This window comes from Ochotona curzoniae, unplaced genomic scaffold (assembly GCF_017591425.1).
Source record: "Ochotona curzoniae isolate NIBS_2020 unplaced genomic scaffold, NIBS_Ocur_1.0 scaffold_2476, whole genome shotgun sequence".
Lineage (NCBI taxonomy): Eukaryota > Metazoa > Chordata > Mammalia > Lagomorpha > Ochotonidae > Ochotona > Ochotona curzoniae.
Genome location: NW_024467095.1, coordinates 942266 through 1080427, shown reverse-complemented (window position 1 = coordinate 1080427; position 138162 = coordinate 942266). Strand labels below are relative to the sequence as shown.

At 50.0% G+C, this 138162-nt stretch overlaps 3 protein-coding genes and 1 non-coding gene across 7 annotated transcripts; 2 read left to right on the top strand and 2 right to left on the bottom strand.

The window, feature by feature from the left end:
• Positions 1-6138: 6138 nt before the first annotated feature.
• On the bottom strand, positions 6139-29448 carry LOC121170893 (kielin cysteine rich BMP regulator). Its single transcript, XM_041002331.1, has 39 exons — positions 29279-29448; positions 23686-23852; positions 23109-23301; positions 22958-23034; positions 22542-22638; positions 22373-22455; positions 22174-22267; positions 21390-21472; positions 19398-19491; positions 19231-19310; positions 19056-19149; positions 18739-18824; positions 18586-18664; positions 18249-18401; positions 18034-18140; positions 17852-17945; positions 17091-17264; positions 16868-16950; positions 16424-16739; positions 16147-16317; positions 14766-14942; positions 14155-14240; positions 13855-13945; positions 13626-13708; positions 13452-13545; positions 12570-12746; positions 12284-12366; positions 11726-11846; positions 10530-10609; positions 10272-10371; positions 9755-9843; positions 9425-9527; positions 9194-9336; positions 8823-8995; positions 8617-8734; positions 8434-8535; positions 7457-7621; positions 7029-7338; positions 6139-6908 (listed from the first exon to the last, which is right to left on the bottom strand). Exons 1-39 carry the CDS (start codon positions 29349-29351, stop codon positions 6655-6657), a joined length of 4947 nt encoding a protein of 1648 aa, XP_040858265.1. The 5' UTR covers positions 29352-29448; the 3' UTR covers positions 6139-6654.
• A 15700-nt stretch (positions 29449-45148) lies between these two features.
• Positions 45149-55000, top strand: IRF5 (interferon regulatory factor 5). Of its 3 annotated transcripts, none has more exons than XM_041002439.1 (9): positions 45149-45170; positions 48460-48665; positions 52420-52609; positions 52864-52925; positions 53191-53236; positions 53369-53620; positions 53738-54130; positions 54217-54335; positions 54504-55000. In XM_041002439.1, the coding sequence occupies exons 2-9, from the start codon at positions 48471-48473 to the stop codon at positions 54750-54752; spliced, it is 1506 nt and encodes a 501-aa protein (XP_040858373.1). In that variant the 5' UTR covers positions 45149-45170; positions 48460-48470; the 3' UTR covers positions 54753-55000. The 3 variants fall into 3 exon arrangements, with proteins under 3 accessions (XP_040858373.1, XP_040858371.1, XP_040858372.1); XM_041002437.1 differs by lacking the exon at positions 45149-45170 and adding an exon at positions 45178-45363; XM_041002438.1 differs by lacking the exon at positions 45149-45170 and adding an exon at positions 45916-45991.
• Positions 55001-57657: 2657 nt separating this feature from the next.
• TNPO3 (transportin 3) lies at positions 57658-127151 on the bottom strand. 2 transcript variants are annotated; one of them, XM_041002435.1, is made up of 23 exons: positions 126689-127151; positions 106044-106244; positions 104833-104906; positions 103425-103581; positions 98232-98375; positions 94121-94296; positions 93200-93338; positions 91736-91882; positions 90552-90659; positions 88914-89005; positions 86451-86590; positions 83804-83995; positions 81128-81219; positions 80325-80401; positions 78065-78125; positions 77159-77299; positions 76003-76119; positions 74419-74513; positions 71219-71375; positions 69578-69745; positions 65903-66015; positions 59630-59721; positions 57658-57949 (listed from the first exon to the last, which is right to left on the bottom strand). In XM_041002435.1, the coding sequence occupies exons 1-22, from the start codon at positions 126806-126808 to the stop codon at positions 59661-59663; spliced, it is 2772 nt and encodes a 923-aa protein (XP_040858369.1). In that variant the 5' UTR covers positions 126809-127151; the 3' UTR covers positions 57658-57949; positions 59630-59660. The 2 variants fall into 2 exon arrangements, with proteins under 2 accessions (XP_040858369.1, XP_040858370.1); XM_041002436.1 differs by lacking the exon at positions 83804-83995.
• On the top strand, positions 119259-119363 carry LOC121171043. The gene has a single exon (XR_005886088.1). It is a non-coding gene; the product is annotated as a U6 spliceosomal RNA (small nuclear RNA).
• Positions 127152-138162: the final 11011 nt, after the last annotated feature.

Here is a 138162-nt window from a genome sequence, read left to right as displayed (position 1 = left end):
CCGCCGTCCGGCCGCGTCCTCCTGGGCAGCAGAAAGCGCTGAGCCGGTGCTCTCTCCTCTGACCCAGGCGCGACGGGGAGACAGCACCCAGCAGACGCCAGTGGGCAGGGGAGCCCTTCAAAGGGACTGCCCACAAACACAAGCCCGCCCGCTGCTGGGATTCTTGCCTGTGGCGAGAGCTCCTGAGTCCGGCTGAGCCCTAAGGGATGAACCCGGCAGTGGCGGTTCCTGGCGAGGCAGAGGCGCTCCAGGACCTGGAAAGGCTGCCGTCAGCTGGAGGGGGGAGCCCGCCTCCGACACTCCTGGCCCCTACCCCGTCCCCACCGGGTCTGTGCGCACCCGGAGCCGCTGCTGCTCGCGCTCCCGCCGCCGTCGCCTCCTGGCAGCACCGTGTAGCTCCAGCAGCCGCTGCAGATGCTGCGCCGCGCTCGCCGACACCCTCTCCCTTCCCGCGGGCGCCGGCCAAGCAGCCTGGGGACCTGGCAGCCTCGCCTCTCCTTCCTCCTCCCGCTCCGGTGGGTCTCTCGCCGCAGGAGCGATCTGCTGCGGCTCAGAGCCTCCCGCGCCTCCCTGCTTGGTGGTTCTCGGTCCCGGGAGCAGCGGTGGGGCTGCTGGGCTCCGGGTAGGAGGAGGAGGGCACGGTCCCTCCCGAGAGGCCCGTGCTGCCTGCCGGTTCTGCCCTCGCCCTAGAATCCTGTCCTGCACCAGCGAGGGACTCCAACATTGGGGGCCTGGGCTCTTTCGTCCCTGCGGCTGCGCAATCCCATCTCCAGGGCGGCCGGGAGCATAGTCTTCCTCCCTGGGCTGAGCAGCCCTGGCCTCTCCCGGAGCCACCTCCCCGGCTGCTCCTCCCCAAGCCGGAAGGCTTTGCTGGCTCCCAAGAGGACTAGTTCCTCTAGGACTTGGCCGAGCCCCTAGACCCTCACCAGGGGAGGCCTCTCCTCTCTCACTCCCAGCATCTTCTGCCCTCGGACTTTGAGCCCCCTCCCCTCTCGGAGTTTCCTTTGACCTTGCTGTCTGACTCTGATTCTTCACCAGTTTCTGGCATTCTGCTGTGGCCTGGCTCAGGCCCGAGTGCCGCTCCGTGGGCGTGTCCTGGGGTTCTGGTGGGCCCTCTGAGGACTCTGAGCTTTCCTCAACCAGCCTTCTCCCTTGTCGGTGGGCCTTCCGCGTGGTGGGCTCTGCCGAGCTGTTTTCTTCCCTCTGAGACAGATCCTGTGCACGAACAGTACTTGGGACCCAGGCTGGAGCACTCCCTGCACCCCGACCTTAGCCAAGCAATCCCACCCCTACCCCAACCTCAGCCGGGGCCTTGCCCCTGGGCAGCCCAGCCATTCCAGTGATGTCCTGAATTTGCCCAGTCCATTTGATGCGTTGCGTACGTCACCACCACCACCCTGCCCAGCCACCTATGGGCAGCCCCACATCACCCCAGCAGCCTCCTCCTCCCCCCAGACGACCCCACCCAATACTCTTCGCACCACATCTGGGAGGATTCTGGCCAGAGGTGCCTTGAACTCTGAGTTTCCCAGTTCTGTGTAACTGCTGCTGTAGGCAACAGGTGTCAGTTCTCGTAAGCAAGCTGAGAAAAAAAAAAAAAAAACGCTTGGGAACAGGTAACCTTGCTTCTGCCCCTCGCACAGCCTCCCCATGAACTGGAAGCCAGAACCTGGAGCGACTTGTGGGCTGGGTGCCTGGTGGTGCTCCAAGGGCACTCTGAGCTCCAAGGCTGCCACAGCTCATCATGCCACTTTGATCTGCACAGCCTGCCACGCTCCTGCTGTCAGTTGTGCCTGGTCAACAGCCAGCCCAGCCTTCCTCCTCTTCTTCCCCTCAACCAAGAAAGAGCACTGCCGAGCAGCTGGCACTCCCTCTCCTCCCCGATTGCCAGGGAAGGACACTCTGCTCGGTCCTGGTGTCATCCCTTCAGGCCCATACAAGAAACCCACTGGATGTGCTGTCGGTAAGAAAGTTCTTGAGCCAGTAGTTTCTAACAGCAAAATGAAACAAAACCAGGGCCGAGCCTGGGCTATAAACTGCAAAGTCTCGTAATCAAAAAGAAATCTAAAGCGAGTGATGCCTCCCCGAGGAGGGAGAAGCGTTCTACATCCGTAAGATCAAGTCCCAGGGCCCAGTCCCCAAGGCCGGAAGCCAAAGCCTGGCACAAGACAGCTGCAACGCATTCTCCCATGCGATACAGAAACGTGGACACTCACAGCCTGTCAACAGTGTGCTCTCTGAGAACACCAATCTCTTGAAGGATTTTTTTGAACGAAAGAGTCTTAAAAGCCTTGAAAGTCATTGCCAGCTTCTTCCCTGAACTGCAAAAAGCACCCCGTAACTCTGGTTGGCCACTTTACTAGAGAATTGATCTCTCAGTAGGAATGTCACCACCGGTCTCCTGGCTTCCCAAGTGACATATCACTAATAGATTTTCTTCTGCTGATCAAGCTGTGACTGACATTCCTCTCTTACTTGTAGAAGGCAATAGTTAAAAATGGATGGCTTTGCTTTAGTTGCATGACTTATAATTTAGCGATCTGTGAATCCTCTCATTTATTGTAACACACTGAAGGATCATAGAATGCCAGATGTCTGTGACCTCACTCTTGCAACAGCCTGTGAGTTCAGAGATGGGGACCACGTCTCCCTCACTCTTTGTAATGACCCTGTGCCTGGCAAGCAGGTGGCCTGGACTTGCCATTCCATGCCCTCCTGCCTCCCCGTCAGCCATGACCACATCTGGTGCCCTTCCCTGAGTCCCTTGCTTCGGTGTGGACCCAGTGCCCGAGACAGCTGCAGCAGAAACATAAAATCAAACCCACATTGCCATCCTGGATGCTCTGGCACCCAATCAAAAGACAAGAAATGAAGAATGAGAAGTTTGAAATGAGTTCGGTAAATATGTGCCACCACCTCTCAGTCCAGTCTCGTCACCCTAGCACCTCTCACCTCCACCTGCCAACATACCTCCTATATCCCCCCACTCATCCTGCACACCCCTCCCCGTGCACCCCATTTGGCCCCTACCTGCTCCTGGGCCCTCCAGTTCTGCTCCACCCGTGTGTTCCCCAGGTATGCCTGGGCTCTGGCACCTGCTGTCTGCATCACTCCTCACTTCACCCAGGTCTGGAGCCTGCCCCCTACAGGAGTTCAGGTGCGCCTGTGGGGGGCTGTGGGCTTTGAGGTGGGGAGGGAGTACCCCCCAACCAGCAGGCTGCTGCACCTCCCCATCACAATGTCCAGGGTGGCCTTCCCCAGCCCCTCCACCTGCTGCTGGGCCCCAGGAGCTGGGATTCAGTGTTCCCATGGCAACTGAGCCATGCTTGGGTGCAACTGAGCAGACAGCCCAGGAAGAGCCGCGAGTAAGACAGGGCTAGAAGGAGATAGGGCTTGGGCCGTGGTCACCTCACGTGGCAACACACAGGAAGAGACTCACCGTGCTGGCAACAGATGGTTCCAGCTGGCCGAGTTCCTGGCCTGGGGCATGAAGTGCAGCCTGGAGCATTCATCCACAGGGCAGTACCCCTCCCTGCATGGCCCTGCGTTCTGGTGCCAGTACCCTGTGTGGTGTTCCCCTCTCCCTTCCATGCAAGGGAGCTTGGGACATGAGCCTGCAGTCCCACTGGGGGATGATGGCCAGGCCCCTTAGTGGTCAACTCTGACACACCCTCCTAGCTCAGAGAATGGCGGCCAACCTGCCCAAAGTGCCTGGACAGAACTGGGTCTGGGGGCCCCTTTTCTTATCCCCCTCCACTCCCCCCCCCCGAGTTCTGATCTGGGTTCAGTAACCACACACTGCTCCTGGAGGTGGAGCTGCCACCTCAAGAGCACAACGGGCACCAAAGGGCCTCTGCCCTCCCGTGTTGAAGGGCTGCCGGGTGTTGCTGGGCTGTGCGAGGACCTTTCCGTGGGCCTGCAGACACCCTCAGGGGAAAGTGCTCATTGCCTGGCTTGCAGCTCAGCAAGCAGAGGTTCGCAGGCCCCGGGGAGCAGCAGGCAAGGGCTGGAACCCAGAGTTATCTGTCACCATAGCCCTTTCGCCGTCCATTTGTCAGCCACCACCACGAACACTTGGGTCATGCAGTGCCCCTGCTTACCAGCTGCTTCTCCTCCCTACCCGACCTGCTGCGGGGCTGGCTCTGTGTGTGCTGGGCCTGGCCCCTCAGCCTGCAGGACTGGGCCCAAGGGGGCCAGAAGAGGCCCAGCCCTGCCCCTGTCAGCAACTCCAAGTCCCACAGGAGCTGTAGGGAAGAAGGGGTGCCCAGGCATAAGGAGGTACCCACTGTCCCCCACCCCAGCCCATCCCCCATCATTCCCTTGCATATCCTTCCCCTTGTTCACCCCATCACCCCCTGAACCTCCCTACTCACCCCCTCACCCCACCCCTGCTCGTCCCACCCTGTCCCTACCTGTTTCTGGGCCCTCCGGCTCTGCTCCATTTGCAGCAACACGGCAGGGAGCTCCATCCCTAGGCGGCAGCCCTGGTCTTCTTGCCCTTCAGGGATGGGGGACAGAGAGACAGAGTCCCACTTTCCCCCTCTGAGGCAGGGTCCTGCCTCCTCCACATGGCGAAGGGCAGCCATGAGCTTGCCCAGGCCTGCGGGGTGCTGGAAGAGGCGCTGGCACAGAGCCAAGGCCCACGGGGTGCTGGAGAGCCCGAGCCCACCACGGGGAGGGGCCATCTGTGCCATGGGCAGGTGGCTGGTACAGATGCCCCACATGCATGCTCCCTGTGCTCTGTGGTGAGGTCAAGGCCAAGGCCATCTCAATAATGCAGACCCTGACACCTGAGCCAGCTGCAGCCCAGCCTCCAGGACTGCCTGCACTCAGAGAGCCTTTTCTGTTTCAAGGCTTGTATGTTCTTAACTACTTGAAAGGGAGAGTAAGAGTAAGATAGTGAGGGAGAGAAAAAGATCTTCCATCTGCTGGCTCATTCCCTTTTTTGCCACAACAGCCAGAGCTGGGCCAGATTGAAGCCAGGAGCCGAGAACTCCATCCGAGTGTCCCTTGTGAATGACAGGGGCCCAAGCACTTAAGCTATCGCTGGCAGCCTTCTAGGACGTGTGAGCAGGAAGTTGGAATAGGAGTGGAGCAGCGGGGACGCAAACCAGCAACGTGGCAGCACCTATGTAGTTTAATTCGTGACCACACGGCCAGGCCAGACCCAGAGAACATTTTTGTTATTGTTGTTAAAGATGTATTTATTTATTTGGAAAGTCAGATTTACAAAGAAGGAGAAATAGGGAGAAGGATATTCTGTCTTCTGGTTCACTACCCAAGTGGCCACAATGGCCAGAGCTGAGCCAATCTGAAGCCAGGAGCCAGGAGCTTCTTCTGGGTCTCCCACATGGGCGCAGGGTCCCAAGACTTTGGGTTATCCTCCACTGCTTTCCCAGGCCACAGGTAGGGAGCTGGGTGGGAAGCAGAGCAGCCGGGATATGAAGTGGCGCTCACATGGGATCCCGGTGCTATCAGGGGAGGATTTAGCCACCAAGCCATGTGTCAGACCCAACATGTGTAGTTTTTAACCCATTTTTCAGCTGTAGAAACCACTTGTGTCAGTAACGATGAGGGAGGGACTGTTACTGACGGTACAGCCAGGGCCAAGGACACCAATGCCAAGGACACTCAGCTGGAACAACGAAAAGCATGATCTGGACCTTGCTATTTCTTTCTTTCTTTTTATGTGAAAGACAGATGTACAGAGAGGAGAGATGGAAAGATCCTCCGTTCTCTGGCTCACTCCCCTAATGGCCACAATGGCAGAGGCTGGGCTGCTCTGAAGCCTGGAGCCTTGAGCTTCTTCTGGGTACAGGGTCTCAAGGATGTGAAACATCTTCTGCTGCTATCCCACGTGCATTAGTAAACAACTGGATCAAAAGTGGAGCAGCCAGGACTCAAACCAGTTCCAGTATGGGATGCTGGCACTGTAGACTGGGGCTTAGCCTACTTTGCCACAGCATGAGCTCCAAGGACTTTGCTATTTTACATCTATGTTCTCTTCCCTACCATGAGAATGTCCTGGTGCCACCTACACATCTGTCCATGTGGGCTCTGCGTGTCTAGGAACACACACACGCACCTGTTGTGTCTGACCAGCGGTTTTTTGATGGGCTGTGTGTGTGTATGGGGCTGTGTGTGTGTATGCATGTGGGCACACCTTTTTTTCATCATTGTTTATTTTCTCTTTCCAGCCAGGCCTTGAGGTAGCCGTGTCCCTTATTCTTAGAATGATCCAGAAGGAACCTGAGCATCGGGTACCACTGTACCAAGAGGAATCGAGAAGTCAAGGGTGGACTGGGCCCTCACGGGCCCATCCATGGATCCACAGAAGGTCCCGAACGTGGAGGAGGTGGGGTGTGCCCACTGCACAGGCTGAGCACCAGGCAGGGCCTCAGGTGGCCTGCCTCCTGCCTGTGGTGGGTTTCCCATACAGCACCAGGGAGAGGCCAGGGGAGGCAGCCCAGGCGCAAACCTGCGCCTGAGGAACAGCACCCCTCAGCCTCACATCCGGGCAGCCCGGCAGGCACCTGGCATCGGGCAGCCCAGCGGGCACCTGGCAGTGGGCACCTGGCACCGGGCGGGCCCAGGCTTCGCTGCTTCACACTCAGCCCAGCAGGACCTGCGCCAGGCTCCGGCATGCCCACTCACTCAGAGGGGCCCCGGCTCAGGCTCCGCTGGGGAGGGGGCGGCCTCGAAGAGCAGGACCGGGGGGCAGGCGTTGGGTGGGATGCAGTGGGCCTCATGCTCCACTAGTCCCGCAGGGCACTGGCAGCCAGGGATGCAGGGCCTTACGCAGTGCGCGGCCAGCTCCCCCAGGGGGACATGCTGGTTGAAGCAGGTGCGGGGACAGGGCGGGCCACATTCATCAAACACGAAGCCCCGATCCAGGGCACAGCCCACCGCTGCAAAGAAAAGAGAAACGGCTTCCTGGGATGGACGGTCGCACCTTGAGCTCACCTCCCGCAGGCCTCCCTGAACCCACTGGCTGCCTGCCCCAACGTGCACTGGGCACCATGCCTCACCACAAAGCGCCGGGCCCCGCCAGGCAGGCGGCGTTACCCCAGCCTGGCGGCACTGGCTGGCATAAGCTTCCAGGGCATCACAGAGACAGGCGTCGCCTGAAGAACCAGGGCCACAGGCACACAGGTCGTACACGCAAGCGGCAAAGAAGGGATCTGGGGCCACCACAGCATGGCACCGGCTGAATGGGGGCGCCTTCAGCACCCTACACCGGGCGTTGGCCTCACGCCTGGCCCAGTAACCTGCCGCCCGGCATGGATCCACTTCCTGGCCTGCGGAACAGGGCTGGACAGGCCTGGGCCCATCGGGGACCTATAGGTGGGGTGACAACAGCAGGCTTCTATGTAACCCGAGAGCCAGAAAGCTTTCGCCAGCTGGTTCCACACAGGCTGCCCTGCACCGGCCCCTCCCCAGCTCCCAGGCCACTCACCTTCCAGCTGTTTCCAAAGGCAGCTTCCGTGGGGAGAAGCAGTTCCCCAGGACCCTGTAGGTCATCCTGAGCAAAGCCATTGAAGTTCCCACACAGCCCACACGTCCTGCCCCGGTAGGAGCCGGGCACGCTCACCTCCACCTGGGACTTCCCATCCCACAGCACCTGTGCAGAAAGGCCTGGGACTGTGCAGAAGGGAGGGACCCTGGGGGGAGCCCCAGGCCCACCAGGCCCCAAGCAGCAGGTGCAGGAGGCTTCCCACAGACAGGATGCTACTCTGGTCCAGGTCGAGCTGGCACAAGCTGTGCGTCCCCTGACATCACAGGTGTCAGGATGAGGGGCCCACAGCTCCTGGGCCAGGGTGCCTGCTCCTGCCTGCGCCTGTCAGTGGAACCCCTAGGGCACGGCAGTTACTTCTGGGGCAACACTGTCTCAGAGGAGCCATGTGGCCCCCCAAGTGTGAAGGCGCCTTCCTGCATGAAATCACCCTTCCTCATGGGAGTTGTGGGCGGGATCTCAGGCACCACCCGGGGGGCCTCCGGGTCACCGCTTTCTTTCCACTTCACAGATGAACAAACTGAGCCCAAGAGGAAGCAGATAGGGGCCTGAGAGCAGCCAGGCTGTGGGTGGCAGGACTCTGATTAAAAACCTGGAGTGGCAGGAACAAGAAGTGGCATAGCCACCTGCAACTCACTGTTTCAAGTCCAGGCTGGACCACTTCCCATCCAGCTCCCTGCTAAAGTGCGCCAGAAATGGCCCAAATGCTGGGACTCAACTCAGCCACCCACATGAGACCCAGGGTGCCAGTTCCAAGTTCCTGGCTCCGGCTAGGATCTCTCTTCCTCTCTAACTCTCTTGAACTCTACCTTTCAGTAACAAATACAGCTTTAAAAGAAGAAACCAAGATGAACACTCCAGGGTGGCCCCTGGCCCCTAGCAATCCTGCCCCTTCTATAGATCACCCCAGGGCACCCAACCTTGAGTCCAAGCTGGGCGTGCAAGATCACGGTGCGACCCCGCAGCTCCACATATAGCATTGGCTCCTGCAGGAAGGGCAAGGCCACGGCTCGCCCGTCCACCTGCAGGGAGAACGGGGGAGCACTGCGGTGAGCACGAGTGTGCATGTGTGGCCACCGGGGTCCTCAGCCCGCTCAGCTCACCTGGACCACTCCACCCTGCAGCAGCCTCACGGAGGCAGCAGTGACCCCCAGCAGCACTTCCACCTCCTGCGTCCAAGCCACGCCGCTCCGGCCCCGGGCGTCATTGGTCACGTGCACGCTGTGGGTGCCCCGGCGGTCAGTTGAACGCAGGATGATTGGGGGTGTCAGGGGTCGGGGAGGGCTGGGTCAGGGTCGGGTGTGCATACCTGAAGTCGCTGCCACCGCAGTCCTTGGCCAGCACGTAGCTGCAGCCTCCCTGAAAGTGCAGCAGGCGACCGTCGAAGGTGCGATAGTGCGGGTCACCAAAAGCCATGCAGGAAGCTGGCCGGGGCAGGCAACGGGGACAGCAGCTGCCGGGACTCAGGGCTGGGGCCTCGTCCTGGCCTCAGCCCCAGACAGCGTCAGGCAGGCGGGACTCGCTGCCCCTCGCAGCGCACACCCAACCCTGCAGGACACTCCTGGCGGCCGCATGGGAACTGCAAGCCGCCAGCTCCCTCGCCGAGGTGGTTCAGAGCCTGCGTGGCCACACCCAGCCTCCCTTTCTGTCCCCTACACCCGGTAGCACCGTGGCACTCACGGGGCCACACGACAGTGCCTGGCAGCGCTGGCTCTGGCAGCGCACGGCACCTGACTCGCAGGAGCAGCTGGTGCAGGCATCGACGCTCCAGCGCTGCCCAGAGGCCACCGGGAGGCCCTGGTGCACACAGGACGCGGCTGGCGCTGAAGGGACAGGGGAGTGGGGTCAGCTGCCTTCCCCGGTGCTTGAGGAAGGCCTTGCTTAACCTTCCACCGGGTCCCCGCCTGGCACCTTGACATCGCTCACAGCAGGTGCCGGCCTCCAGCACCCGGGCCCAACCGTCTGGGCAGGAGACTGTCTGGCACTTCTCTGGGCGGCAGTCCACGTGGCCCCGCTGCAAACAGACAAGGTGGCCTTAAGGACTTCCTGCAGGGTCTGTGGTCTTTGGCCTCACACTTCCGGGCAGAGGGGGAGGGGGTGTCTAAGGCAGTAGCCATTTGGGTTCCAGTCAGCAATGACATCACCCTTAGCTCTGCATCCCTCTACAGCTGCCCTACTCCCCATCTGCCCGTCTCCTCCCTCATCTGTCCATAGGGCCCCCCACGGCCCGCTCTGGCTCACCCGACAGGTGCAGGTGACACAGGCGTTGCTGGGGTCCCGCCAGCTCTCTCCATCAGCCACTCTCCGGCCCCCGGCCTCCATTACACATTCTAAGGAGAGAGGAGTGGTGTGGCAGGCCCCATGGGCTTCCAGCTCTGCCCTCCAAGCCTGGAGTTCCCCCCAAGCGGGTCAGCAGGTAGGCTCGCCCTGGGTTCCACCTGTGCCCTGCTACTGTCTCGACTCCCACTAGAGGCCTGGCTTTCACCTGTGCCTCAGTGTCCCTAGGGTCCTGGGAGCCACACCTGGCACCCACCCCTTGGTGCCCGAAGGAGCCTCCTGATACGCCTCAAGCCAGGCCTCCTCGAGACAGCCCTTGTCTTCTGGCCTGTCTCCCTCTGCCTGGTGCAAACCACCCCGGAGTTTCTGCAGAAGCAGAAGCTGAGTTCTGAACGTAGCCCTTGGCCTTCCTGTTTGGCTCATGAAGGCCAGTCCTCCCTCCCCCTGCCCTTCCTCCCTCCAGGACTCCGAGGGTGCTTACCCTGGCACACAGGACAGCAGTCCCCCGGGGGGGTGTGGCGCTGCAGCAGGGGACAGCTGAGCTCAGGACAGGCCCGGCGGACACAGAGCCACGTCAGGTCCTGTGTGACAGCGGCCGTGGAGCAGGAGGAGAGCAGGGCGCAGGTGACAAAGGACGTTCCGGGTGAGTGGGTCAGTGCTGACGTGGATGCATCACCCTATGTCCCGTCACCCATCCCCACATCCTCCCCCTGCCAGGTAAGCAGGGCGAGGGGCCCACCTGGCAGCGGCAGGTGTAGCAGGGGTCTGGTGCGGCCACCTCGGAGCCCTGCAGGCTTTCTGTGCAGTTACTCAGTGCCTCTGTGAAATGAGAACCCAGTGTGGGGCTGGGGCTGGGGGAGGGTGACTGACGCCCCAGCTGTCCTCACTCACTCCTGGGGCCACACTCAGGACCCCCCGACCCCAGCACTCCAGTGACAGCAGACTCTCTTCTTGCCCTTGATCTGGCAGAGGAATGTTTGGACTTTGTGGGAGAGGGACTTGGCTAGGCTGTGATGGTGGGAGACCTGGATCGTGCCCCGTCCCCTCCCTGCACAGTCTGAAATGCTGCAGGAAGCAGACTCGGATGGCCCAGGGTCTACTTCCTACAGTGCCTGTGCTGGCCTGGGAAGATGAATCGACCTCTTCCAGACTCAGTCTGTTCATCAGCAAAGGACTGACCGCGCTGGCCACACTGGGTACCTATCGACACCAATGCGGTCCAGCTCGGCAGTGTGTGGCACGCATGAGGCGTTTAATACATGTTAGTCCACGGATCAGTGTTTGTGGTGCAGGGTGTTAAGCTGCCAGCAGCCATATGGGCACCAGTTTGAATCCCAGCTGTTCAACTCCCATCCAGGTCCCTGCTCATGTTCTGGGAAATCAGTAGAGGATGATCCAAGGACTTGGGACCCTGCACCTGCACGGGAAACCTAGAAGAAGCTCCTGGGTCCTGGCTTTGGACCAGCCTGAATGTGGTCATTGCAACCATTCGGCGAGTGAACCAGCAGATGGAAAATCTCCCTCTCTGTGTAACTCTGCCTTTCAAATAAATCTTTTTTGAAAAATAAATAAATAAATAAAGAAAGAAAGAAAGAAAGAAAGAAAGAAAGAAAGAAAGAAAGAAAGAAAGCTGTTTCCACCCCTGGCAAGGCGTTCTATGTCTCTGCTCCTAGCACATCCACTCTCCAGGACCCAACAGCTCTGCCCATTGCCACCCTGCAGCGCCACCTGGCGGGGAAGTTGCTCCACAAACAGCGCCTGCCTTGGGAGGGACAAGGGGTTCCTGCCAATGCCCCCAGTTCTCCTTGGGGTGGGGCAGGCTTCACCCACTAGGACATGGGCTTCCAAAATGGCCCTCTGGAGTCAGGGGAGGATGGGAGAGGGAACCTACACTTGCATCTCATGTCACCCCTCCCGCCTCATCCTGGGACTCACGGGCACAGGTTGGGCAGCAGTCCTGGGGCCCAGGGGGCAGCAGCTGGCTGGGGGGGCAGCCTACCAGGCTGGGACACTGTTGCCTGTGGCATCGGAAGCTGGAGGGCCCCTCGGGCTGTGGCTATGAGGAGAAAGAGAGGGCAGCCGTGGATGCCAGAACAGCCCCTCTCCCCACTCCAGCCCTGAACTTTGGGTTCTCCAGGGGCCTGCTGTGCCTCCCCAGGGTGTGCTGGACTCAAGTAGGAAGAGACACTCAAGGTCTCCCTAAACTCCTCCTCTCTGGGGTCCTCATCCCGTGCCCCCTTTCAGCCAGTCACCAAGACGCCTCCTATGACCTCTGACCCCTGCCCTCACAGCCTCCCATACCCCCATCTCCTAATGATCTCAGACACCTGTCCTATTTACTTGGCTCCCCATCACCTGCCAGACAAACTTGAGCCCTCACACACACACTCCAGCCAGGAAGACCCTCCCCCGGCCTAGGCCATGCTGGTGGGCAGTCATGCCCAACTCCAGTGCCCTGCCCGCCCCTCTGGTCCAACCACACACCCTCCCTACCTCACAGGTACACACTTCACAGGGGTCTGCCCCAGGCTGGAAGCTCTGTCCAGGCTCGTACTTCCGGCCCTGGTGCTCACAGTCTAGGGGAAGGGTGTAAGTGAAGGAACAGTGAAGGGACCAAGGAGCCTTCTGGCCGGCAGCAGTGTCAAAGAATGAGGTCACCTGCTCCCACCCCGGGGGGGTTCCAGAGGCCAAGACTTGGTGAGCACTGAGCCAGGGAGAGGCGAACCCCTGTGCCCCCTCCCTTACTGTCCCCTCTTCCCACCTCCCCAGCTTCCAGTACCAAGGCAGCGAGGACAGCAGTCCCCCCGGTCCTGCTGGGGCTGGGGACAGGCGTTGACAACACACTGCACTCTGCTGCAGGTCACAACGCCTTCATGACAGGTGCAGGAAGAGCAGGGGCTGTCGGGGGGCACCCAGCTGCTGCCTTCGGGGTGCTCCTTGCCCTCTACCAAGCAGCCTGTGGGTCCGGGGAATAAGGAGAAGGGATAAGCTTGGAGGCCCAGACCCAGAGGTCTGCCCCTGGGCGGGAGGGTAAGCAGGACAGTGGGCACCTGGAGGAAGGGGGCAGAGCTCATGTCTGCAGTGGAGGGGTCTAAGTGCTGCACTTCTCTGCTCATTAGACCAAGCTCCAGGCAGTAGGTTCTGCATATTGCAACCTAATGCGCCAAGCACCTAGCAGTGTACCCTAAGCGCAGGGGAGCAAATGAACAGCTCTGATGCCAACCCTGTGCCCCAGGCGACTCACATTCTCCAAGCCCATGTCCTCACAGGGAAGGAATGGGAGTTTGCTACAGAAATGACTCCATGCTGGTTCCTGCATGGGCTTCTGGAGGCGTGTCTGCCTGTACTCGGCCGCCTGCCAGCTAAGGGACCACGGCAAACTGCACCCTCCCTGTACCTCTGTTGTCCATCTGTGAAATGGGAACAAACACAGCAGAGCTGGGTGGATTCAATGGTATGATATGTGACATGTTTAAGTGCAGCGCCCGGCCCTGGCATAGGCTCCGTGAATGTGCGTGATGACTGTGAAAGGGGCACGGCCCTGCCAGGTTCAGAGGCAGGTGGAGGTAGCCAGAGCTGACTGTGGGCCCAGGGTGGAGGTGTGGAAGGAGGAGATGGACAGCATTGGAGGGTGGGAAGCAGGGAGGGGAGGCAAGCATACCTCTACAGCGAGGGCAGCAGCTCCCCGGCTCCGTGACATGGTGCCGGCAGGGCAGGGATGGGCACTGCCGCCGCCTGCAGGTGACCTGGGCAGCCTGTGGGGTTGTGTAGAGCGCCACGCTTGCCTCCTAGGCCTGGCACCTGCAGCCCATCCCACCCCGGCTCCCTGCCTCACCTGACAGTGGCATTGTTCACAGCTGCCTGCAGGCCCCTCAAATTCCTCTCCATCTTGGTACTCCCGGCCCTGAGAGAGGCAGCCTAGGGAGAGGTTTGGGGAGGAGGCAAACATTTTCTGGGTTGGGCATGAAGGTCCATGCCCCTTGCACAGTGCAACCTTAGGCCTGGTAGGGGAGAAGGGAGGGGGAGAAGGAGTTGGGGAGGAAGGGGATGGAGAAGCAGCTCACTGTGGCAAACTGGGCAGGAACAGGGTCCTGGAACAGGGTGGGGGCAGAGAGCTGGGGGACACGGCTTCTTCTGGCAACGCATTGAGCCTTCCTGGGGGAGAGAGGTCACCCTTCAGCCTCTCGCAGGGCTGCACAGCGTCATGGTAAGGAGCACTACTGAGCCTGTGGGGCACACCCCCACCCCCGGTCCAGGAGGGAGTCCTGAGCCCAGAGCTGTCCACAAGCTGTCACAGGTACAGGGGACCCTGGCCTTTGCTGGCCAGAGAGCAGGATGGAAGCATGCACGGTTACCCTGCTTACCTGGCAAGTGCAGAAGGAGCAGGTGGGGTCAAGTGGGTTGGGTAGGGTCTCTCCCAGGGCAACAGTGATACCATGATAGTGACAGCCTGCAAAGTGGAGCTGTGATGGAAGGGCTGCCATGCAAGGGAGCCTCCACGTGTGCCATGCACACACACACACACGAGACCATAAACACACATGAGCACACATGAACAAACACACGTACATTTGTGAACAAGTGTGCTTGCACTCATGCCCTGGCCCTTCCCTGAAGCTGGAGGATGAAGGCCCATCTCTGAGTCAGATCACAGGCAGCGAGGTTTGTGTGCACGGACGTGTCTGTGCAGGAGCCAGGGGCTGCCGAGCAGAGGGGAGATACTTGCCGAGACGGTGCTGTGTGCCATGGGCTCGGTGGCAAGAGGGCAAGGGAGAGGAGGAAGCTGCCCCTTGCAACTTGGGGCTATAGCTGAGGCAGGCAGCGAGAGCGTGTGAGAGTTGGGACAGCAAGTGGGCACGGTGGTGAAAGAGGGCCCACGGAGGTCTAAGGGGTGAGATTTTGGCCTAACTCAGAAGGCAGGAGAAGCTGGCCCCAGGGGGCTGTAAATGGGGAGGCCAGGCAGGGGCAGACCTACCCTGGCAGGTGGGGCAGCAGTGCCCAGGTGGGGTGAGAGGGTGGCTGCAGGCCAGGGGCTCGCAGGGCCGGCGGCTGCAGGTCACAAAGCCCCCAAGGCAGGTACACAGGCCGCAGGGCTCTCGGGGGTCCGGGAACTCCTGGTGGCTCAGGTAGGACACTCCCAGATACTCACAGCCTTCAAGGGGAGAGTGGAAAGAGGCAGAAAGGACAGGTTGGATGGCAGCAAGGCCTGCAGGGGGCCCTGCAAGGCCCCAAGGCTGGGGAAGGCAGGTAGCCTGGATGGGTCAGGTCTGCACTGGCCAAGGGTCTCCCTGTGCAGTCTACAGGTAAAGCCCATACAAGGCTGCCCCCGGCTCTGACTCTGTGGGCACCGCAGAAAGCGCCCACACTCCTGGCTCTAACTCTGTGGGCACCGCAGAAAGCGCCCACGTTCCTGGCTCTAACTCTGTGGGCATTGCAGAAAGCCCCCGCGCTCCTGGCTCTAACTGTGGGCACCACAGAAAGCCCCCACACTCCTGGCTCTAACTCTGTGGGCACCGCAGAAAGCCCCCACGCTCCTGACTGAGGCAGCCCTGAGCTGGGCTCTCCCAGGCCCTCATCTGGAAGGGGCCAGGCTCCCATGATGCTGGCTGCCTGCCCTGGCCCTGTCCCCCGTCACACTCTCTGCTCTCTTTATAAGAGAGAAGACAGGGCCCGGCATCCCACATGGGAATGGCAGTTCGAATCCGGCTGTTCCACTTCTAACCCAGCTTCATGTCAATGTGCATGGAAGGCAGCGGGAGATGGTCCAAGTGCTTGGGCCCCCGCACCCACACGGGAGACCCAGGTGGAACTCCAAGTTCCTGGTGTCAGCTGGACTGTGGCCATTTGGGAAGTGAACCAGAGAATGGGAGATCCCCACCCCTTTCTCTCTCTCTTATTCTACCTTTCAAATTAATTAATTAATTAATTTTAAAAGATAAGAAGAGAGAGAAATGGGAAAGGCCCGAAGCCTTGGTAATGTCCCATACTCAATGTATTCATCTTACAGTTCATTTCTGGCAAGTATAATTTTTGAGTTGTAGCATGAGAAAATCCCTTTCTAAATAAATTTACGAGAAAAACTAATAAAATTACAACTGGTGGAAGGTATGCAGCGAAAATGACCCAGACCACTGAGGAGAGACTAGAGAGCTGGGTCTGGTTCAACTCTCCTTTTACCCAGAGTTATTAATAGGCCCAGAGAGGTTAAGGAACCAGCTCAAAGTCACACAGCAAACAGCACCGTAAGTGGGAGAAGACATGTAATGGATGTGCTAGGTCCACTCCAGGGGGGCAAACGCAATGACCCAGGCCTCCCATGTCCCCACCCACTTCCCCATGCCCTGCCCGTCCCTCACCATCACAGGATGGGCAGCAGCTGTCGCTGACAGGAAAGGGGCACTGGGCAGGGGCACAGGCCTTGGGTTCGCAGCTCACGCTGCCTTGCCAACACAAGCAGACCTGGCAGGCGTCAGTGGGTGAGGGGAAGCGCTCTCCGCTGGCAAACTGCTTCCCATGGAACAGGCAGCCTGGAGAAGGGGGCAGAGGTGGAGCGCTTGGAGGAGGATAGAGGGTCCCCTTGCCTGCGGGTGGAGAACAGGGCCTTGGCCAGCCTGGGGCTCCCGGGGTCGGTACCATCGCAGGTGGGGCAACAGCGGCCCGGCCGCGGGTGCGAGCAGGGCGCGGGCGGACAGGGCAGCAGCTGGCAGGACACGGCTCCGTCGCGGCAGATGCACTGGTGGCAGGGGTGGTCCCCAGACTGCGGGCAGTTGGGGGACGCAGCTGCGGTGACAGCACGCACGTCAATCAGAGCCCAGGTAGCTGCCCTCCCAGGGGCCCTCGGGGAGCGGTTCCTACCCGGGCACTGTGGGCAGCACTCCTGGGGGACCAGGACGGGCTCGGAGCAGGCCAGTGGAGGGCAGCGGCGGGCCAGGCACTGCACGGTGCCACTCTGCAGGGCCGACAGGCAGTAAAGCGAGTTTAGAGGTAGGGAAGACTCCATTTCCTGGTGGGCGGGCCTCCCCAGGCCCGGCCTCCCACACCTTGCACCACGCCCCGCTTGGTGGAACACCTGCTCACCAGGCAGCGGCAAAGGCGGCAGGGGTCCGAGGGGTGGGGGAAGTCCGCCCCATCGGGGTACTCCTTGCCTCCGAAGGCACAGCCTGGTGGGGATGGCGGGAGCAGTGTCAGCGTGGGACAGACCCTCCCAGCCCTAACTGGAGGTAGGGTAGCATGGGGGTAGAGGGACAGAAGGGGGGAGCAAGCCATCCCAAGAGGGCCCTGTGGGAGCCCGGCGGCTCACCACTGCAGTCTGTCCGGCAGCAGCTACCAGGTAGAGGGTGCCGGCACAGGGCTCTGGGGCAGGTGCGAGGCCTGCAGTGCACGTGGCCCTCCTGGCACCTGCATTCCTGGCAAGGGTCTCCAGGGTGAGAGAAGGCCTCACCGTCCACAAACACCTGTTGCTCCAAGATGCAGTCTGGGCAGGGTTGGGAGAGGGGGCAGGCTCACAAACCCCCTCTCCCCTCCCTCCCTAGCCCTTCCATCCCCTCCCAACTCCCATCTGCCCCTGGAGTTCAGGATCACACAGAAGGGCCTGCTTGAAACCTGCCCTACTCCCCCGCCACCTAGGAAGAGGAGGCAGGGGGAGCCAGTGCAGGTGTGTGCACCTGAGTCCTTACCCCTGGAAGCAGGTATGTGACTCCCAGGGAGGAAAAAGGCTTCCAGGCCAGGGTGCCGATGTGGGTGACATGCACCCTTAGCAAGAGAGAGAGGACTGTGTCCCCTACATTCATCCTGGGTACCCCATCTCCTACATGGCGGCAGACTCAGGTGTCTGCGGGCATGAACCCGTGCTACACAGGTAAATGCACTCGTGTGATGGGAATGTTCAGAGAAAAAAGGCAGGATTCCAGGGGACGGTGGCAAGGTGACTTGGGAGATCCCACCTGCACCCTACGAGTTCCAGAAAGTTCTGAGCTGTTGCTTTCCAAGGTACCTGTTTGGGCCCATGGACCTGGTGGACAGTGGGAGCCCCAGCCCAGTCAGGGCATCGTAAGCACATACCTGGGCATCTGGGGCAGCACTGGCCGGGTCCATGCTGGGGCCTGGCACAGGTCATGGGAGGGCAGGTGACCAAGGAGCACCTGACAGTCCCCTCCTGAGGGCAAGGGGAGAGAGTAGTCGAGGTGGACTCCAAGAGGGGCCGGCCTCAAGGAGGGGTTCGGCAGGCTCGGGGAGACAGGTACCTCGCAGCGGCAGGTGTGGCAGGGGCTGTCTGCATCAGTGAAGTTCTGCCCGTTGGCATACACGACACCGTGGTAGGTGCAGCCATCACACCTCGGGCAGCAGGTGCCTGCATGGGCCCCAGCAGGTCAGAATGGGTTGGACCAACAAGGGAGAAAGCCAAGACCAGTGGCTGGGGCGAGAGGGAGGGGTTGGGTGGGCCAGGCAGGACACTCACCAGGGGGTTGGGTGGGATGCTGGCAGGAGGACTGAGGGCAGGGCACAGCCCCACACACGGGCACCCCATCTTGGCAGGAGCAGGCAGTGCATGGTTGGCCATCAGGCTCCCACTGGACCCCATCAGCAAATTCCTCTCCATGGAGCACGCAGACTGTAGCTGGGATGAAGTAGGGAGGAGTGGGGCATGACTCCAGCCAGTGCAGACCCTTGAGCAGCCCCGAGGAGTCCCCCACTTCGGGAGACTCTGAACACTGCAGTGGTCAGTTAGCAGGGGACTTAGCACCCCTGCTCTCCTCCAACCCCACCACACCCCTTCTGGGCACACACACACACACCTGGGCAGAGCTGAGGGCCAGAAGCAGACAGGGCGCAGGGGGCCACTGGGCACGTCTCCTCACAGGACACTTCACCAGCCTATGAGGGAGGACAGGGTCAGAGGCCAGGACAGCAGGGGACAGACCCGGGCCTGAAATGGTGCGGCTGCCCACCTGGCAGGTGCAGCGGAAGCAGCGGTCATTCTCCCGGACTGTGAAGGTCTCCTGGCTCCGGTACTGGTGTCCCTGGTACTCGCAGTCTGGGTGGCAGTAAACAGAGATGGGGTGCAGGGCTGCAGGCTGAGAGGGGGAACATCTGCCCCCCATCCCTGATAGCCCTAAGAAGTCTTGCCAGTGCCCCTACACTGTCTCCTGCCAGAGCCACAGAGCCCGCTGGTCACGACAAGGTAGGTGTATTGCAGACTCACCTGTCGGGGTGGGAGCTTAGGGCCAGGAAGACCACCACCAAGGCTTTCTGGCTAGGCACTCACCGTCACAGGCTGGGCAGCACTGCTTGGGCATCCTGCCTGGGTGCGTACAGGGCACAGGTGGACAAGGCAGGGGTTCACACTGGACGCTTCCATTCTGCCAACAGGATCCGCGGTCAGCACCCAGAGAGCTGGCCTCGGAGGCCAGCCCCACCCTCCACCCAGTAGCCACACTTACAACACAGTGACACTGCATGCAGGGGTCCCCAGAGCCCACGGGCTCCCCGCTGCGGTGTTCACGCCCGTTCAAGAAGCAGCCTAAGAGGATGAGGTGCTTAGAGCCTAGGCAAGGGGTCCTCCCCGGGCTGCCCTCTGCTTGGGACCCTGCGGCACCCACTCTCTCACCGTCACACACGGGGCAGCAGGTGCCTGGGACAGGCCGTGCAGGGTAGGGGCACAGACTGGCACATTCTTGCTGGTGGCACTGGATGTGGCCCTCCTGGTGTGGGGGTGGACAGAGGAAGGCGCCGTCAGGGTCCAGCCAAGGAGAGAACTGTTTGTTCTCCCTCGTAACCCTGGAAGGCACCAACCCTGCCCGCACGGCTACACTGACTTCCGGCTCTAGAACCGTGGGAAAGTAACTCTATTTGTGCGTGCCACTCAGTCTGGGGCACATCTGTCCCTCTAGGGCCTTGATTGCGGCAATTGGTTCCAGATTGCCATGGTTACCCCACGGATACCAGGATGGGTGGCCGCTCAGGTCCTTCAGCCCAGCTGAAAACGTGTCATACATACCCATGCCAGTCCTCTCCGTGGGCACTGACCACACTGGAACAATTGGCTCGGTGGCCCTGGTGGTTAGGGAGTAACCCCTAGGCGTGGAAATTCTTGACCCATGATTAAGGCCCAGGAAGCCATCTGGCCTGGCAGGACTCAAAACTGCATGCATTCCTGCCATGCTGACTTTTTTAAAAAAAGCTTTATTTATTCTTATTGAAAAGACAGATCAGATTTACAGAGAAGAGAGAGAGAAGAACCATCTATCTGCTGGTTCACTCCCCAAATGCCTGCAATAGCTGGAGCTGTGCCAGAGCCAGGAGCCAAGAGCCAGGAGCCGGGTCTCCTACGCAGGTGCAGGGTCCCAAGCCTTTGGTACTGCTTTCCCAGGCCACAAGCAGGGAGCTGGATGGGGTTGACTTTTGAAGTTGAGCTTGTCATGCTCATGAGAAAGCAGGTGCTGTGTGGTTGCTGCTGCCCCATGCGCTGTTTCTCATACCTCCTGCCCCGCAAACCTGGAATCCACACCCACATAGCTGGGGTCACTGCCTCCAGCCCCATCTGGCTGGTGCTGCTCATGGCAGGCGGGGAGGGGGCCAGGGTGGACAGGGAAGGAGGACATGCCTGCTCCGAAGCTTGGTGCCTCAAAGGTATCCCATGGGCTGTCGGGGAGCTCTGTGGATCTGACATTAGCCCCCAGGCCCCATAGTGTCACCTCTGTCGTGAACTGGTTCTACAACTGTGCTGCCCAAGAACAGCAAAGGGCACTTCAAGAAGTTCATGAAAACATGGACTCAAAAGATAGCTGGTTGTGGCAGAGTAGCTGGGTTACACAACTGTGACACCAGCATCCCTTTTTGGAGAACTGGGTCAAGTCTTGGCTACTCTGTTTCCAATCCAGCAACCTGCTAATATGCCTGGGAATACAGTGGAAGGTGTCCCAAGTACTTAGGTCCCAGCATCCACATGGGAAGCCCAAACGATGTTGCTGGCTTCTAGCTCTCGCCTGGCCCAGCCCTGGCTATTGTGGTCATCTTGGGGAAGCGAACCAGCAAATGGAAAGTCTCGATCTCTTTCTTCCTCCCTCTGTCTTTCTGCCCTTCAAATAAATGAATAAATAAACCTCAAAAGACAAGTCCATTTTGATGTGGGAAAAATTGAAATACACGTATTTTAATATTACACATTTGTAAATCTTCAGCCAGATTTTAAAAATTCAAAAAAAAAGAGGCAAATGCAATAAAAGTCTAACAGTTTATTTTGTGTCACCCAGTGTTCCTAAAGGCCATCTCAAGACATAATTGACACAGCACGGGCAGGAGCTGTGCCGCAGCCTATGAGCTCCGCCACCTGTGCCATCTGGGTCGCCACCACAGCCAGGCCAGGAGCCTGGTGGCCACATGTTACCCTGGCTCCACACACACCCCTCCCAGAACTGCCCTTCACCCCCAGCTAACTACATCCTGATGTGCCACCTGCATCACCTTCTATCACGCCCACCCCTGTGCACCTGTTACACCCTGCCCATCACTGCGCAGAGCAGTCCCCAGCCCCTCCCCTCCAATGCCCAGGTCCTCTCCTATCATCTCTGTCCCCTCACGGCCTTGACTTGGCGCTCACCAGGCAGCGGCAGATGCGGCAGGGGTCCTCGGGCACCGTCCACTCCTGGCCGTGTTCCCGGAACTTGCCACCCTCTATGCAGCCTGGGGTGGGGGCTGGCGGCAGGAGAAAGGATCTGCACATCTGGGTCCAGTTCACCTGCCAGTTCTCTCCACATCCCCTCCACTTAAGCCAGGATCAGAGGAGCTCAGAGCTCTGTCTTGACCCTTGACCCCAACCCTCAGGGGCCTCGGCTCCTCGGCCTGGCCCTCCAGGTCTCTCAGGAGCCAGATGGCCACACCCCCAGGGGACCCACCAGTCTGGGATTCCTCATTATGGCATGGTGGCTTCTGCTGGAGTGTCAGTTCCAAACCTCACCACTCCTACTAGCCACCATCCACCAGCCTACTCTAGACTGTATCCAGCCAGCTGTTGTTTGTTGTGCTGGTCACCCCGGGGCTTGCTACTCGCAGGGCACCTTCCCTCCTAAGTCCAGACTGCCTTGGAGATTGCTTTCTCCCCCTGCCTTGGGCAACTCCATCCCCGCCCCCAGTATTGATTTAGTGTTGCCCTCTAGCGGTGGTCATCCCCGAAGGCTGACCCCACCCACCTCTCCATGTACAGGGTGCACCATCCATAATAATGTTCCTCGTGGATGAGTGAGTGCTTTCCAGTGGGAAAGGGAGGCGCAGAGGGATCACCACTAGGAATTTGAGCTCAGGCATGCAGCTTGAAAGGCAGCTGCTAATAACCCCAATGCCCAGTGACAGACGACCTGGGCCTCCCTGCCGGAGGGGGCTCTCACCTTGGCAGCTTGGGCAGCAGTGTCCAGGCCTCAGGATTGGCTCAGGGCAGGGGCTGGGCAGGCACGTCATGGGCACACAGCGAACCAGGCTGCCCTGTAATGCACTACAGTGGTAGCACCTCCAGGTCTGACCCACATCCCTTGCCAGAGGGCAGCCATGGCAAGATTGTGTGTTGGGGGAGGGAGGAGCAGGACTCACCAGGCAGGAGCACTGGAGACAAGGGTTGGAGCTGGACTGGAATTTGGCCCCTTCCTCATAAAGCTGGCCCTCATACTCACAGCCTGGGAAGGGTTGGCAGGGAAGGCGTGACCCCAGGTGGGTGCTGGACCCTCAGATCAGGTGGGGGTGGGGTAGGATGGGAAGTCACCTGGCCGGCAGACAGGACAGCACTCGCCCAGTGGAGTGTAGCTCTCCAGGCAGTTGAGCTCTGGGCAGGAGGTCTGCTGGCAGTGCACGGTCCCCGCCTGCAGGGCAGACACCAAGCAGGTCAGGGCAGGTGGAAGAGCAGTGACTAGGAGGGGCATGTGGTGATGAAGCAATGAGCAGCTACATGCTCCCATGCCTTCTGCGACACAGGTACAGGTGCACCTTGGAGGCTGGGAGCCCCTACCCTGTGTGTGCTAAGTAAGCTCCAGAAAGATAAGACCCCTGGGGTTCAGGCCCCAGAGAAGGGGTGGGTAGCATCCATCGCCTTACAGCTGGCACGCTACACAGCAGCCACAGGTAGCCAGAGAGAGGCAGACTGATGGGGCAGGGCAGGAAGGGGCTTCCTAGGGCACTCACCAGGCAGCGGCAGGTTGTACAGGCATCTGGGGAGAAGGTGTCCCCGTCATCATAGGCCCGACTGCCATGGGTGCAGCCTGTGGATGAGGCGCACAAGCTGTCATGCAGGAACCCGAAGCCATCCTCCAAGGGCAGAAAGGGTAGTACTCACCACGGCACTGAGGCAGATGGAGCTGGGGGTCGCAGCGTGCGGCCCCATCCTGGCAGACACAGGCTGTGCAGGGGTCGGGCTCCCAGCGAGCGTCCTCAGGCCAGGCACGCCCCAACGCCCAGCACTGGGGAGAAGCCAGGGGGTGGCATTCACAGGCCTCCAGCTGCCTCACCCTCGCCTGCAGGTCCTTGTTCTAGGGGAGGTGGGAAGGGGAGTCAACCCCATCAGTTTCCTCCCCATTTCGCCTTGCAGGTTTATAGAAAGCAGAGATGAGGAGGGAACTGGGCAGTCCCCACGCACTAGGTGGACCTCCTGCTGCAGCAGCCAGCTCAGAGCCCACCTCCCCCCAGGCCTCCATGCAAAACCTTTCCTGGGGGCACCTCGTGCCCAGGATGAGCGCCGTATGTTTGCCAAAAACAAGAAAGAATGAGAATTGGGATGGACCACGAATGTCCTACGGCATCTTCATTTGCATCAAAGAATCCATGTGAACAACTGCTCGGATTAGAACCTTCTAGGCACATTGAGAACGCCCAACCCCAGGGCCACCTCCCCTTCCACCCCACCTCTTTAGTACCTGCTCTCTGAGCTGCACCACCTCGCCCTCCAGCCTGCTCAGGGTCTCCTGCAGGGAGCGCCACTGCTCCTGTGGGGCCCTAGTCCGGGCGGAGGAGCGGGCAGGCACCAGCTGCCGGGAACTGTGGAGGTCAGCAAGTCCAGGGCGCTCCCCACGACTGGCCCCAGCTGAAAAGCACAAGAATCCAGTGTGGGCCCCAAGGGGCTGAGGACTTGCAAGGTTTCCTGGGTGCTGAGCTCCAAACGAGACCCAGATGGGGGATGAGGGCCACCCTATTTCCTGCCAGCTCTCTCTGCCCACCCCCACCCATGACTCAGGAAGAAGAGGTAGTCAGCAGGAGGTAGGAGTGAAGGCTGGGCAGGGGTGGGGAAGGAAGAGAAGATGAACTGTCCACCCTTGTCGTGTGAGTCCCAGGAGCCCCATTTGGCAGGACCCAGATTGGGCCCGCTCAGACTCTGCAGTGCCAGGACCACCTTGGGTTTGGAACGGCCACGCTGGGCAGGCCTAGCAGCCAGCCAGCAGTGGAAGGTGAGGCAGCTTTGAGGTGCACCTGGCAGGGCGGGGGGAAGGGGTGTCGTGTGGAAGTCTGTTTAGGGAACGCCTCAGCATCCCTCACCCTGTGGTCAGCACCTGTCCACACCTGACACCTGTCTGATAGGACATCCCACTAGGAGCACGTGGGGAGGTGGGGCGACTACACCTGCTGCGCCTGCTTGGGGACCTCCCCACACTGCACTGCCTTGGCGTCCACCATACCACCCTCACATCCCTCCCTGTCTTCCCAAGCCACAAGTCTGGGGCTGGCCCCCTTCCTTCCCATCCCCCACAAATCCCAGCAGTCTTGGACCTCCTCTGCTAGCTGCCCTCGCCCCCTCCAACCCTCCATCCTCTCTCCTCCGCCCAGAACCTCACAACAGCAGGGCCACACCTGACAGCAGCAGGTGCCACCTCATCTCCCTCATGCAGAGAGCATCTGCTACCTGGCAGGCTCTCTGTCTCGGTGCCAGCCTCCGCTCCCAAGCCCTCCAGCCTCCCTCCTGCCTTTGCTCAGGCCTGGGTCTGGGTAAAGCACAGCATGGGGCTGGCCAGCGCCTTGCCCTGGAGAGCAGGAGCTGGGGGCGGTGTGGCCCGACCCTGGCTGCTCCAGGCCCAGTGTCCCTTGCGGTGACCCCCAGCCCTGGGCGGGTTTTGGCTAGACACGGAGACAAAGTGAGCTCCCAGAGAGGGCCTCCCTGTCCCCATTGCTGTACAAATAATTAACTTCAGACTCCTAGCGCCAGGGCAGCCTATGTCCCTGGCCAACATGAATTCCTGCCTTCCTGGGCTGGAACCGCAGGCCTGCAGCCCCGGGATCGGCCTTCTGGCCCATCCTTTCCCGCGATCCCACCGACGGGGCTTCACGGGAGGCAAAGGCGCCCTGGCACTCACCTCCCACGCGCCTGCCGGCGGCCGGCACCAAGCTCACCAACTGCCCGCTCAGGGCCAGCAGCAGGGCCGCTGCAGCCCCCGCCATGCTCGCTCCGCCTCGGAGGCTGCTGTCTGCTCCACCGCCGACGCTGGGGTAGGCGGGGTGGGACACATAGACCGCCTCCCACCAGGCCTTTGTTCAGGGAGGGCCCCTGGCCCGCCTCATTCCACCCAGCAGGCAGGGAACCCTACAGCCCCCAAACCGGCCCGCTGGGGACAAGGGCGCTGTGTAGGAGGAGACCCTGGCCGACAGCAGCACGAGGACCCCCACTCTGGGCTGTCACGGGCCACTCCCCTGCGCCTTGGAGGTCAGTCTGTTGTCCAGTGAGTCCCAGTTCAGCCTCTGCTGCTGCAGGCCCACTGAGCTTGAGTTCAAAGCCTGGCAAGTTATTCCCTGTGGCCCATGGTTGTTCTGGGTGTATCTTCCCTGTTTGCAAACTGGGATCTGTATCTACTGATGCAGTGAGAACGAAGAAGGTTGTGCAGATGAAGAATTTAAGGAAGTAGCAGGCAGGGGCAGATGGAAATAACAAACAGCAACAGTAGGTGTCACTTCCAGATGTCAGGAACAATCCTGCTGGTTTCTGAGACAACACTCCCCGTCCCAGCAGCTCAGCGGCTTGGCTGCTTTGGCCTGGGAGGGGCGACGGAGGGGGGGAGGAGGGAGCCTGAAGGGGATGGTGAGGGGCAGGGCTCAGCTCTGGGCTCAGCGGGCCAGGGGTCTGAAGGGAGGAAGTTGGGGGAGTGTCCCCACAGGCCCTAAGGAACTCCTCCTCCGCCTCCTCCTCCTCCTTTGAGCAGCTGGAGTGGGGGTGGGGCCCTCTGTCTGGGAACTGCAAGGAGCTGTGAGTCCTCACACAGCGACCCCCCTCCCTGCTTCCTGAGAGATGCTGGGGAGACAGCCCAAGGCCATCAAGCCCAGGAGGCCTCAGTAGAGCCTGTCTCCCAGCCGTCCCAGCTGCTTGGCACGCACCCTACTCATGGACCCCTCACCCCCAGCTCACCACCTGCCTTCTCTTGGCCTTCACCAGTATGTCTGAGAACCTCTCACTGTTAACCAATTAGTTGCACAATGGCTCAGCTCCAGCCATTGCAGCCATTTGGGGGGTGAGCCAGCAGATGGAAGATCTTTCTGTCTCTCCTCTCTGCGGATCTGCCTTTCCAATGGAAATAAATAAATCGTTAAAATAATAACGATAAAAATAAAGTCATGGCCACAAACAGCAACAAACATGCAGCACAGATATTCCACTCCGACACACCGGCACATTCATTCTCCTGAAGTCTTGGCAAGTTATACCATCTTGCAAGTCTTGGGTTCTTTCCCTGTAGAACAGGGGTGACAGCAGATACCCTGGGGGGCTGGTGCAGTGGAGTAAAGAGGTAAGTCTCCATTTGAAATTTCAGCATCCCATATGGGTGCAGTTAAGGTTCCCAGCTGTTCCACTTCTGAATCAATCTTGCTAATGTGCCTGGGAAGGTAGCAGAAAATGGCCCAAGTGCTTGGTGCCCTGTACCCACATGCAGGAAGCTTGTGGCTCCTGGCTATTGCAATCATTTGAGGAGTGAACCAATAGCTGGAACTTCTTTCTAACTCTGACTTTCAAATAAGGAAATCCTTCTAAAAGGATCTCTAGAGGGCAATGCATTTTTTTTTAATTTTAGAAATTTTTTATATAAACAAGAGTGTCTTTATTATTAAGCTTTTTTTTTTTAATTTGAGAGAGAAGAAGAGAAAAGGAGAAAGACTAAAAGAGTTCTCCCTTCTGCTAGTTGACTCCTCAAATGCCTGCAATGGCCAGGACGAAGGCTGGGATCCAGGAACCCAATCCAAGGCTCCCGGTTGGGAGCAGGAACCCAGTCACTTGAACCATCACCTCTTGCTGGGGCTTCCAGGAAGGCTCCTGCTCAAATCCTGCTGGCTCTGAGAACAAGCATTCTTGCATCAATAGCTATTAGGCTGTCCAACCAGATGTTATCTGGGACAAGACTGGAGATGACTAGCGGTAGGACCAGAATGGCTGTGCTGTGAGAAAGTAGCTGCGGCAGCCGCCCGCCACACTGGGGTGTCCGTCACCGCCCCCCACAGGCTAACCCATAACCTCTGATGGGCTTGCTCAGGTGAGTGAGAAAATCCACGTTCCTCTCACTGGAGTTTGTCAGGTGCCCAAGAGAATGGGCAGAGAATCCAAAGGCTGAGATTTTCGAACAAGCTGCTGCATCTTTGTGGATGGCAGCTCAGAAAAACACAACATTGAGACAGTTCCTTAAGAAAAAAAAAGGTAGAAGACACACAGCGTGATCATCTGCCTGTGGCCAATGCAAAGGAAGGAAGAGTCCCCCATGCGTGGAAGCAGATCCCACTGAAGGTTCCTGAATGTTCTAGAGAACATGTGGGAAGGTAGCAGTGATGCTATGAAGCAAGCTATTAAGAAAGTCTGGTTGGGACCAGCATAGCAGCATAACACATTAATCTGCAGCACTGGCATTCCCTCACGGGCACTGGTTCGAGTCCCAGCTTCCCATCCAGTGCCCTGCTTGTGACCTGGGAAAGCAGCAAGGAATGGCCCAAGTCTTTAGGCCCCCATTGGATCAGCCATTGCCGCCTTTTGGGGATGGCAGATGGAAGATCTCTGTCTCTCTTTGTAACTATAACTTACAAATCAATCTTTAAAAACTAAACAAACAAAGCCAGGGCAGAATGGAGAGGGAAGACTGGGAGATGTAGAATATTGAGACTTCACGGTCCTTTTTAGGAACTGTGACGTGGAAATACTGATGTTTCCAACAAGGGACTGTTATGAGCTACACAAATAAATGTGTTGAACACATAACTGCTCACATTCTCCATTTCCTCCTGGGGTTGATTTAAATAAAGCAAGCTTATTAAATGAAGAAAAAAGGCTGACTGATGCCTACTTGCTTGATGGACATTTCCTTTTGGTTGATTCATTCCTTTTTAAAAAGGAGTTATTTATTTTCATCTACTTGAAAAACAATATGATGCAGAGACAGAGACGAGAAAAATCTTCCACCCAAGCGTTTGCAACAGCCAGGGCCGAGGCAGGTAGAAGCCAGGAGCCAGGAATCCCGTCTGGGTCTTGGAGTCAGTTGGGCCACCTGCTTCCCAGGGCTCACGTTAGCAGGAAGCAGTGGAGCAAGTGGGGCAGCCAGGACTTGGTCCTGCTCTCCAGGATGAGATGGCGGAGTTCCAGCTAGTGCCCAGTTCATTCCTTTCTTATATATTTATTTTAGGTTTATTTGTTTATTTGAAAAGCAACAGAATAAATTGAGTGAGAGCTCCATCAGCTGGTTCACTCCCCAAGTAGTCCCAACAGCCAGGGCTGGCCCAGGCTGAAACCAGGGGCCAGGAGCTCCATCTGGGTCTCCCATGTGAGTGGCCAGGGCCCAAGTACTTGTACCATTTTCCACGGTTCCAGACATTAGTAGGAAGTTAGGTGGCAAGCAAAGTAGCAAGGATCAGAGGCAACACTCGCTTATGGGATGCTGGCATCACACACGGCAGCCTCATCTGCTCTGCCACTTTCTTATCTGTAACCAGTCACACAGTCCTGTTCTTTTTCAACCTTTGGCAAAAGTTGTTCAGAAAGGAACTTTTTCCTGCTGCTTTGTAGCAATGCTGCTTCCCTGTTGAGGCTCTGACTGGCCCGTCTCCTTCAAAACCCTGATTTGGAGTTCTTGAGTCTGGCGTCTCCCCCATTGCTTAAGACCCTGCCCCCCCCACACACACACAAACTATCCAAAGCAAGTCCTTTTAGCACCACTGCTTCTGAATTTGACTTGCTTCAAGTCAAGTGGCTGCCTAATGCACACATGGAGTGAGACCCCACAGCCACTTGGTATGGATATGGCCTCTTCCAGTGGCTGGGCAAATTTTGAGACAGAGCCACCAACTTACACTAGGAGTGAGGCCCCGCTAGAATTGAGCATCTCATAGTCCTGTGTGGCAGCCCCAGTTCCAGGCAATGACTCCCGGGCTCAGAGTCCTCCAGAGGAGACCGTGCCCTGCTGCGCTGGGCAGGTTGCACAGGTGCTCCTAGTTCATGGTCATGGGTGGTCTGGAAGAGGGAAAGCTCTGGCCAGGGGAAGGAACTGACTCCCTTACCGAGTTCTGGCTGCTCCCACGGCCACTGGGAAACTTTCGTTTGCTCCTCTCCCACCGCCCGTGACTTCTGCATTGCTCGGAACCTCTGCTTCTCCGCTGCGGATCACCCCACACTGGGTCCTCACTGTGCTGTTGCATTGGGCTCTCTCTCTCGCTCTCTCTCTCTGGCTCTGGGCTGCAAGCTTTCACCGGGGCAGGTCTTGGCCCTCTGTGCTCCTGCTCTGCTGCTGTCCGGATTTGTTCGGCTGGTAACAGTTCATGGGCACACCCAGGGGTCTCTCTTCTCCCTGTCCCAGTGAAAACAAGAAGCTCGGCAGATGGTGCACTCTCGCTGCAGGGCACTGGTTGGCCGCCTGGGTCTCCACACAAGGCCCCTCACCTTGCCTCACCTGGACCCCCATGCCCCATTCCCAACATGCCCTGTGTCTGTGCACAAGGTGGCCAACACTCAAGAGGAGGTGCCTGGACCAGTGGTCAAGAAGGCTCGGGACCCAGGAAAGGCTCGGGACCCAGGAAAGGCTTGGGACCCAGGAAAGGCTTGGGACCCAGGAAAGGCTCGGGACCCAGGAAAGGCTCGGGACCCAGGAAAGGCTCAGGACCCAGGAAAGGCTCAGGACCCAGGAAGGCTCAGGACCCAGGAACGGCTTGGGACCCAGGCATGCTCAGCGCTTGTCAGTGGCACCCTGGCCGGGGCACCAGGGGAGATCTCATGGGAAAGCAAAGGAGGACGTGGGGGCGTTCCACCTTGGTCATGGCATTCTGCCTCCTCCCTGGCTTTCAGCTGGAACGTCATCTCATTCTGGCTGTGTCACAGAAAGGACCTGGCTGCTGCAGTACTAGGCCTGCTCTGTGTGCAGTTGGACCTGGAGCCCCAAGGTGGGGATTCGATCCACAGCCTGCCCTAGTTTCTGCACTCAGGCTCAGCACAGCCAGCCCTGCTGCCCGGCTCGGCTGTAGCCTCTGTTCTTGCTTGGGCTGCTCTGTGGTTACCTTTGACCTCTAGGACCTGTCACTTGCCTTGCTTGCTTAAAAGCTGTTTTAGCCGCTCCTGGAGCTGTGGGTGTCTGTGCACGACTCTCGTGGCCTGCTGGCCAGGGCACAGGTGCCACCCCTTTGCCCCTTAACTCCGTAACAGTCCAAGCACTCTCTTGGCAGGCAGCTACCCCGCCACCCCAGCTCTTGTCCGATTTAAGTAGGAATCTGCACACTGATGCTGAATGACAGAACAAGCAGGAGGGGGAGTGCTGGCATGCACTGCACCTTCAAAAGCTACACAAATAGCCATAGCCCAAGTTCTGGGTGGCAGCCCTGTCCCTGTGGTTCTCATCTGGGGACTGAGCTGGTTCCTTTAACAAGGACAACGCCCCTCAGGTGGCATAGCCTGCCAAGGAGGGGCATTGTCTGCCCTTGCCTGTCTGCCCAGGATACTGTGATTTGGGTTAGTTCAGCACCCCAGGGCTCCTTCTGGACCCTCAAGCCTGGGCTGTCCATGTGCCCCTTGCCCCAGCCACCAGGCAGGCTGGTCACAGGCCTGGCCTCCCTGGGACTGTAAGCCCCGCTCACAGCTTAGAGGCCAGCGAGCCCTTGGGCAGGGCCGAGGAGCTGCAGCCTGCACTGTGCCTGCCAGGTCACATAAAGGAGGTGGGATCCAGGGCTGGGCCAGAGGACAGGGGTCAAAAGTGGAGAGCCACCCCAAGGCACAATTGTCATGTACCCCCTGCTTTTCCCACGTGCCCTGTGTTTCACTAACAGCTTTATTCCTATGCCAATGACCCACTCAGTGGAATTACACAATTTGGAGTGTGCTTGTTGAGCCACCAGCTGCGACACCAGCATCCTATATGTGTTAGAATCCTGGCCGCTCCACTCCCACCCAGCTCTCTGCCAATGGGACTGGGAAAGCAGCAGAGGCTGGCCCAGGTCCTTGTGTCCCTACCACTCCTGTGAGAGACTCCTGGCTCTTGGCTTCAGACCAGTTTGGCTCTGGGAGTGAACTAGTGGGTGGAAGATTTCTCTCACTCTCTTTCTGTCTCTCCTCTCTCTAACTCTGCCTCTCAAATACTTTCTTTCCAGACAATAAAAAATATTCAGTGTACAGAGGTCGATGCCACAGCCTGGTAAGCCAAGGCTCCGCCTGTGCTGCAGACATCTGGGCCTGGCCAAAGCAGGAACCAGGAGCTTCTTCTGAGTTTCTCACTTGGCTGCAGGAACCCAAGGGGTCGGGTCATCCTCCACTGCTTTCTCAGGCGCATCAACAGGGAGCGGAATTGGAAGTGGAGCAGCTGGAATTTGAAGCAGTACCCATATACAAAGGCTTAGAATGTTGTCAAGTTTCCTCTTTATTTCTGCATGTAGTAGCACTTCCTTCTGTTTTTTTGCTAGATATTATTCCATTATGTGAATTGGCACCCATATGGGATCCTTGCAAGGCAAGGACTCTAGCCGCTAGGCTACCTTGCCAGGCCCCATCACTTTCATTTCATTGAGGAATAAATTAAAGGATGGAATTGCTCAATCAAGTGTGAATTCTTTTTTTTTTTTTTGCTTATAGTTTAATATGAAAACCTATAAAAAATTTAAATGGGTATGTTTAACTACTTTGTTGCTTACAATTAATCCATCGATATACAAAAAGGAACATCTCCACATTAACATTTCAAATTTTATTCCTTAAATTTAGCTTGTAAGTTAAGTTATCCAGATTTATAATGTTGCAGTGGTTAAATGAAATCTAGAAAACACGCAGGAAGTCCTTTCCTGGGTCCCCTTGGTCAGCACCATGGCTCTGTTTCTGCCTAAGTCCCACGTGCCATGCTGGCAGCCAGCCCCTACTGCTGTCCTGTGACCGACGCCAGTCCTGAGATCTCTGCCCACATCTGTTGGAGGGCTAGGACTGAGAGCTGGATGCCACCTCTGTCACGCAGCTCGCCCTTCCGACTGGCAGCTGACACTGGAATCAAAGGTGAATTCATGGCTGTAGAGTGAGAGCATTAGGCAAGTCTTCTTGTAGCGAGCCTCAAGCAGGCCTCAGTATCAGAACCGTCTGCCGTTTTCTCTAAACAGCTGTGCGGGGTTTGGGCCCCTGTGCTGCTGGTATGCGAGCAGGGGCCACAGCTGCTACCGCCTTCGGACTCCAGACTCCGAGGAATCCAGAGGAAACAACGGGATCAGAGGAGCAGTTCAGGATCCACCCCTGCGCCAGTGTTCACAAGCTCCCTGAAATGGTGCTGCCGCTTACCCTGTACTCGCATACGCCAACACACATACCCGCTCACACACTAACACTTAGGATTTATTGCTTTGTTTGAGAGGCAGAGCTACACAGAGAAAAGAGAGAGCGAGATCTTCCATCTGCTGGTTCACTCCTTAAGTGGCTGCAGTGGCCAGGACTGGGCTAGGCCAGGAGCCAGGAGCTTCTTCCTGGTCCCCCAGGTGGGTGCAGAGGTCCAAACACTTGGGCCATTTTCTGCTGCTTTCCCAGACGTATTGGCAGGGAGCCGGATCTGAAATGGAGCACCTGGGACCCTAACTGAAGCCCGTGTAACATGTCAGCATCGTAGGTAGATGCTTAACACACTGAGCCACAGCGCTGTCCCTCCGAGTTAATTCTAGGTTTGACACGGAAGGAACCGCGGGACTGTTTTCCAGTTACACAGACAGCCCCACCCGGACCGCTCGCTCTCATCTTCCTCAATCTGGCGGGGCACAGGGCGCCTCAGGCTGACTTTGACTTTCGTTTCCCTAATGACTCCTAACGAACACGGTAAACATTCTTCACATACTTAGTCACCACTTACAGATTTTCTTTGAAGAAATGTCTATCTTTCACCCACTTTAAATTGCCTACTTTCTAAAATTCAGTTGTGGAGCTGGTGTGGTGGCCCAGTGGACTAAGCAACCATTTACAATACTGGCATTCCACTTCGGAGTGTCAGTTCAAATCCCAGCTCCTCCACTTCTGATTCAGCTCCGTGCTCCTGAGCCTGCGAAGGCAACTGAAGGTGACCCAGGCGAACAAGTTCCTGCATCACCAGGAGAGACCTGGGTGGAGTTCTAGGTTTCTAGATTCAGCCTGGCTTAGTCCTAGCCATTTGGTCATTTGGAGAGTGAACCAGCAGCTAGATTCTCTTTCTATTTCTCTCTTGTTCTTTCTCTGTGCCTTTCAAATAAATAAGAGATTTTTGTTGTAAAAGATCTTTCTTTATGGGCCTGGTCCAATAGCCTAGTGGCTAAAGCCCTTGCCTTGTAAACCCAGGATCCCATATGGGCACCAGTTCGTGGCCCAGCTCCTCTGCTTCCCATCCAGCTCCCTGCTTGTGGCCTGGGAAAGCAGTTGAGGACGGCCCAAAGCCTTGGGACCCTGGGCCCATGTGGAAGACCTGGAAGAGGCTCCAGGCTCCTGGCTTCAGACTGGTTCAGCTCCAGTCGTTGTGGTTACTTGGGAAGTGAAGCAGCTGTTGGAAGATCTTTCTCTCTGTTTCTCCTCCTCTCTGTATATCTAACTTTCCAATAAAAATAAATACATGTTTTTTAAAAAATATATTTTCATATGTTCTACGGGCAGTTGACTATCTGTTCTGTGAGATCTCTTCAATATTTGGATGTCCCTTGCAACACAAAAGATTTAGATTTTGAGGAAGTCCAGTTTTTTTTATTTGTCTTTGGTTGCTTAAGCGTTTGGTGTTGTAAATAAGGAAACATTCTATTCAGGTTATTTGCTCACAGGAGCCTTACAGGGTCAGTTTTTACCTGTAGGTATTTGTTCTACTTTGTTGCGATTTTTTGCACCTAGAATGAGGTATGACTCTACTGTCAGATGCACACATGCTGACAACTGTCACTTCTTGCTAATGGAACACACTCATCATATGCCACAGCACCGGCCTTGATGCCATCATCCTTATATCAGTCTAGTGCCAATCTGGCTGTGCAGCCGACCTGGGAGCTGTGCAGACGCTCAGCCCCAGGCTCTCCCACATGGGATGTGAGCTTCCCAACTGGCGACTTTACCTCCAGACCAAAGGCCAACAGCCCCAGGGCTTGCCTTGCCATCTGAATTCCGCATTCTAGGTTAACTGTGTAAACGACCCACACTGTTGATTCCTGCTCCAGCAAGTGCCCCGTCTGCCTCTCCTGCCCTGCTTTCTTCAGCATCAAGTGGACAAGTTCTACTAAGGCTGTTAATTCTTTAGTGCTTCACTGTTTACCTTCCCTGCTGCCCGACGGCTTACCTGTGGACAGCTTACTCTCCCATCTTCCTGTTCCATCCCTCGAAGCCAACGTCCTGGCAGGGGACTTGTCGGAGAGCTGCTTGCAGGAGGGCGGTGGACAAAGGATGCCCTAAGGGTGGAGGGGCGCAAGGCTGCGCCGGCCACAGGGTGGCGCCAGCGAGCAACACAGGAGCTGCAGCAAAGAGGAGACATTAGTGGAGAGGCATACAGCCCAGGGAACCCCCTTGTGTTTGATGAGTCAAGACGGATGCGTAGGCCCAGAAACAGAGAAGTCCTAAGGGCCTGGGCAAGGCTGTTGTCATGACAATCCATCCGTACCCCTGCTCACTGTTCCTGTCCATCCCCTGCCATCAGCACTGCCCAGGCTGCCCTCTCCCTGGGAGCTAGGTCTGGACTTGGGCTCCTCCTCCTCCTACCTGGGCCTTTGGGAAAGCAGTCGAGGACAGCCCAAAGTCTTGGGACCCTGCACCCACTTGGGAGACCCGGAGGAAATTCCTGGATCCTGGCTTTGGATCGGCACAGCACCAGCTGTTGCGGTCACTTGGGGAGTGAATCACTGGACAGAAGATCTTCCTCTCTGTCTCTCCTCCTCTGTATATCTGACTTTGTAATGAAAATAAGATAAATCTTTTTTTAAAAAGTATTGGCTTACATTAGAAGGAAGATAAAACTGAACACATTAGTTAAGCATTTCCCAAAAATTTTCTTTAGAAAAAAAAAACTTTATTATTTATTTGAAAAGCAGAGTTGGGGGCAGGGAGAGAGGAGACACACTCAGGGGAATCTTCCATCCAGTGGTTCAAACTGGTTGTAATTGCTGGGCCAGGTTGAAGCCAGAAGCCAGGAGCTTCAGTTGGGTCTCCCATGCAAGTATAAGTGCTCAAGTGCTTGGGCCATCCTCCACTGCTTTCCCAGACCACAGGGGAGCTAGACGGGAAGTGGAGTAGCCTGGGCACAAACTAGGACCCATATGGGATGCCGGTGCTTGCAGGTGGAAGATTAGCCAACTGAGCCATCGCACTGCTCGCCCCCCAAATTGTCTTGTTCTAAAATGCTTACATGTTAAAGCTCACTCCGGCGTGTGACATTGCGATTCTGCAAGGGCGATGGCGGTGCAGTCCCCACGGCTTCGTGCAGCCTCTGCTCCCCTTCCCGTCACTTGCCATGTATCTGTTTCCAACATGGGATGACTGAGGGCAGGCAGCTCCCTCCCGCAGCATGGGCCACCTTCCCACGACACAGACAACACCCTGGGAATACCCTGAGCATGAGGAAAGACACTGGCAGCTGCCCCTGCCCTCTCTGCCATGCTTTGTGCCCTGTGTGTCCTGCAGGCAGCTTGGGGTGGGGCTAGGAGCAGGCACCTGCATGCCGGCTGCCTCCCTCCACGGCTTTGGCCACTCCCCACCAGGACCAGCAGGAGCAGTGGGGTGTCCCTCCTCCAGCCGCACCCACTGGGAGCCACAATTCGTGTCCCCGCTGGACTGCAGTGGGGCTTCAGCCCCGGGCAGCGGTTTGGGCGCTGACCGTGGACAGAGATGCAGGCAGGTTGAACAACCTGTCCATGGTTATTCAGCTAGGACCTGAGGCAGAGTCTGGCTGGCTCCCAAGTAATGCAATACCACTTGCGGCTAAGTCTGGCTCAGACCCCAACGCCTCCTCCCACAGTGCTCTGTGCCTGGAGGGAGGGACACCTCACCCTTCCGGTCATCGTGCAGGCTCCCTCCATGAGTCGGAGACAGAGTTCCTGCCTGTGCAGCTGCCATGCATTCCAACGCAACCCCACAGCAGCTACAGGCAAACCCTGTCATGGCTTCCACGGCACCTCGGCCTCCCCAGGCACCTGCTGAAATCCTAGTCCGCAGCACTTCAGAAGGTGACCTCATCCGGAAATGGGGCCATCGCAGAGAGCACACGGTGATGGGGGACTTAGCCCACGTGACCAGGGAAGCTTGCACATACAGGTGTAACAAGGGAGAATGCCGCACAGAGAGGAAGGCACATGGATGTTGTGGGCAAAGCCGTGGCCTTGAGACAACAGCACCCCATTACACAGCATTCCTCCACTGCATTTCCAACCCAGCTCCCCACTCACGCACCTGGGAAGCAGTGGAGGGTGGTCCAAGTCCTTGGGACCCACACCCACATGGGAGACGGGAAGAAGTTTCTGGCCCAGCTGTGGCCATTGAAGCCACTTGGAAAGTAAACCAGGGAATGGAAGTCCTCCCTTTTTCTTAATTTCTCTCTCACCCTCTGTTACTCTGCCTTTTAAATACTTTTTAAAAGAAAAAGAAATGAAGGCAGAAATCAGGTGGTGCTTTTACAACAAGGAACACACTGGCTGGCACCTGGGTGAAGCTTGGGAGGCTACCGGGTTACTAATGACGCCTACTCGGAACGGCCGGCTGTGGCAATTAAAAGAACAATGTAGAAAAGGTGCTTAGGTGCTGGCTCAATGGCTCAATTGGCTAATCCTCTGTCTGCAAGAACCACCATCCCATGTGGGTGCCGGTTCATGTCCAGGTTGCTCCACTTCCCGTCTATCTCCCTGCTTGTGGCCCGGGAAGCAGTCGAGGACGGCCCGGACCAGGAGAAGTGCTTAACAAGGTCTTGTACGTGTTAACATCTCCTTAGTACAGAACATGGGACTGAAGGACAAGTTCATTCCCACAGCGGGCATTCAGCCCAATGGCTAAGATGCTGCTTGGCTGCCACATCAGAGTGCCAAAGTCAGGTCCTGGCTCCTCCAAGTCTACAGATATTAGTTAGTTAAAGTTGATAAACTGGAGCTGGGCTGGTCTGAAATCAGCACCTTCCGCACCTCCCACGTGAGTGTGAGGGCCCAAGCATTTGGGCCGTCCTCCGCTGCTTTCCCAGGTGTGTTAGCGGGGAGATGGATGGGAAGTGGAGCAGCTGGGACTAAACCTGGTACCTACATGGGATGCTGGTGCAGGCAGCAGCGTTACCCACTATACCACAGTGCTGGTTCCTCCTCGGCTCCTGATCCAGCTTCCCGCTGATGCACACCCTGGGAGACGGTAGGTGGTGGCTCAAGGACGTGGCTTGCTGCCACTTCTGTGGGAGAACCCAGACTGGGCTCCTCCAGGCTCCTGGCTTCAGTGTGGCCCAGCCCTGGCTGCTGAGGCCACTTTGGGGAATGAAGCAGGAGACAGGAGATCTCTAGTCTCCTTGCCTTTCAAATAAAGTGAGAATAAACATATTTTTGTAAAAGAAAGCTGATTTTTGTGCATATAAAAAGTGGAATCCATACAGTTTTTTTTAATCATATGCATTTCCTCTTTCTAATTTTATTTTTCTTGGAATGGCAGATTTACAGACAGAAGAAGAGAAAGAGAAAAATCTTCCATCTGCTGGTTTACTTCCCAAAAGGCCATAATGGCCAGAGCTGAGCCAATCCAAAGCCAGGAGCCTCCTGAGGGTCTCCCTCACAAGTGCAGGGTCACAAGACCTTGGTCCATCCTCCACTGCTTTCCCAGGCCACAGCAGAGAACTGGATGGGAAGCGGAGCAGCCAGGACATGAAGCAGCATCCATAGGGGATCCTGGCACTTACAGGGGAAGGATTAGCCAATGAAGCCTTTGCACCAGGCCCCATAATATGTATTTCCCATGAGCTTTTGGAATACACAGATTCCAGGGCCTTAAGTACCAAAATTAACTCCTTCATTTACTCCACAGCTGGTGGGCTCTTTTAGGCACCTTGGCATTGACCCTCCCACCAGTAGCTGTCAGGAGACGCTCCTGGCTTCTCCCCAGCTGCTTGCCCTGTTCCTGGACCCCACAGCCCAGAACTATGGTCAAGACCAGCCCAGAGCATACTTGCTTTCTCCAGGCAGGACCCCTCTGCTCACGGTCCCCTCATGCCATCCTCCTGGGTAGCGCCGAGATCAAAGCAAAGCCTGTCTCCGATCAGGGACCAGGGCAGGAAACCTTGGCCAGGGCAGCCTCTTCCTGCCGCCTGCCTGTGCTCACACACGGACTGGGCCGGTCTGCATCCTGTGGCTTCGCATGTGTCACCTAGGAGAGGGTGTGATGGACAGGCTGAGAGAAGCCGGGAGGTCTGGTCCTCAGGCCTAGCACGGATCAGCGGAGAGCCCTTGAATCCTGCTCACTGCCAGCACATTCCTGGCTCTGTGTGGTGAGCCTGAGGGCCCTGCCAGCTCCTGGCTGGTAAGATTAGACCAGCCCTCCCACCTTCCCCTCTGCCTGTCCCTGAGGGCAGGCACCCTCCTCTTTCCCAGCAGGCCTTGCTGCCCTAGATCTCCCTATTTTCTTGACTGTGCATTCCTAGGAGAGATGTCTGGGAGGGAGATGTCCCACCCAGGGTCCCCAAGGCCCGACCCTCACAGTGCTGGCAGAGGCCAAATATCTGTCCCTTAGCTTTGTCTGCAGCCAGACTCCCTTCCTTTGTCCCCTTCCCCATCGGAAATGCTCCACTCCTAACCCTCCAACGTGAACTGTCCTTCAGGACGTGGGAAGGGGACAGCTGGAAGACCCATCCCATGGTGGAGAGGCCTAGGGGAGGATGGCTGTGCCCTCTGCCACCCTCCAAGACCTCAGCAACTGCAGTGGGTGCCTCTCCAAGGTCTCAGAACATCCCTGCAGTACCCCCCACTGGTGACTGCACCCCACATTCTTGGGCTGACTCCACCATCCTGTACACACTCTCTTCTCTCCCCACCTCCCAGTGGGGAGCTCTCCTGCCCACAGGGCCCCCGAATTGACATTCATCCCCCGAGCCTGGGGCCCTGCACACACAACAAGCTGGGTTTCGTGGGCCTGGCTTGGAACCTGCAGAGGCACCTGCAGACACCCAAGGCGAGGCAGATGCTTGCATGGCACTCCTGTGTCTGAGTGTAGCGTGGGCCTCTGTCCCCGCTCTGCTTCCTACCCTGCTGTCTGCTGCTGTGTCCCCTGGGAGGCGGCACAGGGGGGCACTGACTCCAGCTCTCTGCTGCTGTGCCCCCTGGGAGGCAGCAGACTGACTCAGGTCCCAGCTGCTCCACTTCCCTTCTAGCTCCCTGCTTGTGGCCTGGAAAAGCAGCAAACAATGACCAAAAGCCTGGGCCCTTGCACCCAGGTGGGAGCCTGGGAAGAAGCTCCTGGCTCCTGGCATTGTGGATTGGCCTAGCTCTAGCCATTGTAGCCATTTGGGGAGTGAATCAGTAGATGGAAAATGTTTTTTCTCTATATATCTCCCACTTTTTGTGTAACTCTGCCTAGATAAAATGTGTGCTTTTTAAAAAATGAATTAATAAAATTTTGATGGAAGAGAAGCCAGGGGGCATGGTCCTTAGCTACCCTTGCAGGACCAGTTTGGCCACTGTCCCCGCAGAGCAGGGATACAGCCCTTCCCGTTACAGGACCATGAGGCTGGGGTTCCAATCAGGTCGTCTCCTCTTCCTTTTTCGCCTCCTCCCCGCAGTGTGAGCAAGCCACAGCCCTCCAGACAGGCAGTGGCGGGCGGGGGTGGCGGCTCCTCCTGTGACACAGCCCAGGAGCCTCGGGGGAAGTGGTTTGGGTACTAGGCTGAGCAAGCACATCTGAGGCTTGCCTGAATCAGACCTGCTATGAGGAGGCCGGAGGCCCGGGCGGGGTGTGGAGGCAGCGGCCAGGCAGGCAGGGTGCAGGGCGAGGTGAGCAGAGGGTGAGGGGACGAGCAGCACAACCCAGGACCTGGCAGGTGGCAGGCCACGGAAGCTTCCTAGATCTCAGGAACAGGCAGATGGGCAGTTGGGAACAGGAAGCCTCCAGGTGTGTCTGTATGACAGGGTAGTACAGCAGGGTACTGAGAGGCCCCATCCCTTCTGGAAAGGAACGCCGCAGAGGCGGGAGAAGGTCCACTGGGCATGTTGAGCACTGGACCTAGCAAAGCTTCCACATCGTGTCAGAAACGGCAGGGGGCCCCTTGCCGACAAACCCCCAGTCACGTACACGGCCTCGCCAGGGAGGGCCAGCTCTCTGCAGCCAGCACCCCATATGAGCATCAGTTCTAGTTCCGGCTGCTCCACCTGTCTCCCAGCTCCTACCTAGTGCACCTGGGAAAGCAGCAGAGCATGGTCCAAGTCCTCGGGGTCCTGCACCCACGCGGAGAGACCCAAATGAAACTCCTGGCTTCAGGCTTCAGACCAGCCCAGCCCTGACTGTTTTAGTCATTTGGAAAAGTGAACCAACAAGTAAAGATCTCTCTCTCTCTCCAACTCTGCCTCTCAAATAAGTAACACCCAGCACCCAAAGAAAATCTTGACAGGAAAGAATCTAGAGCAATGTGGGTGATTGGGTTAGTGTTTGAAAAACAAAAAACTAAAAATCTCAGTGCTGAGCTCAACTATGACAGTCTTTCACAGGTACACTTTCCAGGCAAGCAATAAACAACAAGATGTTTGAGTGGATATGAAAATTGCTGCAATGCGTGTAAAAAGAAAGAAACTATCCTGTGCTTCAGAAAAAGCACCAACAGCAGGTGGCAGATTGGCAGCTCTCAGTGAAAGCAAGCACATCCCCGAGGAACGCTCCGGAGACCCGTGTGGCCGGCAGTTGTGGCAGCGCTCAGGGCAGAGGCAGTCCTACTCCGGCTGTGACAGCGGCACCTGTGACCCACTCACAGGATACAGGAGTTTCTGTGCTACCAGCCAACCCCAGTGAAAGCCTCGGGGGTCCATCGACTGAGTGCATTCCTCCAGCTGCCACACAGCCAGCCAGAGCCTGTAGTTTTCAGGGCTGGTAAGCCCAGCACCGAGACAGCAGCAAAAGGACACAGGCCCATCGCCAGAGTCAAGAGAACACCCTCACCTCCTGAAGACTCTGAAGAAAACCAAAACAGGAGAGGATGAAGCAAGTGAGACGACTCCCTGGCTTCGAGTGGGCGTGATAACACAGGGACAACGGAGCAGCTTGATCCAGAGACAAGCACAACTCAATTAGAAACCGTTTAGGGCCCAGCACATTAGCATAGTGGTTAGGGTCCTCGCCTTGCACACGCTGGGATCCCATATGGTCGCTGGTTCTAATTCCTGCTTGTAGCCTGGGAAAGCAGTCAAGGACGGCCCAAATCCTTGGGACCCTGCACCCACTTGGGAGACCTGGAAGAAGTTCCTGGCTCCTGGATTTGGATTGGCGCAGCACCAGCTGTTGCGCTCACTTGGGGAGTGAATCATTGGACAGAAGATCTTCCTTTCTGTCTCTCCTCCTCTCTGTATATCTGACTTTCCACTAAAAACAAATCTTACAAAAAAAAAAAAAAAAAAGCTGGGAGCCTGGCACTCCATCGGAGTCTCCCCGGCCGAGCCCTTGTGCCACCAGGCTGGATCCCAGGTGAGCAATGGCAGGATGCTCATGTCGGAAGTGGAGGGGCCGTGGGTATCCGAGGCAGCGGCTCATGCTCAGCACCTGCCCGCTGGCCAGACGTGGTTCATTGCCTGATGCTGACACATACACAGAGTCCTGTGGGCACAGCTCAACCGGGATCTTACAGCCAAGCTGGGCGTCACTTCACAGGCAAGCAGCGATGGCTCCGGCACAGTGAGCGGTTTGTTCCAAGTCCTCCCAAGTCCTAACTTGGGCTGGGCCCAGTTCTGTTGAACGTAGAGCCCGTAGAGCCCGGTGTCTCCCCAACAAGTTCTCAGTTCTGAGCACCTGCAGTACAGGCCACCCAGACAGCCCTCTCCACTCCCTCCCCAGGGTCCAGGCCTGGAGGGGCCGGTCTCCCAGAGGAGGAGGTCCCAGGAGGCTGAGGCCTGGTGCTCATGTCCCTGGGCCGACGTCCTCTCTCCCTAACACTTCACTGTGGGCTTCTTTCGGTTCCCCTTGGTCACGCGCCTTCCCTTAGCCTCCTCGTCATCGCCCCTCCGCTCGGCTCCAGCATGCCTGCCCCTGTCTCCACTGAGAGCCTGGGACCTCTAAGCACACCTGCAGCCTGGGGCGGGTGCCGGCTGGGCATCACCCCCGCTGCAAGGGGCAAGGGGCTTGGCCACGCAGCTGCTGAGGTTCTGGTGGAGTTGGGAAAGACCAGTCTCCTGTTCCCTGTCCTGCCAGGGGGAACTGGAAGCGGCCTCCTGGGGGCTGGGCGTAGCTTCACTTCCTCTTTGCGTGGGCTTCAGCCCACCCACAAGACAGTAGCAGGAGCCCTGGGGGCGGGGAAGTCTTTGGTCCTGAAAGGACTTGGGTTGTGGCCCCTGCTTCCTCCCGGGACCAGTCTCTGCAGCAGGCCGGCTCACACCACATGCCTGGACAGACACCCCTCCCATTCCCACACACGTGGCAACGTGTCAATGATGTGCGCTGGACCTGCCCAGGGCGGTCCATCCTGGATGCAGGCGAGCTGGACTCAAGCTCAGGGGTTGATCTGGGGCACACAGTCTCTATCCGCTCTGGACCCAGTTCAGAGACTCCAGCAAGGATGGGTGTCCTACCTCTGCCCTGGGCAGGGGGCAGGGAACAGTGTGGAGAGGGGCGGGTGGGGGAATGGGGTGCAGCCGCCCCATCTCTCGGCCCCTGGGAACTGGATGCAGCTACCTGACTGCAAAAGGCAACTCTTTTTGGAGCTTGCTCTACATATATTTTCTTTCTTTCTTTCTTTCTTCTTCTTCTTCTTATTATTATTATCTTAATTGGAAAGGCAGATTTACTGAGAGGAGAGACAGAAAGATCTTCCATCCATCCATCTGCTGGTTCACTCCCCAAGTGGCCCCAGCGGCTGGAGCTGAGCTGATCTGAAGCTAGGCATCAGGCGCTCCTTCCAGGTCTCCATGCAGGTACAGGGTCTCAAGGCTCTGACCATCCTCTACTGCTTTTCCAAGCTACAAGCAGAGTGCTGGATGGGAAATGGAGAAACCAGGATATGAACCGGCGCCCATACGGGATCCTGGTGAGGATTTAGCCACTAGGCTATCATGTTGGGCTTGCACCAGATGTATTTTCTGGTCTGACATAGAACATTCATTTTTCTGTGAAGCAAAACAGACCTGAAGCACATTTTCTCATTTAGTTAGGGCCGCTTTCAGTGACATTACTATTTTGTTTCTAAAGAATGAAATAGGGCCCGGTGCAGTGGCGCAAGTGGTTAAGGTCCTCGCCTTGCACGCCCGGGATCCCATATGGGCGCCAGTTCTATCCCAGCAGCCCCGCTTCCCATCCAGCTCCCTGCCCGTGGCCCGGGAAAGCAGTCGAGGACGGCCCAAAGCTTTGGGACCCTGCACCTGCGTGGGAGACCCGGAAGAGGCTCCTGGCTTCGGATCGGCATAGCATCGGCAGTTGCGCTCACTTGGGGAGTGAATCATCGGACGGAAGATCTTCCTCTCTGTCTCTCCTCTCTGTATATCCGCCTTTCCAATGAAAACATAATAAGGTTAAGTCTTGGGCCTAGTAGTGAGGACAACCCCCTGCCCCATAGAGCGCCTCGTTCCAGGCTGTTACAGCCCAGATGCCAGCTTCCTGTTAACGCACACCCCAGGAGGCAGCAGGTGACAAGTGGGTAATTAGCAAAACCCATGCCACTCTCGCATGGGAGACCTACCCTTCCACCATGCTCCTTACAGACAGGTGGGTGGACCAATGGATGGGACCACTCTCTGCCTCTCAAATTACTTAATAATAATAATGATGATGATGAAAGGGGCCGGCGGGCTGTGGTGCCAGCATCCCTTGCGGGTACTGGCTTGAGCCCTGTTTACTCCACTTCTGATTCAGCTCCCTGCTAATGGCCTTGGGCAATCAGCAGGAGATGACCCAAGTGTTTGTCCCCTGCATCCATGTGGGAGAGCTGGAAGAAGCTCCTGGCTCCCAGCCTCAGAGCAGCCCAGTTCTGGCCTTGTGGACATTTGGGGAGTGAATCAGCCCAGGGAAGATCTCCGTTTTCCTTCTCTGTGTAAGTCTGCCTTTCTTATAAAAATTTTAAAATAAGTCTCTAAGTAAAAATGAGAGGTGAGAGTTTGACTTAGCAGCTTCTACTTTCCACGTGTAGCTGCACTCTGGGCCCCTGCTCTTGTTCATGCAGAACCCTGGAGGCAGCTGCCATGGCTACAGCGGTTTGGTCCCCAACAGAGCATCCACTGAAGGACCTCAGGGGAGTGCCCAGCTCTGCTTCCACCTGACCCAGTCCTGGAGAAACCAGTGAAGGGGTGGAGCTCTCTCTCTCTCTCTTCCTCTCCATATATATATATGCCGGAGTTGGTATATATATTGTCTCTGGCATTGTCTCCATTAAAATTTTTAAAAACAAGAACCTGGATAATAGTTTAGTGGCTAAGTCCTTACCTTGCAAGCGCCGGGATCCCATATGGGCACCGGTTTGTATCCCAGCTGCTCCACTTCATTGTAGCCTGGGAAAGCAGTTGAGAACCCAAAGCCTTGGGACCCTGCACTACGTGGTAGATCTGAAGACGCTCCTATATCCTGGGTTCAGATGATATGATCAGCTCTGGCCTTGTGGCTACTTGGGGAGTGAACCAGTGGGTGGAAGATCTTTGTCTCTGCTTTTCTCCATAAATCTGATCTGCCTTTCCAATAAAAATAAAGAACTTCAAAAAAGTTTTTGTTAAATAAAAATTGCTCTAGGAGATGAACACTCCAAAGCCGGGCGTGGCCCCTGGAGGGGAAGCTGATTTGAGTTGAAATTGGCATAACAGAGGCAAGAACCAGGAGGTAGGCTGCACAGCTCTGGGGGAAGTGGGCGCAGTCTTCCGAGGGAAGGGGCTGTGGAGCCAGAGGGTGGCTAGCAGAGTGGGAGTGAGCCACCCAGGAATGTTCCAGAAGGAACCGGATTCGTGAAGCCGCGGCCTGCAAGCGAGAGAGACCCACTGGTGCTACCCAACAGCTGATGGATGGTGACGGCAGGGTGAGAAGGGAGGCGCGGGGCAGGCGCGGGGCAGGCGCGGGGCTGCAGAGCTCTGGGGCGTAGCCGTAGGATGCCCGGGAGGGGCTTGGGACGTGAGTCACTTGAGGGGGCCCTGAGGTTGAGAAAGGTCCACGGCTTCGCTGCACTGGGGCGAGGCCCCACCCTGGGGCGCGGGAGGGGACTGCGGTAGGGCGGGGGTTGGTAGGCTGCCCCCCACCATCTAGTCGACTGGGTACGTGTGGCGCCCCCTGGGAGGGTGCGGACTTGGGGGTGGGCGAAGCCCCACTCTGCACGGGAGCGAGATCGGGGAGCTGTCGAAGGGCGATTCTCTGGTTCCCCGATTACGGGAAACCGGGGATCCGCCCAGGCTGGCGCGCTGGGCCTGGCGCCCCCTGTCCTTGTTGAGCCCCGGCGCAGGGCAGAGGGGCTGGGCGCGGGGCGCGGGTGGCCCGGCGGGGCGGGGCGCGCCAGGCTCCCCGAGGCCCGGGCAGCAGCGGCCGGGGGCGGGGGCGGCGCGACGCGGAAGTGCAGGGCCGGCTGGCCGCCCGGCGGAGGCGCAGCCAGCTCCCGGAGGGCGCCCGCTCGCCCCGCGCTCCCGGGCGCAGCCACGCGGGAACCCGGTTCGCAGGTGGGTCGCGGCCACCGGGCCACCTTCTCTGCGCTCCGGGTCGGAGGAGTGGGGTTTGGGCTCTGCCAGCTCCCGCACCAGTCTGGTCTTCCCCCGTCCCCACCCCCACTCTCGGGGGCACCTGTTGGCCGCAGGCAGGCGCGGGTCCGAGCCCAGCTCCGGTGGGCGCCCGCTGTGGGGGCGTGCGGCTCGCCGGCCCCTAGAACCGTTTCCGTCGCCCTCCCAGGCTCGGATGATCTCGGGGTACAGGGCACCTGGAGCAATCCCCGAGGCCGGATGGGCAGCAGCGTCCGCGCCTCTTTCCCTTGGCGGTGACGAGCGGGGAGGCCGGCTGGAGTGGCCGAGGGAGGAGCGAGGCCCCGATCACCCCACCTTTTCCCTGGTGGGGTGCTCCCCACCTGTGTCCCTCGGTCTCCCTGCATGCTTTCAGAGGAGGGGGCTCAGATCCTCCCCGGATCTTAAGGTCAGGGTGGGAACTTCTAGAAACAGAGGATCGGGTGGCGATGACCCTCGTAGCAGCCGGGGAAGGATGGGGGCGCGAGGCTTCGTGGAATGGGATTCCCAAGGCCAGGCCCCCTAAGTTTAAGAAGGAAGCGAGTTTCAAAGTGGACGAAAAGTAAGACCAGCGTGGGGCGGTGCGGGGGCGGCAAGGTCTCAGGACCTGCACCTGCTGCCGAGCCCGCATCTCGGCCGCTGGAGGGACGTGGGCAGGATTCTGGGGTGCCGTGGGGACTTTCCTGGCTCCAGCGGAGCGCGGTAAGGCGGGGAAGGCCCCAGCTGGAGGGGCGGGCTCGAGGCAGCCTCTCGCCACCAAGCCTGGGTGAGGACCAGCCAATTGGGCCGGGAAGATGGAGGAAGCTAGCGAGGGGGTCCCCCCAAAAGGGGTTCCTTCTCTTCGCTACCTGGCATGGGGGCACCAGGAAAGCTCTGGAGATCGTTTTTCCTCTGAAGGCCCACCTTCGGGGTTTCCCCGGCTATCGTCCGGCCTCCCCCTCCCCTGCCCGGGGAGGACACCGAGCGAGACGCTCTTTCCTGCCGCACCAGCTGCTCCGTAGCCTCGGCCGGTCTGGACTCCGGGTCGGGCCCAGGTGTGTCAGCTCACCTGGAGGGGGCGGGACTTGGGGCGGCGCCCGTGGTAGGGATCCCGGCAGCTGTGCTTGGCCCGGCGCTGGGAGGCACACTTTGGGCCGGGGGACCCACCTGTGCGTTTCCTCTGCGCCCCTCCCTCCTCAACGCCTGGTGAGTCAGGCTTCTTGCCTGTCAGTCCATATGTCTGGTCGCTTTCGTTTCCCCTGCTGGCTGGGCGGAGGCTGTATAGAAAAGGGAAGTGTTAAGGCACCAGGGTAGGCCTGCAGCTCGCCCACCCGCCCTGCCTGGTCTTGCCGGGTGCTGAGCTAGGTACTGCTCTGTAGACCAGAGGCCCTTGGAGGCTGACTCCTGCGCCTGGAGGGGGCACATGGTAGCTGTACCCCCAAAAAGTTACTGGGATGGGAACGTTAGGAGCCAACTGACCTCTGTTCCTCATTTGCTGAGTGACAGTTTCCACTTGCAGGCTAGGTCAGGTAGCAGCTCAGTCCTTGCAGTTTTTGACCTTGAGGTCCCAGGGTTAATCAAGGGCCACAGGCTTGGGTGGGGGTGGAGAGGGTGCCCCGCTGTGAAGGGTTTCAGGTTCCTTGTCTGGAGAAGGAGTGGCCTCTGGAGGGGGAAGGTGGGGGCGGCATGTGGCCAGCCAGGTGGGCTCCGAATTTGGACCTAGTCTTCCTTACTTCTGTAGCTGTGGGCAGCACGGACCTTCCCCGTCCCCCAGTGAGCACGAGCAGCATCCCAGGTGCAGTGGGAGCAGAAGTTGGGGGAACCGCAGCACCTTGTGGAGAAAAGTTGTAGCTGAATGAAACCGAATGAGCTGATGAAATTACCCTAAAAAATGTTCAGAAAGAAGGAAGCTTCAGCCCCAAGGGAAACTGAGGCAGGAAGGAAACTCTTGAGAGCTGGGCGCGCGGGCCCTCCTTCTGTTCCATGCTGTGTTTGTGCTCCGCTTTCTGGAAGTGTAGGAAGCAGACTGGGAGGAGCTGGGCGGATGGTGGGTGTGAAATGTCAGCCCACCCATGCCTGGGGTCCTGTGCTCACTGCTTTGGGCCACCCTGGCTGGAGAAATGAACCCAGCCTGTGAAGTGAGGACAGCTCACTAGTGCAGAGGTGGCGAGTAAGATCAGCCTAGGCCTCGGCTTGCGGTTAGGATAAAGGACCAGAGATGGGGGAGGCCTTGTAAATCTCTTCCTACCTTCTCCTTTCGCCCCCACCCTCCTGCCCCCACCAATTTGGTGACCCTGTGAGGGGCAAACTGCTGGTTACAGAAGAGAACTGGCCTGTACAACCGCTAGGCAGTCTGGACAGGCTGCTCCTGGACCTCCCCCTGTACTTGCTGCGTACACCTGCTGACACTGCCCCACCCTTGCTTTGCCCTGCAGTCCCCTTGGCCATGAACCAGCCGGCCCCCGGGGCTCCCCAGCCACCCCGCCGCGTGCGACTCAAGCCCTGGCTGGTGGCCCAGGTGAACAGTTGCCAGTACCCAGGGCTGCAGTGGGTCAACGGGGAAAGGAAATTCTTCTACATCCCCTGGCGTCATGCCACCCGGCACGGTCCCAGCCAAGACGGCGACAACACCATCTTCAAGGTAAGCCATAGGCCATAGCACTGCCTGGATGTCCTAGGTTCTCCTTGCTGGAAGAGGGAGGCAACAGGTGCACACACACTTGCTCTCCCAAACTGATGACATGGGCATAGCCACAGGGTCAGCCATGCTCATCCGCAGCCCAGAGCAAGGCAGGGCTGCTCTCCTCCTACAGACCGCTGTCTTCTCTTTCTGCTTCATTTAAAAGACAAAATTTAAAGAGAAGAGGTGGTGACCTAGCGGCTAAATCCTTGCAGAGGAATCTCTGTTGCTTTGAATTTCAAAAAAAATACAGCTTTTTTTTTTTTTAAGGAAATTAGTTGCTGGGTCAAAGAGAATGTTTACTTTTAATTAAAATAGAAAGGATTTATTTATTTTGAAAGGTAGACAGAAAAACAGACAAAGAGAGATCTATTTGTTAGTTACTCTCCCAGTGGTCACAATGGCCAGGGCCAGGCTGGGCCAACACCAGGAGCGGCAGTTTTTTCTAGGCCTTCTGCATGGATTCAGGAACATCAGCAGAGACCAGGATCAGAAGCGGAGCTGCTGGGACTGGCACTGCAAGTGGTGACTTGACCCACTGTGCTGTAATGCCATCCCTAAGAGTGTTTATTTACTTATTTATTTATGTTTGAGTAGCGTGTCAAGCCACAGCTTGCAACATCAGCATGCCACATTAGCACGGATCTGCATCCTGGCTGCTCTGCCTCCCACCCAAGCCCTGCCAATGCACCGGGAAGGCTGCAGATGATGGCCCAAATACTTGAGTTCATTGCATCCACATGGGAAATCAATGTTCAGAGTTCCAGGATCCTGCCTTGACCCAGATCTGGATATTGTAGCCATTTGGATAATTAATTAGTGGATGAAAGAGCTTTTTCTGTCCCACTGCCCCTTCTGCATTACTCTATCTTTTAAATAAAGGAAATCTTTTTTTTTAAAGAGTTATTTTATTTTATTTCAATGGAAAGGCAGATTTAAAAAGAGAAGGAGAGACAGAGAGAAAGATCTTCCATCCACTGGCAGAGTGTTTAAGACTTTGAGAGGGAGTGGGCATTTGGCTCTAGTGGTTCAGATAAACACATCCCATTTTACAATATCCACATTTGGTACCTGTGTTGGCTTTTGATTTCAGCTTCCCGCTAAAACAGACACTGGGTATCAGTAGTGAAAACAAATATATATACAGAGGTCTCTGGGTTTTTGTTTGTTTGTGTGATTTATTTGAAAGTCAAACTCATACAGAAAAATCTTCTGTCTGCTGGACGCAGCAGCCAGGGTAGGCCAGACCAAAGCCAGGAGCCAGGGGCTTCTGCCACATGGTTGGCAGGGGTCCAGGCAGGTTAGGCCATCCTGTGCTGCTCTTCCCAGGCTGGGATCGGAATCAGGCCCAGATGCGATACCAGCGTTGTAGGCGATAGCTTTACTCGTGCGACAGTACCAGACCCAGGTTGTTTTTTTTCTTTTTCTTTTTCCTTCTTTATTCTATTTGAGGAAGAACACTCCCTCCCCCATATCTGCTAGTTCACTGGCAGGGACAGAGACTATGAGAGATTGAGACACATCCTCTGTCTGCGGTTTCACTCCCCAAATGACTGCAATGGCCAGAGCTGAGCTGATCTGAAACCAGGATCCAGGACCTCCTTCTGGGTCTCCCACACGGGTGCAGAGTCCCAAAGACTTAGGCCGTCCTCAACTGCTTTCCCGGGCCACAGGCAGGGAGCTGGACTGCTCCACTGAAGCCCACATGGAATGCTGGCATCATAGGCAGAGGATTAGCCTGCAAAGTCACTGTATCCTCCAAACCTTTTAAAAATATTTATTTTTATTTGAGAGGCAGATTTACAGAGAAGAAGTGCTAGTTCACTTTGCAAATGCCTGCAATAACCAGCCCTGGGGGCAAGGCTGAGCCCAGGAGACTGAAGCTCCATCCAGGTCTCCCATGTGGATGGCAGGAATCCAAAGACTGGGGCATCACTGCTGCTTCCCAAGGTCTGGAATAAAGGGCCAGGAGCCAGAGCCAGTGTCAGACTCAGATGTGGGGCTCCAGTCTGCTAACCGTCGTCTCAGCTACCAGGCCAAAGACCAAAGACCCTTACCTAAACAGCCAGATTTATAGAGGAGAGTCAGAGGGAAAGATCTTATGTCTGCTGGTTCACTCCTCAAGTGGCCGCAACAGCCAGAGCTGAGCCAATCTGAAGCCAGGGGCCAGGAGCTTCTTCTGGATTTCCCATGAGGGTGCAGAGTCCCAAGGCTTTGGGTCGTCCTCCATTGCTTTCCCAAGCCACAGGCAGGGAGCTGGAAGGGAAGCGGAGCAGTTGAGATACAAACTGGCACCCATATGGGATCCCGGCACATGCAAGCTGAGGATTTAATCACGGAGCCACTGTGCAGGGCCCAACAACTTAACTTTTAATTTCATTGTCCATGAACTTTTCAAATCCCTGTTCACTCAAATGCTTATCCTTTCCCACTGTCCAGCAAAGGGTAGATACATACACTTCATACTTGTTGAAGACTGTCACATGTCAGTATATAAGAAGCTCTATCTATCTATTTATCTATCTATTTGCTGCCCCTATTCAATTTATGGGCTGGCCATAATTTAGCCAGCTCCTTGTTAATGGATGTTGGTTCCTCAGAATCTTCTGCTTTGAAAATAGTGCTGTACTAACTGAATAACCTGGTGTGTGAAAAATTCTAGAACCTGCAGGATAAATGACTTTGATTTACAGAGTTTGCTAAATATGTGACAGGCAATGTTAGCAAGAGATATACAGAGATCTTTTATCTGCTTTACTCCCCAAGTGCCCACAACTGTCCAGGGTAGGACAGGCCAGGCCAGGAGCCAGGAACTCCAGCTGGGGTTTGGGTATGGGTGCCAAGTCCTTGGACCAATGCTTGTTGCTTCCTACCAGGCACATTCATAAAAGTAGGGCTGGGAGCAGAGGTGGCACTCAATCCTGGCATGCAGGGATCCTAGGCAGTGCTTTCACCACTGTGCCACGGTGCCCACCCCAGTAAGGTACATTTCTAGACATCCAATTGCTGGGTTAAAGGATAGAAATGTGTAATTCTGACATCAATAATTGCCATCCAATACTGTAGCACAGCAGGCTAAGGCACTGCCTATAACACCAGCATCCCACGTAGGAGTACTGGCTCCAGTGCTGGCCATTCTTCCCCAGCCGCCTGGCTGCCTGCCTGCGCGGAAAGCAGAAGGTGGCCCAAGTCCTTTGGTCCCTGCCACACATGTGGGAGCCTCCGGTGCAGTCCCACGTTCCTGGCTTTAAGCTGACCCAGCCATAGTCATGTGGCTATTTGAGGAGTGAACCAGCTGGAGGAAGTTCTCTCACTCTTTCAGATAAATAAATCTTTAAAAACTAAACAAAGTCATAATACTAGCGGTTCAGGTGTCTGGAACCTGTCCAGGGTGCAGGCACAGCTCCATGTGCTTGGTGGGTATCAGCCTCTGTGTCTTAACTGCCACCCTGCAAGTGGGTGCTGTGGAGTAGAAACTGAAGCAGAGAGAGACCAAATACTTGACCTGGCACGCAGCAGGGGCCCACAGCTACCTGCTGTCTGGCTGGAGAGAAGTAACATCAGGTTACCAGCTACTTACCAGGCCCTGGGGCCCAAAGCTCATGGCAACAGCACCCACCCCCTGCCCTGCCCAGCCCAGGTGGCAGGTGCAAGGGATGGTTTTGGTGGAGCCAGTTCCTTGTGGTCTGTCAGCTGTCCGCTCCTCCTGCTCTAGGCCTGGGCCAGGGAGACAGGGAAGTACACCGAGGGCGTGGATGAAGCCGACCCGGCCAAGTGGAAAGCCAACCTGCGCTGCGCCCTCAACAAGAGTCGCGACTTCCGCCTCATCTACGACGGGCCCCGGGATATGCCGCCTCAGCCCTACAAGATCTACGAGGTCTGCTCCAACGGCCCCACTGCCACGGGTATGCCCAGCCCTGGGGGCATCACCTGGGAGGCCGTGCGTTGCTCTGGAGTCACAGCACATAAACACGAGTGGCTTTGCAGTGGAATCCAGTCCCCAGCTCCTGCCTCTGTCACTGTCAGCTTGGTTCTGGGGTCTCCCTGGCTAGCTGTGCCCTGTCTGAGTCCTGCCATCAGGCAACTTTGCCAAGAGCAGGAACTACAGGCAGCCTCAGGCTGTCCACTGACACCCCTCCTGTCCTGCCCTGTTGTGCAGAGTCGCAGCCCACTGAGGATTACTATGGTGTGCCAGAGGAAGAGGAGGAGGAAGAAGAAGAGGTGAGCATGGGCTGGGCAGGGAGGCAGGGGCTGCTGCAACCCACCCTGCTTTAGCACCTAGCCTAGCTGAGGTTAGGCGTGGCAGGCTGCTGTGCCTGCAGAAAGCAGGGGGTGGAGAATGAAGCCCTGGGTGCTTTCAGGACCTGCCTGGAGGTGGCAGAGGCAGGACCAGAGGGAGGCAAAGTCTTCCTTGAGCAGGCAGGCTGGGGGAGTTGCCTTGCGCTTCCCTTTTCTCCGGTCTGACCCCTGCCTCCTCCTTGCCTAGCCTGCCCAGCAGCTCCAGATGATGTTACCAAACCTGAGCATCACAGGTGAGCTGGGGTGGGAGTCTGCCCACAGGGGGAGCTACAGGTGCCTAGGGTGGTGGGGAGAGGGTGGACTGATCCCTGGGATGCAGATCTGAGAGCAGGCATTCACAGCGCTGTCCGTTCCTCCTCCTGCAGAAGCAGTGGGGCCTGCCCCTACGGTGACCCCCTACTCTTTACCCACGGGTATCACCGTGCCACCTGTGCTGCCAGGCCCACCTGCCTCGGACCCCAACCTCCTGGCCCCGCCACCTGGCAGTGCACCTGGCTTCCCTCAGGAGCTGCATCAGCTGCTGCCGGAGGTGCAGCCAGGGCCCCTGCCCAACAGCCTGCCACCTGCAGGTGAACAGTTTGTGCCTGATCTGCTCATCAGCCCTCACATGCTGCCCTGTAAGGCTCTGGGGAGGGATGGGGGCTGGAAGCTGGGGGAGGGATGAGACAGCTGGTCATGCCAGCCTCTGTGGATGGGGGTGGCAGAGCTGATTGGTGGGAACCCTGCCCCTGCAGTGACCGACCTGGAGATCAAGTTCCAGTATCGGGGGCAGCCGCCCCGTGCCCTCACCGTCAGCAACCCGCATGGCTGCCGGCTCTTCTATAGCCAGCTAGAGGCCACCCAGGAGCAGGTGGAGCTCTTTGGGCCCGTGAGCCTAGAGCAGGTGCGCTTCCCCAGTCCTGAGGACATCCCCAGCGACAAGCAGCGCTACTACACCAACCAGCTGCTGGACGTGCTGGACCGCGGACTCATCCTGCAGTTGCAGGGCCAGGACCTGTATGCCATCCGCCTGTGCCAGTGCAAGGTGTTCTGGAGTGGGCCCTGTGCCATGGCCCATGGCTCGCACCCTAACCCCATCCAGCGGGAGGTCCGTACCAAGCTCTTCAGCCTGGAGCACTTCCTCAATGGTGAGCAGGTGCCCTGCTGGTGGCCTCATCTGCTTTGTATGAGCACGGTTCTGCCTTCTAACCAGGACATCTTGCTCTCCACGCAGAGCTCATCCTGTTCCAGAAGGGCCAGACTGACGCCCCACCACCCTTTGAGATCTTCTTCTGTTTTGGGGAGGAGTGGCCTGACCGCAAGCCCAGAGAGAAGAAGCTCATTACTGTACAGGTACATTCCCGCCCCACCACCTCTGTCCTCTGGCCCCAGCAGGGCAGGGGAGGAAGCTGGTGTGGTGGTCAAGGGCGCTGGGGCTGGAGGAGGTGGGTGGTCCCTGTCTGAGGTGGCTGTCCTGGGTCCATTGTCAGCTCCTGCCATGCGTTTTCTCCCCAATGGCAGGTGGTGCCAGTGGCAGCTCGGTTGCTGCTGGAGATGTTCTCCGGTGAGCTCTCTTGGTCGGCAGATAGCATCCGACTGCAGATCTCCAACCCAGACCTCAAAGACTGCATGGTGGCACAGTTCAAGGAGCTCCACCGTCTTTGGCAGGCTCAGCAGCGGGCACAGCCTGTGGACCCGGCCCCTGCTGGGGCTTCTGGCCTGGCTACTGGCCCAGCTCCCTGGCCCATGCACCCAGTTGGCATGCAGTAACAAGGCCTGCTGCGTGACTGTGTGAACGGATGGGCAGAAGCTGGCCGCTGCAAGGGTCTTCCCCCTGGGTCTCCTGGAAGGGATTTGAGGAGACAGCCAGCTCTGGATCTTTCTGCAGGCTTTGCTCGGAGGGCTCTCAGGCCCGCATGTCCTGTGCTTGCACTTGCCTATCCAGCCACAGGCCAGCGAGGAGCGGCAGGGTGGGCCAGCCTTGAGGTATGGCCCCTTTTCTTCAAGTTTAAAGGAGTCAAGGAGTAATGAGGGCCAGGTTCATTCCTTTGCAGCACCCCCTCCCCACGGATTCGGGGGGGATTCCCTGGTCAGAACTGTCCTTCCTTGCTGCTCTCCCTCCCAGGATGGGTCTTGGCAATCAGACCACACAGGACACTCAGGGCTGGCAGTGGGCCTGCTTCTGGGGACTCCCAAGTGCAGGGGGTAGGAAGCTGCATTTTTATTTTTGGAATAAATGTGCAAAACAGACCTGCCTGCTTTCCTTTGGTTTTCCAGTGCCAGTCGCTCTTCTGCCAGATCTAGATGGTCCATCTTTTCTGTTCAAACTTTCATCTGCCTCATTATTTGGAAACAAATCTTAAACATATTTCATGTATAAATAGCATCTGTTGGTTTACTCCCCAAGTGAATGCAACAGCCGGAGCTGAGCTAATCCAAAGCCAGGAAGCAGGAGCTTCTTGTAGGTTTCCCATGCAGGTGCAGGGTCCTAAGGTGCTTTCCCAGGCCACAAGCAGGGAAGATGGGAAGTGGAGCAGCGAGGACATGAACCGGTGTCCACATGGGATGCTGATGTTGGCAAGGTGAGGCTTTAGCCACTGAGCCATCAAACCAGGTCTCAGGCCCTGTATGTTTCAACTGTGTTTCTCTATTACCCTTTTCTTGTTCCCAAAGTGTCTCAGATAGCCCTGGCCAGGAGCTCACCATGTTTTTGGACAGGCTCTGATGACTTGTTCCTGACGCTGTTGAGGCTCTGGAGCTGTGCTGGCCAGCTGCTTTCCCAAACATGCAGCAACCGTGTTTATCTGATGCTTCTTGTGCTAGACTTGGGAAGGCTCACCATCTCATGTCAGGGGCACACACTACCAACATGACCTCTGCTGTTGACCTCACTCCTGTTTATCAAAGAGCAGTTCTCCCCAGCTCCTGCTTTGCTTCTCTCTATTGTCCACTGATATGGCAGTTTCAGAATTGTTAACTTTTACCCCAACCCTAAACTGAGTAGATACAAGAGTACAGGACTTTTCACTCATCCACAAGGACCAGCACCTTTCCTCCCATCTGACCTTGGCAGTTTCTTCTTGACACAGAAATTAGTCATCTCTGCTCTCAGACTTGCTGTCGTAAGTAGAGGGCCAGGCTCTCAGAGAACTGACACATTCCCAGAGACAATGAGCTGCAGCTTTCCAGGGGGATGCTCTCCCTCCTCCGGTTCACTTCTTGACTGGTTTTATCCCCGAACACACTTGAATTTATAATCTGACTCAGATGAACTCCTGGAACTTTCTGAGCGCTCTTGGAGTTTCAATTGCCCCTGAAAAGCCTGGTTGGGTTTCTAGTTGCCTTCCGATGATTTCAAAATTTATGTATTTGAAAAGCAAAGTTACAGGAAGACAGACTGGCTTCCTATCTACTGTTCACTCCCCAGCTGGCCACAACAGAGCTGGGCAGGTTCGAAGCTAGCTTTGTCTGGATCTTCCGTGTGGGTGACAGGGACCCAAGCACCTGGGCCATCGTCTGCTACTTTTCCAGACGCAACAGCAGGGAGCTGGATGGGAAGCGGAGCAGCCAGGACTCAAACTGGTGCTAGCACTGGATGGCAGTTACCCACTTAATTTCTTAAAAAGGAACACAAAATTTCTGGCAGTCTTTTCCACAGAGGACCATCTAAGGGACAGACATAACAAATCCCTGGGATAGGGGCGTGTTGCAGTTCATGGCTCCATAACCAGGCTAAGCTTCCACTAGCAATGATATTCTTGTGCTGCAGACTTGTGCAGCTGTTAATCCACAGAACACTGAACCCATGGCCAGGGGGATGACACATGTTGCCAGCACCCAGTGGCTGGGGGGCTTTAGAGTCGCAAACCCCACCGTGCAGGGGTGCTAAGTGCCACTGCTAAGAGGCCGGGCCAGCCTGAGCCACCTCACAGCTCCGGCCAAAGAATGCAAGCACAAATGAAGAAACACGAATTTAATTTTAAAAATTTATTGTTATTTCCTTTTAGTCGTTGCTGTTGGTTTGTTCTCAAGAAGACTCCAACACCAGACAAAACAGTGTCTGTGTATCTGAGGGCACGGGGCTCTATTTGGGGCTCCCTCTTCAGTCAAACCCCACCCCAAGAAGGTAATCCATTGCCACACAATTTTGAATATAGCTAGCCCTGTAAACACTTTTTTATCTCCACACTCCCACCCTCATCTTTTTTCTATCTCATGTCTGTGGGTGAATAATTCACTGAGGGGTAAAAAAAATCCTTAAAAACAAAATCCTAAAGATGTGAACACACATTATACCCTGCCCCTCCCTGCGTGACCTATTCCCTCTGCAAGAGTGGGGACAACCTCGTGTGGCCTGGAGGTGGAGTCACCAACACAAATGCTGATGCTGCAGGCCCCGAGTGTCCCTGACATGACCATGATCTAAAGCAGGACAGGTTCCTTGTCTGGAAAACTCTAAAGGTAAGACGCAACAGCTGGAACAAGGGCTGAGGGGCAGAGAAAGAACAAAACGAGAGACAGCCCTAAGAGATGACCCTGATTTCATTCACTGGCTCCCACGTCTGCCCTAGGCGGATGTGCTGCAGATGGCGTGTGCTCTGCCTGTGTGTGCACGTGCATGGCATGTGTCTGTGTGTGCATGCCTGTGTCACTTGCTTCCAGGCCAATGTTTCAGTTCAGTTTTCCTTTTTTTTTTTTTTTTTATTTTCTTAAAATCATTTCTCCTTTAGAGACAAGTTCACTAGGAAACCAGCTCCCCTCCCACCTTGCTGGACAGGTTGCAGCCATCTCTTTATAAACCGTGCTGATTTTCCCTCGCAACCCCTCACAGGACCTCCTCGGGGTGGCTCGGCAGGCTCGAGTCGCTCCCAGTCCGGCGAAGGTCCCTCTGCCACGATGGAGGGTTCTGATTGTGGGACACAGTCTGGTTTTTGTTTTCTTCCTGTCTTCTAATAAAAAAGACATTCCTGAAAAAGAGGAAGCCCATCAACAGGCACGCTCCAGACCACAGCGGCCTCCTCCTACCGCCAGCTCCAGCAGCAGTTCTAGCCCTCACCTCCCAATGCGGCAGTGTGCAGTTATCAGGGTGTGGGGTAAGATTTCCTTCTGAAGGATTTTTTTTTTTTTTTTAATTTACACGAAAGGGAGAGACTGAGAATCTTTCATTACTGGTTCACTCCCCAACTGGCCTCCGTGGTTGGAGCTGAGTCAGGCGGATCTCCCAGCAGGAGGCAGCGCCCCAGACACTAGGGGTTCCTTTCCCAGAGTCATGAGCAGGGAGCTGGACTGAGAGAGGAACAGGCAGGACTTGAACCCGCACTCCAGTATGTTTGGGATGCTGAGATTACAGCCAGTGGGTTTAATCTGCTGCACCACTATATTAGTCCCAAAATTTTATTGTGTAAGATGTGCCTCCTTAGAAAAGTGTGAGACTGAAGAGCACTGCAGGCCCAAGAGCAAGGACGCCGGCACCAGGTCCCCACGCCAGGCAGACTGTCAGCCAGAGCCTAGATGCGTGTGATAATTAAGCCTGAGAACCGTATGAGGATTATCTCTGTTAACACATGACAACTAGTAACACTTCCACGTTAGCTGCGAGCAGCCGCGAGCATCCACTGCTGTCCCTCAGCGCAAGGAAGTATATCATTGGCCACTCCGGACCCTGCCAGAGCTCAAGATCTGAAACCTTACTCCTTCAAGAAGTGACCTGTGCTGGGGCAGGACACTGTGAAGCATCACTGCCACCAACTAACAGAAACCACCAGCGAGCATACAGACTCGGGGAGAACAAATCTCACTGGTAACTCCCAGGCTGGACTAAGAACGGGGCCTTTCTTCCACAGAGAATCTGGCACCCTAATCCCGACAGCTGGCTGTTCTTTGCTCAGCTCAGCTTCCTGCTTTGCTTCAGTCAGGAGAGGAGCGACACTGGGCACTGGCTAAGGGGGCGGCTCCTTCCCTGCACCCCCTGCCCGGGCTCAGCCTCTGACACGACAATGACAGGAATTCAGTCCTTGCTCATTCAATCTGGGTCAGTTTTAGGGCAGCAGTGTCTTCACCACAGTGGCCAGGTGAAAACACTGCTCACCACCAGGCACATTACCTATCCTAGAATGCCTGTACAGGAAGAGAAACGGAATTCTTGACATCCTGTAACAGTCACTTTCTATTTTCTGAAAGATCCATTTGTTTTTTATTGAAAAGGCAGACTGCAAAGGCAAAGGCAAGACACAGAGCCTCTGTCCACTGGCTTGTTCTCCAAGTGGCTGCAAGGCCAGAGCTGAGCCGATCTGAAGTCTGGAGCCAGAATCTTCTTGGGTCTCCCACATGGGTGCAGGGGAAAGACTTGGGCCATCCTTGACTGCCCTCTCAGTCCACCAGCAGGGAGCCAGATGGGAAGTGGAGCAGCCAAGACACGAAGTGGTGCCCACATGGGATGCCTGTGTTTGCAGGTGGGGACAATCCTATTGAGCACTAGCCCCCAGCAGCTACTTTCTCGTGGAAGCGAAAGTGGTCATTATCTGGCTGCCTTGGCCCAAAAGAAGCAAGTCTTGGCAATTGCCTGCCACACAGCACAGCTAAATTGTTAAGTCCTTCTCTGATCCCAACTACAGGACTGGTCCCACTGGGTGCCCCCCACTCCTTACCTGGATGGCAGGCACAGTGCAGCACAGTGAGCTATCGAAACAGGCGAGTGAAATCTCGTAAGGCCCAGCAAACTTGCTTACACTCCTCAGCACTGGAAAGAAAAGGCAGGTTAGAACGCAGACCAGACAATGGGAGAAGCAAGGACCACACTGGGTATACTGGGTACTATCCCATCTGTGCTAACAGCCCCTCTCCATCACTTCTCAACTGCTTCAAGATCTTCTCTGTAACCTGTGAGAAAGAAGGAACCATCACAAACGAGAGTGAGGGGGAGCTCGCTGAACTTCCAAGGTCTGAGTGCTACCCTCCCTGGGCAAGGTGACCAATCTCTGATGCAGTTTCCTCACTTGTTAGCTGCCTAATGATGTTTTTTAGTACTAGATTCTTCACAAATAAGGACAGTGAACAAAATACAATCCAACTAGTGTAGGCTGCTGCAGCAGTGATGACAGCAGCCCCCAGTTAAAGCCTTCTTGGCTTGGGTGAACTCTGTGCTGAGCGCACAGAGGCGTGCTGCTTTCCTCATTCTCCTCCAAAGGTGCATTTTGTTTACAAAGCCCAGTCTAGTGACTAAATCTCTATCAGCCGTTGATTTTCTAGTTGAACAAGCTGCCCAGGGTTTCCTCTTGTGGGAGGAAGGGAGAGAAGAAAGGGTTAAAGCAAGCAGAAAAGGAGGCGGGGGTGGGGACGGGGGGTGGGGAGAGGAAGCAGGCCTTGGTCCTCAGGCAAATGTCCCTGTGGTAAGACAGCTGGGTGACTGTTGAGTCACTGAGCCCGTTGTTTCCAGAGGCCCCTTGGCCCTAACCTGGTCCCCACGCAGCTGCCGTGCGCCAGCTGCGTTCTCCTGTGTCGGCCTCCACAGCCATGACTGCTCAAGCTCGGGGGCGGGGGGAGTGCTAGTGAATGCACTCGCCCCTTGGGACTCTTCCAGGCCCACAGCCAGTGTTAGAAGACAAGTCATCTTCCACTTCACGGCAAAGGAGGGAACTGCTAAGATTCAACCTAAACGAAAATGCAATGCAAGCTACTGCTGTAATATGCCCATATCTGGATTCCCTACCAAAAGAAACTTGATTTAGACCTCAAGACTTGATTCTACAGAAGATTCTGGAAGCTTTCTTCCAGTCTCTATCTTAAAAAAGTAGTGAAAATGAAGATCGTCCGGTTTTACTGGGATTCTGCCACTTCCTCTCTGTGGATTTAACAAGCTTTACTATAAGCACTCTATTCTTTGGTCCATTTCCAGACGTATACTGGCTGTTAAGGAAGCAGTCATATTGCTAATGTCAGGAAGCAGGGAGGGAAACCAAAACAAGCCAATGTGTAGGAAGGTGTCTAGTGACAAAGAAAAAGGAAACCCTGAATCTTACTTCTGGCATTTAATTTATTATTTCTAGGTTATCATTTCATTCGTTTATCTCAGCTGTCATTTTCCAGTTCCCAGTCCCCAAATTCTAACTGTTCCATCATACTTGCTAATACCTCTAAGGTCATTATTTCTCAAGTCCCATAAACCTATCCCAAGGGTGTGCTGAGAAACACAGCTGCTTTGCTCTAACGTCCTGCCAGTTAACACAGAATGGTAGTTGGCCGAGGGCTTGACCAGACATCCCCCACAGGCCTCTAATTTCAAGGTCAGCGCTTTTGGTGTTCAACATATTTTGGTTAAAAGATCCACACAATAAACGCCAACATAGACAAACGGCAGTGTTTCTTGGGGTTCTAATGAATCATTTGGTGTTTGGGAAGCAAGAATGATATTTTAGAATGAGAAGCCCCAGCTTTGTTCAAGTTGACCAACTTAGCAGGGAATTAATTACCACTACCATGAGAAACGCAGGCTGGGACTTGCGGAGATGAGACTGAACCAGTTCCCCTCCCTGCAAGAATGGCAAACAAGGCAGCTTGTCGAGGCAGGAGTTATAGGATCTTAAGACCAACAGGGAGACAGAGTCATGCTCAGATTCAAGGACACCACACATACTCCAGCAAGAGCTTTGATGGAGAGGTGAGATCTCCAGGCATTTCTCTAGCACCTAAACACGACCTCTTCCATTCACCTCTCACCATTCTATGTCACAGCCCCAAACTACAGGGGAGCTGCCAAACTTGTTCCGCAATCAGTTCCAGTAGGCCAGGCTGGTAGTACACTGTATGTTCCCACATCACGGGAAAAAGATGATATATTTTTGTTCACAGCATTTTAAGATTTAGATTCCTTTTTCTTGCCCCAACATTTCTCTTGTGTTAGGTCATGATGCCGATGACCTTGATTTTGGACACACTCTATTGTTCTTTTACCTGTAATTTTTTAGCCTCACTGGGGGAATATGGGCTTGGTTAAGACTTATTCCAGAATGTGTGGGTGGCTGCCTTCGAATTGGCAGGAGACATGCCCCAGCTAGTTTTTCAAGTACATAATGACAATCTGACAGTTTCTTTTCTAAGAAGAAAGGATTTAAAATTCACTATTCACCTACTATGTGCAAGATCATCCTTAGATTTCCACTTCGCATCTCTTAGTATACTTGTGAAAGAGTATCAAGCCTATCTTATAAATAAACTCAAGTTCAAAGCAGAAGGGTAAGCACGGGAGGACTGTCGTTGACACCTGTGGCTTGCGAGGGTTTTTGCCAGCATCATGTTCGAGTTTAGGAAATCAAATTCACAACGCTCCAGCCTGACCAACACAGAGCAGAGAGCAGCAACGGGGGGATTCTCTCCCGTGAGCCAGTCTGCAGGCAGGATGCTACTCCTGGGGAAGAGCCACAGCCAGAGGGAACCACGCGATTCTGTGAGGTGATCCGAATCAACAGAGGCCGTTCTACTTCACGGGAAATCCCTCTGCAGACCACATGTGTCATGAACTGGTCACATGCTATTTTTTGATCATGCATGTCACTTGATCTTTGGCTCTGTCAGTTTTACTGCTGGTGCATGAAGTTAAGCCACTCAGTAAACTGTGACAGAAAAGCACTCCATGGTTTGGGGTTTTAACGTTAACAATTGTTGGAGATATTTCAAGGGATTAAAAAGCAAACCATTTTGGAAAGTGACATTTACAAATCAAAAAAAGATAAACTTCTAAAACACTGCTAAAAATTGTATAACATATGTGACAAACTGTTTTCCACGGTATAATGTTTAGTAGATTTATCCATTTTCCAGTCCTCTATTCTCTTTTACAGCAGAATAATATCCCATTATGCAGATATGTCATACCTTGTTAATACAAGTTGTTGGACATTTCAAAGAAAAAAAATAAATAAAACTATAACATGAATATAAATATAAATAAAAACCAAAAAATTTAAATAATGAGGCAAAAGACCTGTACACTAATAACTACAGAACACTGCTGATAAAAATGAAAGGTCAATGAAAGCTACGCTGTGCTCACAGAGTGAAAAACCATCCTACTAAGAGGCCAGTAACCCTAAAGCAGCCTACACACAGAATACAATTCCTGACCAATATTCCAGCAACATTCTTCTGGGGAGCAGAAATAGAAATATGTCTTAAAATTCATATGGAAAAAGAATCAAAGTAGAGGTTCCACACTTCTCAATTTCAACACATACTACAAAGCCACTGCCTGTACCTTATTGACATAAAGTCAGCCGTAAGATCAAAGGAACTCAGAGAGCAGAAATAACCCAAGGCTTATGATCAAACGATATCTGACAAGACTGCCAGCACTGTTCAATAGGCAAAGTCTTTGATAAACGGTACCAGGAAAACTGGATAACCATATGTAAAAGAAACTGGGTCCTTAATCTATCATCATATACAAAAACTGCATCAAAGACCTAAAACCAACAAACAACAAAAAATGCATGAAACTTCATGACATTGATTTTGGCAATAATTTCCTACATATAACAACAACAACAACAACAAAAAAGCATAAATAACAAAAGTAAAAATACTACGCTACATAAAAATTTAAAACTTCAGGGCCCAGCATGGTAGCTTAATGGGTAAGTCCTCTACTTGAATGTGCCAGGATCACATTTGGTCACAGTTCATGCACTGGCTGCTCCACTTCCCATCCAGCTTCCTGCTTGGGGCCTGGGACAGCAGTGGAGGACGGCACTAGACCTTGGGACCCTGCACTTCATGTGAGAAACTTGGAAGACGCTCTTAGCTTCTTGCTGCAGATTGGCTCAGCACTAACCACTGAGGCCGGTTGGGGAGTGAGTCAGTGGAGACATCTTTCTCTCTATCTCCTCTTGGTAAATCTGACTTACCAATAAAAATAAATCATAATTTTTTTTTTTTTAAACTTTTGTGACTTTGGACTGGTGCAGTGGCCTTCCTTGCCTTGAATGCACCGGGGGTCTCATATGGGTGCCGGTTCTAATCCTGGATGCTCCACTTCCCATCCAGCTTCCTGCTTGAGGCCTGGGAGAGCAACCAAGGACAGCCCAAAGCCTTGGGACCCTGCACCCACATAGAAGACCTGGAAGAGGCTCCAGGCTCCTGGCTTCGGATTGGCTCAGTTCTGGCCGTTGCGGCCACTTAGGGAGTGAATCAGCAGATGGAAGATCTTCCTCTCTCTGTATATCTGACTTTCAAATAAAAATTTAAAAAAATCTTTTTTAAAAAAAAGGTGAATCTCAACTATGTAAAAATCATCAAAAATAAAAGTAATAATTTAAAAAAATGTGATTCTAAAATTTTATGCACTGGGCTGGTGTATTGGCTCAACTGACTAATCCTCTACCTCCACGTGCCACATTTCATATGGGCACCAGTTCATGTCCTGGCCACTCCACTTGCCATCCAGCTCCCTGATTGTGGCCTGGGAGAGCAACCAGGGACAGCCTATACCTTGGGACCCTGTAGAAGATTCTGCTCAGCTCTGGCTGTTATGGCCATTTGGGAGTGAATCAGGATGGAAGATCTTACTCTCCTTCTCTGTGTAAATCTGAATTTCCGGTAAAAATGTCTTCAAACAAACAAATAAACGTCATAAAAAAATTTGTGTGCAAAAATTGTTCATTCTATATGAAAGGTACCTAATAGGGACAGTAGGGTATGCTAAGAGAACATTCTGTCCACTAGCTTATTTCTTCAATTCCCCCTTACAATCTAACAGTTAATCCGGAGATGAATCCAAATAAATTTTCGTGTGGTCTATAAAGCTTCCCTGAAATGACGATTTCAGATCTTTAGGCAGGGAGTTTACTCAATCCAACGCACTCAAGCCTATATCACTACTGTTTTTATAACCACTACTTTCCTGCATATTTAGGCCTTTGCACTGCTTTTTCTTTTCTTTTGTTTAAAGGGAGAGAGGAGGAGAAAGAAATCTTCCATCCACTAGTTCACTCCCCAAGGAGGTGGGGCAGGGGGGAAGCCAGGAGCCAAGGGTGGGAGCAAAGGAACCCAGTTTTCCAAGCCACCGACAGTTGCCCTCCCAGGTGTCTCTACAGGGACCGGGACAATAAGTGAAGCAGCAAGGAACGTAACAGCACCCTGGCATGAAGTACCAGTGTCTTATAGTACACCGTGCTGCGCCATATGCCTGCCCGTTCCTGTTTTCTTTGTTTGCTTGTTAAATGAACGTTTGTTTATTTAAAAAGCAGAGTTGGAGACAGAGATCTCGTATCAGGTAGATGATGTACAGGACTTAAGTGATGTACAGATAAGGGCACTTCATAAAGTTCATGGAAAAATTTAATTAAAAGAAGCTTGCTTTGGTGCAAAAATATCAAAATCTAAGCATAACTTTTCATACCACGAATTCCAAGATTTTTCTAAAGACCCAGGAATATACAGTGTGCTGAATTTTTTGCCCTTACACTGACTTCCAATACCAATTTGTGCAATTCTATGTTAAGCAGACACTAAATTATGAAGTTTTAAAAATATATAAGGGCCCAGCACATTAGCCTAGCAGCTAAAATCCTCGCCTTGAATGCACCGGGATCCCATATGGCCACTAGTTCTAATCTCAATGGCCCTGCTTCTCATTCAGCTCCCTGCTTGTGGCCTGGAAAGGCAGCTAAGGATGGTCTAAGGCCCTGGGACCTTGCACTCGCATGGGAGACCCAAAAGAGGTACTGGGCTCCTGGCAGTCACTTGGGGAGTAAATCATTGGATGGAAGATCTCCCTCTCCCTCTGTATATCTGATTTTGCAATAAAAAATAAATGAATCTTAAAACAACAACAACAACAAAAAAAAAACAAAAACCTGAGACAAAGCCATTTACGGATGCATCACTGCTGCTGCTAACATCCCCTTCAACAACTGCTGGCCACTCACCTAGTAACTTGCTTGTGGAAGTCTGTAAGCTGCTTGTGTGTCACCGTGACAGCTCCTACAGTTGTCTCCTTTGGCAAACCTTTCAAGGAATTCTCTAACCATCGACAAAAAGTCTGTTTAGGGAAAAAGAGCAAGAGTTTTATTATTATTATTATTATTATTATTATTATTATTATTTAGATTTATTTACTTTCATTGGAAATTCAGATTTGCAGAGAAAAGAAGAAACATAAAAAGATCTTCCATCTGCAGGTTCACTCTCCAAGTGGCTGCAATGGCCAGAGCTGAGCCAATCCGAAGCTAGTAGCTTCTTCTGGGTCTCCAATGTGGGTGCAGGGTTCCATGGCTTTGGTCCATCCTCCCTACAGGCAGGGAACTGGATGGGAAGTTGAACAAAACAGGACACAAACTGGTGCCCATATGGGATCCCAGCACTTGAAGGAGGAAGATTAGCCAATAGAGTCATTGCACTGGTGTCACTAATAAATTTTTGAAAATATTTTATTTATTTGAAATATGGAATTACAGAGACAGAGAGGGAGAGATACAGAAAGAGATTTTCCATCAGCTGGTTCACCTTACAAATGGCTGCAATTAGCCCAGGCCAAGCTAAGCCAGGAGTCAGACCCTCCATCAGAATCACACGTAGAGGCAGGGGTCCAAGTGCTCAGGTTGCTCTCTGCTCCTCTCCCAGGCGCATTAGCAGGAAGTTGGATCAGAAGTGGAGCAGCAGGCCTAGCATGGTAGCCTACTGGCTAAAGTCCTCGTCTTGCATGCGCGGGGATCTCACATGGTTAACAGTTCTAATCCTGGCTTCCCATCCAGTTCCCTGTGTGCGGGCTGGTATAGTACAGGACGGCCCACGGCCTTGGACCCTGCATCCTCATGGGAGACCCAGAAGAAGCTCCTGGCTTTAGTCTCACACACATGGACATGAGAGCAGGTTATTCCTCTGGGACACCTGCCTGCTCTTTAGAACAGTAGCACGATATTAACATAATTTATTTCTAGCTGTGCTCTTTATCCCTTTCATGTGCTAATCAAAATGATCTGTCTCTACTCCCCTTTAAACTAAAAATCCAAATTCTAATGGTTTCTTCTAGGTTATTTTGAGTTTAACTGTTGTACTTTGAGTCCGTTCTAATTTTTCTTCACTCATACCTTCTTACTTCTGTAAGACGGAGAAACCGAGAGAGGTATCTTCCATCCACTAGTTCACTTCTTCAATGCATCTGGGGCTGCAGCAGCCTCAAATCATGAGCCAGAAACCATGTTTGGGTTTCCTCGGGTGGTGGCTGGAACACTTGTACTGGAGGCAACTGTGGTTTCCTTTGTCCACCAGCAGAGGACAGCCACTCCAAAATGGGATGCAGGCACCCCAAGTGACAGATAAAACCAAATGTACCATGTTGGGCCCAGTGCCATGGCCCAGCGGCTAGAGTCCTCGCCTTGAATGCCGCCGGGATCCCATATGGGTGCCGGTTCTAATCCTGGATGCTCCACTTCCCATTCAGCTCCCTGCTTCTTGTATCCTGGGGAAGCAGTCAAGGACGGCCCAAATCCTTGGGACCCTGCACCCACACGGGAGACCTGGAAGAGGTTCCTGGTTCCTGGCTTTGGATCGGCGCAGTGCCGGCTATTACGCTCACTTGGGGAGTGAATCATCAGACGGAAGATCTTCCTCTCTGTCTCTCTGTATATCTGACTTTGCAATAATAATAATAAATATTTTAAAAAGGTACCATGTTGCCTGCCTCCTTCACTGTTTTTTTTTTGGACTTATTTATTTTTATTGGAAAGTCAGATATACAGAGAAAAGGATAGACAGAGAGGAAAATCCTCTGTCCACTGGTTCACATCACAGCTGCTGCAGTGGTCAGTGCTGAGCCGATCTGAGGCAGGAGCCAGGAGCTTCTTCTGGGTCTTCCATGCGGGTGCAGGGTCCCAAGGTTTGACCATCTTTGACTGCTTTCCCAGGCCAGAGGCAGGAAGCTGGATGGACTGCAGGGCCGTTGGGATTAGAACCAGCGCCCACATGGGATCCTGGCGCGTACAAGGCAAGAAATTAGCCTTTAGGCTACCACACCAGGTCCTTTCACTCTTTCCTTAAGTGTGATGTATATTTTGGTCATAGTTTCAACCATAATTTTACTTTCTTATAGCCAGTTTTTACTTTTTCAATTAACATGTATCTATCATGCTCAATCATGATCACAACAGGACAGAGTGAGCATTACTTTCAAAGGATACAAAATCAAGAAAAAGCAACCAGGGGTAAAAGCCTCGAGACAGAGCTCTAATGGAGAGTGTTTTGAAATCTAAAAATGACCCATGTGTAAACTGCAACCTCTCCTGTAACAAAAACACGATTTAAATTCAAATGCAGTAAAAAGGGGCCCGCACTGCATCACAAGCAGCTGCGCAGCCCCCGTGACACTGTCACCCCATGGCCGGCCACCAGTTGCCGCCCCTTTAGATCTAGCTCTCGGTTATGACCTGGGAAAGCAGCAGATGAGCCTGAGTGCTGCAGCCACTGGGTCATTCCAATAAGTCAGGAGTCAGGAGCCAGGAACACGGGAGGCAAAGGCTCCAGCACTTGGGACATCTTCTGCAGCCTCACCAGGTGCGTTAGTAGCAGCAGAACTTGGATATGGAATGCCAGCAGCACAGGTGGGGCTTCAGCTGCTTTGGGGCACTTACCCAGTAAGTTCTTACACGCACATGGCTTCTTGAGTGCTGCTGCTGTTCAAATTTGTTGCTCTCATTTCCTTTCACTTAGCTACATATTTGTAAATCAAGAATTTGCTTATAAATTTATATAACAAGTCTTCATGGAGATTTAATTTCTCAAGCCAAGGCTTTTGGAATTAAAGCCAAACGTTCGTCCTTCAGGGCTTAAAGAATACTCTTAATGAAAAGGCAGAGTACTACTGCATTAGACTGGAATGGCACATGCATAATCCACAACTAGCAAGAACGGAAGGTCCCACTCAGCATGTATTATTACCCTTTGGTGGTCTGGAAGGCAGCTCACTTTAGGTTCATTCGTATAATTTCGTAAACTGCTTTTATATTAATAGTTAAAATAATAAATCCTATTTTAATAACTCACAGGTATAGCATACCTTACTACTATACTTAACACCTATTAAATAATATATAACTTAGTTAAACTCTACAACATTGACACAAGCACACTTTCAAAAACTCAGTAAGAAATGACTGGCTTCCTATGGGCCTCTTCATCCACCATTTAATAAACAGCAATATACCTAAGATTGGTTCCATGGACGTAAAGCAGGGCTGGTTTCAAGTGAGGGCTGGTGAGGGCAGCATCCCACATTGGAGTACCAGTTCCAGTCCTGGCTTCTCTGCTTCTGATTCAGCCTCTGGCTAATGCGCTTGGGAACGCAGTAGAAAATGAACCAAGCCCGTGGGCCAGGCCATCCATGTGGGACACATGGATGGAATTCTTGATCCTGGCTTTGGCCAGCCCCAGCCCTGATTGTTACAGTCATTTGATGAATGTATGAGGGGATGTAAGATCTTTCCTCCTCTCTCACTCTGTCCGTAAATATATAAAAATATCTTGAAAGATAAAGTCAGAGTTGGCTTCAAGGAATCAATGCTCATTTATTATGGGATAAGCACAGAGTCCTTGCAAATCCACCTTACCGGCCTGTCGACCTGCATGATCTCCCAGAGCACTTCAGCCACGTCTGGCAGGGTGTAGGGGGGCAGACAGAAGCAGCATGTGTGCAGCAGCTGGCTGACAAGCTGCTGGCCAAGCTGGTTCATCACTTGTGCAATCAGTTCTTTCCGTAATTCAAAGTCTTCTTCATGCTGCAAGAGAGCACAAACCCAAAGGACATGTGGTCCCAGTCTCAACTTTCCAAGGACCAAGTACCCTATTAGCCTCATGGCTTCCCTCATGAAGAAAAGTTAAGTGTGTCATAAATGAATCCATAAAGTCAATTTACTCATCATCTGAAAGAAAACATTAGGAATTTGGTATCAAGAAAACTGGCATTTACAAAGATTAAACATAACACTTAATATTTTTAAGATTACAAGGCAGAGACAATGGTTAAGTATTAATATCAGCAATTCTCTTAATTTTTTCCTGTTAAAATATTGTGCTACTTCCTTTTATAAAACCAACGGAAATGAGAATTGAAGATTTCTATTAAAAAATCCTGATTTTTTTCCCCTTTTTTGTTACTGCCTTTACGTACATACACATATACCTAATTAGCTTCAGAAAAATCTTTTAAAAATTATCTTTCTGGGTTGGCATTGTGCAGTGGATGATAACGTTAGGATCCAACATAGGAGTGCCAGTTTGAGTCCTGGCAGCCATACTTTCCGTCTAGCTCCCCAAAAGCAGTGGATGATTGGCCCCCCTTTCCACTCACACAGGAAACCAGAATGGAGTTATGAGTTCCTGGCTTTGACCTTGCCCAGCCCTGGCCACTGTAGCTATTTAGGTAGTAAATCAGTAGGTATAAGACACATACTGCCACCATCACTCTATCTTTCACATAGATTTTTTTAAAAGCCTTATTATTTTACTTGAAAGTCATCAGAGTTCCAGAAAGAGGGAGAGACTGAGATTTTCCATCGGCTGTTTCATTCCCCAAGTGGTCAGAACAACAAGACCTGGGATGGTCCAAAGCTAGGAGCCAGGAGCTTCCTTTGGTCTCCCATGTGGATGGCAGGGTTGAAGTGCTCAAGTAGTCTTCCACTGCTTTCCTGGACCACTAGGAGGAAGCTGAACTGGAAGCAGAGCAGCAGGACTCAAACTAGCTCCTCTACGGAAGGATGCCACTGCAGGTATTGTCTTAATGTGCCACAGCACAGCACTGGCTGCCATACTGAGCTTCTTCGTAAGGCTTGACGCCCTTGTTTGCTATATTCTCCCAAAATGCACTAATGCTGCCTCTACTTGAGGGCTCCACTGAGCTCCCTTCACTTCCAGTTATCCCAACCCCTTTCTGTTGACAGCCTTCTCTTCTCTGAACTCAGAGCAACCATAATTATACCATTCATTTGACAACTAGATACTGTCTTCTTGTTGTTAGTTAAGCATTTATATTTGTTTATCTCTTTAACAAGATTTTAAACGGTCTTGGAGTAGGTATAGTTTTGTACAACTTGTAGCACCCAACATTTTAGATCTAATATTGCTATTTTGTTAGTGAATGATCCATTATGGTAAATACGCACTAAATTAGGAAATATTAAGGCACTAGTTTTCTCCTAAAGAGTTAGGACGATATGAACAGTGAATCTGAAAGGTGCAATGTGTACACTTACATCATTGGCTACCCCTGTGTGGATGAGGTCTCGCAGGAATCGCATGACACTACAATTGGCATCTCGGTGGTCTAGCGTAGTAGAGGCAATAGCCCACTGTAAGATAGGGATGACTACTTGGCTCCTCAGTAAAGTGACAGGGCTACGCTGAATAAACCTGGTGTGAAAAAAGAAGCTTGGTATAAAAACAGCTGGGACAAAGACACATGGCTGCCAGGGTGGCAGAGAGGGATGAAGAGACACAGCTCAGGGGATGCTCTGGGCAGATGATCACTAAACGGTGGGCACCGAATATTTATCAGCAACGCTCCCTAATGTCACTGCAATCTTAGAGCAACCTGTCAGCGTGGCGCTGCCTAACCACTGCCACCCCTCGTGCTGCGGGGTGTTGACAGCAGGGGAGTTGCTGTGTGTGGGGAAGAGGAACAAGCAGCACATACAAGCTATACTTTCCAAGTAGTTTTGTTGTGAACCTGCATTTTGATATAACAAAACATCAGGAAAAACCAGGGACTATATCTTAGATCAGCAAATGAAAAGATATGTGTCCAAACACAACTTGTAATGATGATCTTATAAGTCAAGCCAGGTAGTTTCAAGAAAGATCAGTCAAGGCAGCTAATAACTAGAAATTCTCATGGGTTAAAAAGTCCTGAAAGTGTTACAGCAGCATTCCCCCAGCACACACCTTCAAACACCAATTTCTAGGACACCAACAGTATTACCTAAAAACAAAACAAAACCCAAACCAAAAGCTGTGTGTTGAAATAAGATTTATGAAATTATAGATTTTACTGTTACAATTTTTGTTTTATTGGGAAAACATAGGCACTACTCCATATAACAATGATATTCACAAATTGAAGCTTGTTCTGTACTATGGGAATGTGTGTCATATGTAACTGACATCTAAATTAAACAATGATGTGTGATTGAGGCGCATAAAACGCACCCAGAACTTATGGTAATAAACACTTGCGGAAGCAAACGCTACACAGTGGCTCCCCAGCACGGACCCAACATTGTCAGAAGATCCTACACTCCCATTTCTAAAATTCAGTCTGTAAAGTCTAAATATATAACCATTACGCTTTGTAACAAAACTAGCAACAAGGGACTTAACTCTATTGGTTACAGAGTTGCCTTAAAGGAAGCTAAACATTGCACAGCACAAACTGATTAGTTAATAAACCAAATTTTGAGGAGTGAACCAGCACATTGATTCTTTGTGTCTCAAGGAAAATAGCAAGTGAATTTGTTTTCAATTTTTTTTAAAGATTTATTTATTTTTATTGGAAAGGCAGATATTCAGAGAAGAGGAGAGACAGGAAGGTCTTCTGTCCAATGTCCCTAAGTGACTGCAACAGCTGGAGCTGAGCCAATTCGAACCCAGGAGCCTGGAGCTTCCTCTGGGTCCTCCACACCGGTGCAGGGTCCCAAAGCTTTGGGCCGTCCTCGATTGCTTTCTCAGGCCACAAGCAGGGAGCTGGATGGAAAGCGGGGCTGCCGGGATTAGAACTGGTGCCCATATGGGATCCCAGTGCATTCAAGGCGAGGACTTTAACCACTATGCTATCACACTGGGCCTTCTTTTGTATTTTTTAACTGGTATAGTGCTTGTAGAATCCTTTAATGTAAGAAAAAGAATATTTCCTGGTCCAGCAAGATGGCTCAGCAGCTAAATCCTTGCCTTGCATGTACGGAGATCCCATATAGGTGCTGATTCATGCCACAGCTGCTCCACTTTCCCTCCAGCTCTCTGCTTGTGGCCTGGGAAAGCAGTTGAGGATGGGCTAAAGCCTTTGGACCCTGCACCTGCAGGGGAGAACCGGAACAAGCTCCTGGCTCTTGGCTCTGGATTGGCTGAGCTCTGGCTGTTGCGGACACTTGAACCAGTAGCTGTAAAAGCTTTGTCTTTCCTCTCTGTAAATCTGCCTTTTCAGTTGAAAAAAAAAAATCTCCCAAACTTATCATTTGTGTGAAGAGCAGCTCTAAGGATTAGTTTTGCAAGGAACACATTTCAGAGAAGCAAGCTGACAGTCCTGTCAGTGACTAACTGAAAGCAAGCAATGTTTCCTGGGCTGGCCGTCTGCTGCTTGCCTATATATCACAAGGATGCCAGCATGAAGTGTGCACTTCAAATTCCAGCTGCTCTGCATCTCTGGGGCAACAAATGATGGCTAATGGGTTTGGGCCTGCCACTCATATAAAAGAACCAGCAGAGACTGCAGGCTCCTGGTTTCAGGCTGGTCTACCCTCCCTGTTGCTAGTGAGTCCTCTTCTTGTCTCTCTGCCCTTCAAATAAAATAACATTTTAAGGGCCCGGCGCCATGGCCTAGCGGCTAAAATCCTCGCCCTGAATGTGCCGCCGGGATCCCATATGGGCATTGGTTCTAATCCTGGCTGCTCCACTTCCCATCCATCTCCCTGCTTCTTGTGGCCTGGGGAAGCAGTCGAGGATGGCCCAAAGCATTGGGACCCTGCACCCACACGGGAGACCTGGAGGAGGTTCCTGGTTCTTGGCTTCGGATTGGCGCAGCACTGGCCGTTGCGGCCGCTTGGGGAGTGAATCATCGAACAGAAGATCTTCCTCTCTGTCTCTCCTCTTCTATCTCACTTTCCAATAAAAATAAATCTTAAAAGAAAAAAATAACATTTTAAAAAGGCTTTTCTAAACTGTTCCAAAGCTAACATCAACAAACCACAAAATTTCAATATTTAATCTTAAAAATGAAGCAGTCAACACTGCTTTATAGTAATAAGCAATTCAGTGCTTCTTTTTATATAAAAAAAGCAGTGATTTGATTCTAACACTTTAGCTGAGAACTAAGAAGAAATTCGGGGTCCAGTGCAGTAGCCTACTAGGTAAAGTCCTCCTTGCAAGAGACAGGATCCCATATGGGTACCAATTTGTGTTTTGGCTGCTTCACCTCCCCTGCAACACCATGCTTACTGGCCTGGGAAAGCAACAGAGAATGACCCAAAGTCTGGGGACCCTGCACCCACGTGGGAAACCTGCAAGAAGTTCCTCACACCTGGTTTCAGATCAGCTCAGCTCCGTCATCGCGGACACTTTGGGAGTGAACCAGCAGATGGAAGATATTCCTCTCTATCTCTCTCCAATCTGTAAATCTGATTTGCCTTTCCAATAAAAATAAATAAATCATAAAAAAAGAGGTATGTTCTTCAGCATGCCCTACCTGGTGGCCAGTCGGAACAGGTCATCCACAGTGTCCGGGTGATTCTGCAGGCCGTTCTGTTGCTCTAGGAGCTGAAACGTGGGGATGCACAGTGCCTGAAACAGAATCGAGATTCTAAAATAAATGCTCACACAAAAACACAACAGCACTCAGACTTGCCACCAAACACAACACAGAACGCAGAAGGTAATCACACAAGGGAAAACAAAGGTCCTAAGAGAATCAGATCGAGAAGACCGGGCTGACACAGCGGAACAGTAAGCTGAGCCTCAGCCTGTGGCTCTGGCATGGGCACCTGGCTGCCCCACCTCCAATCCAGCTCCCTGCTGAGGTGCCTGCGAAAGCAACAAAGGATGAGCTTTGGGCCCCTGCATTCATGTAAGAGACCCCAAAGAAACTCCTGGCTACTGCTCTCAGATCAGTTCTGCTCCAACCATAATGGCCATTTGGGCAATGAACCACCAGATGGAAGATTCTTTCTCTTTCCTTTCCATGACTCTGCCTTTCAAATATACATATAAATCTTTAAAATAGGTAAGGACAAATAACAGACTGAAATCTTTTCTAGTTAACGAGCAGCATTTTCACATATTAATTCCATTACTTCTAAATCAGAAAGAGCTAAAGGTATGGGTTTCAGCTGAGGTACTATTTCAAAGCTTTACAAATTTCTTTTTTTTTTTTAGATTTATTTTTTATTTTTTTATTGGAAAGGCGGATATACAGAGAGGAGAGACAGAGAGGAAGATCTTCTGTCCGATGATTCACTCCCCAAGTGAGCGCAATGGCCAATGCTACGCCGATCCGAAGCCAGGAGCCTCCTCCAGGTCTCCCACGCGGGTGCAGGGTCCCAAGGCTTTGGGCCGTCCTCGACTGCTTTCCCGGGCCACAGGCAGGGAGCTGGATGGGAAGCGGGGCTACCAGGATTAGAACCGGTGCCCATATGGGATCCCAGGTGTGCAAGGCGAGGACCTTAACCACTGAGCCACTGCGCCGGGCCCACAAATTTCTAAAAGCAAAGAGTGTTCATGGACTAACCCATTAAAGAATCAGATAGAGGTTTCTTAGTAAAACCATCCGTCTTAACAGAAAAGGAGCAGCACTTTCACTCCTCAATATATCTGCAACACCACAGTCCCTCTCCCCACCATGCCCCCAAATTCTCTGCCTAGAAGGGAGAAAAAAACAGTATATTAGAAGCCTCTTCCACTGCCAATTACTAACCCTCAAACTCTATGTGCTGCTAAATAAACTAGTTCACTGGCTATTCCAAGCAAGACACTAAAAATAAAATAAAATCATGTTTGATCTTAGTGCTATTTTAAATCCCTTTTCCCACTCACCCTTTCCCTCAACACCCATCTCTGAAGCACAAATTCCAGCAGTAAGTATGTAATGATTATATTAATGCAAATACTGTCTTTTTCTCTCATTCTCCCCAAGCATGAATTTCCTGTCCAGAGGAAACTCAGAAAGTTTCTACCTTTGTTATCAAGCAATCACCAAGGGTGGATGGTGACGAGCACGGTCAGGACTTGGGGTCCTCCAAGCCCGATTCATGGATCCTGCCGGATGAAATCCTACCTGGAGCATGTCCAGGAGTCCCTGGCGACAGCCTTCCTCCATGCCATACTCATCCACAAGGATACTGCCAAGGTATAAGAAACAGGAATGCTGATGTACATGGTACACACTCACCATCTATGGAGGCAAAACCACAAACAATGAGTTCAATTCCTCACGCTTCATCAAGCATCAGTTCACAAGGTGGAAGTTTGGCTTAGCAGAACACGTGGGCTTGATAGCCAGACCCGCTCTTTGCCTCACCTCCCTATGTTCTGTGCCCTAGCGTCTTCACTTCCTTCACTCTAGTCTTGTCTCTGCTATGAGGTTAGTACCAGCAAATACCTTAATGTCCTAAGCATAGGACTCCCACGCTGAACACATAATCTGAAAGCACTCCAACAGTGAGTATGTCATCATAATTACAGATGAAATTTAGAGATAAAAAGGCTAAGATTATTCTTTAATAAGTAAGAGTTTTAAGCTCATGTAAACAATTCTAGTTAAAATATAATAAAATTCCTTGAGGGGCTAGTGCTGTGGCACAGCTGTTGAAGCCCATGCTTGCAACCACCAGCATCACCTGCCAGTGTGAGTCCTCTGGTTACTCTGTTTCCGATCCAGCTCCCTGTAATGCTTCTGGGATAGCAGCCGGGGTGAGCCTGAGTTCACAGGCTCCTGTCACCTACATGGGAAGCCCAATGGAGTTCCTGGCTCCTGGCATCGCCCTGGCCCAACTATCGCTACTGCGGCCATGTGGAGAGTTAACCAGAAGATACAAGGTCATGTTCTTTGTCTGTCCCTCTCTCATTTTAACTTTCAAATAATTAAATTTTTAAATAGAGAAAGCAAAGTCTGATTTGCCATTTTCCCCATGAAAATTAATACAAAGATGTTTACCTTTGCCAATTACTGAGTTACCCATAAGCCATTCCGCTCACATATAACATCACACTGGAATGTGTAGCTATTTAAACTACCATCACTTAGAAGTATCGGCTGTTTCCCCTGTGCACCACAGGTGTACAGACAAAAGGGACTGCTCTCTTTCAAATATTGTTTACTTTATTTTATTTAATAAATGAAAAGCATTTCATATTATCAGCAACGTTTTTGTTTCAGTGGTTCTTACTTGAAACTCTGTACAACGTAACCTTGTGCTTCACGGGGAACTCACCTGGGTGACAAGTGGCTGCAGCAGGGCTGCAGATCCTTTGCCTACACAGCGAACTGCAAAGCGCAGGCATCTGCAACAACGTTCTACAATCCGATTATCGGCCCGGTGTTTATTTAGAGTCTCAGACAAAACCGGCCATATCTGAGTCAAAAAATGCAAGAAAAAACAATCAATGGAATGGCCTTGAGTTGGTAACACCTGGTTTGGATTTTTAAAAATACCAAAGCCTTTAAAAGAAGTCACACCCTGCCTGCTGCTGACTGGTATGTGCGCCTGAGCATGTACATAGGGTCCTAACACTGTCTCTCACTGAAACTCAACCACTTCTTAGGGAAAACACAGCAAGCATTTTGTAACAGGAAGGACATATTTTTAACTGTTAACAGATGCCACTCTCCTACAGCTGACTTCATGAATAAGGATAAAAAGAGTACATTCTTAGGGCAGATAGTTTCAGGAATGGGGAAAGACACCGAACTAAGGAAGGGAATGGTATCACCTGGCTGAGCCCTGGTGGATACTTAGTATGGCTGTGATTTTCTGATGTGAAAAGCACATCTCAAAACCCAATTCCTGATCGACATTACCCCCTGCGAATGCGGTCAGTGGCAGCACTGAAGTCACAAGCTTTGCTACAAACAGTTTGCTATTGCTGATCGGGCCTGCCAGAAAGTCTAGAAGGCACATGCTAATCCTTTTCTGCTTCTTTATTGAGCTTCAGGATATTGCCCAGCACCTTGTTTTGTTATCGCATCTAAAGTTTTAAATATTTAGACCATTCTGTACCTCATGTCAGTGAAACCACAATCATACGATGGGAGAGAGTACTTTCTCAAATAAGCTATACAAATCCTTGTAAGAGGAAACCAAGAAGGCCACGATTCCACAGTATTCACCAGCACTTACTTCTTGTATGACCTTCTGGCATGGATGAGTCTGTCCATTTTCCACAATAGGATTAGTGTGTCTGGGAAAAGACAAAACCACAAATAGTAAACGAATGTTTGCACTGAAGGCCCAGGCTCCAAACTGTGTTTTTATAGAATCATTCTTGCCAAATAATGAAAACCAGAATGCAAAGCCCTTTTCTTACCTAAACACCTTCTTCTACTCCACTCAAACACAAGCACATACTATAACTCATGATTTCAGTTTTTGCCACTGCCACTAGAATATGTGAATTTGAAGTAACTTCATAGGAATGGGAAGCCCATGGGGGCACTACAACTATCCCATTTCCCCATAATCTGAATGCATAGCTTATCTGAATCTACTATGAAGAACCAAGGATTGTTCTATTGCTACCATTAGAAGTTGAAGACTTCGGCCAGCACTGTGACACAGTGGGTAAAGCACTGCCTGCAGCACAGGCATCCCCCATCACCAGTTGGAAACCCAGCTGTTTCCCTTGTGATCCAGCTCCCTGCTAATGTGCCTGGGAAAGCAGCAGAAGACGGCCCAAGTGCTTGGGCCCCTGCACCAGTGTGGAAGGTGCAAAAGAAACTCTGGCCTCTTGGCTTCAGTGTCACCCCACCCTGGCTTCTGCCACTATTTGGGGAATGTACCAGAGGCTAGACACCTCCCCCCCAAAACTCTACCTTTCAAACAAATTAGAAACCTCAGGAAACACAGTCCATCTATGGTGTTCCTCATGGATTCAGTCTGAGCCCCACTGACACCACAATGAATCCATCCACAATGTCAGCCCAACTTCTCCGACCACACACTAATTTAAAGAAAGGCACAGGAGTTGTGGAAGAGTATAATTAATTACCAGCCTCTCTTAAGGAAAGCTACTTTCTAACTTTAAAAAACTGAAAAACAACAGAATAAATATCCAGTTTACTGAGCCTGGAACAAAACAATGACTTAATTGGCTAGTTCTCCCCTTTCAGGCACCGATTCATATCCTGCTGCTCCAATCTACATCCAGCTCCCTGCTTGTGGCTTGGGAAAGCAACACAGGAATGGCTCAAAGGCTTGGGACTCTGCACCCATGCATGAGATACAGAAGTTTCTGGCTCCAGGCTTTAGATCGACTCAGCTCTAGCCATTGTAGCCACTTGGGGAGTGAACCAGCAGATGGAAGATTTTTCCTTGCCTCCCCTTCCTATAAATTCGACTTTCCAGTAAAAATAAATACATATATATCTTTTTAAAAAGTAAAATTTTCTTAGTTCAGTGACTAAGCACTCATCTTGCATGCACCAGTATAGCATGAGTGCAGGTTAGTTTCTGGCTGCATCACCTCCCATCTAGCTCACTGGTGATGGCCTGGGGAAAGCGTGGAGGATTGTTCAAAGCCTTGGCGCCCTGTACCTGCATGAGAGACCTGGAAGCAGCTCCAGGCACCTGGCTTCAGACTGGCCCAGCTCTTGGTTCACTTAGGGATGAACCAGTGGACAGAAGATCTTTCTGTCTCTCCTTGTTTTCTGTAAATATGCCTTCCCAATAAAAATAAATCAATCTTTAGAAAAATTAAATTTTCTTTATTATGGACATCCAGTGCAGATTTCCTCCTTATTGTGAAATAGTGTCAGTGTTAACAAGCCCTCCTCATGGCACATATTAAGGCTCTCCCAATCATAGAAATAAAGAAAGCACTGTACCAACTCAGAGATAGCATAATCATTAATAAGCACAAACAATACACAGACTTCCTCTAACCATCAGCCTGAAATTCCAGTTACACCTACAGGTCTCACAAATTGTAAGCTACCTAACTGAAGAAACATGCTTCAAACACAGACACTCACAATGCCCAACCATTAAAGAGCCCCCATTGCTTTCTTGTATCCATACTCTACCCAGCACTGATTTTGAAATTGTGGTTTCTGTAACAATGAGCAGCATCATAATCTTTCCTTGGGATCTTACGAGATAACACTCAGTGTTACGATGAGCGCTAAAGGTGATTCCAAAGCATGAGCAAGTTTGAGAATCATTCAACTGCACTCCACAAGAATCAACTATATTTTAAAAGACCTTCTTAATAAAGACTTGGCAAGAATGGTTTCTCAGAATTCATCTTTGCCTCTAAATTCCATGTAACAAGCTTAGTCTCTTGTCAAGACCACAGGTGGTACTTGGAAGAACTTGTATACTTGACTACATGTTTTCATTTGAGCCTTTAACCACAGTAGGGCATCCAGAGTCATCTTCTTACCTGAATATCACTGCCAGGCGATCCAAGAACACCGACGGGTCTGAGGACATGCCATTGCTGGGCTCCTGGGACAACAGCTAAGTGGACAAACACAAGAGTGTCACATGACATTCATCCAAACACGAGCTCTGCTTCAACCTCAGCCCGTTTGTTCATCAAATAGTGTAAATCTAATGCCTGCTTTCCTCCATCTCACTGAATGCAGGGCCACAACTGCCACTACTCCTGTTTACTGATCACCGCAAAGAGGAGAACAGTAACATCTGATTTTTTTTTTACTATTTACTTTAATCGCAATTATTATACATTATATTTAAAATGCAGACTGTATATAATACTTTATATTTAATACATAATAAATAATGTTTATATTTATTTAGCTTTATATTATTTCTGGGAAGTTGTCTTTTTTTTTTCTTTAATATTCCTTAGCAATTTCTACCAGTACGTATCTAAATACAAATTTAGAATCTTGTCATGTTTGAACAAATCTCATTGGTATGTCTACAATTATTACATGACAAATGTAACTGGAGAAAATAGTCTTAAAATAGCCTTCATGGAACCACTGGAATGGTCTTTTCCCATTATATTTTCTCACTGTTCATTATCGATATAATAAGACCCTATTGGGTTTGAAATGGTAATTGCTTATTATAACAACTTTGATAGACTTACATCCAGGTCATTCTTATGGGCTTTTAAAGTAGATAAAATATTATCTATAAATAAGATACTTTGAGACATTTTCCTTTCTTGCATGTATCCATCTTTTGTCTCATGTTGTATTTAATCGGACTCACCTTTTTCAATGTCATAACCTGAACAGAACAGAGTTCACTGAGACACTCAGTGATCTTATCCAAAGGTAACCTGGCTAGGACAAGTGCTGTCCCTGAAACAGAGGAAGATGCAAGTAGGATCAATACAGGCTGAATCAAGGCACTCTCATTATTGGTCTACAACATGAACAGAAAAAGTTGACAGATTCTGCTGGTTTCATACAAACACAGGAGCTTGGCACTGGGGCACATGCAAAGCCAGTGCCTGTGATGCTGGCTTCTCATATGGACACGTTTGAGCCATTGCTACTCCACTCTTGATCCAGCTCCCTGGGAAACCAGCAGAATATGGCTCAAGTGCATGGGCCTCAGTACCCACACAGGAGACCAGCATAAAGCTTCTAGCTTAAGCCGGGCACAGTTTTGGCTGTTGTAGCTATTTGGAGAGTAAACCAGTGGATGAAAGATCTCTGCCCTTTTCTCTGTAACTATGCATTTCAAATACATAAAATAAATCTTTAAAAAAGAACAGCAGTCATGGGAGACCAGAAAGAGGCTCCAGGCTCCTGGCTTTGGATTAGCTCAGCTTCAATCACTGCGGCCACTTGGGGAGTGAACCAGTAGACAGAGGATCTTTCTGTTTGTCTCTCCTTCCCTCTGTATATCTGCTTTCCAACAAAAATAAATAAATAAATAATCTTAAAACAAAACAAAATATACCACAGCTGTATAATTTGCCAGCAGTGTGCCACAGTAGGTAAAATAAGTATCTGTAACAGCGGCACCTCACTAGCACTAGTTCAAGTCCTGGCCGCTCTAATTCCAATACAGCTGTTTGCTAGAGGCCTGAGAAAAGCAACTAAGATAGTCCCTGTGTCTGGACCAGTGCTAACCACACAGGAGACATCAGAAGAAGCTCCTGGCCCCTGGCTTTGGCCAGGCCCAGGCCAGGCCACTACATCCATCTGGTGAGTGAATCAGCAGATGGAAGATTTCTCTCTATATATACATCTTAAAAATAAGTTTTAAAAGTATGTTTAAAATCTATAAGCAAAGTTTTATAGTATTATTTTTATTTGGCTTAGAAGATTAGACTCACTTTCATATTGACACAACTGATGGTAATTTAAAATTCTTTCTCTTCATCAGCTTATTGGTCTTTTTGTTTTTTAAGATTTATTTACTTTTATTGAAAAGTCAGATATACAGAGGAGGAAAGAGAAGATGATCTGTCCACTGATTCACGCCCCAACTGGCTGCAACATCTGGAGCTGAGACTATCCAAAGCCAGAAGCCAGGAGCTTCTTCCAGGTCTCCCATGTGGGTGCAGGGTCCCAAGGCTTTGGGCCATCGTTGACTGCTCTTCTCAGGCCACAAGAAGCTGGATGGGAAATAGGCTCACCAGGATTAGAACCAGTCTAGTGGGTAAATTCTCACCTTATATGCGCCAGGATTGCATATGGACATTGGTTCACGTCCCAGTTGTTCCACTTCCCATCCTGCTCCCTGCTGTGGCCTGGAAAAGCAGCAGAGAATGGCCCAAAGCCTTGGGATCCTGCACCTAAGTGGAAGATCTATTGGTTGGAAGACTGCGCTCTCTGTCTCTCCTCTCTGTAAATCTGATTTGCCTTTCCAGTAAAAAAAAAAAAAAAAACAAAAACTAAACAAACAACAACAAAAAACCCCTTAATTTGGAATGTGAACTAGAGGGATAAACAGGCTCAAATGCCAATGGGAAGGCTGAATCCTTCTCACTTACCTCACTTGCTACAATCCCCAATTGCTGAAAATTTTCCCCTAAAGCCAAAGCGTCACAAATTAGCGCAGGCCTCTTTTAAGTCAAAAATCTCTTAACTATGATTGTCTTTTTTTTTTTAAACTTTCCTTTAAAAAGGTCTATTGACTTTTACTATAAAGGCAGATTTACAGAGAAAAGGACACACAAATAGCAAGATCTCCCACCCGCTGCCTTTCTCCCCAAATGTCCACAACAACTGGAATTGAGCAGATCCGATTCCAGGATCCACCTCTGGCTCAGATCCCTAAGAGACAGTGGGAATGACTCAGCTACTTCGATTGCAATCACCCGTGTAGGAGACTTCAGTACTGGCCTCCAGATCTCATCTTCTGCCTTGGCCTAGCTTTAGCTTTCGAGGGCACAGGAAGTGTCTTGCTGCTTCTCAAACAGAGAACTAAAGACAAATGTCTATCATACTTAAAGTGTGTTTCGAAGTCTTTTCCGTAACATTAATATCCCTACCTTTTCTGTTCATCTGGGCCTCCTCACCACAGCTGTTTGTCTCTTGTTAAGCCATCACTTGGCCCAAGCCAATCAGTAATGCCAAGGACCAGGATATGGTTTTACTTATGGCCCTGCTCCACTCACATTACCTTTCAATTTCCATTTATTTCTTACATATGGCAATGTTTCATTTGGTTCATTTAATTCAAATATGCCATCTCCATTTACAATCTTGCTCTGAGCAGTACATAATGCAGGCTGTATGAATTAATTACCCAGCCTCAAAACAGTCTAAGAGTGCATGGACATACAGTCAACACACTGCTTGCTGAGTGGAAAAGTCATTTCCTCCACCACTATGGACAACATAGCTGAGAAGCCGGAATACGAGTGCAGTTAGGACGACACGAGGCAGCGGCCTTGAGGAGGCAGTGGCTAACAGAGCAAGCAAGTACCTTTGAGCAAGCCCACAGCGGCTTCTGGGGACAGCGTGAAGGAGTCCAGGGAACGGGCAATCCCCAGGAGTCCACTGAAATGCTGAGCCATATGATCCCGGCAGACGGAGCAAATGTTATGAATCGCTTTCGCTGCAGCAGAAGCCAAGGGCTTTTCACACAAACCTTTCATCAGATAGCCCAAAACAGGGTCTAGGAGGAAAAAGAGGTAGAGATTACTCGTCCGAGACGCATGAGAATTTCCCAGGATGTTACCGCACAAGTTTACACACTTTTGGCAAAACAATTCTTGTCAAAAATGAAATGTACGCAGAAACCCAATACAAAATGTCAAAGTAGAACTGATCTGACACCATGCAAGGCGGCCCAGAACATCACCTAATGTATCTTCCATTCCATCCCTCACAGCAATCTAGTGGTCCTTGCAGCCTACCCCGGACACTGACAGAACAGTTTAAAAACCTCTGACTTAATGCATGTACGTATCCATTCAATTAACATGTGGTAAATAAGAGTGTAAGGCTCAAGAGTTACAATTCCATTCAGAGATGAATCAGTTGGTAAACGAGCTTGCATCAATTAAGACTGATCGCTTCCTAAAACTGACCTTTAGTTACAAAGGTCTTTAAATCAAGGAGATGGGAACCTAGGTGAAGCCTCTGTCTGCACAGCTGGCATCCCCATGTGGGCTCAGGTTCATGTCTTGGCTGCTCCCTGCTAATGGCAGGAGGAAAGCAGAGGAAGATGACCTTAGGGCCTGGGTCCCTGCAACACACATGACACATCCAGATGAAGAGCCTGGCTCTTTAGCCAGGCTTAGCCATGCCATTGAGGCCCCTTGTGGAGCAAAACAAATGATGAATGCTCTTTCTCCCTGTAACTCTCAAATCAATAAATCTTACCAAAATGATATATTTTTCCCCCTTTACTTAAGGAAAAAACACTATGAAAGCAATATAGTTAAAGATTTTTCGCAGGCCTGGCACTGTAGCCTAGTGGCTAAAGTCCTCGCCTTGCGTGTCAGGAACCCATACTGGCACTAGTTCATGTCCCGGCAGCCCAGCTCTCTATCCAGCTCCCTGCTGTGGCCTGGGAAGGCAGTCGAGGACGGCCCAAAGCCATGGGACTCTGAACCCATGTGGGAGACCCGGAAGAAGCTCTTCTCTCCTGGTTTCAGATAGGCTCAGATTTGGCAGTTGAGGCTAGTTAGGGAGTAAACCAGCAGACAGTAGCTCTCTCTCCCTCTGCATCTCTCTGTAAATCTGACTTTCCAATAAAAATAAATAAATCATATTTTTAAAAATGTGCAAGTATTTAAAAAAGACATCACGGCAAACTATGAAAGAAGCTGAATAAATTTTAAAAAGTGTTTTGTTAGGCTAATGCCAGTATATCCATTTCCAGACTGATGGCAAAACAACAATATACAACTCAGTATAAGTTTAACCTAAGAAAAACTCTCAGTTTTGGCCTGGTCTGGCCTATTTTTCAAGGAATAAAACAGCAGACATAGTATCAATCACTAACTTCCTCTCTCTGTTTTTCAAATGGGAAAAAAGGACCAAATCCTAAAAAACCGATAGTTAGAATAAATGATTTCTAATTTTACCTTGTTTTCAAAAAGATCTTCAGTTATTTGCAAAATCAATAAGGGCAGCCAGATCTTTACAATGCGACTTGCCTTTTCCTGCTTTGAGAAACAGGCAGGCAGACATCCACTAAATAACCTACCAGCTGGGGATGGGTTCGAGCCAAGCCCACGAGCTGGGAACTCAAGGCAGTGCTCCCACGTGTCACGGATTCATTTATTCAAGCCACCTTCAGTGCCTCACACAGCCTGCGTGAGCAGAAAGCTGAGTACTGAAGTCCTGTACTCCACTGTAGAAAGCAGGCATCGTTATCAAGTTGTGTGTATTCAGCATCTAATGGTAATTCTTAGTTGTTAAATGTAATTATTCATTTAGCACTGCTTACAATGTTATTTCTTTTGCTTTGGCTTCTGAGCTGCTTCTGCATTAGAGCTAATGATGGAAGAGTGTGATTAAGTTCAATCAATGAGTCTGTAACAGAGGAAACGGTGGGGCCCTCACTGGTGGTTCAACAGGTTAATCCCTACCCTGTGGCACCAGCGTCCCACATGGGAACCAGCTGGTGCCCCGGCTGCTTCATTTCCAAAGCAATTCTCTGCTGTGGCCTGGGAAAGCTGCGGAGGATGGCCTAGTCTTTGAGGCCCTGCACCCATGTTGGAGACCCAGAGGAGGCTCCTGGCCTTGGATCAGCTCAGCTCCAGCAGTAGCGGCCATCTGCAGTATGAACCAGTAGACAGGAATATCTTTTGTCTTCTATTTACTTTCCAAAAAAATCTGCCTTTCAAATAAAAATAAATAACACTTAAAAAAAAAAAAGACTAACCATGACAGAGGTTTACGTTTAAACAGAGTAACAGGAGAAAACTGTTTCCTTATCTGAAAATTTAATATTTCAAAGATCCATCTCCCAGAGCATAATATTCTATCAACTAAGGAACATACCACATAGTATATCCTATCAGTGTCCACATTCTATGTATCCATAAAAGAGAAAGTAGAATGATTAGACCAAAAATGAGTGAGAAAAAGCAGCAGCAGAAGGGAGAGTTAACACATACCAAGGAACTGAGGGTTTCGATCAACTACTTCACTCATTTCTCCCACCAACTCAATGCTGGTATATCGCACAGCCGTATGGACTGACTCTGGCAGACGGACAACTCCTTCCAGAACCTCCACAAGTGTTGGATTGTTCTCTCTGAAAATAAAAGGCAAGTACTCACAGTTACTCATTTGCAAAGCTAAGTTCTGGCCACATAACAGGCTGCAGTAGTACATAGCATGGCTAATGGCTCCTTTATAAATAAATTACCATCAGCTATAAATACTTAACACTGGGTATGAAAGTGTTCCAAATTCTCATAAAGGGGAAAATGACAGAAATGAAAATATTGTTTTCAGGAGTCGCATACTGCTCTTTGATCTCCCGAATGCCAGTCAAGTGTCTAAAGACACTTGGATTTCAAATACATGATCTTCAAATTGGAGAAGCAAACATTTACTACGGATGATTTTCACATTTTAAAGAATCCTTTTATTCTTTCATTCCTGTATCTGCAGCACGTAGAACAGTGCCTGGCACATAGTGGGCACTCAATAAATACTGCTGAACAGTTAAATGAGTAACTTCCATTGACCACTTTCTATTCTTTCTTATTCTTCAAAAGACATCTTGCAGCCAAACACTGAAACCTTACGAACAGGAGTATGAGTGGGCTAGCTTATTAACTGAAAAAATAAGAAAATAAGCTCCCAAGTTAGTCAAAGGTCCCTAATTTGAACATGAGAGGAAACGGAAATTAACCAAATACTTTCTACAGCTCCATGACTTAGATTTTTGCTTTTACTTTCTCTCATGCCTCAAATGTATTGGTGAAGTTCTTTTGAGCAGGGTGGAGAATGCCTCAAAGTGGCAGAAACTACTCCAGAAATGAAAGGTGATTAAAATGCAAATAATGCCCTACATTAGACAAAAGCATACCATGCTGTCAAATAAGGTGTATTAAAGCGCCTTTAATGCACTCCAAGTGGAATCACATGAGTTGGCTTACATGCAAATAAAGAAACACATAAAATCTGCTTTCATTTACGCTTGTTTTTCAGGAACTCGAAGTCAGTTACTAAGACACCTGCCCATCTCTGCCCAAACACATGCATGTGGGAGTAAGGATATTAATGATTGTAGGACTCGGTGCCATGGCCTAGTGGCTAAAGTCCTCGCCTTGAACACACCGAGGTCCCATATGGGCACTGGTTCTAATCCCAGAGCAGCTCCCTGCTTCCCATCCAGCTCCCTGCCTGTGGCCCGGAAAAGCAGTCGAGGACGGCCCAAAGCCTTGGGAGCCTGCACCCGCATGGGAGACCTGGAAGAGGCTCCTGGCTTCAGATTGGCTCAGCTCCAGCCATTGCGGCCGTTTGGGGAGTGAACCATCAGATGGAGGATCTTCCTCTCTATCTCTTCTCCTCTCTGTATATCTGCCTTTCCAATAGAAATAAATAAATCTTAAAAAAAAAAAAAGAATATTAATGATTTTAATCATCTTCAGGTAGGATTTGAAACACACTAAAATGACTATTACACTAATGACATGTAATTAAGGATCAGACTTCAAGACCAAACAAACAAACAGAAAACCATTTTGTCTCCTTGAATATTTATTGATTTAGAAACAACAGAAGGTTTCATGGAATAGGCCCTACCAGGCAGCTACAAAAAATGCATTATACTTTTGCTAATTCTCTGCCAACCACATCTCAATCACAGCACTAACAGCCCCGTGCAGGTATCTGACCAACACACAGTCCTGCGAGGCCAACACACGGACTCCCGGCACAAAGTAAACTGCTTTAAGGATTTGTGGCATCAATATAATTTCTTTAAATATATTTATTTCAAAGAGTCACACAGAGACAGGGAAAGAGACACAGAGGGAGAGGAACAGATGTTACAGATGGCAGTTTTACATGCTATGCCATAGCAGTGCCCACAAATTCTAAAACTAATGAGAAATCAAATTTGAATCATTAAAATTTTCTCAAGGGCAATAAATATCACTGCCATTTAGATTTTCTACTATGTTACGTAAAATGCTACATGTCTTGCAACTCACATGATTTTTTCTGGAAAAAAAGAGAGAGAGAGAATGATATAAATTCAATATAGTAGAAAATTCACCCAAGGCCACTAAAGCAGCATATGCCTTTCCACTTGCTTTTAAGCAAGTACCGACAATTTATTGGTCTGCCAAATTTTTTATTACAACTTTCAGAGGGACTTCAATTGGAAAAATAAATCAGCACACTATTACAAGCACTGACAGTAAAAGTAATTTCACTCTAGAAAATGTGGTTTAAAACAATACCGACTACCGTGGATTAGACCCTACTATTCAGAACACAGGACAACACGACAGATCTAAGAAGTTCTAATTTCCAAGCATATACAATATCAGAGGAGAAACAGTGCAATGCTCCTTTCTCTTGATATGTAGAGTTCCCAGCAAAAGACTTTAGACACTCACGGATCAACACTCTTTGCTATAGCAGCCATGATAAAGAGAACCGCTTCTGTCACCTCCCAGGGTGGGTTGCCTTCTTTCAGAGTAGAATATAACTAGAGAAGAAGAGGTGGATTATGGATCCATTAAAAGGAAAACAATTCCAAAACAAACAAAACAAAAAAATCCTATTAGTTAAAAACAAATCTGATTCCTTGCTTCTAAATCTACGTATTTCTCAGAGCTAGGAAAAACATTATTTTTCATTCCTAACTAGAACTAGTATTACTTACATCTTAAAATGAATCCATTTAGATCCCCAAGATTTTAACAAGAGTCATTGTCTGGTCCTAACAACTGCTAACACTTTAAATGGAGACAGAATGCAAACCTGCACGGATAGGGTTTACGCTTCGAAGCCCTTGTCTGCATCAACACAGTCCAACTGGACAGAAGCAGCTGCTAGAAACCCCTGTCACGGCAGCACGGCCGAGTGGAACGGCCTAGACCAGGATTCCCCAGGCCACATCCTTCTAGGAGATACGACTCCGTATTCGTTTACATCAGAATGCTGGGGTCAAACAACACATACTGCTCAGGGATGACAAAACTAAACAATTTTCTTGCTGTTAACTTTTCAGAGCCTTTAATGCACTATTTAAATAATTTCCTAATATTAATATAGGTACCTTTAAAATTTCCCATTTATTTTGCTGAAGAACATCTCCTGAGACTAATGTTGCACAGAACACATTTTGGGGAATGTTGGTGACTTCTAAATTTGAAAATGTGGAGATTCAGGGATTTGCTCAAGGCCACACAACCAGTCAGGGAAGAGTCAAAATCTGGACATAGGTTATCTGCCTATGGGACTAATGGCATTAACTGTGTTTTCAAAGACTCTCAAATCTTCATAGATGAGCCAATAAACATGTTTTGTCTAATACATCAGGAGAAAAAAAAACCTTGGATGTTTACTAAAACTTCCTAGATCATATTATACCCCGATATATGCAAAATGGTTGATTTTAAAACAAACAGGAAAATAAAATTAGATTAAGTCAGTATTGCCACAACAAAGCATCCAAACAACTATTTCAGAACTCAGTAGAGAATGACCCAGTAACACAAATATCTGTGAAGTTATCTTAACGTGTCAACTGAGAATGGTGATGAATGCAACTTTATGACATAAGACGCTACTAATTATCAGAAAGCCACAGTGCCACATTTCCCTAGTCTGCTATGAAACTGCACAATACTCTAACCATCCGGACAAAGGAAATCTCAGGTGACTAAGAGTTGCTATGTAATTAGTAAGGCAAGAAAATGTGCCTATTTTGCCCAATTAGTTAAAAAATTCACTCTAAGTATCTTGGAAGCTTTCACGGTTTTCTGTGCTCTTCCATTCCTGCTGTCCAAGCAGACTGGCTCTTGTTGGCTCTTTATAAAGCACAGACCATGTCTGAAGCATCTAGACTAACTGGTTTACGAGGTACTAAATGCACATAGCTACTATATGCCAGGCAGTGTGCTAGGCACCTGCATATCTATTATTTCATTTAGCAAAGTCTTTGAGGAAATAAGATGGAACAGTTACAGAAGACACAGAAGTGACCACAGGTGATCAAGAAACAACCAAAAATCTCCAAACAGGCTTACCTGAGCAAAACACTCCATAGACCCAATGAGAAAAATCAAATCCTTCACCAGGTCTGATACCCGCATCCGAAACTCCCCAAAGTCATCGGTTTCCTCAGGAACTCCCTCCTGAAATCAGAATATTTCTCTTAAACTCACAGAGAGGTAAACTTCTACAAAGTCAGGAATAAAAAAATAAAAACACAGCTAAGTCTCAAAAGCTTCCTAAATCAAGGAAAAACAAAATTTCCTAAATCACAATTGATCTAGTCTCCCAAGCTGTTAGGTACATAAATCGATACAATCTACCCTCCACTTGACCTTGAGAGACTTCGGGGCTCTGTGTGTATGTGTGTGGGAAAAAGCATGTGACTCCAGAGGAGCAGCAAACCAAGAGTTGTGAATCGATCAATTCTTTGGAACAAGTCTGAAGCTTTATAGTCCCTGGATCTTCAAAACCAACCATCCTAATAACTTCATACAGATAATACAATTTTAGAGTTTAATAAAGTAAGTGTATTAAAATATGAATGTTAGAATTTAAGCAGTAGGTAAATGGTTATTCATTATAACATCACTTCACATGCCATGTATGAGAATTTTTTTCATTAAATGAGTGAGATAATTTCTATTACATGCTGCTTTCATCATTTTTATTTATCTTTATTTAAAGGCCAGTTACAAAGAGAAATGATTGAATGGCCAGGGAGTCAGATTATTCTGGTCTCTCACATGAGTGAGAAAGGCAGAGCGACAGAGAGGTGAACACATTGAGATCTTCCAGCTACTGGTTCACTCTCCAGATGCCTGTAACAGCTGTGGGGCCAAGTTGAAGGCAGAATCTAGGAACTCAATCTTGTGTGGGTCCCTTACATGTTGGGTAGAAACCAAGTTTAGGGCCATCATTCAGTGCCTCCCAAGTCCATCATTTAGAAGCTTGATTTGAAGCACAGAGTAGCTGGCATTGAAGCAGAAACTGAAAGGAGATGCAGGGATCCCCAACATGGCCTCACTCCACTGTGCCACAATGCCTTCCCTAGGAGTGAATTTCTTCATACACAGGCCTAGTATTTCTCATTCTGATGGTACTGATTTCTTCACTGTCAGCTGTACAATGAGGATATATACACATTCTATTAGCTTTATTCTCTAGCGTTTCAGTTCTGAATAGAGAAGGAAACGAAGGACTGAAGAAGTAAACTTACATGGTCTGGCTCCAGCTGGCAGTGTCGAGCCAAGGCATGAAGCAGTCTCTGAATGTAAGCTTTGAAGATGCCATGAATCATCTCATCGTTAGTTTTGTACAAATGTTCCCCTAGTCTGTACCAAAAGTTAAAGGAAATCTCTACTACCTGGTAGACATAAAGACAAAAGATTGTTTATTCCAATGGGAAAGAAATATAATGTAAAAAGTTTTACATTTACTACAGCATGTGGGAAGCAGATGAAGCGATCAATTAGTAAGCCACATTTCCTCTACCAGATGTTCTTCCCCAAGTATGAATGGCTTTAAGCTTCATGTTTTCTTATGAGAAAACTTATACAACACAATGGATTCTGAAGTGGTCCAGCCAGAGCTGGGAGCCAGGAGCCTCTCCCAGGTCTTCTGTGTGGATGCAGGGACATGCACTTGGGCGGTCCTCCACTGCTTCCCCAGACACATAAGCAGCGAGCTGGATCAGAGGTGGAGCATCCAGAACTCCAACTAATGCCTGTGTGAGACAGCAACACTGCAGCTCGTGTTTAACACACTTGCTTTCTGGAGTGGGAGAAAAAGCCTGAGAATTCACTCACAACCTATCTTCCATCCAGCACTGTTTAAAGAAATAGTACTGTACATTGCTATACTTCTCCCAAATCATAAGATTATGTAGAGCAAGCATTATCTTTTATGTGATAATGAAAAATAGTTGAGAATCACAGAACCATTGAGACTAAGCATGATACACTGAGAGCACTTCCGCATTTTCCCATCAAACGCCAATACAGCTATTTAAGAATAAAAAGTTCAACTTGGGAGCACTTAATGATTTTTAAATACTTAGGAATCCTAACTGGGTGTCTTAGAAGATTTTTAAATAAAGGAGACTCTTAAATGTTTCTCTCCTTCTCATCTCTCATTTGAAGTAAGCTGGGGTAGACGTGTAGGGGTATAATTAGGTTTTGGTGTGGATTTGGCTGTAAAGCTATAGAAAAACAACTGGCACTAGAAAGGGGTTTTCTGTCAGGTTTTCTAAAGTATTCCATGAGGAACTTAGGGCAGTGAGTCTACCTAACCAGGTTAAAGAAAAATAAATAAATAAAAAGAGAAACTCAAGTACAATATTTTTAAAGTCCAACAGAACAGCAGATTAAAGATGCCTGCTTTCCAAAAGGGGTGGCTGGGCTTCATCCCCGGCTCAAGTTGCCAACTGCAGTTGCCTGCTAAGCAGGAACGCAAAGGGAGGCAGTAGTGAGGGCTTCAAGTAGCTAGGTCCCCACCACCATGTGGGTCACCTGGATTGGCTGTAGCTCTAGATCTCTCTCTCTCTGCCAGTCAAATACACCCACACTTAAAAACCCTGACTGCAATTTCTCCAACATCAAAGGTGAAGCAAAAGGCAATGAGATGTAGATAAAACACAACACACCACTTGAGCATTACGGCATTGGGACAGTACACACGCTACCTCATACTGAGGATGCCCTGCACAGATAAGAAGCAGTTCCAGAGTTCGCAGGTCCCCAAGACCCTGGCCTGGAGTACAAACAATTTTTTCAAGAAAAGTTTCACACAGTTCAGTGAAAATACGGCAGTAATTCAGAACTCTGTAGAAGAAAGAGGAATGAGAACATCAAGTCAGAATCTGGACATTATATAAACACATTAGCATGCACAGTTCATTAAACAGATGAAAGGCCCCTCGGTCGAAGGGACATCAAGCAATGACCTCCTTTACTCTATTACAGTCTCCATGACAAACACCTACATGACGGCATACTCTCCCAGCATGTGAGTCCAAAGTAATTACTAAAACATCTGGTTAAAAACGTTCATCAAGCCATCCTCAATAAGGTCCTAATCCGCTTTTAAACAGGAAAAACAGCAGTTTTTTGCATAACTGGCAATTCTAAAACCTCTCCTTTGGCATCCAATCCGCCATTCTTAAGTTCAGATGAAAACAGCACAATAGTTTAGGGAGGTACCATTTTTCTATTTACACTGAATCACTAAGAATCACAAATGATAGATGCATAACAAAGTGAATTAGCAGGCCAGTGTTAAACTAACACTTTCGATGGTAGTCTGAGTCCCAACTACTCTACTTTTGATCCAGCTTCTTGTGAATGTACCTGGGATGGCAGTGGAAGACAGCCCAAGTTCTTAGACCCGGACACCCAAGTGGGAGTACAAGGATGGGGTTTTTGGTACCTGGCTTCAGCCTGGTCCAGACCTGGTTGGTACAACCCTTTGAGAGGTAAACCAATGGACAGATCTCTCTCCCATTCTGCCTTTCAGATAAGCAAATCATTTAAAAACCAAGCAAAACAAAACCCAAGAATAACACAGATCTATAGGTGAACCCAGGGTTCCTGCATTAAATACTCACTTGTCTAAATCTTCTCGAGCCACAGCCATGTGATAGGCCGTCTCCAATGTGAGCACTCCCTGGAAAAGTTGCATTGCTAATGGCAGGTTTGTCTCCACATTCTCAATCGCATAGAGAGCTGAGCACACACAGTCGGAAGCAGCTTCGTGCAGGTTAGATGAGGTCTTATCCTGTTGCTATGAGACAGGGAAGCAGAAAGGATGATCATTACAAGATGTAGTCCAAGTAACGGAAAAGGAAAGTCTCTTTCTGAATATGCACTTCAACTGTACGATGGCCTCATAGTCATGGCCTTCTATAAGACAAATATCCATCAATCATCTCAATTATTTTCCCCCATTTGCCAAGGAAATCAACTTTTCTATATTTCAATCACAGCCCTAAGATTTCCAATTTCCATGTTATTTTTTTTTTTATAATTGTCTTTCAAAAAGGAAATCATGACATTATGAAGCTGTGTAAAGTCATGGTGACAATGGCATCCCATATGGGTGTCAATTTGCGAACTTGCTGCTCTGCTGCTGATCCAGCTCCATCGTGGCCTGAGAAAAGCAGGAGACAGTGGCCGACACCCATGTGAGAAGATCTACAGGAATAAAGCCAGGATCAAGTTTCTGGCTTTTGCCTAGCTCCGTCCTGTCCACTGGGGCCATTTGGGGAGTGAATCAGCAGTTGGAAGAGCTGTCACTCTCCATCTCCCTTTAACTCTTTTAAATAAATAAACAAATCTTAAAAACAAACAAACAACAACAAAGAAGAAAACATAACACCATGTGTTTTTCTCCCTATTTGAACCATTGGAAATCTTCGATTTTTCCCTAATATTTAAGTACCATATAAAATCAAACAGAACATGTCTCAACGACCTATACCTAAACAAATAATTGCAAAATTTCAAAATGTCAAGGCTAAACAAAGTTCCTTGAAGATTCTGGGGTGAAGATGAGGCAATTTTGATGGACACTGGGGGTGACACAACGGCTGAAGTAGCTAATCCTCAGCCTTGCAGCACCAACATCCCATAGGGGTGCCAATTTGTGTCCTTGCTGTTCCACTTCCCATCTAGCTCCCTGCTCATGGCCTGGGAGGGCAGGGGAGGATGGCTCAAGGCCTTGGGACCTGCACCCGCGTGGGAGACCAGAAGGCAGGGGAGGACGGCTCAAGGCCTGGGAGGGCAGGGGAGGACGGCTCAAGGCCTTGGGACCTGCACCCGCGTGGGAGACCAGGAAGGAGCTCTGGGCTGCTAATCAGCTCTGCTCTAGCCATTGCGACAATGTGGGGAATTAACCAGCAGATGGAAGATCTTTCTCTCTTCTGTACATCTGTCCCCCCCCCCCCTATTGCCCAAAATAAAAACATGAAATCTCAAGAAAAATAATCAAAAATTATATCCCTGGATGAAACTTCTATTACTTTAAGAAAAACCACAATAAACCTGCAAAAAAACTATCCCTTGGTACCACATACTGCACTAACTGTCTAAGTCAGACAAAAGCAAACACACAAGAGAATACTCAATGCAAAGTGAAAACTGTTCATATATACCAGACTGCTGTGAAATCTAGCATTTTTCCAACAATAGCAACAAATTGAGAAGCATTTAGTTTTCATTGTACCATAAACCCTTTGAGTTTTACATTTTAAATGTTTCCGAGTAAGACAAAACAATTTTCTAAAAAAACTCCCAAGACTTATGAGAGCACTTATCATTTTGCATGCACTGAGAAGACATTTACTATGGTATTTAAAACATGGGCATCTGCACTTCCGGCACACAAGATCTACAGCATGGCTGAAAAGCAGCCAGATGTTTTTTGGCTGATTAGATGCGTTACATGAGAAACACTGCAGGCATGCACAAGGTATCATCACTTTGTAAATTCAGATTTTTACCCTGTTAGCTCACTTTTATAAGTTCTATGACTGTAAAGATTAAATATACTGTTTACATGTATGGCAACTCATTTTCCTATGAACTATACTGAAAAATCCTATAACTGATAATTTAATGAACTGATTGTATCTTCCTTGTCAGAATATTCTGTAGATCTGATTCTTTTAAACCTGAAATGACCTCAACATTTTCATAACATTCATTGTATAAATTTTGTTATACTTTACTATAATGTGCCTTAATTATATCATGTATGAAGACATGTAATTGTAGTTGCTTCTAGACACGTAATATTACACTAACTCATTCCTATAGCTTTTCACACAAATATTTATTTGTCCTGGTCACTTAAAAAAAAAAAGGTGAAAACTGATATAAGAAATGAAATTCCATGTAAAATTTCAAATGAAAGTTATTTCCAAGTCATCACAGTGAGGTACGGCATTATGATGACACATTCCTCTGTTCTGGGAGAGTTTCTCTAGTAAACTCTCTAGAAGATGATACACCTCGGTCCCTTGTAGACAAAAATTTAGAATATAAAGTTTGCTCTAAATCACATCTAAAAATCAATTATTTACAAAGGTGCTGAGGTAATACAAAGCAGTGTCAACTACCCTGAAAAAAATTCTTTCTTTTTAAAAGATTTTATTTATTTTATTGCAAGCTCAGACATACAGAGAGAAGAGAGACAAAGAGGAAGATTTTCCAACTGATAATGTACTACCCAAGTGACCACAAGGGCCGGGGCTGCACCGGTCCAAAGCCAGGAACCTCCCACATGGGTGCAGGGTCCCAATACTTTGGGCCGTCCTTAACTGCTTTCCCAGGCCACAAGCAGGGAGCTAGATGGGAAGTGGGGCTGCTGGGATTAGAACTGCCATCCACATGGAACCCTGGCATGTTCAAAGTGAGGACTTTAGCTGCTGGGCCACCGTGTCAGGCTCAAAAAACTTACCTTTACAAACCTAAGGAAACACTAGGTTAATTCAGCAAAATTTTATTCTAGATTTAATAGACAATGCATTTTTAAATTTAAAATCTAGAAACTTTAAAACCTAATTTTACATCCCTACTTCTCCCAGATCCTCAACCCTTCCCACTCTGATCAACAATGCAAACATCATCAATAATAAAATCTAACTAGTACTTTAATGCGATCACAACTAGAACAACATTCTTTTTTCTTTTACAGAAACTCCAAAGGAAATTCTAAAATGCTTCCCTGTTTTTACAGACTGCCAGTTAATGCTGATGATGCAGCTGGTGGGGTGACTCAGGCTAATCCTCCACCTGCAGCAGCAGCATCCCAACTGGTGCCAGTCCTAGTCCTGGCCTGTCCACTACTCGACCAACTCGAGGCTTATGTACTGGGAAAGCACAGCAGGCCGGCCCAAGTCTTGGGTCCCTGAACCCATGTGAGAGACCAGGAAGAAGCTCCTGGCTTCACACCCGGTCAGCTCTAGCCACTGCAGCAATTCAAGAAGCAAACCAGCAGGTTGAAGATGTCTCTCTCCAAATCTCTCCCTCTCTGCTTCTCTCTAACTCTTCCTTCCAAATAAAAAAAAAAAAAAAGAAAAAGAAATCTTTTAAAAAGTAAAATATAAAATGTGGTATATATACACAATGCAATAGTATTCAGTCATTTAAAAAATGAAATCATGTCTTCTGCAAAATGGATGTACTTGGAGTTCGTACGCTTGGTGAAATAACCAAACAAAACCAAAGCCAAAACATATCAGTGCATGTTTATGAGTCAAGCTGCCATCTTTTGATTATTGTGCATACTGTTCATATACATTCTTGTAGGACAGTGGTCTTTCTGTTAAATTCTTCACTAAGTACAGAATTAAACCTGTGATTATGAAAGAAATTAAAAATGATACTGTACACATTACAAGCAATAAAGAGAGGAAGAAGTGCTATTTACTCTTAGAATTATATCTGTGAAATACATGAATTCTGTTTTCATTTTATTAATTGATTTAATAAATTTTTAGAAAAGAAATGGTTTTTAGGTACTTAGGTTTTGATAGGAAAATCACTTATCAGAAGACTGTTCTTTTACTCTGCACTGATCCTTCAATTTGCTCCTTGGCATCAGAGAGAGGATGCTGCTGGTCCCTCACTAGTCATGACAGACATGTCAAGAAAATGTTCTTATCTCATAGTTAGTGATCAAGTGATGACGGAAGAAATACGTAAGTCATTACTTACCAAAACCTCAAAAAGGAGTGCTAGTAATTTATTGTTAGCCATGAAGTTGCTGTCCAAAACTCCCAAGTTAAACCAACTCCCCAAACAGCGAAAGACTTTCATGAGCATTTTCTCATCTGTTCCTGCTTTTTCTACACAGGTCATCTGAACAAAAGGAAGAAGTTAAAACACATAGTGTTAATTTTTCTAAATAAACCACTCTTACAATCATGTTACATGTACGACAATGAGCATGATGGCAATAACAATAGCTGACAGAGGTGCTCTGTTTGGCATCCTATATCATAGTAGCTGGGATAGAATCTTACCTGCATGTCGCATCTACCTTCTTGCTAATGCATCCTGGAAGAATCAGAAGACCCAAGTACTTAGGTTCCCACCACCCACAATGGAAACCTACATGGAGTTCCTGGCTCCTGGCTTTGGACTGTGTTAGCTCTGGTCATGGTGGCCATTTGGGAGTGAACCAGCGGACGGAAGATCTAGGTCTCTCCTTCAATGTAAAATCTGTCTTTCCCAAACGCGGAAGAAAACACATGAATGATGAACGTACTTGAATCCTACCCTTTGCTCTCTTCATGACCATGCTATCCCACAGTGTCAAAAAATGCATCTCACTAAGGGTCCAGCACAATGGTTTAATTGGTTAATCTTCCTTCAAGTGTCAGGATTAGATTTAGATGCTGGTTTGTGTCCTGGTTGGGCTGCTCCGCTTCCCATCCAGTTCCCTGCTTATGACCTGGGAAAGCGGTGGAGGACAGCCCAAAACCTTGGGACCCCTGGCTCCTGGCTTCAGATCAGCTTAGCTTCAGCCATTGTCACCAGTTGGGGAGTGAACCAGAGATCATAAGTATTTCTCTTTCTCTCTGTAGACCTGCCTTTCTAATAAAAACATAAATAAATCTTAAAAAAAAAAAAGGGAAAAAGCATCTTAGTGACAAATGAGCTAGCAAGGCATAACGACTCTTACTATGTGCCAGGCACTTTTAAGAGCTTTACATATTAACTAATTTAATATTCATGATACGAACAGATATTATTATCTTCAATCAGTATATAGATGAGTAAACTGAGGCAGAGTAATTTGTCTTTTACACAGTGCAGTAAGTAAACAGCACAATCAAGTATAATCCTACTGCAAAATAAAATGGAATATAACCATGAAGGAGACTGTGGAGGAGACTGAGCAAGAAATGTTTTAGGAGGCCTTTGATTCTTGGTAGCAGAGACAAACACCTGATTGTTCCTGTCACTTGTGAACCAGTTTTATCCTCTACTTTGTAGAAAGTAAGCTACATGACAAAATGCAACCTTATCAAGCATCAGAAGTCATTTCTCAGGCAGTACTACAACTACTCCCAGCATCATGTGCAGCCAATTGTGATGGGACAGCAAACCAAGCTCCTGCCTAAAGAGCCCAAGTCGCTGCTGCAGCTGACCCTGCGCTGGCAAGGACACACAGGGCCGGGCTGCAAGGGGACTCAGGGTTACTGCAGCTGACCCCTGCGCTGGCAAGGACACACAGGGCCGGGCTGCAAGTGGGACTTGGGGTTATCGCAGCTGATCCCTTCTCTGGCAAGGACACACAGAGCCAGGCTGTGAGCAGGACTCAGGATTACTTGAAAGCTTACAAAACAAAACTAAGCTCAAATCCATGATCTCGCAGGTATGGGATGGGATGGGATTGGATTCTGAAATGTGAAATGGAGACAACTGCTTGAAATCCAATCAAACCAAAAACCCTAAACTCATTCCACTCTGAATCTCTCCTAGCAGTGGAAGAAGTGAGTCCACCAACATCTGAAACCCTCCAGTGACCTTAACACAAGACAGTGCCTGTAATGGGATGCCCGCTGTCCTCAGACCTACCATGGACATTTGGAGCCACCATACCCAAAACAGTGGGACTCGGGCCATGCCACCATCCCATATGGATGCCAGTTCATGTCCTGGTTGCTCTGTTTCCTATACAGTTCCCTGCTAATGGCCTGGGTCAAGCAGCAAGATGGCCCAAGCGCTTGGGCCCCTACTGCCCACATGGCAGACCTGGATAAAGAAGTGAGGGAGAACTAAGTCATCAGTATCAATCACAGTATGTGACCCATAATACAGATGAAGCCTGCAGTCGCTTTACACATTTTCTAATTGTTTTACCACCATCCTGGAACTTAAGTGGCAGGAGACTGGGACAGACTACAAATTTATTTCCTCTCAACTGAAAATTCATTCTATTAGATCTCTCTGGGAAAAGGAGAACCAAAGCCTTGAACTATTCTTGTTGCAGCCAGCACTAAAGTTCTATAGTAAAAGAGCCTGGAGAGACACGGCTGCCTGCTTCCAACGAACTCACTTAGCAGCCTTCTGCCCAACATGCAGCTTCTCGGGCACCAGGTTCTTGGCTTCCCTGGGCCCAGCTTTGCAGGGCACTGGCCAGCAGTTGCCCACAACATCGTTTCATTTTCGCCAATGGCTTTGTAGCAAAAGTGCCTCTAGCTTCTAAGGAATGAGCAGCATCTCCAGCACCAAGTCCTACAGCACACGGAGGCTTCTCCAGCGTCCCCAGTGTCCAGTGGCCAGCAGCAGTGCCCACAGTCCCACAGCGAGGCAATGTGGGGATTGCCAGGGAGACACAGGCCATCCGAGGGGTGTGCTGGCCCTCCAGCAGCACACATGACCCTCTCCCACCCTCGGACAACAGCAAGTTCTTCTGCACACAGGCCTGCGCTCCACCCCAGGAAGGCGGCTTTCTTCACTGGAAGCTCTGAGAACAGGGTCACGTCTAGACCTCACGCTTATCTTATTTCCGTATTCTTTAGAGTTCTCTTTACTTTTTCCTAGATAATCCTTCATTATTGTAATTGTGTTATAGTTAAAAACTGTTTACATTCAACAATCCTGTTTTTAAGAGTACTGTGGGTTCCTTCTAAATGAATCCAGATTGACCACAAAAGGAACCAAGGATTCCCGATATGGGTAAAGAGGTAATGAGTGTTCGTCATCTTTGCAAGTTGCTCCCAAGCACTTCTTTGCTTCCAGTGAGCGAAGAATGATTTCAGTGGAAATTTTGAATCAACAAAAGTCCATGAGTCCACACTCCAAAAAACAGAAATCCAGAAGGAAAAAAATTAAAAAGAAACAAAGAAAAACATTTGAGAGAGCTTTCTTTAAAATTCTCATTTGAAAAATAGGAAGTCAAATCAGCATCAATATGGAATCCCAGCACATACAAGGCAAGGATTTTAGCCACCAGGCTACTGCTCTGGCCCCTCTCCCTCTGTCTAATGAAATACAAACATAAAGCTGGATGCCCAAAGACGCAGGATGAAGGAGGGTAGATTTGAGTACAATCTCATTTGGCTTAAAGAAAAACTGTAAGAGTATATATCTCAACGATTAGCAGCATGACCTCCAGATGTTTTGAATATATTTGATTCATTCCTATTTTCTAAGTTTCTACAATACCATTATTTGAAACAGGGCCCAATGCGATGGCTCAGTGACTAAATCCTCGTCTTGAACATGCTGGCATTCCATTCCCACCCAGCTCCCTGCTGTGGTCTAGGAGAGCAGTAGAGGATGGTCCAAAGCTTTGGAACTCTGCACTCAATGGAGGAGACCCAAAAGAAGCTCCGGGGTCCTGGCTTTGTGTCAGCTTGGTTCTGGACATACAGCCATTTAGGGAGTCAAGCAGCAGACAGAAAACCTTTTTGTCTTTCCTTCTCTCCATAAATCTGCCTTTCCAGTAAAATTTTTATTAAAATAAAAAGATTTTAAAATACTGTTATCTGAACTAAATGATCTGCTGAAAATAAAGACATACATTTAACTCACAAGAATAATTTTGCAATGAATTTCTTACACTAAACTATTCATAATCTTAATAACATGCCACTTTTTCAAACCAAAAATTATTATAGTATAGTGAAACAGAACCCAGCGTGATAGCCTAGTGGCTAAAGTCCTCACCTCACAGATGCTACCATGAATCCATACAGGCACCAGTTCGTGTCCCGGCTGCCCCACTTCCCACCCAGCTCCCTGCTGTGGCCTGGGAAAGCCGTTGAGTACGGCCCAAAGCCTTGGGACCCCTGCACCTGTCCCGTGTGGGAGACATGGAACAAGCTCCTAGTTTGGATCGGCTCAGCTCCAGCTGTTGTGGCCACTTGTGGAGTAAACTAGAGGATGGAAGATCTTTCTCTTCATCTCTCCTTCTCTGTAAATCTGCCTTTCAAACAAAAATAAGTAAATCTTTAAAAGAATTAACCTGTTATAGATTTACTGAATTTTGAATCTCACCTGCAGTTGTCTTGGCAGGGCCAGACCAAGTGATTTCATGGATTTTACATTGATTGCCTGGGGAACGTCTAAAGCATTAAAAAAAAATACCTAGTCACATTTAATTCTTTCAAAAAGAAAAGTTGCTTTTAGCTACTGTAGAGTTGGGATATTGCTCAAAGGTCAAATAAAGTCTTCCAAACCCCTGAGTATCAAAATTTCAATTTGCCTTAAAGAGAGGACTCTGCACTAGAGACACAGAGTTCCTGATCCAACCCTGGACCGTGTGGCCATTGGAAGACCTCTCAATCTCTCTTCCTTCCTGATTCTGTCTTTCAGATAAATCTAAAAAATGGAAAAAAAAAAAAGACAGCTACACACATGAATGGAGGGTGGTTCCCAAAACCTGTGCATCTCTTCACCAGCGCATGTTGTGATATCCTTTATAATAAACAAGTAAACAGAAATTCTGAGTTCTGCAAATCAATACAAGCTGAGGAGAGGATTATGGGCATCTGGTTTATAGCCTTTCAGAAGTATAATAAGCAAAGCAACTTGAAGTGTGCGACTGGCTTTTAAGACTCAGTACAGCAGCAGAGAGCTAGGGCGGAGCAGGAGGCAGAACTGAGCAGATGGTCGCAACCTTGGGGACTGAGCCTGCTGAATGTTGTGAAGAAAGACAGGGTCAGTCTCAGCTAGACTAGGGCATGTTCAAGGCTGTAGGACTGCTTGGATGCTGGCAGGCAGACCTTCCCAATCCCTTGTTGTTCACAGAATCTTCTATGTGAAGTGCTGTGTGTGAAGGCTGGAGTACGAAAAACGCTCAGGTTGTTCTGATGTACACAATTATGCCATTAGACCACAAAATACCCAGCAGGCTTTCTGCCCTGCGGCAGCAATTTGATAGTTGATGCTTACCAGTAGAGATACTACTGTACTAGAGTAGAAGGCCAAGTCTTCTATAATTTCTGTGCGCCTATTAGCTCCAATTCGTAAGGAACGACTATGCACTTCTTCAGGTAACACGGTAAGGATCTCCAGCAAAAAAGGCAGAGAAGTTACATCACTGCTGTATCTGGAAAAGAAAAGGGTAAGTATGTACATTATCCAGAGCCAGAAAATACACAATCACCAAACATAACCACCACCAGAACAACCCACAGCAACAAAGCAGCATCCCCAATCTTATAAAGAGGAACAGCAAAAATCCAGATCGAGCATTTGCAAAGTATTAGAAAGATGTTCCTATCAGCATTTCAAATTGTGTAATCACTGACACAGGAATTTCATTTCTGACAATTTATCTTTCACCAAAAACTCACGTAAAGAATCAAAGATAAAGGGCTATACTGTAGTATTTTTATAATGAGACAAAATGAATGTCCTCTCTAATTAGAATGAAACTGGGGGCGGAGTACTGGGCACAGTGGTGTCACTGCTTGGAACACCAGTGTCATTCAGTATGGCAGTGCTTGGCTTGAGTTCCTTTTCTCTTCTGCTTCTGACACCTGGCTCTAGCCCCTGATCCAGCTTCCTGCTAATGCAAATCCTGGGAGGGAGTGGTGAGGGGTAATCAGGGCACTTCACCCACGGGGAGACCTGGATTTCGATCCCACCAGATTGCAGCTTCAGGGCCGGCCCGCCCTGGCCATTTGAAGTCCTTGGGGAGTAACCAGCAAGCTAGAATGCTCATATTCTGATTCTCCTGTCATCCTTCCCACCTTCTCACATAAATAAATAAAAATAAAAATAAACTACATAAGGCATTTAAACGCATATTATATTTGGAAGTAAAAAAGGACATCAACTTTGTTTAAGAATAATTTCCCAAACAAATGTAAATATCAAAGTATCATGGCAGGACTCAGGTAGAAATATTTCATTCAAAGCAGCATACTCCAAACAGAATACGGTCCCTCTGACAGACCCCACAAACTCATAAAGACATAAATTAAAGACAATAAAGACATAAATTCACAACAACTCTTAATATAACCCTAAATAATAATATAGCTCCTTTTTTTTTTTAAACAAAACTGGTATATGCAGGTTACTGGGAGTGAGACACAAAGCAAAGCAGTAAAACGCTGCTCCTCACTTAATTCAAGGAGTGGCTAAGTGCGCCAACTATAAAGGTTTTTATATGCCACAGGACACACTTCTGTTAAAATTAACTTTTACAAGACTTTCTTTTATTCTAACAAACATTATAAATATACACTATGTTGACTGTTTTAGGAAACAGTCAAATGTTTAATTATTGCCAACTCTGTGTAGCTTAAAGGTTAATTCTAAATGCCAACACATAGTCAATAAAATTACTTACTTTTCCACCAATGTTTGTACACATCCCTTCCAGGAAGGCATCTGTAGGGCAAGGTCGGCTATTGCTAAAGCCAGCTGAACAGGAAGAAAGATTAAATAAATGACTAGAACAGATAAATACAAATTAGGTTATCAGTGTTAACATGCAATAAGAAATCAACGATTTTCCAAATAATAGGACTTAGCAATCCTCACTCTCTCATACCCAACTACATGTATCCCATGAAAATTCTTCCAGGCTAGTTACAAATCACTAGAATTTAAAAAGCACCTTTAGGGCCCAGCACAGTAGCCTAGTGGCTAAAGTCCTCGCCTTGCATGCGCTGTAGGAAACCCACTTGGGCTGCAATTGATATGTGATATTCTGGCTGTTCTACTTCCCTCCAGCTCCCTGCCTGTGGCCTGGGAAAGCAGGAGAGGACGGCCCAAGTCCCTGGTGTCCTACACCAACATGGAAGACCTGGAAGAAGCTCCTAGCTTCAGGTCAGTTTGGCTCCTGCCACTGCGGCCAGCGAGCAGATCTTTCTATCTCTTCTCTCTATAAATCTGACCTTCCAATAAAAAATAAAATGACCTTAAAAAAAAAAGTATCTTTAAAAACTGAGAACAAAACAACAACAAAAATCAAAGAATATAAATATTCCTTAGGAAAATTAATCTTTAGTTTTTTGTCAATATTACAGAACCTAATGGACAAATAAATTCTACTTTATTAAATGATGAGAACCACTGATGGTCAAAATGTCATATGAAAAAGGCCTTATGCAAAAGCCTGGAGAACACATGTGAATGTGTAGGCAGAGAAATCTGCAGCGTTCCCAAAAAACATAGTTTTCTGCCCAAAGAGTTTGGCCAGATGCTCTAGTTCACCACTTCATTCATGAACTTCATCAGTTAACCAGCTCAGAAAATATTCTTTGGAAAGGAAACTACACAGATCTCTCTACAGTTTTAACAGCAGAGGGCACATATATGCCAGGAAACATACACTTAACCTTTCCCACGGCTGGTATCTGTTAGTCTGAAACCAAATGTACTTGATAATTAATACAAAGAATTAACACTTATACTGTCTATTCACTTAAATGAATATAATAATGTGTCTTGAAATACAATTAACTTTACTTCAAATGACCCAGCATTGTGAATCAAAATAAGTTTGGTCAATCCCACTGGCTTACACACTTCCCCAGGGAGAAGCACAGGACTTACCTGCGTTACAATGACAGGTGACAGGTCTTTCAAGTTCTGGATATGGGTTAGTAATGAATCCCTTAAAGAGGCGTGAGAGTCTGTGGGCAGCTCATAAAACGAGGTCTGAATCTTCATTTTCATGGTCTGTGCCGCAAAGTAGCATGATTCCACATCCTGGCGGATCTGCAACAACTGGTCTGAAATCTCCCATGCATGAACCTAAAGTCAACAAAGATGTGTAAAGAGGATTAACTTCAACTGATTTTATTTTAAAGATTTATTTATTTTTACTACAAAATCAAATATACAGAGAGGAGGAGAGACAGAGAGGAAGATCTTCCGTCGGATGATTCACTCCCCAAGTCACCACAACGGCTGGTGCAGTGCCAATACGAAGCCAAGAGCCAGGAACCTCTTCCGGGTCTCCCACGTGGGTGCAAGGTCCCAAAGCTTTGGGCCGTCCTCAACTGCTTTCCCGGGTCATAAGCAGGGAGCTGGATGGGAAGTGGAGCTGCTGGGATTAGAACCGGTGCCCATATGGGATCCTGGCACGTTCAAGGTGAGGCCTTTAGCCGCTAGGCCATGCTGCCGGGCCCGACTCCAACTGATTTCAATTCCATATAAGCTCAACACATACATAAGCACAAACCAAAGTATAACAAAAGAAAAATCTGGCAAACTTTGAAGCACTAATTAAGCCAACACTTAAAACTACGGAGGTGCAGGCCCTGCTCAACAAAAACAGTGCCTAAAATCCGACTCTATCTAACCAGTAACTGAAGCATATCTGCAGTTGAATATGCTGTCACAGTATCTTTATTACATTAAAACTATTGTTTCAAATAGCAAAATGAATCTAGTAAAGCTTTGGAATCTTCACAATTGACCTCAAAAACTAAGAAATTAGCAAACTGAAATAGTCATAAATATTTATAACAAATCTGGACATTATCTATTTATCTCTAAAAGTTATCTGCTAAGAAACCCAAAATATAAATGAATCAGGATAAAAGAACAACACCAGAAGGGTTTCCACGCCGGGAAAGACAGAGGTTGCAGGCTATCAAATGGCTTTACACACACAGTGGAACACAGAAAGAGCCGACAGGTATAAACTGGAAACAGAAGCATCCACTTGAGAACTGCAGCTGAAAATAGAAGTTCCTTCTTTAAGGAAAATAAAAGGTATTTGAAAGGCAGTTGGAGAAAAAGAGAGACAAAGAGACTATTTTCCTTCTGCTGTTTCACTTCCCAAATGGCCCCAGCAGCCAGGGCTGGGCCACATTGAAGCCAGCAGCCCAAGTGCATCTGGGTCTCCCACAAGGTGGAAGGGCCCAAGTACTCAAACGGCTGACTGCTGCTTCCCAAGCAACATTAGCAGGCAGCTAGACTGGAAGTGGAGCAGCCAGACCTCAGACCAGTGTCACATGGGATGCGTCACAAGTGGCAGTTAACCTTTTACACCACCCTGTTGGCCCCTTGAAATACTTTCACTTATTCAATCAAAAAGTAACAAAACAAAAGCCTACATAACAATTGGAGATGGGACAGTTTAGTCTTTGGGACACCTTGAAATGGATGAACAGGAAAGGGCTCCAAACTGAGGAGCAACTGCTGCAAACACAATCATATGCAGACAGGATTAGCATCATGGAGATGCAGGAAGCAGAGGGACGCAAAGTTAGGGAAGCTCAGAAGCCAAACCACTAAAGGAAGACATGCTACACCAGGACAATAGAAAACCACACTCCACACTGCTGGACACACCCTTAATCAAAGCCTTCTCCAGTTATGAAAAATGAATTTCACAAAAAATATCTGACTTTGGCCAAGAATTTTCTATAACAGGAAGGGTGGTGGAGAATGAGATAATAAGTAAGAAAGTAGTCCTGAAAACTAATATTTAAAAATCAGCTTAAAGGTACTATAAAAAAAATACGATATTAAAAATAGAATTAGGGCCCCACGCAGTGGCCTAGTGGCTAAAGTCCTTGCCTTGCATGCGCCAGGATCCCATATGGGTGTCAGTTCTGATCCCGGCAGTCCCACTTCCCTTCCAGAGTCCTGTTTGTGGCCTGGGAAAGAAGTTGAGGACAGCTCAAAGCCTTGGGACCCTGCACCCATGTGGGAGACCAGGAGGAAGAGGCCCCTGCCTCCTGGCTTCAGATCAGCTCAGCTCTAGCCATTGTGCCCGCTTGGGGAGTGAATCATCGGATAGAAGATCTTCCTCTCTGTCTCTCATCCTCTCTGTATGTCTGGCTTCACAATAAAAATAAATAAATCTTTTAAAAAATGAATTAAAAAAGAAAAATAATCACAATTTAGGTAAAGGAACTCAAGACACAGATCACTTCAGATACTGAAGCAGGAAGAATTTCATAAGGGTGTAGTAAGACAAACAGGTAAAAAGGAAAAAAAATGTAAGATTTATTTTTATTCGAAAGGCACACTTTGTGGAGAGGAGATACACAAAGGGCTTCCATCAAATGGTTCACTTCCCAAATGGCTGCAAAAATCCGAGCTGGGAGCTAGGAGCCCATGTGGTGCAGAGTCCCAAGGCCTTGGGCCGTCTCCCAGCGCTCCCCCAAACCATAAGCAGAGCTGCAGCTGAAAAGGAGCAGCCAGGATACAGCTGGCGCCCATGTGGGTTGCCAGTGTGCCAAGGTGTGGAGTGGAACCTGTGCCACCACGCTGGTCCAAAAAGTTGATTTTTTTTGTTTGGTTTTTTTTTTTTTTTTTTGGAAGATTCATTTGGAAGGCAGAGAGAAGGGGTGGGGAAGAGTGAGAAATCTTCGATCCACTAGTTCAACTATCAATATAATACCCAGCCCAGTAGCAACTTGCCACCCTGTTGTTCACACTGTGTTCTTTCAAATCAATTCTGGGGGCGAGCACTATGGCGTAACAAGAGAGTACTCCACCTACAACACTAGCACACCTAGACAAACCAACTCAAGTCCCAGCTAGTCCACTTCCAATCCGGCCTTCTGCTTATGACCTGGGAAAGCGGTGAATGCCCCAAGTCCTTGGACCCCTGCACCCACATGGGGACATGAAGAGGCTCCTGGCTCCCAGCTCTGGATCACCTCAGCTTTGGACACTGCAGCCATTTGGGGGATGAACCAGCAGATCTTGCTGTCTCTCCTTTACCTGGTAAAAATTAGGCTTTCAGATAAAAATGAATCTTCAAAAAGAAACAAAAAATCAATTTTAAACTGACTGAAATCAGTGCTCCTTGAAGGAACAGTAGAATCAATTTCTGAAGTAAACATCTAAGATAAGCTTATGACACACCCTGTCATCCTAGACAGCACATAAGTTATGCAAGACTAGCTATTTCAAAATGCCAAGATAACTGAATGAGGTTTACACTTGCCAAAGATTATAACTATCACATAAAAATCTATAAGTAACGAAAAATTAGCCACTATAGCAGACATGCTAACCATTAACAGACATAAACTAAGTATTTTACAAAGGAAGAATCAAGTACTTATCCTGATTTTTATAAATAAACCATACAACTCCAGGCAACCTAATAAAATGAGAAGTCTCTTTCTACCAGTACTAGAATAAATAAACAGAAATGACAGATTTAAAGTATCACCATTTTGCAACTTACAATTAATGCACTGAAGTAAGCATTAAGCAACAAGAGCTGAATACATCAAAAAGAGGGGTTGGTGGGGAGGCAGAAAAGATTGAGGTCATAAAAGATTACTGCTAAGTCAGGCCCGGCACGATGGCGCAGTGGTTAAGGTCCTCACCTTGAACGCACCCCAGGATCCCATATGGGCACCAGTTCTAATCTCGGCAGCCCCACTTCCCATCCAGCTACCTGCCTGTGGCCTGGGAAAGCAGTCGAGGATGGCCCAAAGCTTTGGGACCCTGTACCCACGTGGGAGACCCAGAAGAGGCTCCTGCCTCCTGGCTTTGGATTTGCTCAGCTCTGGCTGTTGCGGCCGCCTGGGGAGTGAATCATCAGACAGATCTTCCTCTCTGTCTCTCCTCTCTGTATATCTGCCTTTCCAATGCTACTTTTACACGCCTGCAATGGAGAATGGAATCTATTTCTCCTCTCCTGGAATCTGGTTTGGCCCCACTAACTTGCTTCACTGACGACATTCCAGGACTTTAAAGGTGAGGTCAGAGGCAGCTTTGTAGCACCTGCTTTGGGTCCTTGTCAGTAGTCGGAGGAGAGCAGGTGGCTTTCACCCAATGCATGCCTCAAAGCCTAATCACCCACAAACCCTGACTGCAAAGTTGAGAGAGAAAATCAAGAAGCTGCTGCTGGTCCCCCACGTGAATGTGGCACCTGGGCCATCAGCTGCAATCTGAAGCACATGAGAATGGAGCTGGATCAGCAATGGAACAGCAGAATCCGACCCGCACCCATATGGAAACCTGGGATTCCGGGCAAGCCTCCAACAGCCCACTGATGCTGCTTGTTGAAGGGCGCCATGCAGGCATGCAAAGATCCACAGGTACTGCAATAAGGCAGCTCAGAGCGCCCAGTCCAGCTTGGCATGTCCCCGGAGAGGCACTCGAAACAGCCCAAGCCTTTCCAACAGTAACTGGGCACTGAAATCGGCAGGTTTGAGATGAATTATTTGTGCTCCATTTTACCAGGGTTTGGGAATTAACTATGCGTCCTAACAGCAATTCCCTTTGAAGGGACAGCAATAGACTGACTGCTGGCTTCTCAACTTGCTGGCAACTGGAACTAAAATTCTATCTTTAAAATACTCAAAGAAAACTGCCAGTGGTTATTTTATTCCGAGAAAAGACCTTTCCAAATCGCAAAATAAAAACCTTTCAAGATGCTCCACTACCAAAAAACAGAGAAGGAGGGAACTGATCCACAATGGATGCACAATAAAGAAAATACTACCGAGGGCATTCTTTAGGGAGAGGGAAGACAATCTTGGAAGGAAGCACAGAAATCAGGAACAAAGAGCGAAGGAAAAGCCAAAGAACTGGGTAAAATGAGCACTGCTTACATAACCAAAAAACACAACAAACAAACAAAAAAAACCCTTATGGAATTCTAAAAACATGGAGAATAAAAACAACAGCTTTATATCCACCTAAGACATGGAAAGAACACTGCTTTCTCAGTTAACAATGCATTATAAGACACACTACAAATTGCTTAAACATCTCAGAAAGTTGAGGTACTAAGGCAACTAAACAGACTAAAACAAAAAGGACAGAGCCCTCCCCTTAGGCAGAGCAAGCACAACCTCTCCCATGGCCAAACAGCACACACAGTGAGACACGCAGGACACCAGAGAACCAGGGCATGCAACATTCAGCTGAATGTTTTACATTACTGCAGACTTACAGCTACAAATCAGGAAGCCAAAAGACACACCTAACAGGCAAAAACAACTCAGATGAGAATTCTATAACCAATGAAACAATACATATAAAATGAATAGAAATTTCTCCAAAGAAGGTAAATGAATAGTCAATAACATGTGACATGATGCTCAACATGATTAGCTACTTGTACAAGTAAATTAAAGACACAATGAGGGGGCCGGCATGGTAACCTAGCGGCTAGAGTGCTTGCCTTGAGCGTGCCAGGATCCCATACGGATGCCAGTGTTAATCTCAGTCTACCCGGCTTCCCATCCAGCTCCCTGCTTGTGGCCTGGGAAGGCAGTAGAGGACAGCCCAAAGCCTTGGGACCCTGGACCCACGTGGGAGACCCAGAGGATCCAGGTTCCTGGCTTCGGATCAGCACAGCTCCGACCACTGAAGCTGACTGGGGAGTGAGTCATCGGATGGAAGATCTTCCTCTCTGTCTCCCATCCTATTTGTATATCTATCTGATTTAATAAACAAATCCTAAAAAAAGAGAAAAAGAATCATGACTTTCAGGATCATTGGTAAATGCAAAGTGGTGATCTTCCAAAGTACAATTATCACTATCTCTTAAACATCCAAGACTGCCCTTTAAGGGTGGCGAAAATGTCCTAAACTTTACTGTAGCAACAATACACTAAAAAACAGTGAACTCTAAACTGTTCAATGGATGAGTCTAATTGTGAATTATTAAATTTTAAATTGTGATTAAAGTGTTATTTTTAAAAGTAGGCAAAAGTAAAAAAAAAAAAAAAAAAGGCAAAACTAATTCATGTTAATTGAAGTCAGAACAGTGATTTTGGGAAACGGAATGACTTCCTGGGAAGAGGCATTTGGAAATGAGTGACATGATTAGTTTACCACACCACTGAGTTACACACTTAGTGCTGGCACGCTACTACAGTATATTTAAGCAAGTTATCTTGTGGTAGAAAACTTACATGAAAAGCTTTTCTTAAGGAGAAAACTGATGAGATTGCAGGTCACAACTTCTACAAAGTTTAACAGCTCTCACTTTGAGGGCTGTACATTACAGTGACCACCAAATCTTCCACATTAAATATATATATATTATATATATAATATATATATATATATATTGCAATTCTGTCTGTGTAACTATTTGCCAAAAAAAAAAAAAGAGGATGGGAGGATGGCAGGAAGGAAGGAAGGGAGAGGGAGGAAGACAGGGAGGGAGGGAAGGAGAGCCAAGGGCTGGTGGTGTGACACAGCCTTGTGGGCAACGGTTGCATCCCAGCTTCCCACTCACAGAGCGGCAGAGCACGGCCAAGTGCCTGGACCCTTGCTACACACGAGACTTGATGAGGATCCTGGCTTCATTCTGGCACAGTCTTGGCCATTGCAGCCATCTGGGAAGTGAACCAGTGAATGAAGACCTCTCACTATCTCTCCCTTTTGTTCCGTGCTTCTTTAAAATGGATAAATAAATCTCAAAAAAAAAGTTGGCAAAAAGATTCATAATTATTCTGATTTTACAGTACAAAACAAATTAAGTTTTAGTTTGAATTATACATAAATCTAATACAGCCAACTTACAAAAAAATGTCTCCAGAAGCAGGTGTTTGGCAAAATGACTAATCTCCCAGCCTTTCCCATCACAAGCACAAGCTGCTTCTCATTTCACCTTCCGGCTAATGCATACTTTCTGAGGGCAGCAGCAATGGCTCAAGTACTTGGTCCTTATAATCCACAAGGGAGACACAGAGCGCCTGCTGTCAGGGCCCTGTTTTGGCCTGGCCCGGGCCCAGCTGCAGACACCACCTGGGGAGTGAAATGGCAGATGGAAGCTCTTTCTCTGTCTCCCAAGCAGAGCAAATGGAAGTTCTTTCTTTCTGTCTCTCCTTCTGCCTTACAAATAATTTTCTGAAAGTTAAAAACAAAACAAAAACCAGGAAAGCAGTTCAGCCTAGAGGATAAGACAGTTACATATCCACACTGGATCACATGGGCTAGAATCCCAGATCTGACTCCGGAATTCTCAAAACTGCAGACCCCAGGAGGCAGCAGGACTGCGTTCTCGCTACTCCACGGCAGCCCTGCATTCCTGACTCCGCCCCCGCCAACTCAGGCATTTGGGGAGTGAAACAGTGCACGGGAAAGCTTTCTCTCTGCCTCTCAAATATATAGACATATATCTATGTATATATATGTGTGTGTGTATATATATACACACAATTTTACTTACATTTACATCTCCTAAACTGCATAACATAAATTAATCTTTTCACCACTATAGGTAGCTAAGGAAAGTACTGGTACTTAAGTAATGTAGACACTTTTAATAATTCAAGAGACCTAGATGGAGGTTCTGGTCCTGATCTGGGAAAGCAGTGGGGGACGATCCAAGTCCTTGGGCCCCTGCATCCCTGTAGGAGATCCAGAGTATCTCCTGGCTCCTGGCTTCAGATCAGCTCTTCTCCTGCCGCAGAGGCCATCTGGGGAGTGGACCAACAGATAAAAGATCTCAGCTCTGTGTCTCCTTTCTCTGTAAAATCTAACTTTCAAATAAAAATAAATAAATCTTTTTTTTAAAATGCTAGAAAAAAAAAAAAAGCAAGCGAATGCTGATACCCTAGATACTGTAATTCATTGCTCACCATTCTTCCCCTCTGATAAGCTGCAGAAAGAAGCAAGAGAGGGAAGAGAATTAGCACGAAAAAGGAGTCTGAGGTGCAAGGAGAGAATAAAGCACTTACACTTCATAGGACTTTCTGGCCACAGATGCCAGGTGCTACCCACTGAAATCCAGGCTGGACTAAGCTCCACATTCCTGAAAGGACCATCTCAACCGAAGCCTGGGGCTCCGAGTCAGCAGGAGCAAGCTGCAGCTCCCACCAGCAGCACTTTGCAAAGAGGCTGCAACAAGAGAACATTTCCATTTAAGCATCTAATTCCAATCTCCCATTGCACAAAGCATTAGCAGAACAGGCCCTTTATATATCAGTCTTTTCTTTCTTTCTTTCTTTTTTTAAAAGATTTATTTATTTATTGGAAAGTCAGATATACAGAGAGGAGAGACAGAGAGGAAGATCTTCCGTCGGATGATTCACTCCCCAAGTCACTGCAACGGCCGATGCTATGCCGATTCAAAGCCAGGAGCCAGGAACTTCTTCCAGGTCTCCCACACGGGTGCAGTGTCCCAAAGCTTTGGGCCGTCCTCAACTGCTTTTCCAGGCCACAAGCAGAGAGCTGGATGGGAAGTGGAGCTGCCGGGATTAGAACCGGTGCCCATATGGGATCCCGGGGCGTTCAAGCCGAGGACTTTAGCCGCTAGGCCACGGTGCCGGGCCCTATCAGTCTTTTCAAAGGGCATTTCTACAACTTGGTGACAAATACAAGGCCCCTGAACCTCCTTTATCAGTACACTGTTAGTGCAAGATTCTAAAACTGCCAAATCAACCAAAATTACTTAGCAGGTCCCTTCAACAACGTAAGCCCTCACCCAGTTAGGAGTCAAAGGAAATTCTTAGCTGCCAAGAATCGCAACAAATTGTGGCTGCTAGTTAATCCACAAAAATACTTCAAATCAGAGCTAGTGTTGTGGGGTAGGCACATGAAGTCTTTGCATCCACTTGGGTCCCTGCCACCCATGAAGATCTGGACGAAGCTCCTGACTCTGGCCACCGGGGCCATCTCAGGGCAGAGGGGGGCAAACCAATAACTGGAAGATCTCTCTGTCTCTGCTCCCTTAACTCTTTCAAACTAAGAAAACACTTCAAATTCAACAGAATTACTTAAAATATTTCACCAGTGAGGTCTAATCAACCCTGGCAAATAAAAACTCAGACTCTGGAAACAAATAATTGAGACTTGAAATGTAACTCTAAAGTGTTAGGATGCTGCATTTTCTTAAGAACTTTAATTGGTGAGCCAGGTACAATGGCTCAGTGTCTAAATCCCCACCTGACAGGCACCAGGATCCCACTTGGGCACTGGTTCATGTCCCAGCTGCCCTACTTCCCAGCCAGCTCTCTGCTTGTCCTGGAAAAGCAGTAGAGGATGACCCAAAACCTTAGGACCTTGTACCTGCGTGGTACACCCAGATGAAGCTTCTGGCTCCTGGTTTCAGATCATATCAGATCAGCTCCAATCATTGCGGACCTAAGAGTGAACCAGCAGAAGGAAGATCTTTCCCTCTGTCTCTCCTCTCTATGAATATGATCTGTCTTTCCAATAAAAATAAGACCTTTAGGAAAAAATAGTGAATACTATATTAATGAAATGAAGACTTTCACAGCTTTCTAGTAGGAGCTACCACTGTGGCACAGTGGGTTAAATGCAGCCTGTCTCAGCAGCACCTCCTGTATGAGCAATGGCTGGAGTCCTGGCCACTCCATGTCCAATCCAGCTGCCTGCTAAAGCACCTGGGAAAGTAGCAGAGGATCACCCAAGTCCGTGGGCACCTACAATCACTGGGAGACCCAGATGCAGTTCCAGGCTCCAGCCTATCCATCACCCACCCATGACAGCCAATTCACAAAGTGCTGTGAATCAGAGAATGGAAGATTTTCTCCATGTGTCTCCTCTTTCTGTAATACTACCTTTCAAACAAATAAATAGGGGGATGATCATTTTATTTAAAAAATAACTTTACTAAAAAATTAAAAAGGAAATAAAAAATATGTAAGCTGAAGAGCAATACAACCATTCCCACCCAAAGTATTTCTCAGTGTGAGTTGTTTCGTAAGATGGCCATGATGAGGTGCGCTAGAGTCTGTGCCACAGCAGTGAGGAGAGAACAACTCCCAACTGGAACACAGCTGTGAAGGAAAACTGACCACAAAGCCCATTCAAGCTCCCAGGCCCAAAAACACCCTTGTACGCACACAAAAAAATCTTCCCAAAAGCAAAAACACAGACTTATGTTTTGAAATTCCATTGCTCAGTAAGCTGACTATAGATAAGGCGTGTCTCCTTCTTGGTGTGTGACTGAGTGTATGCGCAAGAACCACTGGAAGATAGGATTTTTGGTAAAGTTACATGTCTGAAGAGATCAGCATTCTTACTCCCACTGGACATTACACAATACACACATCTAAGGAAGTCACATACTGTGCCATCTTTATATTACCAAAAAACTGTTTAAAAAGGTCAGTAATGAAGATAAGTTCAGCCTAATCACATTTTCACAGCCACCAAATAGTAATCAAATAGCCAAAAGGAAGAAAACTCTTTCACAGGAGAAAAAAACCTGCGTGTTACTTGAAACACGAGTTATTTACACTCTAAGAGAATGCTAAAGCAATCTCTCCAAACAACTCCGGAAGCCAGAGTGCCCTCTGCACTGCTCCACATCTCGCAGGAAGACCTCGGGGACAGGGGATGACAGCAGCGCACGCTGTGATCCAGGGCTCTGGGTCGGAGCGTCCAATCACAGAATCAATGAACTCACCTCTGTGTCCTTCACACATACAGTGGTGCTCAGACAGCTTGCCCAATTTGTTCCTAACAAGTATAAACAATCTGTTTCCAAGAAAAAAAATTCAATTACCTATACATGTATTACCCTTGATAATGATCTCCAAAATAAATTTGGATCTGTAAAATCCATTTCAGCTAACAATGACCCAAAGCTTCTTTTCTCTCATAATCACTTCCTTATGGGCCTTATCATACCAGGCAGCCCAGCTTTAAGAGTAGACCTGCCAAGCTTGGAACCACTTGACGCAAGTAAGGAGTACCCCAAAGGACTTCCAGAAAACAAAAGTACTGGAAAAGTACTTCCTCTCAGGTCTGGCTTCTGTTGCTGCCCACCTGAGCGAGCCGAGAACAACTCATATAAATCAGACAAGAATTGTATGCATATTAACATGCTTAACATTTAAATTTTTAAAACTCACATGACAATATGTTAGATGTGAGATTAAAGTATTGTGAAATTATATTAAGGAGTTGAAAAACTACTTATGATAAAAGCCATATTTTCAAGCTTAATCCCAAATATACTCTATTCTTTGAAGATAACTTTTTTTTTTTAAGATTTTTAAAAAATTCTTATTGGTGGGCTCGGCATCATGGCCTAGCAGCTAAAGTCCTCGGCTTGAATGCCCCGGGATCCCATATGGGCACCGGTTCTAATCCCGGCAGCTCCACTTCCCATCCAGCTCCCTGCTTGTGGCCTGGAAAAGCAGTTGAGGACGGCCCAAAGCTTTGGGACCCTGCATCCGCATGGGATACCCGGAAGAAGTTCCTAGCTCCTGGCTTTGGATCGGCATAGCATCGGCCATTGCAGTGACTTGGGGAGTGAATCATCCGACGGAAGATCTTCCTCTCTGTATATCTGACTTTCCAATAAATGAATAAATCTTCTAAAAAAAATTCTTATTGGAAAGACACTCAGAGAGGAAAATCATCCGTCTGCTGATTCACTCCCCAAGTGGCCACAATGGCCAGAGCTGAGCATATCCAAAGCCAGGAGCTTCTTCCCAGTCCAAGGCCTGGCAAGACAATACTACTCCAAACATAGGAGACTGCCGCTGAACAAGACTACCATGCCTTCAAATTCACTTCCATAGGCTCTGATACAAACACATAACAGTCTATATTTGCACTGCTCGAGATCTGGGATGAGAAGAGTACAAATAAAATGATTTTAGCTTTTATTTACTTTTCACTAATTTAGTCATACCTGGCAAATGGCTACCATATTGCATGACTCAACTAAATTGATAAACTCTGGGAAAAAGGCCATTTTAAAGCAGGAAAAAGGCATGTATGTGTGTATGTATGTATGTGTGTGTTTGAAAAGCAGAGTGACAGAGGGAAGGAGGGAGGAATAGAGACCTTCCATCTGTTGCTTCACTCCCCAGATGGTTAGGATTGGGCTGGTCTGCAGCCAAGAGCCAGGAGTTTCTTCCAGATCTCCCACATGGGTGGAAATGCCCAAGCACTTGGGCCATTTTCGGCTCTTTTCCCAGGTGTATTAACAGGGAGCTAAATCAGAAATGGAGCAGTCAGGACTTGAACCAGTGCCCATAAAGGATGCTGTGACTGCAGGCACCACACACACACACACACACACACACACACACACACACACACACACACACACAGTTTTGTCAGTGCTGGGGTCTCCCTTTCGCCTCCGCTCTGTCCTCCCCTCCAGTCTCACAATGAGCATCTTTGATGAATTCTCACATATCCATCATGCTGCCGCTGGAGTGTCTCCTACCCATGCAGGCCATAGGTTCTTATCATTTACTTCTATAGTCTCAGTGTCTATCAGTGCAAGGCCTACGGTATTCCTAAATTCACTGAATAAGCTACACAGAAACATTCTCACTTCATAGAAGGCTTTCCCTTGTAACAAGCACGTTGTCTTATGACACACTGGACTGGATGGTGAAAGCTAAGTGTACGCATGCGCGCGTGCACATACGCACACACAATTCCTAAATGCTCACATAAAATAAAGTAGCTGAAACTCCTAGAGAAAAACTCAAGGCCTTAGATTTTACAACTGAAAAATCAAGAAATCCAAATGGAAAAAAGATGTTTGAAACTCATGGTCAATGGCCTGTGATCTGTTTGATATATTTAACAAAAAAATAGTTCCTACGGACATGGTGTAAACTGAACATCACAATGCCAACTGGGTCCATCTAACCTTATTTGATTCCTCTTGAGTCATGCCTTTTATGATTTCATCATGCCTTATTGGTTCCAGATTAGACTTCTACACTTTAAGGGAAACCTACAATCCAGAGATCATCTCTGTACCTAAAGTATGGACTCAAAAAACTAAGTAACAAACTTCTGTACTCCTTAAAGAGTTCTTCTCCCTCACTTCCTGCACTGTTACTGGGGGTGAACAGAGGAAACTCCAATGTTCAGGACAGGCCTGTGCTCGCTTCGGCAGCACATACACTAAAATCGGGACGATACAGAGATTAGCATGGCCCCTGCGCAAGGACAGACTCTCTGCCACCAGATAAGGATCCTTCAAAAAAATCGGTAAAGTGGGGAAGGACAGCGTCATGGCACGCTCAGCTTCCACCTGCAGCACCAGCTCCCTGTTGACGGTTTGGGAAAGCAGTGGAGGATGGCTCCAGCCCTTGGGCTCCTGCACCCACACAGAAGGCCAGGAAGAAGTTCCCAGCTCCTGGCTGCCACTGGACCAGCTCCAACTAATGTGGCCATTCAGGAAGTGAACCAACAGATGCAAAATCTGTGTGCCTCCTCTCTCTGTAACACTGCCTTTCAAATAGAAGTAATCCACTGAGAAAAAACATTTTTTATATGAAAGGCAGAGAGAGAGATGGGGCCGCAGAAAGTGAGCAAGCTATCTTCTACCCACAATGGCTAGAGCTTGTCCAGGCTGAAATCAAGAGCCTGACTGTCCCATATTGGTGGCAGGGGCCTAAGTATCTGACATAGACTATCTTCTGTTGCCTTCCCAAGGATGGAATGGAAACAGCGCAGCCAAGAACCACATGGGAGGCCAGCAACACAGGCATCAGCTTAACCTGTGGCATAACAATACCAGCCCTAATAAGGACTCCTTTAAGATCTGTCCTCAAAACAATTTTTTGTTTGGGAAACATTTTGCCACTATTAATGATATCTGTCAATTGCATACAACAAAATCACAGCTGTAAGTTTTCAAGAATTTTGTTGGAAAAAGTTTGGAATAATAAATACAGATTCTTTAAAAAATGGCCATTTTCTGACCGTTGCACATGGCAGCTTAGCCCACTATGCCATAATGTTGTTACCCAATGTAAAAATTCATTTTAGCAGTGTTCACTCTATGCAAACAAGATTGTATACCATTCAGCACATCATTATTGACATGTTATCTCAATTCATTCAGAGGTGTTTATAAATGACTCCTTTCTCATCTCCCTGAACCGTCATCTAAATGCTAATAACTGGGGCCGGCGTGATGGCTCAATTGGTTAATCCTCCACCTCCAAGTGCCAACATACCTAAAGGGCACTGATTCATTTTCCAGCTGCTCCACTTCCCATCCAACTCCCTGCTTATGGTCCACGAAGGCAGCAAAGGATAGCCTAATGCAGGGTCCATGGGCCATTCTCTACTGCTTTCCCAGGCCACAAGCAGGGAGCTGGATAGAAAGTGGAGCAGCCAGGAACAAACCAGTGCCCAGCTGTAATCCCAGTACTTACAAGAAAAATATTTAGCAATTAAGCCATCACAGGAGGCCTGATCATTTTCTTTTAAAGAAATATTTATTTTTATTGGAAAATCAGATACAAAGAGGAGAGACAGAGAGGAAGATCTTCCGTCCAATGATTCACTCCCCAAGCGACCGCAATGGCAGGAGCTGCGCCTATCTGAAGCCAGGAGCCAGGAGCTCCTTCCGGGTCTCCCATGTGGGTTCAGGGTCCCAAGGCTTTGAGCCATTATTGATTACCTTCCCAGGCCACAATAAGGAGCTGGATGGGAAGCAGGACCGCCAGGATTAGAATCGGCGCCCATACGGGACCCCAGCGTGTGCAAGGGGAAGACTTTAGTCACTTGGCCATCACACAGGGCCCATCCAATTATTTTCTTAATAGTCATGGTCTGTTCCTTTAATTATGAGTATTCAGCTACATCAAGGATGGGGACTCTATCTACTGCCAAAAGCTATCTGAATATTTCTAGTAGCATTCAAGGGCCATACAAAATAATCGATTTAAAAATTAGCTTGCTATAGATTTATTAAAACTTGAATTCCATCTGCCATTACCTTTAGTAGGGTCAGACCCAATGATTTCACTGGCCTTACATGTGCTTTGGGCATCACGTTCCCTACCCGTGGATTAAGGATCCCACATAGTCTAGTGAAAGACAAAATGTCAAAGAGGTCAAAAAATGGCAAATGCAATTAAATAAAACACTATAGGCATGGAGAGGGGTGAAGAAAGGATTTTCTGCTAGAAAATCAGCTAAGACTTCAAGAAAAAGTAGATGTTGGGTTAGGCTTTGAGAGATGGGTTAGTTTCTGCACTTGAGAACAATACTGGAAAAGGGCAAAATATAGAACAATCAATGAAACAAAAGAATTAAGTAATAATAGCACCCTTCCCTCTCCTCCCAAATTTGATCACTGAGAGAGACACTACAGGTGATTCCATGCCAAAGGACTCAGGCAACTGTCTCAAAGTGTACTAGGTACTCCAAGATGAACCAAGAGTACTAAGTAGTAGGTACACCGAGATGAACCATGACACCAAGCGTCCAGAGGATGTGACAAAGAGCACCTGGCCCTGATGGCAGTGGCTGGGCAACCATGCTGAAGGTTTACCAGATCAGGAGTGAGCACCAATGGTCCATTTGAAGGTGACTCCAAAATGCATAAGGAAAGATATAAGACAGACCTAATAAAGAAAAGTAAGAGACAATCAATGGACGGAGACTGACAAAATCCAAAGAGTACTGCAGGATGTTCATTCACTAAAAATTGGTAGAATACAAAAACTCATGAGTATGACAGCAAATTCTTGGAGTATTCCATATTTTTCCTATTTGCAGCAAAATGAAGTTAGCCAGACACAGACACCACATGTTCTCTCTCATTGTGGAAGGTTTTAGAAAGTCCATCTGAACATAAAACAGTGATTTCCGGAGTTTCGGAAGGATGAAGCCCAGGGGCGTGAGGGAGGCCAGGTACAGGTAGTGTGCTCTAGTACACAGCACAGGACTACAGTTCACAACACGGCACCCGCTTCAGGAAGCACTGAGAGCTCACAGGCTCCCAGCAGAAAAGATAAGCTGATGGCAACACTAACGACCTCCCTGACCAATATGCTATGTGATTGTGTAGAAATATCATACCAAATCCCATAAAAACGTACTGGTATTACATGCTAATCAAAAATTGTTTAAAACAAATAATGCAGGGACTTTAACGCACACATCTATTTGTCCTCAGGCCTCCAAAAATTCCACAAATAGCAAGCAAAAAATCATAAAAAAAAAAAAAATCAAAACCCACAGGATAAAGATAGTGCAATAGATGACCAATATCAATAGAACTGTAGAGAATGGTAAGCTGACGAATTATCTGTCCCACTAGACGTGAGGTTGCAATTTGCCTGAAGGGATGAGGGGACCAAATGAGAACAGGAAACCTAAAGGGCAAACTGTGGCACCCAAACCCAGAAAGGCTGGGAGGTTTTATCCATTTTCATTTACTTCAAAGGGAAGGGGCGGGGTCAGTTGACAGAAAAAGATTTTCCTCTAATCTACGGGTACACTCCCTAAGTGCCAGCTGGGACAGCCAGGGCCAAGGCCAGGAAACCACAAATCTCATTTGGATCCCCCACATGAGTGACAGGACTCTCAATCACTGCTTCCCAGGACACACTGACAGGAAGCGATCGCACGTGGAATGGCATTGCCACAGAGGACACAGGCAGCTTAACCTGCTCACCACGAAGCCCACCCAGCAGCCAGCGCTTCCACTGCAGGCTCTGCAGGCAGACACACAGGAAACAGAATCCAGAAGCAGCAATGAAGACCCCAAGGTTTCCTTCCTGCCAAGCAGCCAGGCTACCGTCCTTCCACCAGAACAGCAGACTCAACTTTTACTTTGGACAAGTAAAGCTGCGAGACTGAACTCTTGAACAGACTCAGCAAAGTCCTGGGGCATCTACTGAAAACATGATGTCCATTAAAGCCTCCACTTGGTGTGCACTGCACCCCGCAGCCTCACTGCCCCAACGGGGCTGTGACAGCAGCAACCACGACCTCAGGCCACTCAGCAGGTCAGAGGAGCACAGGAGGAAAGTGCCAACAAGAAAAGGAAGCGAGGATGCTGTTCTCAATGACCCATCTACCAAGAAAAAAAAAGATCCTGGGGTCTGGGAATCAGGGAACCTGAGGCAAGAAGGAAGTGAAGGGAACTTCCTAGGACAACAACCACACAACAGATCTAAACACACAGGCCTGACTGGATGAGGACACTGGGAGGGGCTGCTTCCATCAAGAAACAAACAAGAGTACTTCCACCTGCGATAAGAGATTCCAGAGATTCTTGGGGCAGTAAGAGAGAAAATGGCAGGCTGTGACCAGAACAGCCTGTCCGAACCAGTGACTTGGAGGACTGGAGTCTTTTCAGCAAGGAGATCACAGTGAAGCAATGCGACCAGGTGGCTGAAGAAAATGAGGAGGCTGTCTGTCAAGGGGCCAGACAGTGTTATAACCAATTTGATGACTTATTAATGACAAAATAACAATAAATCTCTAGCTTAAAAAAAAAAGTGAAGAGGCTGACAGTCTAGCCAAAGCTGCCTGGGCACGAGGTAGCAAGGCAGCAACCACGTGACCCATCTGCTCCACGCTCCACAGCTGCAGTAGGTCAGCCTGCATGTTTGTTATCAGCAGGTTCCGCTGTCCCTGGCTTCTGGCTGACTCTGGCCAGTGGGGAATTCTAGCAGAAGGAACAGAAATAGTGGCCCCAGTATGTTGGCTCAAGTAGCTAATCCTCCACCTCGAAGCACACGCATCCCACATGGCCACTGGCTCATGTCCCAGCTGCTCCACTTTCCCTTCCAGCTCCCTGATTATGGCCTGAGAAAGCAGCAGAGGATAGCTCAGGTCCTTGGACCCCTGCACTCATGTGGGAGACCCGGACAAGCCTCCTGGCTTCACATTGCTCAGTTCTGGCCATTTCGGCCATTTGGGGAGTGAACCAGCAGATGGAAGATCTTTGTCTGTCTCTACTTCTCTTTGTACATCTGCCTTTCCAATAAAAATTAATAAATCTTAAAACAATAATAAAGAAAAGAAACTGGAGGAAGAGAAATAAACTTAGGCTATTCATGCCCGATGCCTCCTTCCCGTAAGGTCACCTCAAATCATCTTCTCAAGACAGCCACGCCAGAGCGCTCTTCCAGCCGCAGGAAGCGCTCACTCATTCACGGGCAAGTCAGCCACAGCTTACCACACCATTTTCTGTAGCACAATTTCATATCTACATAATACACACATATAAACGGTGTGTGTCCCTCTATGTGACTAGTGCCCTCAAACTGACCTGTCAAACACACCACCTGTGACGCCTGAACGCAGTGTCAGTACCAACGATAAAAGACTAAAATATCAGTGGAAAATAGGAGGGAACAGCAACATTTGAAAAACTGCTAAAATATTTTTATACCTAGGTTCCATGAACCGTTTTTTCTTACTTTTTATTTTTTTAATTGGAAAGTCAGATATACACAGAGGAGAGACAGAGGAAGATCCTCTGTCCGATGATTTACTTCCCAAGCAGCCGCTTAGGCCGGAGTTGCACCAATCCGAAGCCAGGAGCCCGGAGCCTCCTCCAGGTCTCAACACAGGTGCAAGGTTCCAAAGCTTTGAGTAGTCCTTGACTGCTTTCCCAGGCTACAGGCAGGGAGCTGGATGGGAAGCGGGGATGCTGACTAGAATTGGCGCCCATATGGGATCCCACCACAAGCAAGGTGAGGACTTTATCCACTAGGCTACCGCGCCAGGTCCTCTTAGATTTATTTTTACTTGAAAAGCAGATTATACAGACAGAGGGCAGAAAGAGAATCTTTTGTCCGCTGGTTCACTCCCCGAATGGCCCCAATGGCTGGAGCTGAGCCAATCCAAAGCCCATAGACAGAGAGCCAGGAGCTTCTTCCAGGTCTCCCACATGCGTGTAGGGTCCCAAGGCCTTGGGGTCATCGTGCACTCTTTCCAGGCCATGAGCAGGAAGCTGTATTGGAAGTAGAGCACCTGAGACACGAACCAGCACCCATGAGATGCTGTTGCTAGCAGGCGGAGGATTAGCCAATTGAACCATCATACCAGCCCCAAACTTTCCTAAACTTCCATAGATATTAACTCACTTAACAATCACAACTACCCTATGTGGTAAGCAGACTTTCTGCCTGGCTTGGCACAGCATAGTTCTTGGGACATGCTAAGCACCCCAGACCCAATTTAAGCACACATCGCGAGGAGCCAACACCATGGAGTAGTGGATTAAGTGTCTGGCATCCCAGCCTGCTCTACTTCTGATCCAGCTCCCTGCTGATGACCTAGGGAAGCAGAGGGCATGGGCCAATGCTTCATGCCCCCTTTACCCACATGGGAGACCTGGAGAGGCTCCTGTGGTCCAGCTCAGCCACTGCGGCCACTTGGGCAATGTTCTGGTGCATGCAAGGTCTTCTGTGTCTCTCTGTAAACGTGCCTCTCAGATAAAAATAAGAAAATCTTTAATAACCAATAATCAAAATAACAATAAAAAAGTTCGAGTAGCGAAGAGCTGTCTTCTGCAGTATGGTAAACCATTTCTCCCACTGCACAAGGAGCAGGGACCCAGGACTCCCCGAACAGACCACAGCCACTGACCCAGGGAGACCATCTGTGAGCTCCTCCCAGAGCCTGCAGGGAGCCCGACCCTTTGTCTTGCCACAAGGTAAACCAAGCCTTGCGGGCCGGCAGACCAGCTCAGTGTTCAACAGGGCAGTGTCCAAGTCAAAACTGCACATCTACAATATCCAGGATACACTTGCAGCCTGGGAGGGCCATCGACTAGGGCAGAGCCTCTTAAGCAGCAGTTAGGAGTTAAAAATACAAAAAGAGAAAGAGCCCACAAAAGGGGCTGAGCGTAAAATTCAAAACCGGCCTGAAAGCCTTACTTGGCAACCGGCAAAGCCCATGCTACATTTCCGACTCCAGCACCTGTGTGCTGTCCCACAGCCAGTGCAAGCCAAGGTGAGGGCGAACAAGAGACAGGTGAGGCAGACACACACGGGCACTCACACCTTACTGAACGCTCACATTTAGGCGAAATTAACCATCTTACAATTAAAAACCGAACAAGGAAAGGGAGGTCGGGGCCTGGAGAAAGCCAAAGGGAAACTCTAAGACGCCTGAACTCGGACTCGATGCTTCTTGCTCTCCACTGCGCTCGAAAGCAAAGAGGAAATGCTCACGTCCAGGACTACAGAAAGCGGAGAAGTTTCGAGAACGCTAAGCTCCGGACTGCGATCGTGCAAGAGTTAGGCTACGACCGGGCAGGAAGTGCCAGGAGCACCCGAGAGCACCCGAGGGTGGAAGACAGGAGGAAAACAAGCCCTGCTGGAGCCGGGGTCTGTCCGAGCAGCGAGGCGCGGGGCCTCCGCGGTGGGCAGAGGGCACGTCGCCCTCGAGCAGCCGCCGGCAGGCAGGTAGCTGCGCAGCCCCACCCCACGCCAGCGGCTCCTCTCCCCGCCGAGGGCCGCACGAGGCCAACCGCCGCGGGCCCGCTGCCGCGCCCCGTCCAGCCCGGGCCCCCCGCGCCCACAGAGCGGCCCCCGGGGCCCCCTCACCGAACGCTGCAGCTCCCCAAGCCAAAACGAGGCGCGCTCCTTGCCGCTGGGGTCCGGGTCGTGGTAGAGCGCCTGCACGGCCTGATACACGAGCTGCAGGGTCGGCTTGGCCCCCTCCATGGTGCGGGTGCTGGCGGCGGCAGCGACGGCTCGGCTCCTCGTCCCGCGGCTCGGCCTTCGCGCCTCCTCACTGTCTCGGCCACGGCCGCTCCCTGACTGGCGCCATCTCCTCCTCTCTGGCCGTTACCGGAGCAGAGGGGTTCCCTGTGGAAGTGCCCCCCTCGGAAACAGCAGGGAAGTCGCCTTCAAGTTCCAGGCTTTTTCTTCTTCTTCTGCCTCCAGACTTTGCGCTCCACTCGACTTCCGCCACCAGACACGAGTGTGCGCCTTCTCCCGGGCCGACTCGCCCTCGGAAGCCGATCCCAGCACGCGACACACCACGCAGCCGACCTCAGCCTCGTCGGCCCGGACCGGAAGCGCCGCACCGCTCGCTCCCTGGCCCACTTCCGCCTGGTGCACTACAAACGGCCTCCTTCCCGACACGCCTCCTCTTGTCTCCCCGCCCCCTCCCGGAAGTGGCCCTGCCGGGCTGAGGCGCGGACGAGAGCCGGTGGGAGCGTCCTCCCTGGCGTTCTTGTCTCCCGCGTCCGGGGTCTGAGCTGCCCTCATTTCCCGCACGGTGGAGCTGGGGTCTTTCTGACTGGGTTGTCCGGCCCCGAGGGTCAGGACTGGGCACATCAACCACTGCCCTGTAGATCCAGGTGACTATTGGAGGAGAGAACTGCCTTACATCCCCAAACAGTGTGCCGCCTTCAGACGATTCCAGAACGCTTAGAATTCCTGCGCACTCCTTGCCATTTCTGCTTAAGCCCCTAGCGGGTCTTCAGTTCTGCCCCTGGCTCTGGAAACTCGAAAATATTTGCATGTAATATGTAGGGTCGTTTTCACACTAAATTGCATCTTTCTGTGTAAGCTTGGCTTTCCACTTCAGATAATCGGTGGTTGGACAAGTGTCAACTCACCAAAGAGGGGAAACCGTGCTATGGGAAAATTTTAACAGCTCGCAGCGTGTTCAAGGGTTTTTCCAACGTTGTTGCTATTCTCTGCAATAAGAAATGACTGCTACTTTGCAGTCAGTGTTGACCGTGTGGGAAGCACCAGTGAGAAGCTCTCGCTGAGCCTCAATGACTTGACCCAAGGTATCCTCCCGCGCACAGAAGGAGAATTTGAAGGAGAGCATAAAGGCAGTGTTTCTTGCCCAAGATGACGGTTTGGAAGTGAAAGCCAGGATCTACATGCAGCCGAGTTTCACAGTCAACCGGCCGGTTAGCTGACTTAGCAGCACTGCGGAACTGCCATTGATGAAACAGTGTCACCACAGAGTTGACATAACTTCCTATGAAGGAAAACAGATGTTTCAGCCACCTGATGCATTCGTAGAAAAAAAGCAGACCACCTTGGTCTTGGTGTTCATGACTTCATTTACCAGTGATAAGTATTATTTATTGTCCTTGAGAATAAGGACGGGAAGAAACAGAGAACTGTTACATCTGCTGGTCCCAAACGGCTGCACTGGCCAGAGCGGAAGCCAGCAGCTGCTTCTGCTCTCCCACATGGATGTTGGGGTTCCAGGATTTGGGCCATCCTCTGCTTCTTTCCCAGGTAATTAGCAGGGAGCTGGATCAGAACTGGAGCGGCCAGGACTTGAACTAGCACCCATACGTGATACTGGAACCACAGGCGGGGGATTAGCCTGCTATGCCATGAGGCTAGCCCCTGATCTCGCACACAGGCACAGGGTCCCAAGGTTTGGGCCGTCCTCAACTGCTTTCCCAGGCCACAAGCAGAAAGCTGGATGGGAAATGGAGCTGCTGGAATATTAACTGGTGCCCATATGGGATCATTTAGTGTGCAAAGTAAGGACTTCAACCACTAAGCTACCGCACCAGGCCTATAAATAAGAATGTTTTAAGAATGTTTTACTTGCAGTGCTAGAGGCTAGAAGTATGAGGGCCAGATGCTTGTTGATTTACTGGCTGGGGGAGGGCTAGGTTCTGGTCCCATTCATGATCGTTTCTCGTTGTGTCCTCACTGATGGGAGCGCCTTTGACAAAATTTTTAAAATCACAGTTACTAATTCTCATGAACATGTTAGACAAGTCGTTAAAATTTGGCAAGGTTGCTTAAGTTTCAACACAGGGTTCTGGGAGGGACCCAAGCTCTCACACTGTAGTGTATTGGAACAATAATACAGTGAGTCGGCAAGGCAGGGCACAAAATGCAACCCACCACCCAACAAGATGGGCAGGTTGCATCTTCCCGTGGATGCTGCACAAGTCAAGCTAGAATAGAAATGTTCCTGCCAGGGGCTGGTTCTGTGACACACCAGGCAAAGCCGCAGCTTCTCCCCTTGTCTCCTCCCTTCCCCCAGATACGGGAAGAAGAAAAAGAAGGTGTGGAAACAATGGTCTCCCACACTTCCCCCTGATCCTCAACCCTTCCCACCCTGATCAACGATGTAAACATTAAGAAAAGAAAAAGAAAAACACTGTTTCATGTTTTAGAAATGCATAAGCATTGGCAAGAACGTGGGACCAGGGTGACGTCTGTGGCAAAGCCAGGCAAGCTTCCTCTGGAGACGCCCACATCCCTTTTATGATTCAAGCGCTGATTCAACAGCAGGCAGGATCGTCAGCTCCTCTGGTCATGAGCTGAGCTTGGGAGAGCAGGTATGCATAGCAGATCAAAGATGGGCAACAGGCAGTCCATGGAGAACTCCAGGGGTGATGTGGCGGTGCGCGGGTTAGAGTGCTGCTTGGGATGCTGACATTTCATCCCATGGAGCCTAGTTCAGGTCCTGGCTACTTGTGGGATGGCGGCAGGTGATGGTCCAAGTACTTGCTTCTCTGCCTGCTGTGGGAGAGCAAGAGGAGCTCCTGGGTCTTGGCTTATGGCCTGGCCTGGTCCAGTCTGTTGGGGGCATTTGGGGATTGAACCACTGGATGGAAGATTTTTCTCTCCCCCTCTCCCTTCCAAGTTCCCTTCTCCTTTCCCTCTCTCTCTTTGTCTGTCTTTCAAATAAACACATGAATACTGCAAAAAGCACATGGAAATCTGAACTTAAACATTAGAAACCAAGAGTTTCTCTCAGGTCTCCCATGTGGGGCCAAGACCTGAACTGGCACTCACCTGGGGTGCCAGGCACTGACTTATGATGCCAACATCCCATAGGAAAGCACAGGTTTGAGTTCTGGCTGATCCACTTCTCACCCAGTTCCAGCTACTGTGCCTAGGGAAGGCAGTAGAACAGCAGCTGATGAGCCAAGTGCCCAGACCGCTGCCAGCCATACAGATGACCTTGATGGATTTCCTGGCATCTGGCTTCAGCCTAGAGTGGCCCGGTCCAGTCTACCTGTCGGGGTCATTTCGTGGGTGAATTGCCACAAGAGAGATCTCTCTGTCTCTAGTTCTCGCTCCCTCTGGCTCTTACTCTGCCTTTCAAATAGATAAACACATCTTTAATAATAGCAATAATAATCAACAACAACGACCCCTTTGCCAGCAACACTTGGAGCATTTCCAGAGCTCTCAGGGGCAAGGCGCGCACCCCTGCTGCGGGGGACCCGGGCTCTGTGTTCAAGTCCTGGATAAAGAATCTTGAGGCACTTTCATTTTTCCCATGCAAATTCAGGAGGCTGGACTGAACAAGAACTTCTCAAAAGTTAATCACCATGCATGTGTAAACACACGAGTCCACGCCCCAGCCAGTGGTTCTAGCCAGTGACTCTAGGTGCGACACCGGAATCCACGTGTTTTTAAAAGACTGATTTTAACATGAAAGGCAACATTATAGAAAAAGTAGAGACTCAGAGAGACCTTCCATTCACTGGTTCACTCCCCAAATGCCAACACTGGCTAGAGCTGGGCCAGTTGGGAGCCAGGAGCTTCTTTCCGGTCTCCCACATGGGTGCAGAGGCCCAAGTGGTTGGGACATACTCAACTGCTTTCCCCGGCCACAAGCAGGGAGCTGGATTGAAAGTGAAGCTGCCGGGACTCAAACCGATACCCATATGTGATGCTGGCCCAAAGCTGGAGGTTAAGCATGGCACGCTTGGGCACTAGACCCCGCAATCCAAATTTTCAGCTGGGTGCTGATGACGGGAACCGGATTTGGGAAGCCCAGGTATCCCAGCCTTTCGGTCCCTCTGGCTGTGTGTATAAGAAAGTGGAGGGGAAAATCTCACATCACTATGTGAAACACTGATGCCAGCCTCCTTTTCAGAAGCCTCTGAGGCTTCTGGTGCATAAAGCCTGGGATTCCAGCGTGGGCCCCCCCAAATCCTTCCTTCGCAGAGGGAATGCATATGTGCAGCCCACTGATCTAGCCACTGCATATTGCTCTACTCTCATCCCTTCGCTGCGCAGCTCAGTCCTCAGAGACACGGAGGAGCAACGTGCGAAACCTCTCCCTGCTGGATTGGTGTGGGACAGGAATCCAGTCCAATCCGGCCTCAGAACCAGCCTGGGGTGCCTTCAGCACACGCTCCCCTTTTCTGCCCAAGGGCTGGTGCATAGTCCACGTCGGTGTGCATACGTCTCCCCCTAGTGGCGGTGAGCGGCGGCACGCACTCGCACTGGAGGAACCGGGCGCGCAGGCGCAGATCCCCAGGGGTGGGACAAGTGGGGTTGGAGGGTGTCTGGAGGAGCACCTTGCCTTTTCCAATTTCCATCTTCCTCCCTCAGCCAGCTCTCACGTCTGTCCTTGTCGTCTTTAAAATGCAGAATTTGGGCCCGGCGGCGTGGCCTACTGGCTAAAGTCCTCGCCTTGAACGCCCCGGGGTCCCATATGGGCGCCAGTTCTAATCCCGGCAGCTCCACTTCCCATCCAGCTCCCTGCTTGTGGCCTGGGAAAGCAGTACAGGACGGGTTCCTTGGTTCCTGGCATAGCATCGGCATAGCATAGCAACGGCATAGCATTGGCCGTTGCAGTGACTTGGGGAGTGAATCATCCGACGGAAGATCTTCCTCTCTGTCTCTCCTCCTCTCTGTATATCTGACTTTGTAATAAAAATAAATAAATAAATTTTAAAACACACACATACACAGAATTTAGAGCCTGGCGCAATAGCCTAGCGGCTGAAGTCCTCGCCTTGCAGGCACTGAGATCCCATATGGATGCCCCACTTCCATCCAGCTCCCTGCCTGTGGCCTGGGAAAGCTGTCAAGGACGGCCCAAAGCCTTGGGACCCTGCACCTATGAGGGAGACCTGGCAGAGGAGGATTCTGGCTCCTGGCTTCTGATTGGCTCAGTTCTGGCTTGGGGAGTGAACCAGCAGATGAAAGATCTTTCTTTTCTTTCTTTCTTTTTTTTTTTTTTTTCAGAAATGTTCTAGATTATTTTTTGCTGGCTTTTTTTGTTTTGTTTTTTATTTATCTATTTTTATTTCCCCTGCTCCCTCCCCAAGTTCCCTCCACCCCACCGAATCCCCATATCATTGCTGCAGCATAGTTCTTTAGAAACAGTCACATGTCCATCGTTGCGGGCATGGACAATGGCAGAGTCCAGCCGCCTATTGTCAAGATACAGCTAATAGTTTCATCAGCCCATCTTTGATCTGGAAGTAGAGATGCACACTGCATTGTATCCTCACGTGTGGACACGATAGTCTCCATTACACAGTCACCACACATCCCTCTGCTAGACAGACCTCCAGCCACAGCTTTCATGCGGCATGGCGTGTGGTGGTCAGTGATGCTCTGTGCTAACAAGCCCATCTCAGGACTCCCATGTGGGCTGATGAATCAGTCTGACCCATGCAGATCTTCCAGGCGCTCCCCTCCATACCACCAGGTCTCAGTGCCCTCACTTACCAGCCAGTACAGTGGCCCTGTTGTTAGGTGTCCCTGGCTCTTCTCCATCCTGCCCCTTCCCCTGCCCTGGCAGCCCGCTTCCTGCCACCATGTAGAAGATGTATCCCTTCAGTTTCATTCCCCTCCTCCCTCTCGTTTCCCTCCTCTCCTTCCTCCCCTGCAGATGCAGAGGAAAAAAAAGTAGACCACCTTCCTCCATGGTTGACCCCTCCCCCCGCCCTATCAGAGGCCCACGTGGGCATGCCTCCCTCTCAACTATGTAAACAATATTAGCAACTAAAATTTTAAAAAAGCAATTGAATTATAATGAAACAGGAAAGCACACATAACATAAACATACACTTTAAGCAATTCTCATAGAGTGAGCCACCCTGTCCGTGGCATCTGGACCAAGGAACAGACCGGATCAGTAGCTTCAAGTGCCTGCCCTGTGGCCCCTGCCATCCCCCTCACTCCGAGTCTCAGCTCACCCACAAGGTAACCTCTGTTCTGATTGTGGATGCTGCTGCGGGTTGAGTGTGTTCAGGTGTTGGCGGTGTCAGGTGCTGGGTGTTGAGGAGGGCCTCAGAAGGCAAGGCGCGATGGCTGTAGTTCTATTGCTGCGTCTCGTCTTGCACCACCGCCCTCCTCCATGTTAACGAGGTAAGCCTCCCCAGATGCCCAGCAGGTTTGCCAATTCCATGCTCTTGGATAATCAAAGCCAGGAGCCAGGAACTCCATCTAGGTCTGCTTTGTGGGTACAAGACACCCAAGCATGAGGGCCATCTTCTATTACTTTCCCAGGCACATTAACAGGGCACTGGACTGGAAGCAGCAACCAGGTCTTGAACTGGCACGCTCTTATAGAATGCCAGCGTCTCAAGTGGCAGCTTAACACACTGTGCCACCTGCTTGTCCTGTGCCTACTTTCGTTGGCCTTACAACTTGGAGTAAAATTGTTGGGTTGTCAAATTAATTGATACTGCCAGCTTTCCAAAGTATTTTGTACAAATTCGTATTTTCATCAGCAACTTAGGAGAGCTTTCAGTGTGTTATTTTTTTCTGCCAGTCACCTGGTAGCTGGGTAACGGTACCACCTTGTAGCTTTCGTTTATAATTCATGGATGGCGAGAGCACCTTCTCAGCAGCTAAGCAGTAATTTGGCTGGAATATCTTCTCTTGTTAAGTGCTTTGATGCAAACAGTTTCAAGCCTAAATTTACACAGCCACCAATAAGAGCATTGGTAAGCACTCCATTTAATCCCCTCTAAGCCAGTTCTATTTGCAGGCTGCCCTGAGAGAGAGCCCTCAGCCTTGAACTCCCAGCATCTGGCATGGCTGGATATGGGCTGGGGAAGGGTAGGGGGGCTGGTTAATGTTGATGCCAGGTCCTTGTCATGCATAAAGAGAACTGTTAGTGCCGAAGTAAATTTTAATGAAAAGGTGACAAAGACAACACACACACACCCAGAGAGAGAAAAGGCTTTGAGAGGAGAAACCCAGAGTGCTCCCCTGTGCCCCTTCCAGGCATGCAGGAGCAGAAAGCACTTCCCAAGGCCTCCTCTTCAAAATTTTTAAAGATTTATTTATTTTAATGGAAAGTCAGATTTACAAAGAGAAGAAAAGCCAGAAAGATCTTCCATCTGCTGGTTCACTCACCAAGTGGCTGCAACAGCCACAGCTAGACAGATCCAAAGCCAGGAGCCAGGAACTTCTCCTGGGTCTCCCACATGGGTGCAGGGTCTCAAGGCCCGGGGCCACCCTCCACTGCCTTCCCAGGCCACCAGCAGGGAACAGGATGCAAATAGAGAAGCCAGGACACATCCCTGTGCCCACATGGAATCCTGGCGCGTGCTAAGTGAGCATTTAGCCACTGAGCCATTGTGCTGGGTACAGCCCAACACCTTTTAACACATATTCCAAATCATTGTCCTAATAGACAATCTGTTGCCTCTGTCATATAAATGGGAACCAAGACAACAGTAACTTATACTAAACGATGGTTACAATGACGGGTAAAGCCATCATTAGTAGCTGTATGCAGTGGTTCTGGCACCCTTCACGGATCCACACAGCTGGAGATACTGGGGTCTGTTATGGAAGATGGAGCCAGCATTGCCTGGCGTCTCCGCACATCCTCCCCCAGACTGTCACTCACCTCTAGATGACCCACAACACCTATTACTCATGGGGCAGGGCTGTGTAAACAGTTGTTAGGCTGTAGCATTTCAGCAATCACGCCAAGAAGAAGCTCTGTGCAAGTCTTGCCGAGCTGGGGCCTGCCACTGCAGGAGGCCGACCACAGTGATGAATAACAATTTCTACGCAGGACTATCTGACAGCAGCCACAACGAACCATGAAACAACAGCCATCTGCCCCTAGATGCAGCTCACTACAGCACTGTCTAAGGGCTGCCTTGAGTACCAGCTACTGTGATCCCATCTAGCTTGCAGCCAATGGTCTGGGAAAGCAGCAGAGGAGGTCCCAGCTCCTTGGGCCCTGCACCCACAGGGCAAACCTGGAAGAGCTCCTGGCTCCTGGCATCATCGTGGCCCAGCCCTGGCCATGGCATTAGGATAGTGAACCAGCAGATTTAAGATCCAGGCCTGTCTCCCTAACCCTGCCTTTCAAATAAATAAGTAAGTACCTAAGTAAATAAATTTTAGGTGGGTTTTTTTGTTGTTGTTCAGTTGTTCAGCTTGAAGGCATATTCACTCTCCTGTTCTTCCTTGGGTGTGGCTGTGGGAATTGCTAGTTTGGGGCCTTGGAGTAAGCTGACTCCCTTAGTGGAGGTCTGGCCCCACTGCCTGTGGTTGACATTTCCTTTGGCTGTAAGGCCTCCTCCCTCAGACTAGCAGCTGGGCGCTGGGAGCTGGCGGGGGCAGGGATGAGGAGCATGGGTGGGAGGAGCGGGAACAAGCTTGTATTCTGAAGAGTCTGCTGGGATCCCAGGACCACTTCAGCATCTGGCCCAGTCCCTGGGTTGGTGGAGAGACCTCTAGTATAGCTGCTCTTCTTTTTTTTTTTTTTAAAGATTTATTTTATTTTCATTACAAAGTTCATTACAGAGAGGAGGAGTGACAGAGAGGAAGATATTCCATCCGATGATTCACTCCCCAAGTGAGCACAAGGAAGTGGAGCTACTGGGATTAGAACTGGCGCCCATATGGGATCCCAGCGCGTTCAAGGCGAGGACTTTAGCCGCTAGGCCATGGCGGGGGGGATCCCCCCACCTATTCTAGGGACAGGAAATGTGTCTCTCTCTTTTGTGTTGGACTTTCCTTTTGTGTTGGTTCTTTTCTCCCTCCATGCCTCCCCCAACCCCATGCCTTCTCTTCCGGTATCTTCTTCACCTGAGTCCTGCCACACAGCCCCTATGCCCTGCCTCCCTGTGAATGCCTCCCACGGGCTGGCCACCCACAGCCTACCTACCACAGGGGTCCATACTCACAGCCACTCCAAAGCACTGCACCGATCACGTGCAGGCCACTGGGTGGATCCTTGCTGGCCCCATCCCTCTGAGGCAGACTGGAATCTTCCAGAAGCTCACTCCCTGCCTTCAGCCACAGGAGGTCAGGCCATTTCTCCCTACTCCTGGCTCTGCAACTTTAGCTCAGGGTTTGATTTCTCCTGACTTCTGACCTTGTACTCCTGTGATTACAGGGCTTTTGCTGATTCCATGAAAGGCCTGAGGTATCCCAGTTACTCAGTAACCACTGGCAAGCCGGGGTTCCCAGCTAGTCAGAAGAGCTAAAGGGGCGTCCTACTTTTGCTCTACTTGGCTGACTTGCCTTGTAAAGAGGTGAACTGCAGAGTTCACAGCCAGTGGGGCAGAGTCCTGAATGCCACTGCCATCCTTCCTCATTGCTGGCCAAGTTCCATGTCTTCCCTCCCTTTTCCAACATAGCACCAACGACCCTACAGTTTCAGGGCATCCTGATTTTGACTGTGTAATGTTTTGACCCTCCAGGGCCCAGCCTCCTAGGACAAGGAAAATTACAGATCAGCTTCTGTTTTCCTGCCCTTCTGGGTAACTCCAAAGTGGCTCTTACCCCTCAGGTATCCAGAAGACCCTGCACAAAATCCATTCTGGCTGGATAGCTCCTGGAACTATTTAGAACAAAAACTATCCAGGTTGGCACCAACCCTTTGCCACTTCTTCCAAAGAAGGCGTTAGGGAACGTCTCTTTCATGGAATTCAGTTTCCTGGCTCTGCGTTGGACCTGGGTGTATGTTTCCAGGAATAATGGAGCATGTTGAGGCCACAAGTCAGCTTGGGATGCATGAGGAGCTGACCTGGAAGAAATGGCAGCTCTGTCCCCAGCTGCAGGCAGCTGCCTATGTTCCTTAGACCTAGGTGGTGACAGAGGGTTCGGGTTAGGGCAGACATTCTGGGCCTGGTTAATGCCAAATTTGTGTTCACTATACCAGTGTGCCAGCATAATTGCTTTTCTTCCTTTCTTTCTTTCTTTTTAAGATAAATGAGGAAGGTCGGGAACTTGGTGCATGTGAAAAACTCAGGTCTCTGTGTTTCCTTGCGGGAAAATAAAGGAAGAAAAGAAGGAAAGAAGGAAGGAAGGGAGGGAGGGAGGGAGAGAGAGGGAGGGAGGGAGGGAGGGAGAGAGGGAGGGAGAGGGAGAGAGGGAGGGAGAGAGGGAGGGAGAGGGAGAGAGGGAGGGAGAAAAGAAGAAATGGCAGTGGCAGAATGGCGACTGGCTCCCTTGCCTGCACCTGCTCCACAGTCTGACCCAACCCCAAGCCTGCCTGGGGCTCATCTCCAGCACAGGGCCCCACAGGGACTGGGATGACTATGGAGGAATAAGTCCTTTGTGCTGTGCAGCGTGGCTTGCTATATGCTCACTTAGCCTGCCACTTCTGATCTTGTTTCTGCCTCGGCATTTCTTCCTAACTGACAATGTTTTCTGCTGGGATTTGTCCACCGGCCAACAGATCCCCAGATACCTCTGGACACATCTTCTTGTGTTGGTGAATGATAATCCCAGATACATGTCAGAGGGTTGGGAGGTAGAAAGAAATTTTCCCCATGTGAGACCTGATGAGAAAGCAACTTCTGAAACAATGGCCATTTTTTTATGGTAAAAAACAAAGTTAGAAAGCTGGATGCAGTTTAGATGATCCCAGCTTTGTTGGCAGCATCCAGGGCATCACAATCCGGAGCCAACCGCACATCCACCTACTTTCTCCTTCGGGCCTGATCAGGGCATTGACTTTGGCCACACCAGTGTCCTAGAGCTTCTTCACGGCTTGTGTGGTCTGGTGCTTGTTGGCCTTGACATCCACAATGAACACCAGTGTGTTGTCTTCTGTCTTCTTCATAGCGGACTCTGGTCAGGGGGAACTTGATGATGGCACAGTGGTCAAGCTTGTTCCTCCTGGGGGCGCTCTTCCGGGGGTATTTGGGCTGCTGGTGCAGGCGCTGCGTCTTGGGCTCTGGAAGGTGGGGGAGGTGCGGATCTTCTCGTGGCTGTGGACACCTCTCAGCACCGCCTTCTTGGCCTTCAGGGCCTTCGCTTTGGCTTTGGGAAGGGCAGGAGCTTCCTTCTTCGCCTTCGACGTCAACTTGGTGAAAAGGCACAATGGTCATTTTTATCACCCACTTTTG

Coding starts and splice junctions, on each gene's coding strand:
- TNPO3 (XM_041002435.1), bottom strand. CDS start 126,808: ATGGAGGGGGCCAAGCCGACCCTGCAGCTCGTGTATCAGGCCGTGCAG. Junction 98,376..103,424: donor GTACAGTAGTATCTCTACTG/GTAAGCATCAAC, acceptor CCTTTTGTTCAG/ATGACCTGTGTAGAAAAAGC. Junction 81,220..83,803: donor CGCTGTGGGCTTGCTCAAAG/GTACTTGCTTGC, acceptor CCTCTGTTTCAG/GGACAGCACTTGTCCTAGCC.
- LOC121170893 (XM_041002331.1), bottom strand. CDS start 29,351: ATGCAGAAGTCACGGGCGGTGGGAGAGGAGCAAACGAAAGTTTCCCAG. Junction 19,311..19,397: donor CTGCTGCCCCGTGTGTGACG/GTGAGAGAGTGG, acceptor TCATCCTCTTAG/GCTGCTTCTTGAACGGGCGT. Junction 10,610..11,725: donor CTGCTGCCCAACCTGTGCCC/GTGAGTCCCAGG, acceptor CTCATTTCACAG/AGGCACTGAGTAACTGCACA.
- IRF5 (XM_041002439.1), top strand. CDS start 48,471: ATGAACCAGCCGGCCCCCGGGGCTCCCCAGCCACCCCGCCGCGTGCGA. Junction 52,926..53,190: donor AGGAGGAGGAAGAAGAAGAG/GTGAGCATGGGC, acceptor CTCCTTGCCTAG/CCTGCCCAGCAGCTCCAGAT. Junction 54,336..54,503: donor AGAAGCTCATTACTGTACAG/GTACATTCCCGC, acceptor CCCCAATGGCAG/GTGGTGCCAGTGGCAGCTCG.